This window comes from Cibotium barometz, chromosome 7 (genome assembly GCF_041138505.1).
Source record: "Cibotium barometz isolate CiBa-2024 chromosome 7, ASM4113850v1, whole genome shotgun sequence".
In the NCBI taxonomy this organism is placed as follows: domain Eukaryota; kingdom Viridiplantae; phylum Streptophyta; class Polypodiopsida; order Cyatheales; family Cibotiaceae; genus Cibotium; species Cibotium barometz.
This window is the reverse complement of record NC_141052.1, coordinates 54,431,315-54,568,814: the sequence shown is the minus strand read 5'-3', so window position 1 is coordinate 54,568,814 and position 137,500 is coordinate 54,431,315. Positions and strand designations below refer to the sequence as shown.

The following is a 137,500-nucleotide window of genomic DNA, read 5'->3' as shown; positions in this document are numbered from 1 at the left end:
CTTGGCATTAGACAGCGCTCGGAGGCCTTTGATTATACCTTTACACGGCTTTTTGGAGCAGAGGGCCCCCATGAGCCAGCACCTATTCGAGTACATGTAGTGATACCTCCGGCCCGTGGGGAGGAGGCACTAGATTCAGCGGTGGCCTTCTCGTTCCCTCTATGTGGACCTTGTGATCGGGAGTGGACTCTAGAGCTCGCTCTCAGCACTTTGAAGACTCAAGCAGTTGAGTTTTCTCACCACATGAGCGATCTGGAGGTGACTGATGTGATAGGCCGACTTTGGGAGTTGGCTCACTTTTTCTTGGATCCCGGGAGTGTGTGTTACATATCCGTAACGCCGCTACGGGCCTTACCACAAGAGGGGACGGCCTCTGGCTCACCACCCAGCCATAGAGGAAGAATGAGGATTGCCCCTCATCCCCCAGGCTATATAGTGTGTGACCTGCCGTCCACACTAGCCCGGCCGCCCATGACTCCGCATGGGCGTCCTCTCCCACTGAACCCCGGATATAGCCATCCGGTCTGCCGTCGGTTCACAGGCATTACAGCCTACGTGACATTACCCCCCCTTAAGAAGAGTTTTCGTCCTCGAAAACAAACTGGGGAAACCTTTTGGAAATTGCACTACGGCATTCCCAGGTAGCTACCTCCTCATCCCTATCTATCCATTTAACAAGTACCTTGTGGTACACTTTATGTCGGGTTTGTATTTCTCGATACCCAAGAATCCTTTCCGGTTCATGTGGTATCTTTGGTGGAGTTATCAATTCCACCAAAATATCTAGAGAAACTACGTTCTCTAACCCGTGAACTGATTTCTTCAGTTTACTAAAATGGAAGACAGGATGAACTTGAGAACTCTCCGGTAACTCAAGTTTGTAGGCTACGTCCCCAATCTTCTTAAGGACTTTGAAAGGATCGCAATATCTAGGAGAAAGTTTATCACACTTTCCCGTTTTCATGGTTGCTGACTGCGCAGGAACCTTTAAAAATACAAAGTCACCTTCTGCAAAGGTCACTTGTCTTTATTGGCAAATGTTTTAGCGCGATCCTGTGCGCTACGAATGCTCTCGCGTGCAGTTCTGAGCATATCATTCATATCTTCAAGGAAAACCTTGACAGATTGAATCTTCTTTTTTTCTAGGCCTACAGCCATCGGAGATCTCGGCTGGAATCCATACATTAACATGAATGGTGTAAATCCAGTCGCTGAGTGTTTGGAGCTGTTATAGGCAAACTTAATAAGGGCAAGTACTCTTCCCAATTAGATTGCTTCTTACTTACATAAGAACGCAACATATCCTCGAGTATTTGGTTAACTCTTTCTGTTTGACCATCAGACTCCGGATGATCTACCGTACTCATACTGAGAGTAGTATCCAACTTTTTGAAGATTTCCCTCCAAAAATGATTGTTGAACTTTCTATCTCTATCCGACACTATATCTGCGGGCAGGCCATATAGCTTGTAGAGATGTTCAATAAAGAGTTTTGCCAACTCTGGCGTTTTTACAGTTTTCTTCGTGGTAATAAACTTTGCCAGTTTAGTTGTCCACTACTACCCACACCGAGTCATTCCCTCGACTCGTTTTGGGTAAACCGGTAATGAAATCCATGGAAATGCTTTCCCATTTCCCTTGAGGAATCTCCAGCGGATGGAGTAGTCCTCCAACTTTAAGACGTTCTGTTTATTGACTTGGCACTTACTGCATTTCAGCACATAAGTTTGGACGTTCTTAAACAAACTAGGCCAATAAAATTATCTTTTTACTAGTGCATAGGTCTTCTGAATCCCAGGGTGACCCGCACTTGGACTATTAAAACTCTACCCCGAAGACTCGGCTAGCCTCTCCGGACTAACTCTCGCCTCGTTACCCGTCGCACCTACGGCCAGTCTCTCCTGACTAGCATTATGTGCCGGCGAGGAAGGTGGGCGAGGCTGTGACAAAGTGCGTACGCGTACAGCACGCCAGACCTCTGTAAAGACAGGATCATGCTCACACAAGCCATGATTTGGTATTTCAACCGAAACCCCAAGGCAAATTTCATGCCTTGATTTTGCATCATGTCATTAGCACAGAAGCTAATGTACTGGAGAGCATTTTAGTAGCGTAAGTTCTTAGACTATACTACTAGATATTTGTAGACTACGCTACCATGTTGCATCACCAACTTTTTAAAACTTCTCGTTGGAAAGCTCTACGGCCATCGGAGAAATAAACTAGAGCCAATCTAATCATGCATCACAAGGATTAGTTCCAAAGCTGAGAGATACCTCTCTCTTAGAGTAACATCTTTGCACAAGCATATGCTCTAGAATCTTGTTGAGTTTCTAACTACCATCAATCTACGAATGGTTAAACTCCACTCTAACTCAGAGTAAATGTAAGTTTTAAAAATTTCCATTCAAATATAACAATCAAACTTCCTATCTCTTATGCCATACTATATATGCGGGCAGACCATATAGTATGTGGAGATGTTTGATAAAGATTGTTGCACCACTACGGGTGTCTCGAGTTACATCCAATCACTTACAACTCTGTTGCTATTACCAGACACATCCCTTCAAGTATTGTCTGGACTCACACAACTATTCCAGTTTATGTGATATTTGAGGATATCCCTCCTTTCCCTCAAGAAATGTTTTTGTCCAAAAAAAACTCTACTCTCAAGCGGACTACGCGCTAGTGTCATAGGTCCAAGAACAAATCTAGACCGTGTTTATTATCATATGTTATATTCTTGAGTCCTTCCAAGAAACTTTTAAACATCTTGCAACGAAGATGTGGTATAGTGTCTACGCACATATGGTGGTACTATTGATAAATTGCTTTGCAACAGATCAGTGGTTTAACACTTGTAACAAAGTGCTTCATTGTTGCATATTATTACCCTTCATAAGCGGTTACACACTTATGAATCATTTGGGTGGGTTGTACCATCTATCAAGAAAAATTCTAAACTACTAATAACCACATTATCAATCCACAGATAATGACTGAGCTTGCTGCGAAGCCATAGGTTGCTAGATAACTGATGGTAATTACACAAGCCCAATGTCTCATTACATCATACATTCAATATAAATGCAAACATCACAGTACTTCGTGATGATGAACTTAGGAATTTCATCCTATCCCTGTTTGGTGTTGGTATGAAGTATAACTATGAGAACATTATTTGCTGCCTCATTATAGCGGCAAAGCTACCTACCCATCACAGGTGGCAATCTCTACCAAGCTATAACCAATGACAAGCAAATAAACGAGTACTCTTGTAAGAACTTCATAACCATATCTCACACCAAACTCATAATCACTACGGATTAAATGCCAGGGCTTGCAAAATTGAATGTTATCTGATAGGTAGAGGGGATCATCAAACTACGGATGACCTCGACAACTCACTAGGACTAGTGATGTGTAACTTTTAAGTTACTCCACTCTCCTTGCTTTTCCATACCATCGAACAAATCGGTCCCTCGATTTGAGCAACGTCAACATATTTATGAGTACCTCGATACTCATGGATTGTGGTTCAGTAATTTAAAATGTTGATCTAGAGTATCTTTCACTCGAGGATCTTAATTTTATTAGCAGCTATGTATTAGTAGTGAGTAACTACGTATCCACTATCATCACACTAGTACCTCCATACTAGTCTGTGAGTAACTCCGTACCCAATGGCGTACCTCCCCCGAGTGGGAGTACCATATACAACCATCTATAACAAGATGCTTAAGTCACTTGCTGCTAAGAAGTGACCACAAATTGACCCCTCCATTGCACGTTGCAGTACAATCTCTGGTATTACAACATGAATTTTGGACGTCCTTATCATAGAGGTCAACTTAAAAACTAGTGCATAGGTCTTGTGGAGTCTCGGCTGACCTAATTACACCACTAGTGACTTCCTACAAAAAATGTGGCGCCGAAGTCACCACCTATGTACTTTAACTCCGTAAAGTACATGGTCTTCATCTATCATTTATGGAAAGTTGTAAAACATTCCTGCGATGGATATTTATCACCCTAAAATCATTGTGCACTATTTTAGTGTGAAGAGCTTTTTTCCTGGGTACCATGGTTCACCCCAAGCTCATCTTTTGTTAAATTCTCCGATTTAACAAAAGATATGTCTGCCTCCGAACACTCCGGTTCAGCCCCAGACTTTGAGTTTACTTCTTAACACTCCGGTTAAGTCAAAACTCACCAGATACAGTAGGATTTACCACTAAGCTCTCCGGCTTAGCCTTCTATCCTAACTCAGCCCGAGTTTATGTACACTTCATATGTCGGATCCGATACTAACAACAACCAGGCTCATCTGGAGTGAGATACTACTCACTATTGCCATGTAAAACCTTATTAAATCCTAGAAATGCTCCACTCATTCCTTAGGGGTCATACGACTCATAGGGTTTACACGCACATGAACTTTGTAAGCAAAATAGCCTGTCATGCAATATTACAATTGCTTATGTAGGAAAGTAATATATTTTCCAAATTCATACGGTTGCAACTAAAATGTGCTCACAATCGCACACTTGTGTTGAACATAGGCAAGACTACGCTTGCAAATTGTTATAGGGCGTCCCCCATGCATGAAACTGTCCAACCAAACTAGTCTTACTGCTAACCTCTAGATTTAGATCACTCCGGAACTAAATCACTCTGTTAGCACTAGTACACCATCATGGTCTTGCTACCTAGAGCTTCTCCGAACTCTGTAACTAGGTTTCATTCCAACTTATGGCTATATTTGGTAATTTTCAAAGTTCAAATTTTATCTTGCACACTTTATCACTACGGACAAGTGTACATACAGACCTGCCAAAGAGTCAAGTTACATGCACAAGCCTTGGCGTCCCATTCCACCAAGACTACAATCGATTCCGTGAGAATTGATGTCCCATACCATCAAATTACCACCAAACCAATTGATGTGACATATAAAAAGGCTCTTTCCCCCCTCGAAAGATCACCACAAACTCTCGAGCAGTGGGATGTCGACGCATGGCAATAAAAAGAAGAGAAAACCATGCTTAGTAAGTTTAAGAACAGTTCTCTTCGATCAACTTCTATAAGGGCATTGAGCATTACATCTCAAGATTATACCCCTTCAGATTTGTTTCTTTACAAAACAAACACAAATTTGTCCGAACAAAACTTTAACTCTAGCAAGACAACGCTCGCAAAAGTGGAAATTGAAATCTGGCGAGGCTACGCTCCCAGAGTCTAACACTAGTCATGTCTAGAGAGTACGTTGCTAATGGGGTCATGTGATCAAGGCTACTAGCAGGTAATCGATAAACGCGACCTCAATCCCAGCTATCTTAAATGCCATTGACCAATTTTAGAAGTCATGACCATGGCAAGACCTCGCTTGCAAAAGTGTCTCTACGGACTACATTTGTTCGTCACAATGGACCATGTCCAAGTAGACATTTTTCATTGGGTCTAAGCACATTGGAGCCACGAACTTCTTCTTGTGGACTTTCAACAAGAACAATGTGTCTGATCCGCTCTCATATTACTTTGTGGTAAACCACATGGTTAAACCACTAACAGAGAGAATATATCATGTATTTATGTATTGTCAACGAATACTTCTCGAACTACGCGAGAACATTACCATCGATTTCCCTCTTGCCACCTTAAAAAAAATTCTAGTGCACTACGGCACAATGTGGGTATGAGTGCACTTACGACGTGACACCAACATGTGCACGCCATGACATGACGTGTGTGCAAGACTGTCAATGGTTCAGCAGACATGGGCACGCTACGGCACCCTTAGACGTACGTGCACCGCACGAGCAAGTGCGTTATGCCACAAATGGCCAGGTGCACTACGGCACGACTGGGTTGGACTCTACCAATGCGTCCACAACTGGTACCAAACATTGGAGGATGCAAGCATTGCGCATATTCTCGCGGGCTACGGTCATAGACGTGTTCACTAGGCACAACGGCCATAGAACGGCTTTCTCCGAAGGATTCGGCACTACGGCCGTGGGACTTGTCTCTCTCTTAGCACGCGACGCTACGGCCGTGTGCGGTGGGTCTCTTTCGTGGAAAACAGGCACTACGACCATACGACACGACGGCCGTGTGGATTTGTTTCGTGGGGTGTGCCGTTGTTTTGTGTTTTGTTTTTTTTTGTTTAAAAAAAATAAATAAAATAAAATAACGTAACAGGCCGGGCCGGCCCTCGCCGCTTCGGGCGTGGCCGCCCGCCCGTGGGGAGTGTCCAGGCTGGCCGCCCGTTGCTAGGTGTGCGCTGGGCATGCCTATATAAAGGGCTGGCCGCGTATATTTTTATTATTCATAAAAATGAATAATTAAAAATATATTAAAAAAAACAAATGGTTTTTTTTTAAAACCCCCTTTTTTTTTCTGGCTTTTCTCTCCGCCTGCAGCGCTGGTGGCTGGGTTGCTTTGGCCGCCGCCGCCGCCTGGCTGGCCGCCCCCGCCGCCGCTGGCCGCCGCCGGCTGGCTGGGCTGGCCGCCGCCTGGGTGCCTAAGGCTGGCCTGGCCCTGGTTTGACGCCACCGACGCCCTCCATCAACGTGGTCTTCGCACAATGCATTGGGGCTGCAACGTCTTCGCAGCCATTGAAGTCTTTCGCAAATGGTCCGTCGTCGCCCTCGGAACGTCACAAGGATCCGTCCTCTTCTATTCCAGCAAAGGCTCCCTATCTTGAGAGCTGTCAGCTGAGCTCCGTCATTGGGTACTGCTTTGCCAAATGCTCCATCTGACTTTCGTCTTGATAGGAAGAGATTAGAGGGACTGATAGATTGGATCCCCACCAGGACTGGGACCAGGCCGCCGTCGCCTTGTTGGTAGGGTCTTCGCCCTCTCAACCTCCACGCGCTTGCGTCGCCTTGTTGGTAGCGCAGGTAAAAGCGTGGGGCTTGGGGCTGCTCTTCGCCCCCCCACCCCCACACACAGTTTTGGTGGCCAGCCACAGCAGTTTCGCGTTTCCAAGGCAAGCCCCCCCCCCCCCCCCTTGTGAGCAACGGGGCTGCTGTTCGCCTTCCCCCATACTCAACGCATGTCACAGACAGTGGGCCTATGCCGGCCTCTCCACACAGAAAACGAAAATTTTTTTTTTAATTCTTTTGCACACAAGCTTCAACGCAGCAAAATATACAAATTGCTTACTTGATTTTCCTTGGTGTGTGTGACGGGAAGAGAGAGAGATAGAGTTCTTCCCCTCCATTCTTCCATGGCTGTCTCCCTCCACACCCTCCATTCGAGATAAGGATAAGGAGATTGTGGATGAAAACCATCGAGTGGGCTCCGGTCCCCCGTTCACGCGCGGGCTCTCACGATTCCCTCGAACCACGCTCTGATACCAGTGTTACATATCCGTAACGCCGCTACGGGCCTTACCACAAGAGGGGACGGCCTCTGGCTCACCACCCAGCCATAGAGGAAGAATGAGGATTGCCCCTCATCCCCCAGGCTATATAGTGTGTGACCTGCCGTCCACACTAGCCCGGCCGCCCATGACTCCGCATGGGCGTCCTCTCCCACTGAACCCCGGATATAGCCATCCGGTCTGCCGTCGGTTCACAGGCATTACAGCCTACGTGACAGTGTGGATACCTCAGGGATTCGGCATTTGGTCGTGCGTATAGTGGCAGACTTGGCGCGCGACCCTGGCTATGTGAGTATACACGAGGTTTCTCTATCAGAGCAGGAGGCAGTCGCCATGGGCCACAGCCACTGGCGCCTGATCCGGGATTCTTGCAGTACACCGGGTGGGCAGATTCGCAGCCGTTCGGATGGGGACTACCCTCCATCCAAGCCGCTTGCGAAGGCCCGCCGTACGGCTGAGACAGCATCCACCTCAGTAGGGCATCCATGAGGATCATCTCATGGAATGTACAGGGCCTTGGCGGAGCACACTTTATACGCTATCGAGGTTGCTTGAGGCAGGAGCTTCAGAGATGCCTGGTTGGTGGCAGCATTGACATTCTGATGATGCAGGAGCACCATTTGGGTGAGAGCAGGATCCGGAGATATGGTTCGGTGATGCCTGGTAGATGGGACACTTTTTGGTCTGCAGGGTTTGGTCCTTTGGGTGGACAGGGAGGAGTATGCATGGTTATTGCAGATGTATGGCGGCAGGCCATTGTGGATCGAGGGATCATTGTGCCTGGTAGAGCACAGTATGTCATTTTGAGGATGCATGATGAGCTATTGGGTGTGCTCAACATCTATGCGCCCAATCATGCTAGTGCCAGAGCAGAGTTTTGGACTCAGGTTACAGATGCATTGCCAGAGGCCGCACATTGGTGTGTTGGGGGAGACTTCAACATGCTCGAGGACCCGGCAGATAGGGTGGGAGGCAGTCATGTTACAGTGCATGGCACGGAGCTTGCAGCTTGGGACCGGTTATGCATGTCACTGAGGATCGCAGATGCATGGCAGCATGGGGCTTTCTCCCGGTCTCAGGACAGTCTTAGTTTCTCTCGGTCGGATCGTCGGCAGGGAGGGACTAATCTATCTCGGATTGATCACTTTTATGTGGGCGATTGGTTAGGGGAGCGAGGGGGCTCCGTCGGCATTCTTGCTGGCACCTCATTTTCAGATCATGCGCCAGTTATATTGACATTGGAGGAGGGGACACGGGAGCCCAGCTTGCAGTTGAGGATCCCAGAGAGGGTACTTGCAGATCCCAGTCTCGCTGAGGACATTGAGAGGATCTGGCATAATAGTCAGTGCTCTGACCAGGATGCAGCGGGCCAGTGTGCCCAGGGACTCATTGATCTTAGCTCTTTTCTACATGCTGCAGCTTTGACACGACTGGGAGAGATTCGCGAGCGGGAGCAACGGCTGAGACGCAGCCTTGCTTCGCTACAGCGCCTTCAGGAGCAGCAGCCTGCATGTGAGTGGGTGGCGTCCCAGCTGTGCCAGGCACGCCAGGAGGTTAGAGAGGTAGAGGAGCAGAGACATGAGTTTTACTTTCGTCGTCAGGCCTCTCAGTGGACGCAGCTTGGTGATAGAGTGACTGGGGAGTTTTTTGAGATCACTGGACCCCGTCATGCGCGAGCAGGAGTTCGCCAGCTTGGTAGACCGGATGGATCGATAGCTACTGAGCTCGGGGAGATCAGAGCCATTGCCACTGCTTTTTAAAGTGACCTGCTTTCAGCGGAGCCTGCCACTGAGGATCGAGATGTATGCAGACAGACTGTGTGGGCCCATGTGCAGAGGAGGGTCACAGACCATATGCGCACAGTTCTAGGTGCGCCTCTGTCAGAGATTGAGCTTGCCAAGGCCTTGAGGGTCCTGCCGCGACATAGTTGCCCAGGGGAGGACGGACTGACGCCGGCCTTTTTTATGCGCTATTGGGACCTTTTGGGGCCAGGCCTCCGCAGGGGCTTTCAGCATGTTCTGGACACTGGGGTGATGCCGCAGAGCTTTTCAGAGGGCTTGATCTATCTTATCCCCAAGGGGGAGGGAGTATCGGATGACATTCGGCACTGGAGGCCTATTACGATCCTCAATACTGTATACAAGGTCTTAGCAAAGGCCTTGAGTTTGAGGATCCAGCCCTTCCTGGGGGAGTTGATTCATGCTACTCAGACAGGATTTGTCAAGGAGCGCAGTATCCTTGACAACATCTTTACTTTCTGGGAGGCGACGGCCCGAGCCAGGTTTCTTGGCGAGGACTTGGTCGTGATGCTTCTCGATTTTGAGAAGGCATACGATAGAGTTGACTGGGGATTCTTAGAGGGCACTATGCTACGCCTGGGCTTTGAGCCAGGATGGATCAGAGGGGTGGCAGCTTTATATTCCACAGCTCGCAGCCAGGTGCTGATTGCAGGAGGTCGGGGGCCGAGTTTTGAGCTGACCAGATCAGTCCGTCAGGGGTGTCCTCTCGCCCCTTTCCTTTTTCTCTTCTTTGCGGAGGCTATGAGTATGTATTTGACGGCAGAGGAGGTTGGTTTGAGAGGACTCCAGCTCCCAGTCCGGGGGGAGGACTTGCTTGATGCTGAGTTTGCAGACGACACGGGCTTATTTTTGCATGGCCAAGAGGCCAATCTTATTCGGGCAGAGCAGTCGCTGCAGGTTTTTAGTGCAGCTTCGGGAGCATTGATCAATTGGCGCAAGACAGTGGCCTTTTGGATCAGTAGTGCTCCCACTCCGGCATGGAGCCCGGACCCCGGTTTTAGATGGATTCCTCCAGGCACAGCAGTGCGGTATTTGGGATGCCAGATTGGCCTCGATTTGTCACCTGAGCAGCAGATTGCCCCGCTTCTTCTGAGCATTCGGAAGAAGCTATTGTATTGGAGTACAGCTCGACTATCCTTGGCTGGGAGGGTGGTGGTGGCAAATCAGGTGCTGTTAGCGACTATGTGGTACATTACGTCTTGCTGGATTTTCTCGAGCTCTTGCATCAGCCAGGTACAGAGGCTGATCAGGAACTTTCTGTGGTCTGGGCGGGACGGTCAGCCAGCTCGGGCAAAGGTTGCATGGGCAGTTATTACACTTCCGCTGGCTCAGGGCGGTTTGGGCATTATAGATCCAGTCGATCAGAGTAGAGCCCTATTGGGGAAGCTTATTGTTCGGGGGTTGCTTCCAGGCGCTGAGCCTTGGAAAGAGCTCCTCTTGCAGCGACTGCAGGCCCGGGCGCCTCCTGCAGGGGGTACTTGGGCACCAGAGATTCGCTGGATCTTCATAGAGATGAGGAGGACAGGCCTCAGTAGAGGATGGGAGGACAGATTTGCTTTGAGTATCCTGAGAGCTTGGGAGCTGCTGAGACCGGGGCTCTCTCAGCGGCCTCCTTCTTGTGTTGAGGAGCGGGCCAGGCAGCCGCTCATCTGGAGCCCAGCGGTTCGTACAGAGCAGGGTCATATGCTGGGTTCTCGGCCTCGTCTAGCCTGGGGACCTTTAGCGGCAGGCCCAGCTCGTAGTTTTGGAGACTGGCAGGCTTTCTGCAGTCTACCAGAGGAGACCCAGGTGGAGAGGCTGAGTCACTTCAGAGGGGGGTTGATTATGAGGGATGATATTCAGGAGGCACTTACAGAGGAGTGGTTCACACCTCTCGAGCCAGTGGCCCCACGGTGGATGGGAGCCTTTACACAGTTGGAGATCCTGATTGCTGTCAGAGCTAGCACTGAGGATGGCAGATGCCTCTATTATGAGATTCAGGATGAGGGCAGACTCCAGAGAGTGGAGGTGGAGTCGCCTTTGGTTGCAGAGTGCACCTTTCAGAGGATTCGGGTAGTGGCTGCCGCTTCTCGGAAGTGGCATATTGACCCCGACCCTGCTGACGTGCTCCCGGATTGGCGCATATGGGCATATGCAGCGCGCCCCTTGGCCCGGCTTCAGTGGGACCCCGGGGAGTACGAGTGGCATGATCCTTATGCATCCCTTGAGGCCACAGAGATCACCTTTTTCCAGTATACTGTTCGGCTGGGACGACATATTTTGACGGCGAGGAGGACGGTTTCTCCAGCGGCAGCGGGGCATTGGCGATTGCAGGGACTATCACAGGAGTTCCTGGAGGATTTTTGGGCTCGGCTCTGGGCTAGTCGACAGGCCCGCAGGATCTCGGCTTTTCAGTGGCTGGTTGCCCACAGGGGCTCAGCAGTTGGCACTTGGCTTGTTTACAGCGGTCTTCCGGCGGCCTGCGTCCGATGCGGCCACCCTATGGAGACACAGAGACATTGCCTTTGGGACTGCCCTCAAGCACAGCAGATTTGGCTGCGGATGCTGCGTATTCTGGCCCCCCTCTCTCCAGAGGGTATGTTTACGTGGGGTGCCACTGCTTGGTCGACTTCGTCAGGGCCTGCTATGGGCTATGAGATGGAGCAGGGCAGTCAGGCCATCAGATTTATTAGGGGCCAGCCTCGCCTGGTTCCGGCGCCGGATTTCTCGTCCGCCAGCTGGACACAGGAGAGGGATTTACGATGGGAGCTCCTCAGCAGCCTTACCATCTGGTTCACCTGGAGGGCCCGGTGCTTTACGGCCTTTGAGGGGAGATTAGAGCCACCAGCAGAGACTGTTCGGGGGATTTGGCAGGAGTTGATCCACACCCTGCGAGGACAGTACGACCGCATCCGGGGAGACTCGGATGAGGCGATCTTACGGCGCCAGGCCTTTCACACCACTTGGCGCTGCGGCCCATTCTACACCCTACACACGGGATCCCCCCGTTGGCACTACAGGCCACCTGTTTGGCTCTTCCCCCCCCCCTATTGTATGATTTAGCCGCTCAGTTCTTTTGACTGATGCTTGTATTTTGCAGCACCTAGGGAGAGTCTCCCGGGCTGCCATGATGTATTCACTGCTCTTCTCTCTGTTAGGAGCAGAAGAGATCTCTTTTGTAGCCCTACGGGCGGTTTTTTTTACATAACTAATGAAAGGATCTTTTCTCGGAAAAAAAAAAAAAGGAAAAAAAAAAAAAGAAGGAGAGAAGCCATAGTCACCATCTCTCTCATACACACAAAGGAGAACACAACATAGTGTTATGTCCACACTACAAAGTAAACCTAATGTAATGTCCACACCACACATGACCAGCTGGACGCGGTCATAAACACACCACACGATATCTATCTACCATACTGTCACTCTGTCAGCACCCATGTGCTATCCTCCAGCTGTATACGAGCTTGACATTTCAACACTCCCCCTCAAGCTCGACATGTACATCTCTAGGACTCCCAATCTAGTATGGAAATACTCGAACTTATCCTTACCAAGTGCTTTGGTAAAGATATCTGCAACCTGCTCATCTGTCTGCACATATGTCAAATCAACATGCCCATCTAGCACTTTCTCTCTAATGAAGTGATAGTGGACCTCAATATGTTTGGTCCTGGCATGATAAACTGGGTTGCTAGCAAGCTGAATACTACTCATGTTGTCACAATGAATGACAACTCTCATATCACTCTGTAACCTGACATCATCTAGCAACTTCTTCAACCACATAGCCTCACATGCAGCTATGGCTGCTCCACGATACTCTGCCTCTGTGGTAGATAAAGCAACTGTAGGTTGCTTTTTACTGCTCCAACTCACAGCTCCACTACCAAGGCTGAAAACATAGCCACTGGTAGACCTCCTGTCATATGCACTACCGGCCCAATCTGCATCTGTATATCCATAGACATGCATGTCTTTTCCTGCCTCATAGAAAAGACCATAATGCACAGTAGTTTTGACATATCTCAGAATCCGTCTCACAGCATCCAAGTGAGGTTTACGAGGACTCTGCATAAACTGACTCACCAAACCAACTGCATAACTGAGATCTGGCCTCGTAATGGTCATGTAGATAAGGCTACCAACCATTTTCCTGTACATGGTGATATCATCAAGCTCATCACCCAAATCAGCCCTAAGCTTCATGTTTTGCTCTAATGGTGTCAACATTGGTTTGCATGCTGTCATACCATACTTTGCCAGCATGTCAAGTGCATATTGCCTTTGCACCAACCATATACCCTTGCTTGTTCTAATCACCTCAATGCCAAGAAAGAACCTTAAATCACGAAGGTCTTTCATATCAAACTCTTTGCATAAAGAGGCCTTAACCTCATCAATGCCTTTCCCACAATCACCTGTGATAATCAAATCATCAACATAAATGACTATCATCACGATACCATCATGTATCTTCTTCACATAAAGTGAAGAGTCTGCATTTCCAACCACAAATCCAATACTGACAAGATATCTGCTGATCTTGTCACTCCAAGCACGAGGTGCTTGTTTCAAACCATAGATTGCTTTCTTTAACCTGCAAACAAAAGTCGGATATTTTGGATGTACATATCCTTCAGGTTGTTCCATGTACACCTCTTCTTGTAGTTCACCATTCAAGAAAGCATTTTTTACATCCATTTGATGTAAATCCCAACCTTTTTGTGCTGCTAGTGCAATGATAGACCTCACTGTAGCCATCTTAGCCACTGGGCTGAAAGTTTCATCATAATCAAGACCATAAGTTTGTGCATATCCTTTAGCGACCAGCCTTGCCTTATGTCTCTCTAGGCTGCCATCTGACTTGCACTTTACCTTATACACCCATTTGCAACCAATTGCATTCTTTCCTTGAGGTAACTCAGCCAATTCCCATGTATCATTTTTGTCCAAAGCATCCATCTCTTCATCCATTGCTTTCTGCCATACATGCTCTCCAATAGCCTCTGTATAGCATGTAGGCTCCACATGCTTTACCATAGATGTCATGTATGCATAGTGCATAGCAAAATCTCTATATGTCAATCTTTCAACTGGATATCTGACTCTCTGGGATCTCCGCAATGCATGCGGGTCACTCTGTACACCTGTAACACGAGCATGTGGTGGCACATATCTATCATGCCTAGCACCAGGTGTGCGTAAAACAGGTATTCCGAGCTCCTCATCCAAACTTTCTGAACTAGAGGACTCATAACCTGTGATCCCAATTCCCTCGACTTTCTTCTTGCCTTTATCCATAGCACTACTCCCAGTGCTCACACTCTCATGCCTCAAACGTCCTGACCATGGACGTACACTGCTACTCTCAGCTTCTGTTGCTGGCCCAGACATAGTAGTAGAACTAGAACTTGCTTGTGATGGCAAGTTCACAGGCACATTAGCCTCCAGTGTGTCAATGACTCCCTCATCTTTTGCTTTATACCAACTAGCAAGCTCATCAAACACCACATCACGTGAGATGACTACTTGTCTAGTTTGAGGGTTATAACATTTGTAGGCCTTCCGATCCTGTGCATATCCAACAAATACACATTTCTCTGCCTTAGGATCCAACTTCCGTCTTCTTTCATCAGGCACATGGACATAAGCTACACATCCAAAGACTTTGAGATGTCCAATGTCTGGCCTGTAACCTGTAAGTCGCATCTCTGGCGTGCTTCCATGAATGGCTGCTGTAGGTGTTTTGTTCAGGATATACACTGCAGTAGCACATGCTTCTGCCCAATAGTAATCTGGCATGCTCTTTTCATTGAGCATTGCCCTTGCCACTTCACATATGACTCGATTCTTTCTCTCAGCCACACCATTCTGCTGAGGTGTATACCTGCATGTCAACTGTCTCCTTATCCCATGCTTCCGCAAGAAATGCTCAAAAGCTTTTGAGGTGTATTCACCACCTCCATCTGTTCTCAGACACTTAATCCAACAGCCATATTGTTTTTCTACAAGAGCTTTGAAATCCATGAATTTTTCCAGCACTTCACTCTTCTCTCTCAAAAAATATATCCATGTCATCCTGCTGAAGTCATCTATAAATGTCACATAGTATAGACTTCCTTTGATAGATGGGTTTTGTGCTGGGCCCCATACATCACTGTGCACTATCTCAAGTGGTCTATTACTCATGTTTCCTTCTCTAGGAAACCTCAACCTTGCCTGCTTTCCAAACTGACAGGCTTCACAAACATGCATATGTCCATATTTAAATCGAGGCAATCCACTGACAATGCCTCTTGTTTGCATGTTCTTTAATCTCTGTATATTGACATGTCCAATCCTCTTGTGCCACATGTCAATGTCCTGCACAATCCCATTGCTCTTTGAAAACATGGCTGAGCTCAATTCTGGTATGCCTGCATCCAATTTGAACAACCTTCCTTCCTTCTTGCCCTTGGCAATCAATCTACAGCCATGCTTAAAGTCTTCCACAAAACAGCCATTCTCATTGAATCTTACTTGTAGTCCCTGCTCAACCATTTGGCCTACTGATGCCAAATTCTTTGTGATGGATGGTACATATAACACTTCTGACATATTCTTCACATTTCCATCATGCATCCTCAAAGGCACACTGCCAACATGTGTTATAAGATGCTGAGTATCATCTCCTGTGACCACATAACCATTTGTATCCAATGGTTGCATCTTCTCAAACCACTCCCCATGACATGTCATGTGGTTTGAGGCACCTGAATCCATATACCATGACTCATCTCCAGCATTCTGAGAATCCATTGTCCCCATAACATGCTTCATTGCAAAAAGATGATTCGAACTCCCATCATTGTTACTGGTAGATGCATAATTTCCATGTTGTGGTCTTCCATTCCTCATATCATTCTGCTTTTTGTAACAATCTTTTGCCATATGTCCAAGTTTGCCACAATAGTGACATTCAATCCCATTCAAATTTTGTTGAGGACCTTGCCATCGTCCTCTACCACGAGTACCTGTTCCAAATCTCCCCCTATGGGATTGAAATCCACGACCTCCACGTGATCCAAATGATGATTGTGAATTCTGAAAATTCTGATTTGATTCTCCCATTGTTGCAAAAAATATAGTAGATGTACCCCTTTGACAAGTTGTATGCCGGACCTGTAAAGCTTCAAATCTCTCCAAATCACATCAAATGCTTGAAAATTGTGTGCATTAACATCCCACAATGATTCACCAACAATGTACACTTGATCAAAGTTGAAACCAAATGATACTCCTTCACAAAAAAATTTCTGGTTTTTTTCTCGCCAGTAACCAGTCAAGATTATGCTCTAAATCTTTCAAATCTTGTCCAAATTCAATGATTCAACTTGCATTGGCTTCCCAACACATTGCTCCAACATATCCTAGAAGGGTTTGATCAAATTCTTCAAGATGAATGAGAACCACCAATTTTTGTAGCTCCCTGGTTTGCTTTTTTTGCATCTGTCAGTTACCACCTCTCACTAAAAGTGCTCTATCTCCTTCAAATCTCATCCAAATTCAAAACTTTTTGAATCAAAAGTTTAGCAACTCATAGGACTCTACTTGTACCAAAGGAATTAGGCCAATTTGATATAGACAAGGATTAATGCCTTGATTAAAAATGCTCTGTTTTTGGACAGACTTTCTGCAAACCTGCACACCTCTGATAAATCACTTCAATGAGCTCCAAATACATCAAATGAGCTGCAACCAAGCATCACAAGGCCTTAGCAATGTCTTTGCTAAACTCCCCAAGCTTTGAATGGTATCAAATGGACTAGTAATGAGTGAATGGCATGAATTCTATTCAAACTGTCTTCAATTCTGCTCCAGAATGCGCCGCCTGCTCCTGAGGGCTGTAGAGGAAGGGAAAATCACAATTGAGTTGATAGGATGCTTAGCAATGACCTAATCTACCTTGTGCTTGAAGGGTTTGGCTCAATTCTTCCTCTAGCTCCTGCAATCAATCCTCCACGGAGGGTATGTCCACTGTTTTTGTGAAAAACCAGAACCTTTTGCATAAATTCACTTCCACTTGATTTTGTTCAAATCTGTATGCATCAATCTGCTTCAAGATTCTGTATGTTGCTTGTGCCCACTTTGCTAATACATGTGCTAGTTCAAATACACGTGCCTTTGTGTATACATTTGCCAAGAGTACATTCACTTCAAGCTTTCCATGAAAGCTTTAGAGAAAAAACCAGAAATTTGCACTTGCTTTATGCACTTCAATCTTCACTGAACCTGCTCTTTGGCACCTGCAATCCGCTCAAGGGAGTTTTGCTACTCTTACCAGTTAGGCCAAGCTTTAGATCTGTAAACCGAGGTGAGCTCCACAGCTTTCTTTTGCTCCACAGCTTCAATGGCTTCCTTCACAGCTTTTTCTTCTTCTTCCCTCTTCTCTCACTCACTCTCACAACACAGCTAATGAGCTCTAGGCTCTGATACCATGATAAAAAACAGAAGCAGGAGACAGCACACACAAACCCTAATCCATATCCATCAATCATAAAGAAGGAGAGAAGCCATAGTCACCATCTCTCTCATACACACAAAGGAGAACACAACATAGTGTTATGTCCACACTACAAAGTAAACCTAATGTAATGTCCACACCACACATGACCAGCTGGACGCGGTCATAAACACACCACACGATATCTATCTACCATACTGTCACTCTGTCAACACCCATGTGCTATCCTCCAGCTGTATACGAGCTTGACATTTCAACATTGATAAAGGCAAGAAAAAGACCAGGTGCAACTATTGTAAGGCAAATGATCATGTCATTAAGAATTGCCCTAAGCTAAAGGCTAAAGAGGCAAAGAAGAAAGAGTCAAATGCAGCCACAATAGCGGATGCTTCTACAAATGCAGATTCTGCAAATGTTGTGCAGGATACAGAATGGTTTAGCGTGTATTGCCAATATGACCCATCTGTACATGATGCGGCAGTTTCTGTTGACTCTCATGTATGGTATTTTGACAGTGGTGCTACAAAGCACATTACCTCGCATCGTGAGATGTTCACTTCTCTTAAGGCTGTCCCTAATGGGAATACTGTCACATGTGCCAATAATGCTTCTTACCCAGTGAAGGGCGTTGGTAAAATTATGCTTACTGCTGCAAATGGCAACGCTTTCACACTTTCAGATGCTTTGTATGTGCCAGGGATAAAGAAGAATCTATTGTCTGTCTCTGCGCTTGCTAGACTTGGATTTGTAGTCAAATTTGTGGATGACAGATGTACTGTTCATGATTTGACTTCTGGTGATATGATTATTGCATCTGGCACCTTGTTTTGTGGGCTGTATAGGCTCAATTCTTATGACAAGTGTGTGGAAGATTCAGCAAATGAGTTTCTGATGAAAAGGCAGTTTCAGATGCAAAACTATGGCATGCTCGTTTTGGTCATCTGAACTTTGCTAGTTTGCTGCGTTTGCAGAAATTTGATATGGTTGCTTCATTGCCCCCTCTTGAGGCACCATTGAAACATGTTTGTGAAGGCTGTATTTTGGGCAAAATGCAGCGTTCTGCGTTTCCAAAGGATGGTTCTGTGCGGGCCACTTGCAAATTGCAACTTGTACATAGTGATGTATGTGGGCCTATGCAAACTCCATCATTTGGTAAACACTTGTACTTCGTGACTTTCATTGATGATTACTTGAGGCATGCATGGGTATATCCACTGAAGGCAAAGTTCGAAGTGTTTTTGTGCTTCAAACAGTTTTTTCTTATGGTTGAAAATGTATCCAATTGTACTGTGGGCACCCTCCGTTCTGATCGAGGGGGAGAGTACTTGTCTAAAGAGTTTGATGCATTTCTGGCTAGTCGTGGGATAAAACACCAATGTACAGTGCCGTATACCCCTTAGCAAAATGGTGTTGCTGAGAGAAAAACCAGGTCACTTATGGAGATGGCACGATGTATGGTTAAGAGCCAAGCTTTGCCACATGCGTTTTGGCTTGAGGCTGTCATGTGTGCTGCATATGTACTCAACAGGTGTCCCACTAAGGCCTTGCAGTCTATTACTCCATACGAAGCTTGGCATGGCAGGAAGCCTTCTATTGGTCACTTGCGTGTCTTTGGTTGCTTGGCCTATGCTTTAGTGCCTGTGCAACAACGCAGAAAATTGGATGATAAGGCTGTCAAATGCATTTTTGTTGGTTACAGTGCTGAAAGCAAGGGTTACAGATTGTATCATCCGCAGTCAAAGCGTATCTTGATTAGTCAAGATGTTGTTTTTGTGGAAGATGCTGTGCAGCCCTTGTTATCATGTACCAAAGAGACAGGTGTGAGCTCACGGGATGTATTTGATACATTGTTACCTCTATTTATAGGTGGGAATTCAAATGTAAGTCCTATTGAGGCAAATATTCAGCCTATGCAAATTTCAAACGACATCATAGATCAGCCTATTTCTGATGCAGATTTACAGGATGTAATTCATGAGGATAGGGCTGAAAATGAGCAGGCTAGAGGTATGCCTAAATGGCTGGTGCAAACATTGCATGATAGTAAGATTGATGCACCTATGACTAGTCGTACTCGTTCAGGTTTTCAGCATGCCTCTTATACATCAGATTGTTATGCTTTGGCTGTGTCTAGTATGTGTGAAGAGGAAGAACCTCTTTCATTTGATGAGGCACAAAATTCTGAAAATTGGTTGGCTGCAATGCAAAGTGAATATGATGCTATAATAAAGAATGGTACATGGTCTTTGTGTGATTTGCCTATTGGTAAAAAGGCCATTGGATGTAAGTGGGTTTTTAAGTTGAAACGAAAGCCAGATGGCAGTGTTGATCGCTATAAGGCTAGACTTGTGGCAAAGGGTTATGCTCAAGAAAAGGGCATTGATTTTGATGAGACCTTTGCTCCCACTTGTCGTATGACTACCATTCGTAGCATTTGTGCATTGGCAGCTCATAATGGTTGGAATATACATCAGCTGGACATAAAGACTGCGTTCTTGAATGGAGATTTGCATGAGGAGGTGTATGTATCGCAGCCTCGTGGTTTTGTTCAAAGAGGGCAAAAAAACAAAGTGTGCAAGTTGAAAAAGGCTTTATATGGTTTAAAGCAAGCTCCACGAGCTTGGTATGAAAAGATACATGCATATTTTACTGCACATGGGTTTCAGAATAGTCCAACAGAAAGCACTTTGTATGTTAAACGTGTGGAGGGTGTACATCTAATCATTGCTCTCTATGTCGATGACATGCTGCTCACAGGACCAAATGAGAGTCATATTGCTGATTTTAAGGCTGATTTGAATGCCTCTTTTGAGATGTCAGATTTGGGGCATTTGCATCATTATTTGGGGATACAATTTAAGCAGTGTGATGGAGGTATTGCTTTGTGTCAGACAAAGTATATTGAGACATTGTTGTGGAGATTTGGCCTTGAAGACTGCAAGCCTATTGCTACTCCAATGGAGACAGGTTTGAAGTTGAGTCTTCATGATACTGGAGATCACTTTGATGTCACACTCTATCAGACAGCTGTTGGTTGCCTCATTTATGTATGCATTACGAGGCCGGACATTCAGTTTGCAGTCTCACATGTGAGCAGGTTTATGCATAGCCGAGGGTCTCAGCATTGGAAGGCAGTTAAACGCATCTTTCGCTACTTGAGTGGCACCATACATCTTGGGTTGTTTTATCCCAAGGGGGAATCGTTGCCGCCAGATTTACATGCTTTTTCGGACTCAGATTGGGCTGGTTGCTATGACACGAGTGTCCACAAGTGGTTTTTGTTTCATGCTCGGTAGCTCATGCATATCTTGGTTGAGCAAGCCTACTGTGGCCACTTCTAGTTGTGAAGCTGAGTGTACAGGGCAGCTTTCACAGCTACGGTTGAGTGTGTGTGGCTCAGACGGCTTATGGGCTGACTTGGGTGTTGGACAGGAGTCTGCCACCTCTATCTTCACTGACAGTCAGAGCGCATTGGCAGTTGCGAGAAACCCAATTTTTCATGCTCGCACAAAGCACATTGAGGTGCATTATCACTATGTCAAGAAAAGGCTCTCAGCAGGAGAGATCAGCTTGGCCTATGTGCCAACACAGGACAACCTCGCCGATCTTTTCACAAAGGCACTTCCTTGTGAGAAGTTCGAAGCTTTCCGCAAAGCTTTGGGCTTGCTCCCCTTTGTGGATTGATCTACTTCGGGCATGGCACTCCCCTATACATGAGTGCCAACTCTCGTTCACACCGCCAGATTTACATGCTTTTTCGGACTCAGATTGGGCTGGTTGCTATGACACAAGAGTATCCACAAGTGGTTTTTGTTTCATGCTCGGTAGCTCATGCATATCTTGGTTGAGCAAGAAGCAACCTACTGTGGCCACTTCTAGTTGTGAAGCTGAGTACAGGGTAGCTTTCACAGCTATGGTTGAGTGTGTGTGGCTCAGACGGCTTATGGCTGACTTGGGTGTTGGACGGGAGTCTGCCACCTCTATCTTCACTGACAGTCAGAGCGCATTGGTGGTGGTAGTTGCAAGAAACCCAGTTTTTCATGCTCGCACAAAGCACATTGAGGTGCATTATCACTATGTCAGGGAGAGACTCTCAGGAGGAGAGATCAGCTTGGCCTATGTGCCAACACAGGACAACCTCGCCGATCTTTTCACAAAGGCACTTCCTTGTGAGAAGTTCGAAGCTTTCCGCAAAGCTTTGGGCTTGCTCCCCTTTGTGGATTGATCTACTTCGGGCATGGCACTCCCCTATACATGAGTGCCAGCTCTCGTTCACACCATCACTCCCAGGGGGGATTTGTTGCCATATATATAGGCAGTGATGTGTGTGAACACACTTAGGACTGTCGGGGCACTTTTTCCCTCTTTAGGAGGTTTTTTCCCCCGGCTTGTATATATGCCCATCCTTCTAGGGCTAACTAATCTTTTGTACATTGACACAATCTAATACACTTTGTGTTGTGTGCATTCTTGCTTCTTCTTCTCCAAGCCTTGTGTGCTTTCGTGCAACCCTAATTCCAACATTCCCACCAACCATGGGATCACATGCAGAGGAAAGGACTCCATGGAGCATAAGTATGATCCCACTAGTGGTCAAAGCCACATTTATATCTACATTTGTAATGCTACCTTGGATCATACACATGACAAAGCCATGGTCCAAGGTAGCATTACAAATGTCAATATAAATGTAGTCAAAGGATTTCAACTATGTTACATTATAAATGACGAGTTTTCACATAGCATACAGGATCTTCACTGATGCGGCTTCACTAGTAGGAGCCATGTGCCACTTCTTGCACATTGCTTTATGCTCACCTTGAGATATGGCACACATATACTTTGTTGTGTGAGCAGCCATGCTCTGCTCCCAACAATGAAATAGCCAAGACCTCTCCCTATCTAGACATTATTTTTCCCACCATTGAACACATGTGGAACTGCATTCTAGTTATCCTGTGCCTTGTCTTCCATGAAACTAAAGAAATCTACCCTTTCATAACCATGGTTTGCATCACCTTATTGATGCACTCCCAAAACAAACATTGGGCCTATGATGGATAGGAATATTTCACCAATGGACTCTTGGTTGAGCTGGTGGGAGGTGTGCATAGCACATTGGGGTTCAGCCATGACAACAGTAAAAAGAAGTAATGATGGTCTAAATACCCCAAGAAAAAACCTAGCAGAATGCAAGCTTGCGAGTTGGCTTGTAGAGGGAAAGGATATAGATGCAAGATTCCTTTTTATGAATGGTATTCACGTTACAACGACCATTAAACGATTAAAAATCTTAGGGAAATGAGAGGGGAACAAAGAATTAGAGAGAGAAGAGAGAGGCAAGGTGGGCCACAAAGCACATGAAGCCTTATCTAAAATTGCATGTATAAAAAATAATACATGCTCGCTCTTCCCAAAAAAGTACGAAAAGATGCCTTTATTATTGTGGTGTAGAAAATTGAGGAAAGATGCCTTTATTATTGACATTAAAAAAAGACGAAAGGTATTTTTTTATTTGTTACAAAAGTAGTCACCTCTCCCACTACTATAAATATAGATATAAGCTCCATAGCACTTTCTTAATCACCATTTGGCTAAGCCTCTTATTAGTAGAGTACACCACCCACAACCCTCCTTCATATTTTTTGTGATGGCCTCATCAAATATTAGCATTGAAGTTGTTGCTGCGTGTATCGCGAGGAAGGCCACCCCCAATGCGGAGGTCAACCAAAAGACCATAGATGGTGCACAAAAAAGGTCTCACATCCTTACCACTTCCTAGTAGTGATGATGATATTTCTCAAGTGAAGACCAAAGTGATGGGCTTAATTACAATATGGCAAGCCCATGGTTTTATTGATAATGCATCTAAGTGTCTCTTGCTCAAGGAAGTGCAGAAGGGAACGAACACCGTTCGCTTACTTTGTACCTTCACCCCATAGGAAAAAATTTTGGCTGAAGAGTTATATTTGGAAGTTGTATGTAAATGAACTTGGTTTTATTTTCACTTGGAAATAACCTCGATCTAGAGGATGTAATGTTGTCATGTTTTTCTCTCTCTCACTCCCTCTCGCTCTCTCTCACCCTCTCCCTCCTCAAATAATTATGTCATGTCTCTCTCTCCCTCTCTCTCTCTCTCCCACTCTCTTCACCCCTCTCTCTCTCTCTATTGATGGAGGGGGAGGGAATCTTTTTGGAATCCGCTCACCCAATTCCAAAAAAGAGCTCGCTAGAAAATTCTCACCATTAAAAAAATCCCCCAATGGAGGCAAATAGAGATGTCCTTCATGATGGTTCTCTCTCACACAAAGCGAGGGAATAAGAAAAAGCTAATGCAAAAGGGAAACTTACAAGCAAACTTAGCAAGCATCCATCTAGCATGCATGAATCCAATAGCATAGAATAAGAGTAGAGAAGAGAAGAGCTCATAAGTAAACTATTGCAAGGGAATGATTTTGTATTTCTTATTGTCAAAAATGACTTTATCTATAAGTGACTAGTTTTCACACTGCATCGATCAAACTTAAAATGACTTTATTTATACGTGACTAGTTTTCACACTACGTCGATCAAACTTAAAAATGATATGGCCTCTATTACTGATCTTAAGCAAGAATGCACATGGAGGCCATAGATTGACATTAAGCATAGGGTAAGGCTGATTTATATATTCTAGCATCGTCTCTTACAAAAGATAAGTGTGGGTAAGTTGGTAAAATGGCTTATAGTAGGTTAGGCGAATAAAACCATGTTAACCTACGGAGTGATTAACAATAGAACTTGGGATTGTTTAGAGATTGAGGTCTAGCAAAAGCCAGATAACATTTTCATCTCTCAACAAAAATTTATAGGTGAGATACTCAAGTAATTTTGGCATAACCAAATAAAAGGTAGTTGATACCTGAATGGAGGTTGATCTGAATTCGTCTTGCCAAAGAAACTTTTCAGACCTTATGAATGAGACCTTATATAGGAAATCGTAGTTTTATCTTCTTGTGGAATACCATACCATGCATTAGTTTTACTATTGGTGTTTTGAGTAGGTTCTCCAAGCCTCGGGAGAAACACATATGTAGATGTTTACATCCAAGGCACACAAGATTACAACTCAAGAGTTCAATATAACTTATACTATGGGCACGACCCTTAGTGGGTGTTGAGAAGGCGCTTAGAATTATGACTTAAGATTATGGTATAACTTATGCTATGGGCAAGCCCTTAGCGGCTTGTTTATGACTCTGATTGGGTGGGTGATTTGGACACCATTTGTAGCAACGTACTATTTTCCTCTTGGTTAGGAATGCATTTCTTAGCTTAGTAAGAAACAAACCACCATTGCGACACCATGAGTGGAAGGGTACTATTTTCCTCTTGGTTAGGGATGTATTTCTTGGTTCAATAAGAAACAAACCACCATTACAACAAACGATGAGTATAAAGCTGGATGATTTGCATCATATGAGGCATTGTGGGATAAGGAGGATGATATAGATGTGGTGCAGAAGCAAGCTAACAACCACAGTTACACTCAAATCCTATGTTTCATACTCACATAAAACACATTGAGATCTACTACTCAACACAACAAAGAATTGTGCATACATCTTCATAAAGGTTCTTAGCAGGGAGGACCAAATGGAGTGGCATCTTCATCGGCTCAACATCAGATCACCTTCATGTGTGAACATTAATGAGGGGGGATGCTGGATATCAATGCTCCACTTCATATTATATTTTTAGCCAACACATGTTTATACTCATGTTTGTACATTCCTCATTATGAGGAGTATCCATGGTTGAGTGGCTTGGGGCACCTATCCGAGCACCTAGCATCCTTGTATTCACATGAGAAGATGGGAGGAAGGTGGCCAAGGAGGCTAAATGGTTTAAAGACGGTTTGGATTAGATTTGGCACACTACCAAATAGGCTACGTGATATATTGGACCATTATCTCATAACAATCAACACATGAAGAAGTAGTTAGACTTTACACTTGGACATCTATCCCTGATAATATTGCAAGGCCTAAATGGCACAGATGGTCGTAGGTGGGGGGACCACATAACAACTTCTAGTTCATCTTTATGGGTCGAGTCTACACTGTGAATGGTGGGACTCACTATGCTCAGGGACTTGCGAGGTCATTTTTCATGGCCATCTTATGCTGTATACAAGCCTGATCAGCCCCTTCTCCACATAATTCATTAATCATTGTGAGTTTACTCCCTATCTTCTACTAACATACGCTCTTCGTCTTAGTAGTTCTAAATCAGTACTCGAAGTTTCGTTTCACAAGAGCACATGGGTGTGGAGCTTTGCCATCTATTAAGTAATAATATAATATTCTTCTCTCTATATCTATTATTGTAAAATTTGAGTTCTAAAGTTTTGTACTCTATAAGATCCTTCTTGTGAGTATTCTCTTGCACACACTACTGCATGTTGTATCCTCTTATAGCTTTGCTTCACCCTAACATCTTAGATTTCAAGTTGGTATCAAAGCCTCCTGGGGCTATATTTTTTAGAGTAATCTATAAAGGTTAAGCATTAAATTTATTCCTGAGTTGTAAAAGGTGAAAAAAAAATCTAAAAAGGTTAAAATTAGAGTCCATAGGCATGTGGGCTAATTCAATTTTCATAGGAGAGATTTAGGGAATTTAGGGAGATTAAGAGATTAAATGGTTTTAATAGAGAGATTCACAGAGATGACCATGGATTTAGATAACTCATTAATCACTTTAGAGTAGATTTTGTAATGCATGTTGATTCTTGTTTATGTTATCATTAAATTTCTTTAAATGGAATTATGTGTTCTTGTCTTCTTAATCAAATCTGGATTTAAATGTTGTTTTGATTCACCCTAGCTTCTTAGATATCAAGTTGGTAACAAAGTCCTCTAGGACTAGATATTGGCAAATGCTATGAGCATGAGAGTGATTATGTATGGGGACACCCATTATTTATTGGGAATATTTTATTTTTGGATGCACCTTTTATTTATATCATTTTCTAGGATTAATGTATTTAATGAGTTGTGTGTGCTGGTATGATATAGTCACGATTAATGTGTTTAATCGGCTATGTGCATTAACTTATATTATTTTGGATGTAGGTGATGATTGATGGTGGACTATTTTGTTAGTCATGAGTGGAATATTTGTTGGACCACAATGAGATATTTTAGAAGACATGTGAACAACTATTATGGCTACATATTTTGGCGTTAATATTTTTGGAAGGCTAAGGCCTCAAACCGTTGTACATACTAATTAGTATTTATACTTTGGGGGTAAGGCCTTAAATTTTTACACATACCAATTAGTATTTATACTTTGGGTAGACCTAAGACTTGATAATTATAGCTTGCTATATTTTTGGAAGATCTTTTACACTCAAAAACTCAAAAGACTATTATGCTTTGTTTTTGGAGTTATCTTTTTGAAAAGCAAGCTTTGATACATATAAATATGGGTGACTGGTATGATGGGCCACACTCATTTAGGGGAGATTTAACCCAATCTTGTGTTGATGATCTCTTTCTTATTTTCAAGTTATCTTGTTAATTTATTTTGTTTATGTAAGGTTCATGCTTTTAATTTGTTCCAAGTCTATGGTTTGCTCTAATTTTGTGTTGACATAAAATTATTCTCCAAGTATCATAAAGGTCCTGACAGTGGTATCAGAGCTTTAGGGACCACTCAAGGAGAAGAATTTTTGGAGAAAAATTCAAAAGACAAATTTCATGATGCAGCGAAGGAAATAATTTTTAGAAGGTACATGTTTTTGGGGACCCTTGGACAATAGCAAAAGAGTTTTTGACCATTGGACAAAGCTTCTTCTTTACCATCTCATTAAAACCACCGACCAAAACCACTCAAGCTCCAAAACCACCTTCTTCATATTTTACCCACTTCAAGATCAGAGACTATGGATGCATTCAACAAGATTTGAACATTAGAATTACACAAACTTCAAGTTTGGGATTTTTGCAGAATCAACGATGAAGGGCGCTTATTTTTTCTTAACATTTTTTTTAAAAAAAATTTGGATCTCTTTTCCTTCGCACACTGCCACCACCAACGGCAAATTCCTTTCTTCTTTTACTTCTTTGCACTATCAATTCGCCTTTTCCTTGTTGCTTATACTAGCTAGCCTATTAGCTAAGCTTAAAATCTTTAAAAAGCTTTAAAGTTTAGATTCAAAAGCTCTTATATTTTATTAAGGCTTTAAGCCTTGGCTCTAGCCTAAAAGGCCATAAGAGCTTTATAGTTTTATACCTTAAAAGCTTCAAAAGCTTTCACAAAACTTGCCAAAATACTCTTTTGTGTACTGAAGAAGGAAGTTTTCAAAAGGGTACAATACCTCTATAATCCTTCACTTGTGACATAACAACAAGGATATTTACAAAGGATTTATCAAGGGTTACCTTTTGGATATTAAATCAAGGGTTCAAGGCCAATTTGAAAATCAAGATTTTGGGCTTCTTAAACATCTTTTTCTTGAAGCTTTCAAGACCACTTATTAATACTTGAAGTTGTTGATTCTTACTCCGTAAAATTTGGGACAACATACAACTTAGGCTATAAGTATTATTCCTCACATATCACAAATGATACTAAAGGTGTTGTTTCTAATAATAATAATAATCATGATGCTAACAACAACAACAAAAAGGGCAATGACAAAAAGAAAAAACAAGATTCTGTACCTAAGAATATAACCTACTATAACTATTGACAAAAAGGTCACATCACACCCAATTTACTGGAGAAGAAATAACCAACAAAAAGGGCAATGACAAAAAGAAAAAACAAGATTCTGTACCTAAGAATATAACCTACTATAACTATTGACAAAAAGGTCACATCGCACCCAATTTACTGGAGAAGAAGAAATAACCAACTGCACGAGTCAACATGATTAATGGTCAGGAACGATGTAGAGGATAACAACTTATCTCTTGAGCAAGAGGGTAATTTCAAACATGAAAGTGTCTCTAATAATCTAGGTATGCCTAAACCTATTGAAAATAAATTTTTACCTTATATGCTTTTAAAAATGAAAGGAGGAATTAAGGACAAGGAAGTAAATATATTGCATGATGATGATAGTACACATGATTTTATTTCTGAAAAGCTTGTGCATGCCCTTAAGTTGAATGATATTCCTTCAAAGTATAAGATCAAAATCACTTTTCAAGGAATAAAGTATAACTTCACTAAGGAAGTTAAAGATGTGGTTTTATCTATTGAATCATATATAGGCAACCTTGCACTTTTCTTGTTTCATCTTTGCATGGCATATGATGTTATTCTCGGTATGCCATGGAGACATAAGCATAATCCTTGCATTAATTATGATTCACATAACTTATCTTTTGCATTCAATGGTGAGAATAGATATTTGAAATAGTTAAGTGAATCTAGTTATTGTGCACCCCTTAGCCATACCCAAGCTAAGCAAGCAATAAAGAAAAAGGAAAAGACTTATCTAGTTATGGTTAATGAGCTTACTACTTCCAAATCAATTTCCAAGGACACCTCGTGTGAGCCATTCATTTCACAATTTTCAGATTGTTTTATGAATGAGTTACCTCCTAGATTGTACAATTCTAGACTAGAAGACCATAAGATTGACATTATCCCTGGTAGTATCCCACCTTGTAGAGCTCCTTATAAAGTTTCTAGAGAGAAAAGAGATCCAATCTCATATTGAGGACCTACTTAATAGGAAACTTGTTAGGCCTGGTAGTTAACCATATGGAGCACCTGTTGATAGGAAACCTATTAGGCCTAGGAGTTCACCATATGGAGCACCTTTTCTTCTTGTCATTCTTGTCAAAAGAAGAATGGAACGTTTCATATGTGCATAGACTACCAAGCTTTAAATAAGAATACTATCAAGAATAGATATCCTATCCCATGTGTGGATGATCTCTTAGATAAGTTAAGAGGAGCCAAAGTGTTTTTCAAAATTGACCTTTGATAATGTAGCATTATATGGTAGTGATGTGTGTGAACACACTTAGGACCGCCAGGGCACTTTTTTCCTCACTAGGAGGTTTTTTTCCCCATGTGTATGTACACCCTCTTATCTACTCATTTTGGGGTGTGTACTTATCTTTTGTATCTGGCACACATTTATTCATTTTAATCTAGTGAGTTATATGCTCTCAAGCTTCTATATCTTGTGTGTATGCATTGTTACAACCCTAACCCTAATTCCAACAATTGGTATCAAAGCTAGCTTCCTTGACACTGGATCTAGTAGTCTACCTCCCTCCTCACACGACCCTATTTTTCTATCTCCGATTGAGATACCCTCTTAGGTGAAGAAGCTATATATTGTAGTGTGTTGTATACAGTGTTTTCAAGGTCCGCGACGCGATTAGGGCACCGTAAGGTTTCTACAGACGTTTTGGAGAGGCGTCATTTTAGATTGGCTCTGCTCGATTTTAGGTGTTTGGGCTGTGTAGTAGCGGCAAATATTTGGTGTGCAGCAGCATCTATAGTGTCTTCAACAACATCAACCATCATACTTTTGCCAGTAACACTCTATTCTCTACTCTGTGTTATTTTTCATACACTTTGCAAGTGATTTAATCAGTTGGCAGCCATCTAAGGTTGCATTCAGTGAATACGTACTTGCAATGTGTTGAAAGATTTTGCATTTAGTAGAAAGTCATGGCTGGCAGTAGTGATGTATTCAACATGTTTGCTGTGAGGACAAAATTGATGGGACTAACTACCCATTGTGGTCCTATATGATGAGGCATGTATTGGTTGCTAAAGGCCTTTGAAATGTGGTCAGTGGTAGTGAAACTCGTCTTGTTTCACAACTACCAATGCAACCAAGTGCTGCATGTATATTTGAAGTAAAATCTAATACAAATGTGGCTCCTCCACATGCACCACCAGTACCTCCCACAACTGCTCAAATGAGATGAGATGGAAGAGATGCACGTGCACATGCATTGCTTGCACGTTTTGTGAAGCGAAGCATTATTCCTCATATTCGGTCATGTAAGACTTCAAAATAGGCATGGGATACACTTGTTGCATTATACCAGGTGCGCAATGAAGCACGTGTTGCATATATGCGCAAACAGTTGGAGTCTGAGCATATGAATGAGGGAGACTCAATGGACAGCTTCTTGACCAAGATCAAAGATTTTAAGGAGCAGCTCGCTAGTGTGGATGCGATATATCCTGACAGTACATTGATGCCCACAGTTCTCAATGCATTGCCGGATTCTTATCATAGTTTTATCTCTACCCTTAGACTCATGATGAAGGGAAATCCAAATGCCCTTACATTTGATAAGTTGGTTTCAGTACTCATGCAGAGCAGTCCAGGCAAAACAGATCTGTTATGTGAGTTGGTGACCAAGCTTTTGTTGCCAATCAGAAAGGCAAAGGCAAAGCTTCTTCGCATGGTGGCTATAAGCCAAAATCAGAATCCTAAGGTAAGGATGCAAAGAAAGAAGGTGATAAGCCTAAAAGGAAGAGCAAGCATGGCTGTGGCTAATGCATCTGCACCAAGTGCAGAGAAGAAGGAATCTGTAAGTTTTTCTCAAGATGATTGGGCATGGATTGTACATTGTAGTTATGACCCTTCTGTTCATGATGTATGCATGTCAATAGCAGAATCAGATGCTTGGTACTGTGATAGTGGTGCTAGTAAGCATATTACTTCACAAAAAAATTCGTTCTCATCTATGGAATCTGTCCCAAGTGCAGAAACCATCACATGTGCAAATGGTTCCTCATATCATTTCAAAGGAGTTGGTAGAGTTGTGCTCACTACTGCAAATGGGGGCGCATTTACTCTTTCTAAAGTTTTATATGTGCCAAGAATTAAGAAGAAGGACTTACTATTAGTTTCACAGCCTTAGCCTTGTCAGGCTTGACAGTGAAATTTGTGGATGACATATGTACAGTTCAAGATAGAAATGATGGTTATTCTATCATTACCTCAGGTACCTTGTTTCATGGCCTATACAAGATGGATGTATTTGAGAAGTTGCAGCATGATGCTTGCTCAGTCTCTATGACTCGTGCTATGAGTGATGTAGAATTATGGCATGCATGATTTGGCCATCTCAATTACGGCAGTTTGTTATGCCTTCAAAGGCATGATATGGTGTCTGAGTTGCCAACTCTTGAGACCCCTACTAGACATGTATGTGAGGGGTGTATTCTTGGTAAAATGCATCAGGCATCATTTCCAAAAGATGGATCTGTGAGAGCTATTAAGAAATTACAGCTTATACATAGTGATGTATGTGGTCCTATGAGGACACCATCTATTGGGGGGGATATTTCTACTTCGTCACTTTTATTGATGATTACTCCAAATATAGCTGGGTGTATCTATTAAAGTAGAAGTCAGAGGTTTTTATATGCTTCAAGCACTTTGTATCCATGGCTGAAAATGCATGTGAATGTAAAGCTGACACCCTTCATTCAGATCCATTCAGATCGAGGGGGGGAGTATATGTCTAAGGAATTTCATACATATATGGCTGAAAAAGGCATAAGGCATCAATGTATAGTGCCATACACAGCTCAACAAAATGGTGTGGTTGAGAGAAAGAACGTGTCTCTCATGGAGATGGCATGATGTATGGTAAAAGCCCAAGATTTACCTCATGGTTTTTGGTTAGAGGCAACTATGTGCGCAAACTATGTGTTGAACAAATGCCCTACCAAGGCCTTGCAATCTAAAACTCCTTATGAAGCTTGGCATGGCAGGAAGCCTTCTATGGCTCATTTGCGTATTTTTGGTTGTCTTGCTTATGCTCTTGTTCCTGAGCAACAACGTAGTAAGCTTGATGATAAGGCATTTAAATGCATATTTGTGGGATATAGTTCAGAAAGCAAGGGATATAGACTCTACCATCTGGCCTTAAATCGGATTTTGGTAAGTAAAGATGTTGTTTTTGTCGAAAACTCAGTTCAACCCATGCTTTCATGCAAACAAATAGCAGAATGTATGCTCACAGGACATGTTTGATTCGCTCCTACCTTTGTTTAATAGAGGGTAGCCATATGTAGAGCAATTGAATGCTCAACCAAGTGCTAAAATTCAGCTTTTGCAGGTGCAAAATCAGCCTTTTGATGAGGCAATTATTGAGAATGTAGTGGATAAGGAGAGAGCAGCCATAGAAGAATCTAAGCGTATTTCAAAATGGCTTGTAAAAACATTGAGGGATAGCAAGTTGGCAGCTTCTTTACCTAGCAGAACTCGTGCAGGTTCTCATCATGCAGATTATTCTCATATGGATCATGTTCTCATTTCTACTTTATGTAATGAGGAGGAACCTGTTTCCTTTGAGGAAGCACAGGATGATGATCATTGGATGCATGCTATGCAGGATGAGTATAACTCTATACTCAAGAATGACACTTGGTATTTGACAGATCTACCTCATGGGAAGAAGGCCATTGGTACTAAGTGGGTTTACAAGTTAAAACAAAAGCAGATGGTAGCATTGATCACTACAAGGCTAGACTTGTTGTAAAGGGATATACCCAACAAAAGGGCATTGATTATGATGAGACCTTTGCACCCACATCTCATATGACTACCATTAGCTGTCTCATTGCTTTGGCAGCACATCATGGGTGGAATGTACATCAGTTGGACATTAAGATTGCATTCTTGAATGGTGATTTACATGGGGAGGCGTATGTATCGCAGCCTCCTGGTTTTGCTGTGAAAGGAGAAGAGTCTAAAGTATGCAAGTTGAAAAAGGCTCTATATAGCCTTAAGTAGGCTCCTACAGCATGGTATGAGAAGATTCATGCATACTTGGTTGCAAATGATTTTTGCAACAGTCCAACAGAGAGTACCCTCTATGTGAAGAGGAGTAAGGACACATTTTTTGTCATCGTTCTATACGTTGATGACATGCTGCTCTTCACGATACCCAATATAGATCAGATTTCAGCCTTTAAGACTGATTTGCAGTCATCGTTTGAGATGTCAGATTTGGGGCCCTTGCATTACTATTTGGGGATTCAGTTTATGGAGTGCAATGATGGCATTGTTATGTTGCAGTCTAAATATATACAGAAGCTATTGAAGAGGTTTAATCTTGAAGACTGTAAACCTGTGGCTACAACTATGGAGACAGGTACTCGACTTAGTCTTCAAGATACAGGAGACTGTTTTGATGATAGATTGTATTAGTAGGCTATTGGATCCCTTCTTTATGTGTGCAACATGAGACCAGATATACAGTATGTGGTCTCACAGTTGAGTAGATTTATGCATAGCTTAGGTACGAAGAATTGGCAGGTTGTTAAGTGGGTTTTCGGCTATTTATAGGGCACTCAGTATTTTGGATTACTTTATCCAAAGGGGGGTGAGTCACAACTGCATGCTTTCAGTGATTCAGATTGGGCTGGATGTTATGACACCACGAGTGTCCACTAGTAGTGGGTTTTTTTTTTGCCTTGGTGATTCATGTATACCATGACTCAGGAAGCAGCCTATAGTGGCCACTTCTAGTTGTGAAGCTGAGTACAAGGCAGCTTTTACAGCTACGGTTGAGTGTGTGTGGCTCAGACATCTTATGGTGGCTAATTTAGGTGTTGGTCTAGCACTACGATTTTTCACTGATGACAGCAGCCAGAGCGCATTAGTAGTTGCAAGGAACCCAGTGTTTCATGATTGCACTAAGCACATTGAGGTGCATTACCACTATGTCAGGGAAAGACTCTCTGCAGTAGAGATCAGCTTGGTCTATGTGCCTACACATGACAACATGGCAAATTTATTCACGAAGGCTCTTTTTGGTGAAAAGTTTAAAGCTTTTCGTAAAGCTTTGGGCTTACTGCCTTTTCAGGATTGATCGGCCGTACCCTGTACATATTCACATCATCACTCTAGGAGGGATTTGTAGCATTATATGGTAGTGATGTGTGTGAACACACTTAGGACCGCCATGGCACTTTTTCCCTCACTAGGAGGTTTTTTCCCCCGTGCGTATGCACACCCTCTTATCTACTCATTTTGGGGTGTGTAATTATATTTTGTATCTGGCACACATTTGTTCATTCTAATCTAATGAGTTTGTGTGCTCTCAAGCTTCTCTATCTTGTGTGTGTGCGTTGCTGGAACCCTAACCCTAATTCCAACAGATAAGGCTATCATCAGGTTAGAATGGTCAAAGAAGATGTCTATAAGATTGCCTTTTGCACGCAAATGGGGCATTATGAGTTTTTAGTAATACCTTTTGGACTTACTAATGCTCTAGCTATGTTCGGTGTATGATGAACCATATATTCCTAAAGCACCAAAATTTCATGATTGTGTTCTTTGTCGATATCTTGGTCTTTAGCAAAGATGAAGATGAGCACGAAAAACATCTAGAGATAGTATTCAATCTTTTGAAGGAGAATCAACTCTATGCCAATCCGAACAAGAGTGAGTTATTTCAAAAATAAATTTAATACCTTGGGCATGTTGTATCTACTGATGGAATTGTATAGATCCTAAAAAGATACATACCATTAGATCATGGCCTAGACCAAAGGACGTTCTTTAGTTGAGATCATGGCCTAGACCAAAGGACGTTCTTTAGTTGAGATCCTTTCTTGGTTTATGTTCTTACTATAGAAGATTTGCCAAAAAATTTGCTTACAAAACACATTATTTGACTGAATTGTTGAAAAAGGTTAAAGTTTTATATTTTTTTGACATGCATGAAAAGTTTTTTAGTGCTCTTAAGTACACACTAACCCATGCACCTATCTTAACAATACTTGATTTCCTTAGACCATTCTTTGTGGTAGTGATAACCGATGTTAGTGGACACGGTATTGGTGATGTGCTTATACAAGATAATCATCCAATTACTTTTGAAACTAGAAAATTGAAATCATATGAGCCTAAGTATAGTACTTATGATAAAGAATTGATTGTTGTTGTTCATGCATTGAAAATTTGAAAACATTTTCTTATGGGTTCTGAGTTTATCATTAAACCTGATCAACAAAGTATTAAATCTTTTCTTTCTCAACCTCTAATATCGGATAGACATATTAAGTGAGCATTTTTTATTCAAAGTTTTAAGCCAGCTATTTAATACACACCTGGTCATGAGAATGTTTGTTGATGCTTTGAGAAGGAGACCTAGCATTAATAATATATCCATTATTGAAGCTATATGGTACTCCTCTCACTAGATGTCAATATTATTTTGTCTAGCATTATAGATCTTACAACACTGAGCGCTTAGCTCAATAGTACACAAAAAAATATCATCTTTTGTTGAAAGTCCTAAAGGCTTAAAATCTTAGGCACTATAAAATCAAGTGTTTAAAGAAGAATATGTTCACATGCATTACTCAATCATGGCTTTTACACTAACATGTCTAAACTTGAAGATGCATTACTCAATCATGGCTTTTGCACTAACATGGGTTTTGAAACTGCACCTTTAGCTTCATCATCATGTGTTTATGGTTTTGTTGAGATTCCCCATCATCGTTAGTAGGAAGTGGCATGTTTGTAGGTATCCCAACCATGAGCCAAAAAAGGTTATAGTCACATTTCCCCTAAAGTGGCATGTTTGTAGGTATCCCAACCATAAGCCAAAAAAGGTTGTAGTCACATTCCCCCTAAGAGTATCCCAATATTGTGAAAGTGGTCAAGGTTTTGGGGAAGGGCTAGAACTATAGAATACCAAAGGGGTGTGTTAAAAGTAGGGGTGATGTGTCTTTAGAGGGGAAGTGCAATGTGTCTTTAGGGGGGAATTGCATGAGCCCTGTATTTGTATACATGTGTGATAATCTAAACGGTCTTGGATCAAAGATTATATGTTATGAGAGACTCGGTCACACCTGTAAAAACCCACATAGCATGTGTGTGCAAGCATGTATGTAAAATACTCCTATTTTGTAAATTCAAATTGACAAAAAACATTGAATAACCATTTGGTTAATCCCCTCTAGCATGTATACGGCATATAAGTCCCTCAATTAAGAAAGTGTTACATATGTAAAATGTTGACCCTCCCAAACACCCTTCTAACACGTGAGACTAGAGGTTGTTTTCCCCTCTTCCAACACGCAAGACTAAAGGTTGTTTAATAAAAGTTAAATTGGTTGGTGAGTTAGATGAAAAATTTAAAAGAACCTATATACTAGGTGCTATGGTACATATCTAAAAAGTAAAAGTTGAATCAGTTGGTGAGTTCTAAAAGATGAAAAAATGTGTAAAAAAGTAAAAAGATAGATTACCTAGCCATGTGGGAATTTAGGAAAGAATCAAGTTAATAAGGAAATTTAGGGAGATTGAGAAATTCAAGGGATTTGATGGAGAGATTCACTGAGATGATCACATAAAAATCATTTTTAACACCCACCCCCCCTAATCTCTCTCTCTCTCTCTCTCTCTCTCTCTCTCTCTCTCACACACACACACACATGCATGCATGCACAAAACCCCCAATCTCTCTCTCTCTCTCTCTCTCTCTCTCTCTCTCTCTCTCTCTCTCTCTCTCTCTCTCTCTCTCTCTCTCTCTCTCTCTCTCTCTCTCACACACACACACACACACACGCACGCGCACGCGCACGCGCACGCGCATGCGCACGTACATGTGTGCGTGAGAAAAAATAGAACGATTGAGTAATATAAGAATGAATGATGTAATTAACAATACTCCTATATCGTTAACAAAGTTAGTTTTATCAACTATGGAAAATATGCAAACAAAAAATAAGAATTGTTAATATAAGCACATATTATGATAATCAAGTGGTAGTTTTCAAGGAAAAGTTACTCACATGATATATATCACATTCAAGATACCTAGACACTTGCACATGTAATATATTATATAGGTGAAGCTCATTGAAAATTATGGCACAAAGTCTTAGCCATGACACCTTGTTTTTACATTATTTGTTAGGGTGATAAGGGAAAGAGTGATGTAAATGATCACATGGTTTATATAATGTACGTTACATTATGATGACAACCCATAAAAATAGTTGAATTAGAACATGTGAGAGTTATACGAAGTTATTTTTTCACTAGCATTTGTAAAACACTTTCATTTCATCACATATAATAGGCTCTATAATAACCCACCCAAAAAGTTAGAACTCAATGACTACAATTAATGTACGTCATCCAACAAATGTCTCAACTTGCAAAACATAAGGATACATGAGAGATGTTGAGCATGTGTTAGATTTGTTCCATAGGTAAAGGGTTGATCAAGTTCAAATAAATTCTACCCATATATGGCCATAAACCATGTTCTTCCATATTAACCAACTCAAAGACCCTAAAAATATCACTAAATTCAAAATCAAGAAGATTGTGGATCCACTTGCACCATTCTTCATTTTCACAATGTGGACTTACCAATTTTACTCAACCAAAAACCTTGTGACACTAGTATGGTTATGCAACAACTTTATACCTAAATTGTACAAATACTTAGGAACATTAAGAACTAGTTCAAGCTTACATAACTACATGACATGATTGTCATGTGACCATTGACCAAATATATAATAATTATACATTATAAAATTTGTAGAGAGAAGAAAAATCAAACATTATAGATCTAATGATTAAGATAAAAAGGAATCTAAGAAGTATTCCACCTCCTAGACAAAAAAGTTTTCTAATTTTAAAGGTGTAGATTAGAAAGGTAGGGATGTCATACATTGCTATAAAAACAAGAGATATGATAGAGTCCTTACCAACATATATGATGATTTTTTGAGGTGGCTTTTGTTCATTGGGCAATGAAAAAGTACATAAATGTTAGCTTCAAAACACAATAAAGTCATGCTCTTTTTCAAAGGTGTTTACATTTAAGCTACAGATGTTGACTAAACCTATAGTAGATGATGATTTCAAAGAAATAAAATTTGTATATACCCTGGAGGTTCGAGAAATCATTGAAGCTCTATGAGCTATTAATATTTTACAATTTCCTGATTGTATAAACTTATATAAAGTTATAATAGGACACCTCTGTTAGTTGGCACCTCTGTTATATAAAGTTATAATAGGACACCTCTGTTAGTTGGCACCATTGAATAGTCTCCTTGTGAAAAATATTTAATAAATAGGCAAGTCCTTAGGCAACTAGATTTGCATCCTTACAACCATTGAGAGGAAATTTTGGTCCTATTAGGAAACATCAAATGATAAGCAAGTTCAAAGTTCAACATATCAACTTATAAATTTTGAGTTTTTAAATCTTGTATAAACTAGCATTTTTTGGGGTATTTATCTTGTATAAACTAGCATATATGGCTAGTTCTTGATGGAAAATTTTATTATATAGAGGAAATATTCATATAACAATATCTAGTAAGTTTATTAAAATGCTACATTAGAAAGTACAACTCATGTTGGTAGCTTTAAAAGAAATTTAAATTACAATATGAGAAATTCAGCTAGAAAGTATATAGTGTAAATTCTGAAAGTATATAGTATAAATTCTAAAAGTATATAGTGGATCCTTTCTTTTGATGTAACCATATTTTGTGGATTTGGTTAAATAAATCTTAGGAGCATAAGAGTATATAGGTGGGGCTAAGGTAAGGATAGGAGATTTTAAAAATATATGGTTTTGTCAAAGTTAGACGAGTCATGTATATCTTAGATGAGTCATGTATATCTTAGATCTTTACAATAAAAAGGTGTTTATCCTACCTACCATAATCATATACACTTTTAATGTTTATTGTGATATTTTTTACATTTGTCAAGATGTAGTCTTTAAGGGATTAAGTGTAATTAGTAGTAGAATCAATGTCCAATAATCCCCCCCCCCAATTCCAAAAAAGTCATGAAAGATGCTTTTTAATACATGGCTAGTTAAAAGTCTTTTGTGTATTTTCTAACTATGTATTTCTAATTGTGTAAGAGGGACTAACGATAGACTTAGGTTAGGTAGCCACATTATGTTAATTAGTGAAATTTTTTCTCTTTGTATCAACTTATTCTGTTAATGGTGGTAAGAAGACATTTATGGCCTGACGTAGATGACAAATAAACTTAATGCTAGCTTGTAAACATTGTAGGGAGAATTTGGACAGAACTTTTGGCTACTAATGTTTATATTTATTAAAAAAAAGAAAAAGACGTTGAAGTTTAATGTTCTTTGAAACTCTCATTTGTTATGCAGAGGGAACCATGAGCTCTTGCATGATTCATATAATTTATAAGATAGATTTTAATTTGATAAAGAATTTGAATGATCATTTGATTTATAAGATAGGGAGCCTTATTTCCGCCATCGAGTTGTCAACAGTTAGAAGGGATGAGGTAGGTTTGGATGTATGTCCACCCTACATCAAAAATTTGATTGTTAAAGAGTGGCAAGGCTCGCCTCTCTTGAGCCTTATTAACCTGTAAGTTGCAATGCCCACCCTACTACTAAAAAAGGAAAAAAAATATATTTATATGGGGATGCACATCTTGTGGTGTTGCAAGTTGCTATGGTGAGTCTGTCCCCCTTCCATGGAGCGATGGATATCACTATGAAAAGCATACATTTTGCAACCTTGGTCATGGTTTGAGGATTCATTAAGAAGAAGAAACACTCGACCCCCCTCTCTACCTCCTCTAATTTTAGCATACTTCTTTTTTGTTGAAGTAACTGACGCCTTATTAACCTGTAAGTTGCAATGCTCACCCTACTTCTAAAAAAGGGAAAAAAATTATATATATGGGGATGCACATCTTGTGGTGTTGCAAGTTGCTATGGTGAGTCTGTCCCCCTTCCATGGAGCGATGGATATCACTATGAAAGGCATACATTTTGCAACCTTGGTCATGGTTTAAGGATTCATTGAGAAGAAGAAACACTCGACCCCCCTCTCTACCTCCTCTAATTTTAACATACTTCTTTTTTGTTGAAGTAACTGACATATTGATCATATGTACTCTATTAGCTTGGTGACGACATTAAAAGACTCATCTTTCCTTGTCAATGCACTACTTCGCATGTGTGTGTGTGTGCTCATCTTGCATTAATAAGCAATAGAGTATCTCATGTTATTTATGTTCACTTTAGATCCCATCATGGGTGTATGGAGGTGCTAATATTATTGATCTTTGACCAAAATAGGCTTTTCTTAAGGAAACGATTTTTATTATTCTCCTTAAAAAGGTCATTCTATTGTTTTAAAGGGGATCACATCGAACAAATTTTGTAAGATCTTGCCACATAGTAAAAAATCTCCATGGTTGGCATGTGTAAAGAGAGTCTACAATGAGATATAGGCCAACAAAGATCATCTTGGCCCACATGCAAGTTTAAGTCAAGGAGGGAGATCTTTTGGTTTACCAAGAATTCTTCTTACACCCTTAGATGGTGGGTATGATGTTCAAGTGATCCAAAGTCACAAACTTCTTTGACTAGGTGAGGGCATTGATAATGCTCTTAGGCACACATGTTAGGCCATATCAACTCTTGTTTAGAGTAAGTCACAAACTTCTTTGACTAGGTGAGGGCATTGATAATGCTCTTAGGCACACATGTTAGGCTATATCAACTCTTGTTTAGAGTACAAAGGAATACAATGCATTGTGGGTGTTTGAGTTGGATCTAATAGGTGTGGGTGTAAAAGTGTGCTCTTGTGGGTATTTTCTAGTGCTAAAAAAGCTTTATTAATCTTATCGAAGACATGCCATTAGGATGGTGCTTGCCTTTCACTATTGATCATATAATCCATCCTTTCAAAGTGAGATGTTTTAATTTTAGATAGAAAAAAAAGCACTAATGTGATGGGTCGCATAACCTAGGAAATCATCAATTGGGGCTTAAGAACGAGGGAGAAAGGTAGGCCATATGCCATATGGTATCCAATTTCCCAAGGTGAAGCTAACTTGGTTGTAAAAGCATTAAAGTTTCACTTTTTGCATTAAGAAAATCCACTCATCAATTTTGTTGAGAGTCTTGGTTGCCAAGTGATGTGGAGGGCAAGTTTTGAAATCATTTTGTACTCGACGATGTTGGTGAAGCTACATAAAAAAAGTGAGGCCAAGCTTCAATGGCCAAGTAAACTAGGTGTGGTGGAAAAGCGCTCTAAGGGGGTTTCTCATGATCAAGTCACCTCTCTTTTTTTTTTTTTTTGGGGGGGGCAAGCGGCGCCCATTTTGGCCAAGTAAACTAGGTGTTGGGAAAGGGCTATAAGGGGATTTCCCATTGCAAATTTTGGCACACTTAGAGCCCTTTGATGCGATGTGGCGTCTTTCACCGACGAAAAGATAGGAAGGCCCATTTTTCTTGCCTTCACAACATGAAAAAAAGCCTCGTTCCCCTTGAATATAGGGGAACGAAGCCCTTTCAAGCAACTATGCCAATTCAGGCGACGTTGGGGCACAGTGCAACGGCTTTCTAACCTTGTCACCGCTTGTTGCAGGTTTTTTTCCTGCAACAACTGGCAGTCCATCCCAGAAGTGTTGACGCCACTGTGTGGTTAATCTCCACCACTCTAATCCACCTCCATCACTCTAGTCCCTTCCAAGCCAAGAAAACTGGCAGTCCAGCATGCAGACGGGATCGCATGCATACAGTGGGCTGGTTGATGAATGCTTGACGTGGCGGTTCCTTTACCAAACTGCACAGGTGCAGCTAAGTGGAAGGTGAGGGTGCCATTCACGCCAGGAAGTCTATATAGTTTGGGCGCAGTTTATTTGACCCCTATTTACATGGAAAAGGCGCCAGGCGTGAAAGGCCTCATTTCGAATGGCCAAGCTGCATACCCTTTATCTCCCGAGTTTTTATAAAGGTGGGGATTTTTTTGAAATGAAGAAAATGTATTATTTATTCAGGTGTAGTTGAAGGGTCCATGGTAAATGCTTTTTCCGTGTGATGAGCCTTCGATGCTGTTTCTTCCTATCGCGTCTCCCCCACTGCCATCTTGTCAATTCGCATTTTGCGCGCTTCAATTGCCAGTTCCTCAGAAGCCCTTCCTCTAAATTGTTCCCCCTCGCGCTTGCTGCCTTTTTCTTCTAATCTCTCCGCTTTCTGAGGCACGTGCTCTCCATCCTTCAACAGCAAGTGGGTGTCTTCATGATCTGCAAAATCGTGGTAAAAAAATCTGGGCTCTTGTGTGCCTAGTTGCCCACCGACACCCACCTCCCCCCCCGCCCCCCCCCCCCGCCCACACACACACACACATTCTATATCCGGATCGCATTGCGGCCCTTTAATCAATTGGGTGATGCCCTACAGCAAGCAGAAGAACATCTCCATATTTTGCAGTGTAGCTACACCATTGGATACCATCACACAGTAATCCACAACATTATGCTCCAGCCTTCGATTCTCCAATCGCCCATGAAGAAGAAAGGGTCACAAGGTCCATCGCCCATATCATAAAAGCCTCTCCTTTACCCTTACGCTGCGCCGATTAGGGTTGGATCCAGTTTTGTGGCTTTCCGGCCCCATATATAAACAAGAAGCAATGAGGGGCGCTGGGGCAGACTCTGATGCAGAGAAGAAACTGGCATACATTGCTGAGTTTGAAACCGGGCCCGTTCCGCCCCTCAGGCCCGTCGACAAATATGGATTCCTCAAATCTGACCAGGTGACGGCTGCTCCTGCAGAGGTCTCCACCAAATGCAGGCCAAGGAGCGACCGAGAAAGGTGCATCAGAGTTCCTGTTCTTATACGTGTCTTACCACATGCCATTGTCACAATCCATGTATGCACATGCTGACATAGATCAGTCACGTGTTCCTGTTCTTATACGTGTCTTTACCACATGCCATTGTCACAATCCATGTATGCACATGCTGACATAGATCAGTCACGTCTGGTCACATGCCATTGTAAAATCCATATATGCACATGCTGGCATAGCTCATTCACATCTGCTCACATGCGCATGCTACATTACATGTTGACATAGCCCAATCACGTCAGGCCACATCTTATCATTACATTTATGTATTTACATGATGACGTAGTTCACCCGCATCCACCCAGCTACAGCGTTCTTACATGTATGTGTATGTGTAGCTTGCATGATTTCTACCAAGTATGTGTGATATGAATAGCGTGTATGCGAAGTTGATATAGATTTTAGAATATGTGAAGTATGTCATTGAAATTTTGGGTATTTGCCTTGCCTGAAGGGTATTTGACTTGATCTTGTGCTCTCAGCAGAGAGGAGAAAAGGCTAAGAAAATGGCGAAAGATGATTGGAGCTGGTGGAGCTGATTGGAAGCATTATGCCCGAAGGAAACCCAATGTAGTGAAGAGGCGTATTAGGAAAGGAATTCCTGACTGTTTGAGGGGACTGGTTTGGCAGTTAATCTCTGGGAGCCGAGATTTACTCCTTATGCATCAAGGTGTTTATGAGGTATATTAACTGTTTTCTAAACACGGTGTTTCTTGCTTAAGCTCTAATGTTATCAAAATTTGGATATGTAGTTTATGTTGTTACTGTGTGAGCCAAACCATGCATGTCAGCTATAATATCTGTCCCCCGCGCATAGGGTACAATAACGATTAAAGTTCGATGTTCTTGTCATGGTAGGGTGGGGTTGGGGCAAGGAGTTGTGTCTGAGGAGCTTTATGATTGGAGTCTATCAGCTTAGAGGACTCTCAGAAGGTAAAACGAATAGCTGTCCCAAAGTTGGGCAAGTGTCCTGGAGGCCCAAAGCCTTGGGAGAAGATACAAGACAGGAAATGGGGCCAATTGTGAAGGTCAGAGTTGTCGAAGGAGCGTTGATGGAAAAAGGGGGGATTTGTTGGTTGGTCACAAGACAAGAGCCATTCTTATGGGTTGAATTATCACATGAAGGTGAATTGGAGATTCTTGGTGCTCATTTGGACTATCGTGGTGTGGGTACAAGGTACTTGCTACCACTTGGCAAGAGGATCTGCATACTTGTTGGCTTGGTGGTGTTCAAGAGATCTTGGCATGATAAAAGCTTTGGAGTTCTTCCCTTGTCATGGACTTGGGCGGTGGTTCCTCTACTCTTGCTTAGTGGCTTGAGTAGTAGGCAGGTGTCTCTTCTTGCCTTGGGCTTGAATGGTGGTGTCTACTTTCCTACCAAGAGGCTTGAGTAGAAGACAAGTGTGGAGTTCTTCCCTTGTCTTGGACTTGAGCGATGGATGGTTCGCTGTGGCCTTGAGGCTAGGATATGGAGCCATTGTTTGATTTATTTTCATATACCTGGAAATCTGGTGCTTGGCACCCTCATTCTTATATCTGTTAAAGAGACTTTTTGAAATAAAAATTTTCAAAGGGGGTCGTTTTGTTCCGGCTAAGTGTGTGTGTCGCTTCTCATTTTTATGCTAAGTGATAGCATGCAAAGAATTGAGTGATGGATGCTTGGGGTTGGAGTGGATGTCTCCCACGAGGTCTTGACTCCCTAATCAGTGAGTCTCTGTGGCGATGAAGCTCCAGTAGGAAGAGGCCTAGGCACGTGATCTGGGTAATCCATGATCCTGGATAAGGGTCCAAACTCCTCTCTAAAGAGACAGTGGAACCTCCCTTGAATCTCATAATATTCTGTGCACTTGCGAATGACGTGCTCCTTTGCCTCGACCTTCCACTGGCATATAGTGCATATCCTCTCCTTGTGAGGTATTTGCATGGCTCTCCCTATCTCTATCCTCGGGCGGTGCGATGATACCTGCGCGACAGGCCCACTGTAATCTGCATGGCTTGTGCATGTATATGTCAAGGTATCTGGCCCTCAACATGAAACCATCCTCTGTAAGCCTCATGAAAGTATCCATGTAGTACTACCGTTTGTGTGAGAGTGACTCGTGTCGTGATGCAGGCATCCTGTATGTAAAGTTCCAATAAATCATATTTCATTACTCGGTTCCTGTCATCCTGAGAGATCTTGATGAATGGGGAGTCCGGGTCATACTGAAGTAGCGGGAGGCGATCTAATGTGAGTCCCCGCCTGGTGAATCAAGTGCATACTCGGCTATACCATGACTCGTGTCCATCTGCTGCTAGCTACTGGGAGGACTGTAGGGCGAGCCTCAAGAGTCTCCAGGGGGCCATGGCAGTGATCTTGTGAATGTATGTGATTGTCTGGAAGAGCGCCTCTCCTACCGTGGGTGTTGGAGCAGACTGTGTGAGGATAATATCATCTGGGACCAATGGTGTACTGCGTATCGTACAGGAGAGTATCATGACTTGAGGCCTCTCTATCTTCGGCCATTTGGCCGCTGTAAGATCAGGTGCCCAAAAGGTTGCTCCAATACATCAATGTTGGAGTGACCAAGATGTCAAATAGCCATATCTTGGTCCTCGGCTGCTGGAAATGGGCTTGGAAGCACTGTTTTTCCATGAGAGCGAGAGAAGCATGCCCTCACATTAGGCTAGCCTGTCATGTGCATGACATGCTCATGTACATTCTCAGGGCTAATCCAGAAGGGGCAGCCAGAAAAAGACCATTAGAGCTAGGATTTGGAGCACAAGATACAGAAGTGGACAGCATGGACTTGGAGCAAAGCTTGGAGGGCATGAAGAGGATGTCTTGTCAGCTGCGTTAGAAGAAAGACAGTCAGTCGGCTGAGACAAGGACTGTCTGCTGTACAAGACTGTACGGAGGTGGTCGGCTGAACCAGAGGACGAGGTAGGCTGCAGGCGCGTCATGACAAGTGAAGAAGTCCAGTCGAGTAGCGTTTAAGAGCATTTAATGCATTGTAGACTGGCCGACCAACAGTCGGCCAGTATGCCAAGTGTCCAGGAAGCATATAAATAGCAAGTGTGCTCATTGTTCTATTCATTCAACTCTATATGAGTTGGGTCCTTAGGGTCCAGCATTAGGGCCAGATTTTGGGTGATGTTCACCTTTTGTATGAGGCGGCCTAGGGCTGTGGACTGAGTACCTTTTTGTACTATATGAACATACTGAACTTCCAGCCATATCTCTCTCTCTACTACTCTCTCTTCACGTCTGCGTTTTGCATCAGCATGTTTCCAGTAGTGTTTAGGGCTGAAAGAAGGCCCCGAGAGCTTCCGCATGTTACATTGGTATCAGAGCATCAGGCTCAGCAAACCTAAACACTGATTCAGTCCCATATGATGGTGTACAGGTCCAAGGTACAAGAAAGTACACAGATACGAAGCCCAAGGCAAGGAACACAGAATCAGGAAGAGCTCCCAGGAGGTTTGTTGGTGGTGTTTCACAAAGCTAGAGGGGATGGCAGTCTTGTGAGCCAAATAGGGTCTTGGGCAACGGTCCCAAGGGAGGATTATCCTCCGAGGGGTGATGTGAGAGTGCCAGACTCATTTCTCAGGAATGAAGACCAAGATAGTGTTCAGAGTCAGGGCAGGAATGGATTGGGGACTGGAGGGAACAGATGCATAGATCTTATTCAGAGACAGAGTGGTTTTGGAGACCAGGCGGGGTTTTCGGAGAAAAAAGGTTGCCAGAGATGGATGGATGACAGAGGGACTTCCGGAAAAGATTGGGATGATGACAATCATCCAAGAACAAGTTGGATTCCCGTCATCAAGTTTAGCAGAGGGGGATGTCATGTGCATGACATGCTCATGTACATTCTCAGGGCTAATCCAGAAGGGGTAGCCAGAAAAAGACCATTAGAGCTAGGATTTGGAGCACAAGATACAGAAGTGGACAGTGTGGACTTGGAGCAAAGCTTGGAGGGCATGAAGAGGATGTCCTGTCAGCTGCGTTAGAAGAAAGGAAGACAGTCGGCTGTACTACAAGACTGCTGTTGGCTGCTTACGTAGGTGGTCGGCTGAACCAGAGGACGAGGCGGGCTGCAGGCGCATCATGACAAGTGAAGAAGTATAGTCGGGTAGCGTTTAAGAGCATTTAATGCATTGTAGACTGGCCGACTAGCAGTCGGCCAGTATGCCAAGTGTCCAGGAAGCATATAAATAGCAAGTGTGCTCATTGTTCTATTCATTCAACTCTTTATGAGTTGGGTCCTTAGGGTCCAGCATTAGGACCAGATTTTGGGTGATGTTCACCTTTTGTATGAGGCAGCCTAGGGTTGTGGACTGAGTACCTTTTTGTACTATATGAATATACTGAACTTCCAGCCATCTCTCTCTCTCTCTCTCTCTCTCTCTCTCTCTCTCTCTCTCTACTCGCTCTTCATGTCTGCATTTTGCATCAGCATGTTTCCAGTAGTTTAGGGCTGAAAGAAGACCCCGAGAGCTTCCGTGTGTTACATAGCCTTTGTAGCATGGCTTATCAAGAAGACTGGTCTGGTAAAAGTGACTCCCATGTACACATATAACTGTGTAATCTCCACTGGCTGACCATGTAGGTGAAACTTAGGCAAGATGTGAAAAGAGGGGATGCGCCGAAGACCATGACCTTGGTTTTCCCAAGGTTTACTGTGAGATCCCGATGTGCACAAAATTCGTGTAATGTGTCGAGATGCCTCTGGAGAATCTGCAATAAGCACAATGTCATTAGCATAAAGTAGTATGGAAACAAGGATGCCTGCTAGTGATACGCCACCTCTGTCACCATTTGGTCCATCTCCATTTTTGGTGCCACTCCTATGGGATTATCACTCCATAGCGCGGCTAGATTTGTGCCATGTTGACATGAGGCCAGGCCGGTGCCTCATGTGAAAGGGGCCACTTACTTTGTGTCACATGGACGGGAGGCAGTCTTGTGCCACCGATGTGACCAAGATCGTGTCATATGGACGGGAGCTGTATCGTGCCACCCGTGTATGGCCAGGACGGTGTCTTGTCCATGGGATTGTCACTCCATGGAAGGACCTGTGTTTGTACTGCGTCTTGCCTATGGGACTCCATAGGAAGGCCAGGGTACTCACATTCTGTTGCGCTAGTTTTGTGCTCGACAAGAATGTTTTGTACAAATTTCATAAAGGGGAGATTTTGTCCATTACATGTGCATATACATCCATTTTTGCATGTCTGAAATTGTTTTCGCGTGATTTGTATTTGTGTAGCTGCCTGTCATGATGTGCCACTTATTGAGCGGGGATGCTTGCCAGTGAGCTGTGAAGCTTGCCATGTCTTTTGACATGTTTTATTGCATGTGAACAGGTGGTAAGTTTGGCATATTCATTTATTTAAATGTTGCTATTCTAACCTTTATATTTATAAAGTCATGTATTCACATTTATTAAAGTTATGGGCCTTGGGCAACAATAAGTGTGGGTGCCCAAAACCCATTGAAGTAAGTTATGTATTTGCCTTAAAAAGAACACGTGGGATGGAGTACGTGGAGGGGAGAAACGTTGCCAACCCAATGCTCTCCTTTTCTCTCTCTCTCTCTCTCTCTCTTCGAAGGGGCACTCTCTCTCTCTCTCTCTCTCTCTCTCTCTCTCTCTCTCTTTCCATATTGTCGGCGTGAAGTAGCAATAACCCGACTCTTTTTCTTTTCTCATCGGCGTATGGAAAATAGGAACTCCCCTCCCCCCCCCCCATCCCCCCGTGACTCCATCTATTTGGCATGCTGAAACAGAAGTACCCGACTGCACTATCTTTTTCTCCCTCTAGCTTGGATACGATGTGCTGAAGCGAACCTAAGACCTGTTGGAAATCCTCATGTACCTACTGTACTTGCTGGAAGCTACATCATACAGCCCTTTTGTACCTGCCGTACTTGATGCAAACTCTGCTGAAAAGTTTACTGTACGGGCTGCTCTTGCTGAATAAACTCTATTGTACCTACTGTGCTTACAGTATTATCTGCTGCACCAGATGTACTTGCTGTGAATCGGCTCTACATGTACTTATTTGAGTGAAGGTTGTGTTTTAAAAAAGCATAAATTGCTGGTCATGACAACCTACCTTTTCCACCAGGTAAGAGCTGCAAACAGAATGACACAATAAAGTATTGTTATTATTATTATTTTGTTTTCTTCCTTGACTTGTGTGTAGAGTAGTGTTATCACACTCTCACCGGGAGTAAATGAGGTTATACTTTCCTTGAGCTTGCCCTAACCGTGTCCAAGTTTTGAGAGCCAGTGAAGGTCAGCGGGCTTGGGGAATCTGGGAGCAAAGCTTTTATTGGGAGTACCAGGATTTCCTCCCTCCGCGGTGAATCACCGTGCCAGGTGTTAGTATGAGCGTGCTTGGTGGTGCACGGTCCCGGAAGACCAGTGTAGTGCGGGTGCCTAGCCTAGTGAAGGTGGGAGACTGCCTGTGATATGATCTTCATCTACAAATGGATTCGTCTCACCGATAGCATCTATAGTATTTGTCACATTTGTATTCACTCCATGTTTGGAGGAGTCTGGCTTATAAGCCCTTGAAATTTGTACTCATTAAATACTCCAAGAAATACATATTGTATTGAGGGGGAGGTTCGGCCCTTTCCGGCCCCAATGGTGGTGTTAAATTGAACATTGTCATTTTTCAGATTTGTAGATGCTTTTGTTGTTCATTAGTTAGCAAGGTTAAGTGATCTAAATTTGTGTATTTATCTTCTGGTTGTGGGTTGTCTCCAGGGAGGAGCACTTACAACCTCCCCCCCTCTATCAATGAAGGCCAGGAAGAGAGTAAGAAAGAAAGTTATGTTAAACGTCTACTAAAGACCGAATGGGAGAAAGTTATGTTAAACGTCTACTAAAGACCCAATGGGCCTATGAGACGAAAGTGCGAGAATATGTGAATGTGAAGCGGAAGCAAATAGAGATCACACAAGAGAGAGTAGACAGCCATCCAACACTTGAGCTAGAAATTGAAAATATTGAATGTATTGAATGAATCATGAAGGCACAGTGGCCATGCTTATTTAAATCTCGTGTAGAGTAGTCGGCCAGTAGCATTGGAGGACAAATGTCATGACAGATAAAAATGCTTACAATAGCCTAAGAAATATGGAAAAAATCCCTAAAAATATCATATAAATATAAAAAGGGGATAAAATGGAGTAAAAGAGAGCTGGTGATGACATGTCTAACACCTCCTCTCAGCACTATCATGGGGTCCGACTGCCATATGGGTAAGGAGCTGATCAATAGTATCTGGAGGAAGAGGTTTGGTGAAGAGATCAGCAATGTTGTCCTGAGAAGGACAATACTCTACTGTAATGATGCCATAGGCGACTAGCTCACGAACGATGTGAAAGTGGACCTCAATATGTTTGGTCCTGCCATGGAAGGATGAAGTTCGAGCCAACGCCAAGGCACTCTGGCTGTCCGTAAGAATATGGATCGGATAATCTAAGAGTACATCAAGATTGCTCAACATTTGGAACAACCATAACGGCTCACAGTAGGTATCCAGATAAGCACAGTACTCAACCTTAGTAGAAGATAAGCTTCTTGGATCTTTATGAAATAAGACCGGAACCAAGAGTGAAGCAATAATTAGAAGTGGATTGTCGAGTATCCTGATCACCTACCCAATCAGCATCAGATCAGTGCCTTCTTTGAAAGAGAAACCATAGTCCAAGGTGCGAATAAGTATCGGAGAACCCTCAGAGCGGCCTGCCAATGAGAATGTCAAGGAGCGGAAGAAAACTGATCGAGAACACTGACACTATAAGAAATGTTGGGCTTGGTGTAAGTCAAATAAATAAGAGAACCAACAAGCCTGCGGCAGTGTGTAGTATCCTCGAAGAGGCGAGAGGGATCATCATAGGAGAGCTTGGAGTTAGGATTCATCAGACAAGAAATTGGACGATACTTGGTCATCCCAAGTGTCTCCAGGAGCTGCTGCAAATATGTGTACTGGCTAAGAAACACTCCTTCATAAGATTAATAGACCTCAATCTCAAGAAAGTAGTGGAGAACCTAAATTAGTCATCTCAAAGGTGAGCTAAATCTGATCGGAGCTGTTCAATCTTGGCAATATGTGAGGCAATGATCAATAAATCATCAACATATAGGACAATCAAGCAGAGCAAATCATCCTGAGCAAAGACATAAAGATTGCTGTCTGCAAAGTATCTCTGGAATCCAAGGGAAAGAAAGAAAGCATCAATCTTATTATACCACGCCTTGGGTGCTTGTTTCAAAGCATAAAGGGCTTTGTGCAATTTGTACACCCTACCCTCATGTTCGGGTGAAAACCTTGAGGTTGGTCAATATACACCTCCTCATGTAAGTCACCATTAAGAAAGGCAGACTTGACATCCATTTGGTAAACTGGCCAATGCTCATGAGTAGAAAGAGCAAGAACTATTTGGATGGTGGTGTACTTGGCTGTAGGAGCAAAAGTTTCCTCATAATCCACTCCCTCAATCTGAGAGTACCCCTTCGCAACCAATCTGGCTTTGTGTTTGTCGAGAGATCCATAAGCATGAAACTTGGTCTTAAAGACCTACTTGACCCCAATAACCTGTCGATGCAGAGGCCAATCCACAAGTTCCCATATTCGATTCCTCCTAATGGAATCAATCTCGGTCTCCATGGCTGCCCGCCACTCAGGAAGAGCAAGATCCTCTTTAGCTGGAGTAAGCTCATATGACTATATCACTATCTTCACCAAGGTGAGGTTACAAGAATGACGAAGCTGCTGTAATCTCTGTGCCCGTGTCAAAGATTGTGCTGAAGAATCAACAAGCTGATGAAGTTCCATATCGGAGAGATGAGAATCACGAACATTGGTTTCTAGCCATCGTGGAAGCTTGGGGAGAATTAATTCTCCATCGGACAGGAGGAGGAGGAGGAGGAGGAGGAGGAGGAGAAGAAGCTGGGGAAGGAGGAAGTGGGGGTGGAAAGGCAGGGGGTAAAGAAGTTGATGGTGGAGAAGCTGGTGGTGGAGTTGGGGTGGTGGAGGAAGGAGGGACCTCGATGGTAAGCTCGGGATGAGAGGGAGAATCCTCTGATGAGGGTTCAACAAAGTGAATATCGCGAGAAATCACCAAGGATCGCGACTCCAGATCCGAGCTTTGGAATGAGAGCTATATCCAAGGAATTTGCACTTCTTCGACTCGGGATCAAATTTGGATCTCTTAGAATCAAGGTTATGAACATAGGCATCACAACCAAAAACCTTGAAATGAGAGACGGAAGGTTTTTGTCCAGTAAAAGCCTGCTTTGGAGTCATATGAGAAACCGCCTTTGTAGGAGCAATTGATGATGTAGATAGTAGTGCTCATAGCTTCTCCCTAGAAAGAGGGAGGAAGATTAGAAGAAGAAAGCATAGTACGGGCCATCTCCTGAATAGTCCTGCTCTTGCATTCAACCACACCATTCTATAAAGGAGTGCGAGGTGTGGAAAATTGATGGCTTATATCTTTCTGTGAGCAAAAATTATGGAAGGGTTTGGAATTCTCCTCCATTGTCGGAACAGACTTGCCGAACCTTCTGCGTGGTCGCAGTCTCTACCAAAGTCGCCCTCTCTTGGAAGTGGGAGAAAGCTTAATATTTTTTTGCCAAGAGACAAACCCAAACTTTGCATGACTAATTATCAGTAATAAGCATAAAGTACGTGGCTCCTCCTTGGTTAGTAGTTCGCATGGGACCACACAGGTCCATATGAATGAGCTCGAGAATATAAGAAGCTCGATGAGTAGCCTCGTGAGGTAAGGCATCTCGGTGTTGCTTACCATGAAGACAAGCCACACAAGTGGAGTGGGAAAGTTTGAATGGTGGAAGACCCTCGACCATTTGCTAAGAAGACAGCAGCTGCAGAGAAGTATAATTCAAATGCCCGTAGCGAGCGTGCGACAAATCTGTATCCACATGAGCTACCAAGGCATGATAGTTGTGAAGAAGTTGCAACTGATGAGATTGGGACTCAGTCAAAGAGCCTCCAAAGTCCTTTAATTGATAAAGACCACCTTCTTGGATACCTATGCCAACAATTTGCAAGGCGCTGGTGTCGATGATCTCAAGGACAGAACTATCGAAGTTAGACATCATATCCTTTCTCCGCAATTCAAAAATTTTTAGATGAGATTGCTGGAGAGCTTGGGAACATGAAGCACATCCCGAATGGTAGAAGGCTAGCCTGGGGAAGAGTTAAGTCGCACATTACCAACAGAAGATGCCTCCAAGTTGGAAGCATCACCAATGGACACCGTTGAAGAGCTGGGATGAATGGCATGAAAAATGGTCCTATCAGGAGTCATGTGAGTAAATGTAACTCCTTGGCCTTTCTAGCACTCTATTTACATGATGGAACCCTTGCTCGGACATTGGTTAGGTGGAAGAGGGACATGAACCATAAGGTTTGCTCATGGAAAAGCACCAGCTTTGGTAAAAAAGTAGAGAAGCAAAAACTGAGTTGACCACGAGCTAGGAGCATCATTGGCAAGAGGAGACTGAGGAGGACCAAAAAGCAAAAAGCTACTTCTTCAAAAAGTAGCTCTAGGGCCAAAAAGCAAGGCCCTAAAGCCAAAAAAGCAAAGCACAAGAACTTTGATAAAAGTTGGCCTTATTTGAGTCATATTTTATTATTAAAAGTTGAAGAGGAAAGCAAAGTGAAAAAGGCAAAGCAAAAGCATGGCTAGTATTTCTGGCAAAAAGCAGGACTCCCTTGGATATAAAACTAGGATGAACCTCTCCCTTCTCATCATCGAAACGTGTGAAAATATACCCAAAAGGTTATTTTACCCAGCCCAAAAAGGGCTATTTACTCATTTAAACTTTACTTTTTATCTGCTGGCCGACTGCCTCTGCTGGCCGACCAGCACCCTGCCTTTCCTTATAAATATGAGGCGCCTCCTTATGAACTCAGCCATCACGAGTACTTCCCTGCTGGTCGCCTACTTCAGGACTGCACCTCAGCGTTTTTACTCCTTGCTACTGCTGGATTTGTCGCCTACATCAGGGCAGATCATCTGCGTTTTTCTTCTCCAGCTGCTGCTGTTGGTACAAGCCGCGTGCGACAGGTGGAACCTATTCTCAGCTGTTGCTGAACTGGTTGCCTACATCAAGGGTGATGATCAGCGTTTTTTTCTCCGCTTGCTGCTGCTGGTACAGGCCGCATACATCTGCGTTTTACTTCAGCAGTCATCAGGCATATATCGGCGCTTACATCATGCTTACTTCGAGCTTTTTCTTCGCCATCAACACCTTCTCCAACTTGCTTTTCAGATGTACGGTCAGCCCTAGACTTGTATGGGCATATGCATGGGTGATATGGATGTGTGTACGGACGTGTAGGGAGCTGTATAGACAGAAATTTCAAATACCCTAAAAATTTCAAAAACCCTAAACTCACTCCAAAAACCCTAAAAATTGCTTTTTGGAGGTTTTTATTGCCCAAAAACCATTAAAACGGGATATCAGTTTTCTTGCCAGAAAGAGCTTTCCATTGTTTTCTTCATGGACAAGGCTATAGGAGTTGTGGAGATTACTCATGGGATGAGCGAGTGTTTCTTGGACTTGGACATAGAGCTTGGACATGGAGAACTTGGGCATAGAGCTTGGACATAAACATGGAACTTGGACATATAGCTTGGACATGAAGTTTGGACATGAACATGGAACTTGGACTTGGACTTGGATTTGGACTTGGACTTGGACTTGGATTTGGATTTGGATTTGGATTCAGAGGTGAAATGGGGTATAGACTTTGGGATCCAGTGAATAGAAAGATTATACGCAGCAATGATGTCTTTTTTGATGAAACATGCATGTATAAGGAGCCTGCAAGGCAATAGGAGCCTGCAAGGCAATAGGAGCCTGGCAGAGTCATCTTTGATGATGATGGACATCATGGACAACAACCAAGGGCTGTAAATCAGCCATTACAGCAACAAAACCAGCCCTTAAATGGTGCTGAAAATGGTCCAAATGGACAGCCAGAGATGGCAGAGGATATCCCACAGTTAGAGGAGATACAAAGTTTTAAGTTTTGTGAGCATTGTATATATGGCAGGCAACTCCAATGCCCCCACAAGAAAGCTCTTGGACAGAAAGATGCTCAGTTAGAGCTTGTGCATACAGATGTATGTGAGATGCCTCAGCTTTCTTTGATGCTTACATAGGGAGCTGGTTGGCCAGTCCTGAATGCTGTCGGCCTGCTGCTTGGACAAATAACCCCGAAAATCCTCATAAATGCTGCGCTTTACTTAAGGTCTTGCCCACACCTGCTGGCCTTCGTTCTGGCGCTTGGCTGACTGCTGCCTAGGACCCCATGCTGGCTGTTGACAGGGTTCCATGCCCTTCCATGGTGGTGATGACGATGGTGATGCTGCTACTGATAATGATGGTACTGATGCTTATGTTGATAATGATGGTACTGATGCTTATGCTGATGCTGATGATGCTACTGATGATGATGACATTGTCCTACATGCTATCTTAACTGCTATATTACTCGGGGATTATTGCTGTTCATGCTGGAGATTAGCCATGGCACGTGACATTAGCTGTCATTCTCTTTCCTCTCTTCCTATTTCTTCGTATATTTTCAGTTTAATGCTTCAAAGTAGTTTGAAGAATGTGCTTTAAAATAGTTTGAAGAATCATGCTTCCGTTAGTGCTATTTAGAAACAATCTCTCTTGTGAAAGAGTTTTTTAACTTGCTTTGTTTGAAGTCTCTAATCGATCCAACAAGGATTCAATTTGTTCAAACCTTCGTTTTTTGCAGCAATTGGTTTTATATGAAACTTCTGCTTCCGAATTGGACATTATACGAGATATCTCACGAACGTTTCCCTCACATGTATTTTTTCAACAAAGACATGGACCAGGCCAAAGATCGTTGTACAATGTTTTGAAGGCATACTCTGTGTATGATCGAGCTGTTGGTTATGTTCAGGTATGAGCATTTAAATCTATGGAGGCCTGCAAGATTTAGTTTTTGATTCAATCTGACATTGCTGTCAAGAATTTTCAGTTTTTTTTTTTTTGGTTGGTTGGTTTGTTTGTTTGTTTGGATGGTAGTTTGATGCAATGAGAGTTTGATTTATTCAGGGAATGGGATTTCTAGCAGGCTTACTCCTCCTATACATGAGTGAAGAAGATGCTTTTTGGTTGTTGGTGGCATTGTTGAAAGGTGCAGTTCATGCTCCGATGGAAGGTCTTTATTTGGTGAGAAGATCTGCACTGTAAACCCTTTGGTCCAATGCATATTGCGCTTTTTTTTTGGATATCATTTTTTAGATGTGGGTTCCTTTTTTAAGCTGATGGAATGGTGACTGGTCTAATGTCTGTGAGCTCTGTACACATGGGGAGTTGTTTTTGTTTACTATTCGGTGTAGGATTTGCAAGATGAAGAGGGGGTTTCAAGTCTTGTTGGAAAATATCTTTTGTATCCATGATATTCTACTTCTTCTCTTGGCAACATTTTTTTGGTGCTTGTCATGCTTACAAGTCGTTGTTTAGAGTGGTCACTTTTTTTTCCCGCGGCGGGGGGGGGGGGGGGGGGGGGGGGGAGGGAGGGAGCTAGGGCCTAAGAAATTCAAAAGCCTGAATTCTGAAATTGATTGAGGGATGCATAATCAACATAGCATTTTCATATTTCATAAAGAAAAAGCCAAGAACCCCACCGAGTTTATGCTCAAGTTTAAGCATTCAGAAAATTGGGAAAATTGAGCAAAACTTGAAATTACTTATTTTGAAGTCTAGAAAATTGAGGTGGGGAGGGGTGTGTGGATCGGCCCATACGGATGCTCTCTAATAAGAGAGATACCTTAAGGTAAGGGTGCAAATAAAACATGTTTCACTTGAAAAAGTTAGATGTGTTTTGGATTGGATGAAGTGTGCTTTGTTTCAGCACTGCACTCCTCACAACATGCCTCATGACTAGAGAGAGTAGGATTAACCTCACTTGGACCGCCATTGTTTCTCGTTGGCAAGTTTACAGTAGAGATCGACCAATTTCTTCCAATCATCTAGTCTCAATGTGTGTGCATGAAAAACTTTGCAACTGTAAGGTTCCATTGAATCTGAGTACATCTTTAGCCATGCTTTCTTTGATGTGGAGGGATATGTTGATTCATGAGATCCACCACCTTTACTGGTATTAGAGGACCAAGTATGAGGAAAACCCTACCTTGCTGATTTATCAGAAAGTCCAGCCAACAGTGGCGCTTGGCCTTGGAGCACGAGATGGATATTCACAGAGACGCATGCACGTGGCTTTAGCCTGGCATTTGAGGACAGATTTGCAGCCAGTCTCTTGCGTGCTTGGGATCATCTCAGGCCTGTCACGGTTGTGACGTATGTATGTATCAGATTCTCTCTTCATTGCTGATTCCTGTTGCAGATGCAAAGAGTAACCAGCCAAGGGAACCCCTGCCCTCGACTGGTTGCGACTCTTCGCAAAGGATGTACCTCTTCATCGAATAGCCACATCCCTTCGACGAATGGTTATATCCCTTGATGAACGGTTGTGCCTCTGCATCGAATAGACACATCCCTTAGCCTAAAGTTGTATCCTTTCGTCTATGGTCATATCCTTTCGTTAAAGGACATGCCTCTTCAAATGTGTCTCTTCATCTCCTATATAAGAGACCTCTTGTACTCAGTTTAATCAATTCAATTCAATCTTCTCTCAAGTGTTTTCCTGAAGTCTCTTGTTCTCTAAGTTAAGTACTTAAGTAGTAATAGTACACAATATGAGGGATTAACAACATAATCCTCACAGTGGTATCAGAGCAAAAACTTTTCCTACCCGTGGGTTGTGAAGCTCTCACTCTCTCCGAGGCACTCCCCCTTCCACCCCTCTTCTCGGTGTTGTATGGAAGCCATGGTGATGTAAAATATATATTTTTTCCTCCCCCCGTGGGTTATGCGGGCCACTTAGCCTCTTCACTCAGCGTTCTCCCACCTCGACAACCCACAAGTGTGTTGTATGGAAGCTATGGAGCGATGGCGGACTTGGCGTAAAACCCCCCTCACGGTGATGTAAACTCCCCCTCACCCCCCCCCCCCGCGCGCTCACGCAGACAGAGAGGCGATCTTCCACTTACCGGGCCACTGCAGGTGTACTTACCCTTCCCGGAGGCCATTGCCCCTCGCGCCTCGCACATGTGTAGGCTCCCTCCGGCTCTCAAGTGGACAAGACATGTGGGCCCCCCCTTCTCGCACACAAGAGCTACTTCTTCCTCCTTGCGTTGGTGGGGCTGTCCCTCTTCGTTGAAGACCGCGCCTGGCCCCGCTATGGCGTGCAGATGGTACCCCCTCCCTTGCTAGGCGGACCCCCCCCCCCTTCCCTCCATGCCCACAAGTGAAGCCCCCTCTCTCTCGTGCGATGGCTGCCCATCCCCCTCTCTGGATCGCGCCCTTTCCAAACAGCACTACAAAAAAATAATAATTTGTACGTTGCTTAAACAAACGGGTCCAGTCCTATTAAAAAAAAAAAAGCAACACGTCACTAAAAAAAAAGAAAAAAGCAACATGTCACTTTAAAAAAAAAAGAAGTCCTCCAGCGTGCATACAGGCAGTCATGTTCAAAACACAAACAAAATAAATCCTCCCCACCCGCTTCTCACGCACGCGCGTGTGTGAAGAAGCCTTGAAGTTGGCATTAAAAAAAAAAATCCCGAAGCACGGTTCTTCGGAGACAACCAGACACACATTATCTTCGTTTGAGCAACAACAGACTCGACATCGACATTCTTATCGTTCACAACAACCTTTTTCTTCGAATCAACATCAGCAACATGAAGCTTTCAGAAGGTCTCCCCTTGAAGAGCACTTAACCTCTTCAAAGTGGACTTCTCTAGTGGCACGAACTTCCGACCCTAGTCGAGCACTCGGTCGTGAAGGCCGCGATGATGGACAAGTTTTCCCTCGCGAGCCATGCCCTTCTACTTCGGAAGCCTTAATACCCGCTGAACAAGCTGAAGATTTAAGAAATTATGGTTCATGTGTGACAACCCAAAAGCACACAACTCCTCCGACCGTGATCTAGGCAAAAACAATGGCCTCGTCACCGCCCTTACAAACTGAAGTCTTTGTCTCTGACCAGAAAATCGATGCAGTGGTGAATGAGAACCTTAAGTCAACTTTGAAGACTGAAGACCTTACCTTGAATGGTACAAGGGATACTGCGGACTCTTGCAGCATGACTTCAGTCGCTGCATATGAATATTTGAACAATACCTCTTCGGTGTCAACAACTCCTCTTGAAGATTCCACTTGGCAAATAGATGAAGAAATGCAGCAATACCCTAATCTTCTTCAGGAGTTCTTTGACAAACGGATGTCTAGCATTTGACACATGGGTTTTATTTTAAATGGGAGGGAATGTCACGATTGTGACGTATGTATGTATTAGATTCTCTCTTCATTGTTGATTCCTGTTGCAGATGCAAAGAGTAACCAGCCAAGGGAACCCCTGCTCTCGACTGGTTGCGACTCTTCGCCAAAGGATGTATCTCTTCATCGAATAGCCACATCCCTTTGACGAATGGTTATATCCCTTGATGAACGGTTGTGCCTCTACATCGAATAGACACATCCCTTAGCCTAAAGTTGTATCCTTTCGTTAAAGGACATGCCTCTTCAAATGTGTCTCTTCATTTCTTATATAAGAGACCTCTTGTACTCAGTTTAATCAATTCAATTCAATCTTCTCTCAAGTGTTTTCCTGAAGTCTCTTGTTCTCTAAGTTAAGTACTTAAGTAGTAATTAGTACACAATATGAGGGATTAACAACATAATCCTCACAAGGCCGGTCCAATGGGACATGGCTAACCTTGGAAAAACTATCCCAACCCCGCGGGGGCTCTAGGGGTATGCTAGTGCATACCAAGGATATTGCATCTTTGTGGGAGTTAGTAATGTGGCCTAGCCCAACCTCTTTCACCTTGATCACGTTTGGATACATAGGACTGGTGAGCAAGGTATCCCCGTGCCTCGGATCCTCATGAGTCCACCCTCCATTTGTAAATTCATTGCATGATAATACAAGTCGGCAGGCTTCATTCTCAATCGTCCCGTGCACCATTTTCAGTGTTTCTTGGCAAGTTTGACGTTTTGACGTTTCTGACGGCTTCGTGACGCATTTGGAAGTTTGAGGCACAACACTTGGTATCAGTGCAACTCTCTCACACACAAGTCGGCTAGAACCAAGTGGGGGAGGCCGATCCGGAGAAAAAGAGGATGCTGAAGGGACAGTCGTCGAAAAGTAAAACGGCCCGTGGTGAGGCCGCCGGCATAGCCGAATGTGATGAATTTGAAGAAAGATGTGAATGGTGGGTTGAAACCCGAGGTAAATCATTGGTGGTAGACTGATTGCATAGTGAGCTGCATATGATTGGATTAGCTTTTCATTTCAATTTTTCTTTCCATGATACTCAGGACATGGACTTGTATACTGATTTGTCTCATAGGCCAATTTGGCCTTCTGTAGACATTAATATATCTTTTCTTTCTTTCCCCAAGCAAGCATGCAATAGATGTACAATCATGATAGGTGGTATACTACTAATTCCACCTAGTGGATATGGTGGGGTGTAGTACATCATACATGGGGTGAGGAGGACTCTCACATTTGTTGTACCCTGGTGTAGCCTCTCCTCCATAGCTCTGCTGTATCGTGCTTGGATATGGGCAGATTGGGCTTGATGGAGTAGTGGTGGTCTGCGTCCGGGTAGTCGTGGTCTCATGGCAGCTTTGAACTCCGAGGCTCTCTGTAGTGTGAGCCCTTGACGGGAGGTAGATGATATAGGGGGAGGGGGATGTGGCTCGTTGATAGGCCTGAAGAAGTTGGTGATCTGTGGCTGGGATCTCTGGCTCTGCACTTGTAGAAGCCTCTCTCTATGTCGGTGTAGCTCAAGGAGGAAAAGGCCTAAGCATCTCTGATCAGGATACTCCATCACCCGGCTAAGTGGGCCAAAACCCTCTCTGAACAAGCAGTGGTATCTCCCTCTGATCTCATAAGATACAAGGCATCTGCATATGTAAGGCGCCTCTGTCTCTACCTCTTTGTGGCATAATCTGCATACTTTGTCCTCTTTGGGGGTATGTGCTGCTCTGCCTGTCTCAATCTCCACAGTGAGAGGAAACTCTGATTTGACCAATAGTCACCCTCATAGCGTGAGACATGTGTACATCCATATAGCTTGGGCGTCTGACAAATCCATCCTCTGTGAATCTAAGGAAATGATCTTTGTAGTATTGCATCTTGGTGGGAAGGGGACCCGACCAAGTCTCCCTAGTGTGCATCTGGATCAAATCTTGTCTCAAAACTCTATTACTCTCCTCTCGGGAGACTGTAAAGTATGGGGAGTCATCATCATACTGGAAGGGCGGTAATCTATCCATGTCGAGCCCATGTGCTAAGAACCACTCATCTACTGCAGCATACCATGATGGGTGATGGCCCTTTGTGGCAATACTCTGTGGGGACTCCATGGCCAAGCAGGGTAGTCTCTCTGGACCCTTACCTCTAATGTGTTTGATGTAGGCTATGGTCTGAAATAGAGCCTCTACCACCATCATGGGGGGCATTGCAAGCTCTGCTCTGATGATCTCATGTGGTACTGATGGTTTGCTGTGATCATGAGGATCTGCAGTCTCTCCATCTGACGCCAATCATATGTAGAGAGGTTAGGGGCCCATACCGGTGCTGCATACATCATAGCTGGGGTGACTAAGGTGTGAAATAGCCATCCTTTGGTGCGAGGCTTGTGGAAGTGACCCTGATGACAGTGTCGCTCCATCAATGCAAGGGCAACATAACCTTCGGTGAGCCTGTCCTGTGATGCCTGTCTCATGGAGAAACGGCTCCCATTACTAGTGAAGGTAATGCCCAAGTATACATATGATTCTGTCACCTCCACCTGGCTGCCTCTATATGTGATCATTGTATCTTTCATAACCCCGTCTGGAAGTGTGAAAGATCATAACCTTGGTTTTCCCAAGGTTTAGTGAAAGGCCTCTCTGTGTACAAAAATCATCTAAGGCGTTCATATGGCGCTGTAATCCCTCCTGCGAGTCAAATATCAGAATGATGTCATCTGCATAGAGTAATAAAGTGGCCAAAACCCCTGAGAGTGATGCACCACTCTCTCCTCCTCTGTCTATGAAGTCCGTGACCTCATCTATGTACAGGCCAAAGAGTGTCGGGGAGAGTGGGTAGCCCTGCTTCACCCCCATAGTGCTATGTATCTCCTTTGATAGACCACTTGGGCATCTGGCTCGTCCTGTCACCCTCTCATATAAAGCAATGATCCCCCAGATCATATTTGAAGGCACCCCAAGAGTCTGCAATCTCTGTAGGAGCCGGTACCGTAGCACTATGTCAAATGCTTTGCGGAAATCAACAAAGCAACAATAGAGTCTCTGCTCTTGTGACTTGGCTTGCTCAATCAGGCTCCTCAAGGTGAAGATATGATCCAGTGTGCAGAAGTGACTGTGGAACCTAGCCTGTCTTGGAGCACGAAGACCCTCCCTCTCAGCTAGAGAGCTGAGCGCTGTCTCAAGTACTGATCCATATATCTTGGCCAACCATGAAAGTCCTGTAGTTCCCGGGGTCCATCGGGTCACCTGATTTGTGAATGGGGTTAATGATATTCATGCTCCATGTGTGTGGGAAGCCTTCTACAAGTGCCCTGTTGAAGAGATGTGCAAGGAAAGGAGCTATAGTGGTAGATGCATAAGAGAAGTGCTCACCTCGTATCCGTGTATGATTTGTAGATCTCCCATGATGTAGCCTCTTAAGAGCTTTCTCTACCATACTCGAAGTGAAAAAAGTAGAGGTGGTGGGTCGAGGATCGGGTGGAGAGGGTAACGGGGGCTGATCTAGTACATGGTAGAGGGACTTTGTCACCAGCCTGGGTCTGGTGGACTCCAAGATGTCGAAATATTTGGAAAGTACAAGCTTTGGGAATGGGGGATTATCTTGGTACACAAAGGACCACTCTACTTGTTGGGACTGCCTACAACTGCCGCACGTCTTCTTCTTCACCACAAGGGGTGCTGAGCTCCTGGTTCTCCTCCCAACCACAGCCAAAAAAGACTAGACCCCTTAAGATTGGACCCGATCCTTTTATTAACTTGTTGCTCTTCACATGTGCCTGGCCACTCTCACTAGTGTCCGACCACTCTTGGGTTCGCACCTGGCCATCTTGGCTCCCCTAAACCCCGCCTGTGCCTTGCTCAGACGGTTAAGCTCTCTAGATTCCCACTAAATCCCGTTGTCATGACATTACTCCCCCCTTAGAAGGAGTTTTCGTCCTCGAACGAAATTCGGGAAACTCTTTCTGAGTGTGCTTAGCTTTTCCCAGGTAGAACCTTCTTGTGGTCTATCCTCCCACTTCACTAAACACTCCTGTCGCACACGGTGTCGAGTTCTTTTCTCTTGGAAATCCAAGACTTTTTCTGGTTATGTGGTAAGGATGGAGGTTCAATAAGTTCTACTAGGATCTCTTGACTGACGAGATTATTGTAATTACTCAACTTCTTTTTCAGTCTACTAATGTGAAAAACTGGATAAACTTTAGAGCTTTCTGATAAAGCTAACTTATAAGCAACACTACCTACTTTTTTAAGTATTGTAAATGAACCACAATACCTTGGGGATAGCTTCGGACTTCTGCCCGTTTTTAAAGATTCAGAGTATGTGGGAACCTTTAAAAACACTTTATCGCCTTCCTCAAAGATAATTTGTCTACGATCTTTGTCTGCATAATGTTTAGCATGGTCCTGTGCTCTCTTAACATTATCTCTCACGATTTTCGTCATTTGGTGGAGATCTTGAAGAAAATCTTTAACCTTTTGTATCTTTTCTTTCTCAAGGCCAACGGCCATGAGGACTCTACATTGGAGCCTCGTGCTGAATGTCTGGCACAATTGTTAGCAAATCAATATGGGCAAATATGCATCCAATTGGTTTGCTTCTTAATTATGCTCGTAGCATATCCTTTTGGATTTGATTGACTCTCTTGATTATACCATCGCTATGGATGATTAATCGTACTCAAGTTTAGCATAGTATTCAATATTTTGAACACAATATGCCAAAACAACTATTAAACTTTATATGACTATCGCTTACTATATTGGCAATCAGCCCACATATATGCGACTGATATACTGAGTGAATAGCTGAACTAACTCTAGCATACTCACTGTCTTTTTGTTGGAATGAACCAACACTTTTTAGTCAACCAATTCCTGATTATCCAAACCGAATCATGGTCTCTATTCGTTGTGGATAATCCCTTAGAACTCTCAAGTTTTACATCTTACTCGTTGTCTGACCATATATTTTACTTTCTTTGGCCAAATGTTTATATTTCAAGTGTCGACTAGCTTGAAATATCATTGGATGAGAAACTTCTCAACTAGATACTGGTCAGCCACTTTTTGATCACCTCATCCTCATTATCTACCAAGTGTCCCACACCACCTAGTAATAACAAGATACTTTTGGCAATTCGCTATTGCAACTAGACCCTCTTAAATGTGGACGTCCTTTGGTCTAGCCAATAACTCCTTTTATATCTCACTAATTAAAGTGGGACAATGTCATCTCGGACATTCTTTTTATGGTAGCCATAAGCTTAACAATTGTGATTGGAATGGTGAATAGGGAATCCCAACATCATATCTACCATCTAGGGAATCATGTCACTTATCGGACACTACCCTCTTTATGAGACTTACCGCTAGTGGTTGTGCCTGTCTCAACAAGGGGCCACTATACTTTAGGATGAGTACTATCTCATCACTATGGCACTCCACACATGGGCATGATGCGGATCATCAACGCGCTATCCCTTAAGTGATTACAAGTAAGCACTCTTTTCTTTAAGTTGAAGGTCAAACTCTTGACAACTCGCTTCGACGAGCCTTTCAACCTTTCAACTTCCTTTATCAAGATAGCCATTTGATACTCATAAGACCAAAGGCTATTTCAAACTAGGTACCATACCAATGACACCGTGGCCTTAACGTATACACCATATGATCCTCTTTCATAGTAAATACTTTTCTTGGACCTTGTCCAACTTCTTATGGAATAGGTTTATCATCTTACAAAGAATAGTTCCTATACCATCATTAATCATATCCGTTTCCACCACAAAGGTTTAACTTGGATTGATCATTCTATAGAAAAAGCTATCATAAGCAGTAATATTGGGGACTTTCCCTTTCCCTTAAAGTTAATCTGTCCTCTGAAAAACTAACAAATAGAATTGCAAAGGAACATGTGATCAAAGTTGAATAACCGAAAGAAAGAAATCCACTCAGTGAAAGTTTCCTAAATACATATAACCACATGCTGAAATTCTTTGTGGTGAGGTGACCCAAAATAAACATCAAATGATTTACAAGTAACTTACTAATAGGACACACAAATAACCTTGCTTGTCCTTTTCCTTTTCTCTGGTTTGTGAACCCTCACCCATGTCCAACAAACCAAGCTTAAGGTAGGGGGATTTATTATGCTTGCCGATGCCATCGGTTCCTTAGTTTTCTTAGCTTGATTGCTCTTTTGCTTGTTGTTTCATGGGAGCTTGAAACATAGGACTGCGTGCCATCATAGACGACTTTTGTGCATCAACTGCACACTTGCCTTTGCCGACCGTGCCAAAAAAGACTAGACCCTCTAAGATTGGACCCAACCCTTTTATTAGCTTGTTGCTCTTCACATGTGGCGGGCTACTCTCACTAGTGTCCGGCCACTCTTGGGTCCGCACCTGGTCATTTTGGCTCCGCTAAACCCCACCCTTGTCTTGCCCGGACAGTCGAGCTCTCTAGATTCCCACTAAATCCCGTTGTCATGACACTACTAAAATTTAGGAGAGTTGCTATTTTTGGCCCGACTCTGCTGTTCGTGTCATTGCATTTGGAATTGAGCAGATACCAAGAGTTGCCAAAGTACCTATGACAAATGGGCTACCAGTTGGGATATTTTTAGAGGTGAAGATTATGGGAGAACCCATCTCTTAGATTGGGACTTGTGGCAAGAAAGTGGATCAAAGTGAGATAAGTGGCTTCACACTTGTCAGGAAGTGGATCAAAGTGAGACAAGTTGCCTCACACTTGTCACTTCAGCTATTGTGCGGCTCTCCACTTGTCATTATAGCCTTCTCTTGCCATTTTAGCTCATGGGAGGCCCAAATCTATAAATTGGAGTCCTCTCTCTTCATTTGGAGGAGGCTCTCTTGCTGCACACTAGCCTCTACCACCATTACAGGCTGCCCTAATGATGGCTACTCTCTTTCTCTCTTTCTTGAAGGCTGCCCATGAAGAATACCGGCTGTTGAGGATTGTTTTGGAGGCTTCTATCGTGAAGAAATACTGAAGGCAAGGGTATTTAATCATTTTATTATGATTTCTAGCCACTATACTACTTGTACCAATCCTTGTACTTGTTGTACCAGCCATTGTACCGGTTGTACCAGCCATTGTATCTATTGTACCAACATTTGTACTTATTGTACTTGTTGTACCAACCACTGTACATGTTGTACCAGCCATTGTACTTGTTGTACCGGCTGAATGGAGAGTTGTACTTGCTGTACCAGCTCTATTGCATGAAGACCCATGGTTTTTGGGAAAGAATCAGTACCCACACGGAGGTATATGGATTATATTGTTTATAGCCCGTGTTCCGGCTTGGTAGTCTTGTGTTGGGCTGTGTTATGGCATTTGTATATGGATAATCCGGCATCTCCCGTGGGGAGAGCAAGGCCCTCAAAGCTTGTACATGTTATATTTGTCCTTGGATAATGAAATACTCCAAGAGGGGGTCGGCCCATTCTAGCCTCTATGAGGTGTTAGTTGTGCAACTTTTATTTCCAGCTTTGTGGATTGTTTAATGGTTGTGATTTAAGTGCCGAAATGTTTAATTGTGCTCATGGTCAAAGCGATGCACACCCACTCCCGCGCTTCCCGAGCGAGTTTCAGACTATGTATAATCATGCCAGGTGGTCGGATCAGTGATGGGTGTGGGTGGTTGTGGCTCACGGAACCGCCTCCAAGCCTCTTGCGAGTTAATGCCCAAGAATAGTTGGTACAACTCCCAGTATTGTTCGATTTCGTGTTTCCTCCTCTTCCGACAAGTTACAGCTCGGTTCAATCTTTGAGCTTCACGCTCAGAGATCTTCCCTAGTCTTTCAGTCGTTTGAGGCGAGCATGAGTCTCATGATGCTGGATTTGCAGACACCCTCCGTGATCCAGAGTCCTCGTCCTCTAGAGTATTCGCACTGGAATCCTGTTACACGTGGCAGACCTCTCGGAGGGCTCTGGTGTGTGTCTGTAACGAAAATAATGTCCTTGTTCCTGATCACATCATGCATCCGGCCTGGGTCCGGCCATAGTGCTCCATTGCAGCTCCAGACTACAAGCTGTATCCGTGTCTCATAGGCCGCGCACCTCTATGCGATCACCTTGCCATCAATGATGACATGGCCATCTCTATAAACTGCTTTCTTCCCTTCCGCTTGGGCTGCCCGTACCCTTGGCATGAGCTATTTCGGTATCTTGGCGAGATTTCAAAAACGCATTACAACAATACTTTGTACCCAAGAACGAGATATTTAAAATTTGAGATGACTGGTGAGGACTCAGGCACATTGATGGGAAGTTCAAGGAATTCATAAACCGATATAGGCAACTGATGTTGCAGATTTCAGAGATGAGCAAAATAGACAGATTACATGGTTTTTTGTTTGGCCTGCAAGCATGGGTACCAGAAGAGAGAGAGAAACACAGGCACCAGAAGCCTTAGAGCAAGCCTTGACTGTGGCAGAAAGGATAGTAGACAATGAGGGCTGACGGCCTCTAGGTAGAGGTAACTGGCTGGTTGGCCCAGCTTGGGGTCCGAATAGAACGCCTCAACAAAGGCAGGCTGCAGAGTGGAATGGTAGAACATAGAGGTGAAACGTCTAATTCAAGTACAATGGGACCCAGGGCCAGCAGAGCCGGGGTGCCTAGGATAGGGTATTGTCAGAATTGGAGTGGGACAAGAGGGGCTCCCAATGCATCTGCTAACAGTGGTTTTAGTAGAGAAGGCACAAGTGGCTACGCAGCAAGAAGGTCACTAGTGTTTCCATGCCATATATGTGGTGGGCCACATTGGCCCATGGAATGTCCAGAAAACAAGGTGGAAAGATCAGCACAATCACAAGTTACACTGATGCAAGTAGCTGGAGAGTATGAGACAAGGCAAGTCAGAGTTACAGAAGTCGACGAAGCTGCAGGAAGCCCACGCAGCAAAGGGGATGCATCCCCGCCCGGTGTTGGAGCCGCATAGGTGATTTTGCGGTGCATGGCAGCACATGTACCCGTGATTCAAAACTTGTATTTCCAAGGGAAGGTGCAAGGCAAAGAGAGAGGTTATGCTTGGACACTAGTGCAATGCCCAATTTTATCACTCCGAAGTGCACAGAAAATATTGGTTGAAGTAGGTGAATGGAGAGCAAATTAGATTTCGATGGATACTTTTGAGGTCTTTGGGGGCCTAGTTTGGGTCGATAAATACTTGATTGCATTAATGGACAACGGATTGAATAGCATGATATTGGATATGTAGGGTAATACAATGAAGGTGCAATGTTTTAGGCCAAGGGCTCATGTGTCACATGCACTTTGCATTGTAGTGCATGGTGACAAGATGGCTCATCATCAGTGCATCATTGTACAACAGTAGGACCCTTTAGGATATGAAACTGTCGTATGCTGTGGTCCCATTGTAATCGTCAGTCCAAGATATGTCAGGCACGAGCTACATAGGTCATTCCTCAACTTTAAGAGTGTAGTCAGTCAAGTCCCTTAACCCACTTGAAGAGAATCATTCATGCATGTAGAGTCAGTAGAAGCCTTAGGGTTTGCATCAAACCATGGTCTGCATTTGCATAGCATTCATCCGCATATGCATATAGACCATTGTAGAAGCTTAGAAAATTATTCAGCATTTTTACCATATTTATTAGCATTATTTTAGCATTTTTATCATATTATTTCAGCATTTATCTCATGAGCAAGTTGTGTAGCATTTAATGCTACAGTCGGCCAGCTCTGTAGCTAGCCGACCAGTCACATATGCCCAGCATAATCTACACTCTTCATTAAAGCCTTTACTCTGCAGAAAAATCAGGGTTACTACCTTCTTCTCCCTTCCCTTACACCATGCTTATACTCTTCATTGAAGCCTACACATGCTTCTCATGAGATTTTGATTGGAGCTTTCTCTTGAGCTTATGCATAGTAGCCAAGTCAAACCTTGAGGATATGAAGCTTGTACTCATGCTCTTGATCAACTTGTGAGCACTTCTCATGTCCTTCAATTGAAGCTTCAAAAATGAGTTGTGCATACATAATTACCTAGCTTGTCCTCTTGCCTATTTGATAGCTTAGACAACAAGACTTGAAATTCTCTCAATTGTGCCTTAATAGCAAGCAAATTGATGCTTTGAATCCCGATAGCATCGTTTTGCATCTCATCAATCATCTCAGCATTCAAGCATAAGCGATTCAGCATTCATCCTCTTGGATCATCATCGCTTGGAGCAAAGAAGCATACATCAGCATAAACCGCATCATCAACAATCAGCTCAAGGAAGAAGCACTTCAGCCCTTGCGTTTCTCAGCTTACAGCAGATTTCAACATTCATACACTTCATTGTTTGCTCCATCCTCTCAGGTGAAGGTAAACGCAGCATATTCATGCATTTATCTTGCACATTCACAGCCTAGAACAGTCCCAAAACAGCCCATCTCTCAGCCATAGTTTGCAGCCTTCCTACAGCCCCTTGGAAGAGTGCATTGGCCTTGAGATTGGACATCATTGATGCTTCTACAGCCATGTATAGCTCAGCCTGACTCTTGGTCTTCCGAAGGTCTTGCGTTTGGCTTATCTACAGTCCCAAGTCAGTCATTCTCTTCAAAGTAATGAAGCAAATATCCCTAGCAATAGGAGGGGGCCCTTTAGTGGGTAATTTGGGACCCAATAAGGTGTAAAGCTCTATCTCTCTCTCTTATCTTCTAAAGTGTGAAGTGATAAAGTGGATTGCTAAAGACTCACAAAACTTAGGATAAAGAAGGCGGGGTGAGACTGTATGCCTTTGTGTAGATTATAGGGTCTTAAACAAACTCACCATCAAGAATAAGTTTCCTATGCCAAGGATTGAGTACATTTGAAGCGTTTAGATGCTGCAATTTTTTCACTAAGATCGATCTCTAGTTACCAGGAGGTCCGCATTTTTGAAGCTAACATTCCAAAAACAGCTTTTGGGACAGAGCGTGGTCACTACGAGTTCGTAGTCATGCCCTTTGAACTTACCAATGCACCAACAACCTTCAATAAAACGATGTCCAGGATTTTCGCAGTACTCATTGGTAAGTGTGTTTTTATATTTCTTGATGACAGACTTATATTCTCAGCCACTTGCGGAGCAGCATGAGAAGGATGTGGAGAAAGTCTTGCAACTCTTGCGAGACAATGGGCTCTACACATAGCTATTAGGTACGAAAAGTTCGATACGGTACGTTCAAATACGGTCTCAGAATACACCGCTAAATTTTAAAAGTAAAAATACAGTGGAAGTACGGTCCATTAAAAAAATACTAAAAAATATAAAAATACGGTGGAGGAAAAGGGAGATGATTGAGAGAGTCTAGAGGAGAGAGGCTTGAGCCTTTAAGGAGAGCTTAAGGGAGAGGATAGACTTGAGCAATGAGCACTTGTGAAGGGAGGGTTGAGCAATGTGCACTTGTGAGGATGGGATTGGGGGAGGGGATATTATATAGATAATAGAATGAGGCTCAAGCAAAGGCTAAAGCCTAAAACAGTCCCAAAAAACGTCCAAGAAACGGCTCTCCAAACAGTCAAAAAGCAGTGCCCAGAACGGTCAAAAAATGGCAAACAAAAGGTGAGAAAAAACGAGAAAAAAATGGTCAAATCTCAGTCGATTGTACCGCCACCATATGGAACCGTACCGAATCGTACCTCCTGGGCGGTGCGAGAACCGGGTGCCATTATGGCTCTACAGAAACACCAAAAAGTTTATCTTCGGCGTTGCAGTGGTTCAATACTTGGGCTATATCATCGGTTCCTCCGGGATTCGATTGGACCTCTCAAAGGTTCATGAGATCTTCGATTGGGACATTTTTAAGATTGCCCAAGAGATCCGTTCATTCGTAGGTCTTTGCCAGGTCTACAATATGCATGTTCACCAGTTTTCCAACCTTGCAGCACCTCTCACCGACTTGCTCAAGGGGTTGAAAACTCGTAGGCAAAAAGTCACAGTTACAGACAAGGCGCTTGATGCATTCCGTGCACTCCAGAAAGTAGCCTCAGAAGCACATGTTCTGAAGTTAGCATCTTGGAATGAACCTTTCAAGGTCATTATCGATGCCAACAATGTAGCCAGAGATGCTGTTCTTCAGCGGGACAATAGACTCGTGGCCTACTACAGTAGAAAGTTGTATGTCACTAAAAGGAATTATGATAGAGAGCTTTTGGGTGTGATCACATTGCTCAAACATTGGAAGCCTTTCCTTTATGGATAGGTTTTCACAGTCAAAATAGACCACCAAGCATTTAAGTGGCTTCAGACTATGCTAAATGTCTAGTGGAGTGATCGGTGAGCCAGATGGAGTTAGATCTTCTAACAATTTGGAGGAATGATCGAGTACATCCCTGGTAAGCATAACCCAGTTAGCAAATGCTCTTAGTCAAAAGACCATAATCCAGATCATACAGGAGTCTACCAATCTCGAAATCATTGGAAAAGACTTGGATAGCATGAAAGATTAGTATGTCGATTCCCCTAAGTTTGGTACTCAATATAGTTTGGCGCTCAATTCTGAGCCTGGCCATTACACAGTGCAAAACGGTGGGTTGTTCTATAAGAACCGTCTCTGTGTCATTCAAGAAAAGCGAGCAGTTCTTCTCCACAATGCGCATGACTCCTTAGTTGGAGGCCATCGATGTATCAACAGTATCCTTGAGAAATTGGAACAGTCCTTTTATTGGCAAAAAATGAGGTGTGATGTTTATTCACATATTCATGCGTGTAAGATTTGTCAAAAAGTAAAGGTTCCACATATGAAAAAGATTGGTTTACTTTAACCTTTGCGTATCCCCGACGGACCTTTCGTCGACATTTCTATGGACTTTGTAGGGCCTCTCCCAACATCCACCGGATCTCGCAACACTCAGTGTTCTACCATTGTGGATCGCTTTAGTAAGTTGTGCATGCTCATCCCATGCAAGTATACGGCCACAGCTGAGGGCGTCTCCCGTCTTTTTCTCAAGCATTGGTATCCCATTTGTGGTTTGCTTAGCACCATTACATCAGACAGGGATTCCAAGTTCACCTCGCATTTTTGGAGGGCATTATTCGAGAACTTTGGGACCAAGTTATAGTGTCTAGTGCATTCTATCCATAGATAGACGACCAGATAGAAATCTATAACCAGTTGGTCTTTAATGTTCTCAAGTCATACTATCATGACCAGCAATCCAAATGGGAACATTTTCTTTCATTGGTCTAAGCTATCTTAAACGATACTCATTCATCCAGTGTCGGACGTACTCTGTATATGAGGTAGCCTTTGGTCGCCGTTTCTTCTTTCTTTTGACGAGAATGGTGTCTCCATCTCTAGAGGCTAACAAAACGACGGCGGAGGCATTCTCTGAAATCATTGAGTCAATTAAAGAGCGCTTGACCAAAGCCCAGGAAGCTTATAGCAGACATGCACATAAGTCTAGACGAGATGTCCACTTCAAGGAAGGGGATTGGGTCTATTTGCACATAATGAAACAGAGATTGAAACAAGTGGGTAAATGTTGTCCCAAGCTTTCTTTCCGTACTTTTGGATCTTTTCATATAGTTGAAAAGCTAAGTGACGACTCCATGAAGTTGAAGTTTTCTAACAGTTGGACGATGCATAATGTTTTCCATGTTTCTTAGCTAAAACCATATGTTGGACCAGAAGTTTTTGATGTTTCAAATGAACAACAACCAAATGTGGTCACCTTATGGTGCACCAGTCATTTTTGTGTCAAAGAAGGACGGCACTACCAGGTTGTGTATAGATTATAGAGTACTCAATAAACTTACCATCAAGAACAAGTATGTTATGCCAATCATAGATGAACTCATGGATTAGTTAGGTGGTGCGAAATATTTCTCTCGCATTGACTTGAGATCAGGTTATCACCAAGTTCGAATAGCAGACGAGGATGTATACAAAACAACATTCAAAACAAGATATGGCAGCTACAAATGGATGGTGATGCCGTTTGGGATATCGAATGGCCCGGTCACCTTTGTTACCATGATGAACCAGGTATTCAGAAAACACTTGGACGAATTTCTAATCATTTACTTTGATGATTGAAAGAACACAAAGAGCACTTACGGAAGGTATTCAGCCTTTTGAGAGAACACAAGCTTTACGCAAATTTAGAAAAGTGTGAATTTGCAGTGCAAGAGATAAATTTCTCGGGATTCAAGGTTGCAAAACAGGGAATCGTGTTAGATTCAGAAAAAATGGGAGCAGTCGCAGGATGGGAAAGACCTTGAAGTGTGGGAGCCATAAGAGAGAATTCCTGGGATTTTCAGTCTTTTGTAGAAAACTTATCCAAGACTATGGCAAGCTTGCAACCCCATTGTCAGAAATCACAAAAGGCAAATGCCCGTTTAGATGGACAAGCAACGAAAAAAGTGCCTTTGAGAAGCTCAAGGTGGCAATGTGTTGTGCACCGGTCTTAAAGCTTCCTGAGTTTAACAAGCCATTTGAGATACATACAGATGCATCCAATGAGGCTTTGGGGTTGTACCCTTTGAAGAAGGCCATCCTGTAGCTTATGAATCAAAAAAGTTTGCAAACACAGAGCGGAGGTGGACCACACATGAAAAAGAGATCATGGCAGTCGTACATTGTTTGAGAAAATGGAAGCCTTATGTATAGGACAAACACACCAAGATTTATACCGATAACATCTCTCTCAAATATTTCCAAACACAGTCGAAACTCTCCCAAAACAGGCACATTGGTAGGACTTTTTGGCATAATTTGACATAGAAATTATACACAAGCTGGGAGCACAAAACAACATGCCTGATGCTCTCAGTTGCAAAGCACAACTCCAAGTAGTCAGTGTTGTCTCAAGTGATCTCTTGGACAAAATCATAGCGGCTATGAAAAAGGATCTGGCAGTTTCAAGAATGATGTAGGACATGCAAGAAGGCAGGTCAGCGTTTGGGATGTTTGAGTTTAAAGATGCCTTATTATATGCTCATGGTAAGATTTACATCCCAGATGATGCAGATTTTAAAAAGATGCTCTTATGGGAGTCCATGATTGCAAGTAGGTAGGTCATGGTGGACAAAAAAGATCATTGGAGAAACTCAAGAAGCACTTATTCGGCAAAAGACATCATAGAATATGTGAGGACTTGCCCAACTTGTCTATTGGTCAAGGCGCAACGAGTCATACCAGGCGGATTGCTTCACACAATGCCGGTCCCGACTCGGCCATGGGATGTAGTGACATGGACTTTATGATAGATCTTTCCCCATCCCATGGTTTCAACACAATTTTTGTGGTGGTAGACTACTTCACCAAGCAGGCACATTTCATTCTTGCCAAACCACAGCTTATCTCACAGCCAAATTATACTTTTCACATGTGTTACAAGTACCATGGGCTCCCAACGGTGATTATCTCAGATCCAGATGCACGATTATTGAGCAACATGTGGAAATAAATTTTTAAGATCTTGGACACTTAACTTAGATTCTCATGAGCTTACCACCCCCAAATGGATGGTCAGACGGAGGGGATCTATCAAGGAATGGAAGATTACATCCGCACCTATGTCAAGGCAGTGGGCTAACCATTTGGACATACTGGAATTCCACTACAATAGCTCAATCCACAGTGCCATGGGATTCTTACCCTTTGAGCTTGCCACAAGCAAAGATGTCATAACCCCTATAGCTTTGGCATCAGGGCAGTACTAGGCAAGCGATCCCGACACAGACGAGTTTCTTAATGCTTGGAAGCAAAAGATGAATCTCGCAAAAAAGAGCCTTCTCGAGAGTAAACTCAAGGTGGCAAAAAGTGCAAATCAGCATCGTCAGGATGTCGAGTTTCATGAAAGAGACCTATTATTGGTGAGCTCTTAAAACATCAGTTTGCGTGCAAATTTGACCCCCAAGTACAACCACCGATACTATGGTCCTTACAAAGTCATGAAACCATATAAAGGAGTTACATACAAGCACTTGATCATTCTCAGGTTTCAAAGTAGTTCGACTGAGAGTACTCTCTATGTTGAAAAGGATGGAGGAGAAGAAGAAGAAGAAGATATATTAATGTCTTGCAAAATACCAACAGGTCTTTGAGACAAAAGGTGTACAATGTGTCCATGGAATCTCATCATGAAAAAAAAAAAAGACAACATAACAAAAAAAGCTAACACTAATCCCTAGGTAAATGTAGATAGGTATGCATCATCATTGTCATCCTCATCATGGAGGATCACCATCCTCGTAATCGTGGATACAAAGTGGGTGTTGAGGATTTGATGATACTATCCTTTATGTGGATGACATGTTGCTCACATGCCCTAACGATGGTCCTAATGATGATCAGAATAATGGTAAAAAAGGGGGGAGATGAGAGGGAGAGCTATGGGGGCTTAAACAGGTACATGGCTATGGCATTGAAGCAAAGGGCGAGAGAGAGAAATACAAGAGGCGATCTTCACGACTCAATGATGTGATAGTTGATTGATATTTTCAATGAAGAACCTTTGCAAGACCTTGATCCTAACAAATCCCCCCTCAAAGGATTCCCTCATACTGAGTCAAGGATAAATTTAGGCTCATGAGAGGGAGAGCTATGGGGGCTTAAAGAGGTATATGGCTATGGCATTGAAGCAAAGGGCGAGAGAGAAATACAAGAGGCGATTTTCACGACTCAATGATGTGATAGTTGATTGATATTTTCAATGAAGAACCTTTGCAAGACCTTGATCCTAACAAATCCCCCCTCAAAGGATTCCCTCATACTGAGTCAAGGATAAATTTAGGTTCATGGTTTCTCATGCCAGCTTTCTTGGTCAAGGATAAATCACATGGCTCTAGTTTCATATGCCAGTTATGGGCTCTCAAGGGTAGAGACAAATCAGGGATTTTAGGTCACACAAGCAAAAGAAAAACAACAACACGCATAATGGACTTCTTTTAAGATTCCCACAGATACCATAGGGATTTGGGCTAACACAATCCTTTTCCAAGTGATTGCTTTTACCACATAATATGCAAGGCTTTCCTTTGGCTTGTCCTTTGTATGATACCTTGGACTTTAGAGCAAAGCCTTGTTCTATGATAGCTTCAGATGATCTTTTGTTGCTTCTTTCTTTCTTCTTCCTGTGTAAGGCACTGGTGATTTCCTCTAGGTTTGGATTAGGTACATTCTTCAAGGTGGTGACCAGGTTGTCATACTTCTCAGGCATGCTTTTGAGAACCGCAGCCATGGCATCATCGGTCACTGGAGATTTGACTATAGCTAGTTGAGTCATGAGACTCCTCATTTTGTTGGCAGGTGTAGCAAGAGATTTTCCTGTCTTCAATTGTAACTCAAAGAAAGTATTTTTCAAAGAAAGCTTTGAGTTTTTAGCACCAACACGAAAAAGCAAATCAAGTTTAGCCCAAGCTTCAACAGGTGATTCAAGATTAGAAATGTGATTCAAATAGTCATCACCCAAGCCAAGAGCAATGATGGCATATGCCCTCTTTGCTGTAAGGAATTTTTGTTGTGTTCTGGCTTCTTCTTGAATGGTTGTACCATCATTGGAGGAAGAGGCTGTACCGGTAGCGCTCTTCATGAATCCCCACAGATTTTCTTTCATCAAATTTTCATTTGCCAGGTGTGGAAACTTTGGCCGTTAAACTTGTCTATGATCATGTGAGAGCTCATAGTTGTAGGGAAAATAAAAGATTTTCACTTCATGCCTTCTAGAAATTAGGGTCTCCAAGAAATTAGGGCTTTTTAGAAATGATGCTATAGGAAGCTGTAGCAACACTTTAATGCTTGAATTATGCCCTCAATTTTGAAAATTTATGGAGCAATTAAGATTAATTACTTGATTAAGCATGATTTTGCCAAAAAAAAATAGAATTCCCAAATTTTCCCAAATTTGCTTTGTTCCTTTTGATTGATTGAAGCTGCTTCTGTGCTTCTGTACTAATGGCACGTGGTTGAGAAGCTCAATGTTGGCCTATGCATAATCGTGTGCATACTGTCGAGCTGGATAGTAGGGAGGAAAGGTATTCAAGGCAGCGACGCGGGCAGTACATGTGTGCACAGATAGGATGGCAAGATAAACGACGGAGCGGCTATAGGTCGATGTAGAGCAGTGGCTACAGGCGGCTGGTGCAGTCAATAGACGGTGGCAGAGCGTGCACAGGGATTGTTGTGGTTGGCATAGAGTAGCTCTCCAGGCGATGGTGCATGATGTTCTAGGCAAAATGAAAACGGGTTTCTGCCAGAGATGGAGAGAACTGCACAGAGTGGCGAATGTGAGTCGGCAAGTATTTGAGTCAGCGCAACATTGAAGGGAGCAAGAAAGCTCAACCTTGCTCTAATACCATTTAATGGTAAAAAAGAGGGAGAGCTACGGGGGCTTAAATAGGTACATGGCTATGGCATTGAAGCAAAGGGGGAGAGAGAGAGACAAGAGGCACAGATGTAGAGAACTCAATGATGTGATAGTTGATTGATATTTCCAATGAAGTACATGCAACTTTATAAGTACAAAGGTTTCCCCAATGTCATCACTGCTTATGTCAAACACACAAATAATATCTAGATATTATGCTAGCCCCTCCTAAGAAAAGAAAAAGAAAATAAAGAAAAGATATATTAACGTCCACGGAAGGCCAGATTGGCCTATGAGACAAATCTGTATACAACAAACATAAGTTTGTGTTTACTCCTTTGTAAGAGGATGTTTACTCATACACACAAACAAACACATAGGCAAGACCTTGATCCCAACACAGATTTCAGCTTTCAAAGCTGAATTACATGCGTCATTTGAGATTACAGATCTGGGTCCGTTGCATTACTTGAGCATTCAATTTTTTCAGCCGTCCAAAAGTTGAAACAGTCATCGTAACCCAACCCCAATTATGGAGTTTAATCTAGCTCTCACCCAAGAGAAAAACTATGTTGATTTGTTCCCACTTGAATCCAAGAGTTGAGATAAGACATCTAGTCACGAAGTGCAACAAGTTTCACTGGAATAGCCCTAGCATAGATCCACTTCACAACTTAGTTGTCATACCAAATGGCATCCTGCATTGGTTGTCAGCAAACACTAGCCCACTTAGTGCAAAAAAGTTACAGGATTTTTCATCCACACCTCATCACCTCCTTCACAAGTCAAACAACTCACAAGTCGTGTTGACTCTCCCCACCTCATGCACGTCCATGCATGCGGAACAAATGTCCTTGTGAGAGTTCTCTTAGTACAAGTGAGCACGTTTTGTGTGCTCAAAGTACAATCTCAAAATCTCCTCTATCCAATCCTCACCTAAGACTAAACGGAGACTATCCATATAAAATCTCTTCTCAATTCTTATCCAAGAACTGACAGAGATTGCGATTTCACACAGCCAATATCTGCCATGTCTTTTATCCATACGTATCTCCTTCCTATCAGAAGTTGCCTTTATCACCAATAGACAACTTTCGAATGGAAAAAATACACACCTCACCTGTAGTACGAGGATAGCATGTACAGGCCCATGGGTAGGTGCAAGTGCCGTGTGGCAATGATGATGTGGTAGCAATGACACATGGCAGGTCGTGGACCTGACCAACAACAGTAAAACAAACCGACCAGTAGCATTGGTGCATATGTACGTGGATTGCTAAATTGTCATAATCATATGCTTTCCCCAGGGTTGGACATAAGAGCGCATTTCTCTATAGGTGAAGTGCTAGCCAGGAGTGTATAGTAGGTCACATGGCTGCAGTTGACATTTTCACTCAGCCATATCCATTGTACTAGAGATTTGTTGTATTACTTCTTTCTTGTACATAATACTGACTGTAGTTTAGGACTTTTGTGTGTGCTCTGTGTTATTTTTTTATTCACTCCTTAAGGGGAAAAATGGAGAGTCCATATTTCTCCTAATGGCAAGACCAAATGATGCTTTATTCGGCAATTATCTACCCATGAAACATCATTTAATGGTAGTCTTGGCAATAATTTTGCCAATCAAAAGGTGCACCTAATTTAAAGGGCCCACCAAGCCCCTTCCACGATAGGAGGAGGCCTTTCATGAAGATGCATGCAGAACTTCTACTGCTATATCCTATCGTCGTGCATGGTTTGGGCACCATCTACCCATGCAAAATCATTCATAATAGTGGTCATGGGGTGATAACCCCATTGATCAAAAGGCGTGGGTTGCTTCTACCAAAATCATTCATGATAGTGGTCGTGGTGATAGCTCCATTAATCAGAAGGCATGGGTTTTTCTACCTACCACATGATTTTGAAGGGACCAAGCCACTTCCACAATAGGAGGAGGCCTACATGAAAAAAAGATTCATGTGTCAAGATCACTGCTCAAAGGAGGGAGTCACTCTGTCGGTGATGTATTATATATATAATATGAGAGAGAGAGAGAGAGAGAGAGAGAGAGAGAGAGAGGTAAAACCGAGTTAGTTGTAATTCTTTGGGGGCTCAGGTTGGACTGCCACTTGTTCAGCAATACCTTTTCCAATTTGAGAGGCTTGTGAAGGAGCAATTACCTAGACTAGGAGCTCATTTTGAGGAAGAAATGATCAATCCAAGCATGTATGCAAGCCAATGGTTCATCACAGTATTTTCCTACTCTTTTCCCTTTCCTCTGGCACTTCGCATATGGGATGTTTTCCTTTCTGAGGTTAGTATGTCAAATTTTTTAAATTGTAATACAAAATTGCTATCTGACACGTGTATAAAGGAATTAAATTTTAATTCCCTCATCATCTCAATTTAGAAAAGGGTGTTCCTTAAATAAATCTGTATAAGCTACTATTCTTTTATGGTACTAATAGTTGATTTTTTGGTATAGGGTGTGAAGATAATTTTCAAGGTCGGGTTGGCACTCTTGAAGTTTTGCCATGATGATCTAGTAAGCTATCGTTAATTCTGAAGAATGCATGAAATAACCCTGTGTACTCACGACAGCTGCCATGGTGTCCTTTATGGCATTAATTGTTGTGTTGAATAATTTTTTCTCCACTTGGACTGATCTTCTCACAGGTCAAGCTACCATTTGAAAAGCTGGTTCATGCATTGCGTAATTTTTCAGAAGATGCCTTGTCCCCAGACACTTTATTACCCTTGGCTTTCTCAATCAAGGTAAGCTTCTGAAACTCAGTGAGCAACTTGTGCTTGCAAGAACATGAGTATTTCTTTGCTTAGTAAGAGGCATTAGTTCGCATTTTTCATTTCCATTCTCCCCCCCCCCCCCCCCCGCTCTCACATATCCCATCACTTACTGTACCCTATACATGGCATAGTAGGATCTAGATTTTTCATATTGTATAATATCATAGTGTGAGATCTCAGCTCTTAGTTTTCAGTTTTAGTTTACTGTTGCTTTTTCTTATTTTATCCATGACGAGATTTCATGGACACTACACATCATTTTGGTCTCATAGACCCTTTGGGTCTTTTGAAGATGTCAATCTCTCTCTCTCTCTCTCTCTCTCTCTCTCTCTCGTTTTCCGAGGGCATGGATGTGTGCAACATTGATCATGGTGGTTGGTGGATGAGAATGGACAGGTTTCAAAGAGGCTGGAAGAGCTCCGAGTTGAATATGAGCAGATGAATAATCCTTCACAGGAGGCCCAAAGCTTGAAGGCCAACAAACAGCGGGGTCTGCCAAAAATATGTTGAGGACTGAAGCCATCGGGTGAACTTAGATGCAGCTTGGATTATTGCAAGGGCAGCATTGAGCTCATAGGTGGTCTATCCCCCTTCACTTAGCATGCTAATATTCATTGTAATGCATTTGATAAATGCATTGTAGACTTATCAACTGCATATGTCTGTTGATGTGAAGACTCTTTACATCTTAAGCTAATCAAGATGAAGAAGGTTCCGTGAAGACTGCTTCCTAATTTTCTGTCACTCCACGTTTTACTTTGCTAGGTTTTCTTATTTCCCTTCAACCTTTAGCGCTTCTACACGTCACTGACCAAGTAGGCAGTCATGAATGGCCAATGTGACAGCTTTTCCGGGCAGGAATCTCCACGTATTTTGGCTCCTGGCAGACACCCTACTCCCTAGAAAGCTTTCCTGTAGCCATTCCCTACAATCTCACAATCCTTGCACATAAACATCAAACATAAATGTTGTGTTACCTAGTTTACATATAGGATTTGTTGTTGATAGAAAACAAGGATGGTTTCGGGCAGGATTTAGTGTGAGTCAAGCCATACTTTTAGTTGGTATAGGTGTTGGATATGGAAGTTATTAGATCTGTAAATTGTTTTGCCCATGTGTTGGGCATGTCCTCTTTCATTGGGAAGGAAGTTGAATTGGGATATCTCCATATCCCTTAAGGGCTTGAGCATTGTTATCTCCAAAATTAACATGAGTCTGGCAATCCTCTTCAACAAAACTTGAAAACCAATCCTTATGAAAAGTCATATGAGAAGGTGCATTGGAATGAAGAAACCACTCACGACCAGGCATATAAAGAACCTACCAAGAGAGGATTTGTACAGATCTTGAATAACCTCTAACTAATCTTTAAAAAGCTACCTTTGGTTAAGTAATCCAACATACTTTTGGTACTTCTAATCTCTTGCAAAGCAACCGACTACTTTGAAAGAAAACACAAATGCGGAAACAGGATCAACACAATACACAAAGCATTTAATTATTGAAAGAAGTGGAGAGTAAACAATATTATTGCTTGTAAAACTTGATTACAAATTGATGGCATGTGTGCTTTGGGTAAGGAGCTTTCATGGTGATCTAGATAGGCTTTGGACAGAGGATTTCTTGCTTACAAGAGTGATTATAACACAATGAACTTGATGATGAACTAAGAGTGTCAAACTAGTCTATAAGTAGTTCCCAGGGCCAGCATGGACCTAGGTTGGCTAGTCAGCCAACCCATGACCTAGTCCAAAATGACCAATTGACCATATCATCCAATTGGGATCATATTAAACTATAACGTAGGAACTCAATGTAGTTCCCACGACCATTTGAGACCATCTGGACTCCCTCATAACTTGTGAACAATGTGTCCTTGGTTTGTTGCCTAATGCGGTCAAATAACTTACACAAGCATACATCCTACTTGGTAGAGTGTCTAGTCTACATAAGCCGTCTTCTAACCATTTGGCCACACTTGGCTGCGTTTCTCTCTCTTGAGTGTGTGCAACACTTTTTGGTTTGTGCGACCAAGTGCTGTCGATGCTTATCAAAAAGCTTTTGTGACCAACCGTATAGTGTGTGCAACACTTTTTGGTTTGTGCGACCAAGTGTTGCCAATGCTTATCAAAAAGCTTTTGTGACCAACCGTATAGGAGATGGGAAAAAAGGAGTTGCAAGGAGAGCCATATCACCAAGTGTGCGAGATAAAGGAGCTGCAAGGAGAGTCATATAGAGTAAATTAGCACACAATATAGTAGGCACAACAGAATTAAATCCATCGTGAAGAACCACACGTGGACCTTGTGACCATGTGCGAATAGTAGGCCCTTGAGAATCTTATAAATCAAGACGAATTGAGGGGAAAAAATGTGCAACTCAGAAAAAAACTCGTGTCAATAGTGTGTTTGTTGTAACGTTCTCTCTCTCTCTCTCTCTCTCTCTCTCTCTCTCTCTTTCTCTCTCTCTCTTCTTGATACTATCTTCTCATCACCATCTTCTCGGCAATGTCTCCCTCTTATCCATTTTTCCATGGTCCCACCCAAGAAGTGTATATTTATTGGTTATGCATCAAATGAATAAGCATACATGTTGTTTGATCTTCATGAGAGGAAGTTGTGAAGTCATTTTTGATGAACACAAAAATAAACCAAACAACTTTTTTTCTTGGTTTAATAAACGTTGATGATGTGAATTATGAATAGTTTTAGCTTGGTGATAATTTGAATGGCTAGCACTTCTTTTTCATTTGATGCATAACCTTGATGTGAATTATGAATAGTTTTAGCTTGGTGATAATTTGAATGGCTAGCACTTCTTTTTCATTTGATGTGTAACCTTGAGTTATATTCACCTTCTCTATCTAATCTCAAAGTCTTAATACTTTTTTTCCAACTTTGCTTTGAGCTTTTAAAAACATTCAAAAGATCTTGTGATTTGTGCTTTAAGAAATGCGCCCATTATTTACGTGAGTAATCATTAATACATGTAACATAAAATAACGAACCTCCATGAGATTTTTTTGGTGATCATCCCTGTCAACAAGCATTCCTCTTACTCCATATGTTTGCATTCCCATCGTGTAGGGTTCACAAACACTTGAATTTATTGTTTTTGGAATACCAAGACCCATACCTTTGTCATGAAGCAATTGATGATTTTGATAACTCAAATGTCCAAACCTTTTATGCTACAATTGAGTTGTCATTCTTTGAGCATATTGATCCACAATTGTGTCAAGCTTATAAAGCTTTGCCACAATTCACTTTTTTCATCCTTTGAATCTACCAAAGCATATTGATCCAAAATTGTGTCAAGCTTATAAAGCTTTCACACCACAAGCAACAACCTTGAATTTATTCTTCAAAGTCATTGTTGATAAGGCACATGTCGTAGTAAAATTTCACTTTCATATCTTGATTAGTAATACAACCAAACTAAAAGCAAATTTCTCACTAAATTTGGAATCAACAAAGCATCTTTGACATGTCCTTTTTCACTGGAAGGAAGTTGAATTGGGATATCTCCATACCCCTTAATGGCTTGAGCACTATTATCTCCAAGAATAACATGATTCTTGCAATCCTCTTCCACCAAACTTGAAAACCAATCCTTATGAAAAATGACATGAGAAGATGCACTCGAATGAAGAAATCACTCATGAGGCATATAAAGAACCTACCAACAGAGGATCTGTACAGATCTCGAATGACCCCTCCAACCAACCTTTAAAAAGTTGCCTTTGGTATAAGTAAGCCAACATACTTTTGGTACTTCCTAATCTCTTGCAAAGTAACCGATTACTTTGAAAGAAAACACAAATGCGGAAGAAGGATCAACACAATACACAAAGCACTTAATTACTGAAAGAAGTGGAGAGTAAACAATATTACTGCTTGCAAAACTTGATTATAAACTGATGGCATGTGCTCCAAGTACGGAGCTTTGATGGCAATCTAGATAGACTCCGAACAAATGATGTCTTGCTTCCAAGATTGAACACAATAAACTTGATGATGAACTAAGAGTGTTAAACTAGTCTATATGTAGTATCTACGGTCAGCATGGACGTAGGTCGGCTACGTCGGCCGGTCCAAAATTGCCAATCGACCATATCATTCGACTAGGACCATATTAGACTATAATGTAGGAGCTTGTGCAACTCCCATGACCATCTAAGACCGTTTGAACCCTTAAACGAGCCTCATAAACACTTGAGAATAATGTGTCCTCAGTTTGCTATCCATCGCTCACTAATACGTTCAAATAGCTTGCACAAGCATACATCCTACTTGGCGGAGTGGTTAGTCTACATAAGCTATCTCCTAACCTTCTGGCCACATTTGGCTACCATCTAGTGTCTAAACTGGGAACTGTTGAGTGCCCGGGTACTCACCATAATGGCTATTCCTCATAAAGGGGCCTTATTAAATAGAGCACATCTATCACCCATGGAAATAACATGAGGGTGGAGCATTGAGAAAATACTTTTCCAACACACTCTCCATTTTCTTTTCTTGTGAAGTAACTTTGGAGGACTCTTTGAAGGAGGTTTTTGTTGCCAATTGATTTAGTATTCTTTGTGCTAATCCTAGGAGGTATGTGTTATTGCACCTTAGTTAAGACACTTCCTTGTAGATTATTTGGCACATGCCATATTATTCTATTAAGAAATAACAAAGAGAAAAAGAGAGAAAGTAAAGTTCAGAAATCAAATGAGGTAAGTGATGCTTTTCCTTATGATTCTAAGAGGATAAGTTGAGGATACATTTATAAGATATTTATAATAAGTAATTATGGTTGAATATGAATATTTAACTTAATGATGTGTTTGCAGTTGAAATACATGAACTTTCATCGTTTGATTATTATGTGTACTTCCATTTTCTACTAGTCTTTCATGGGTTCTCAACCACTTTTCATGGCTTTGTCTAGTAGTTGAGTTGTTTCTCATCAGGTATCTCACTCTATAAATGGATTTTGATTAACTAGACAAGGCCTTCATTATTTTCTATGGAGATCTAATTTATATGGACATCTAATATATATAGTACTAATATGTATCCTTATGTACCACCATTCAAGAAATTATTTCACAGGATCAATACCATGTATTCCACCTTCATGAGCCTTGCCTTTTGGAAAACCACATTGAACTTGCGAATGAGATCCCTCCAGAGAACACTTACTACTACTGTTGCTATCATTTGTTTTTGAAGGTGAGGCATCTTGGAGAACACTTTCTAGTATTACTATCTTTCCTTCTTTTCTTGTAGAATAGAACCTCCATGCCTTTTGGAAATTCCATTGTAGAACAGAACCTCCATGCCTTTTGGAAACTGCATTGAAGTTGCCAATGAGAGCCCTCCATTGAAATTTCCAAGTCCAAGCTTTTATAGAATCATAAAATGTAGTCATAGTTGAACTATATATTTATTTGATAAATCTTCCCAATCATAAAATGTGGGAATAGTTGAATTGATGTATTTGATAAATCTTCCCAATCTAGAAAATTATGGAGGGAGGATTGGCTAGATATACTACACGATCAACCTAAAGAATAATATTTTTCTCACCTCAATCTCTATATTGCTGCACTATTAATTTTTGTGCTAAACTAACTTCTATCCTATTATACCAAGGTCCATACTTTGGATCTAAATGGAGATGTATGCCTTTTTCTAAAAGTACAAAATATTTCTAATGAAAATGAGAATGAAGATGCAAACTATGTCTTACGTAAAATGAGAATAAACATTATCACTCCATGAAGACAAGAGATCAATATAAAAAACACACGACATAGGCATTATCGTCTTTTTTCAACACAGCCTGATGGGGACTTCTAACTAGTTTTCTACTTGGACCATTAGCTCAACATTTTTGTCACAAAACATAGAAATAACGTAAATTGAAACTTAATCAAGTAAGACAATAATTTAGGCAAGTAATGGGATGTAGTTACAAGAATCATCATTACAAAATAAGAGTTCATTACATAGGTTATCAAGGAATTAAAAGAATCATCATTACAAGATAGGATCCTGTCACATAGGCTATCAAGGACAAAAAATCCTAGAAGGCTTTGTGATTTAGAGACCAAGGATGATTCCTTTTCCACATGTAGACATATGTAGATTAAACTCTTTATATGTTCAATCTACACCACTAATCCCACACATCTATTTAGCACCATACAAAATTTTTATATAACCATGTATCCTATTTCTTACATTATTGTGTGTTTACATGTTTCAAACATCCTAAACTAGGCCATATACTATTAGGCTCCAAATGAGAAACCAACAACCTTGTTGGATCTATGCCACCATGGATCACATTATTAGCTATGAAACACCACATCACATAGCATCATAATTGAACTTTAAAATGCTTGACCACCTTTAAAATGAATTTAAGCCTTAGTAAAGTTTCCTCTCACAATATTCTTTATTTTATACACACTAAGAAGGGAATATTATGTGCCATGAACTCTTGTACTAGCTATTTTACACTTATGTAACATCTTATTAGATATAGTGTTTGTTAAATTCCATGACACCTCTTGTTGTTTTCACATTTCCATGTTCTCTATTACCTTACGCTACCGTCAATGCTCCTTTTTTCCACATTGTTATGGCTCACCCTAACCTCCCTTGAAACACATCCAACAAGAGATTACCTGGTGAACCGCAACTGTCGTGTGGAGGATCTTTCCAAAGGATGAGATCATAACTCTTGAGCTCTCCAAGCTCTACAACTCCTTGAGAAGAAATTCCACCGCACCTTTCGCAAGCGTTGTCACATCGCCGCGTTGCACTACGGGTACTTGTCCCTCCTCTCACCTCACATCACTCACAGACACTTACTAGCATGCATTAGAGATAGATATTAGCAAGAGGATTAGCAAGAGCAAGACTCAATTGCACAATGGGAGAGTATGTTGTATTATGAGAGAAATTCACTTATATACATGGCCACAAGTGTTCATACTAACTTAAACTGTGCCCGACCGGGCACTTTCGGCTCATAAGAGGCGTAATGCTATTACAACGATTACTCTCATAATATATCCATGAAGTACGTCACTTGGGACTTCATCCTACATGCTACCACATGCTCTTGAAGTGGGAATTGCCATAAATACTCCGTCACACCATTACGGGCGCCCACCTAAGTTGTAGATTTGGACACCATTGCTTCATATCTTGAATGTATGACCCTTTGGTGTATCTACCTTGACTCCTTGATGTAAGATAATAGTGGTAGCTCTTGTTAACACTAGAAATGGGTTAACATTTTCCCCTTCCTGAAGCCGATCGCGTCCTCATGATGATCACGTTGAAGACCTTTGTGTTGGGAGAATTGAGAAGCTTGTAGATGGCTATGATGTTGATTGATGTTCAATGGTTGTTGTTTCTATGGAAGGAATGAGAAAATCTAGTTAGTGAATGAAAAGTTAGTGGTTTATTGGGAATTCCTAATGGGTGAGTGGGTGGGGTTGTTTGTGAGTGATTGCATTTTTATATTTGTGTGAGCATGATCTTTTTTTTTGGGTTTATTGGTCACTTTGTTTTTGGCAATCATAAGCAAGGTTACATGTGATTGTGTTGGTGGGGATGCTAAGATATATTTATAAGGAAGAGAAGATAGGGAAGGATCCAGAGGAACGAGATCGTGATTCTCAGTTCCTCATTTGATGCATTGAAGCGACATTCATCATTTGAAGAAATTGGCCTTTGAGGATGTCCCTTTGTGTGGCAAGATTCTTGTCAAATGTTGTTGAGTAGAATCTATTCCTGCATGCTTCTTCCCATGTGCTTTTTATGTTTTTATGTATATTTAATGCTCTTATGAAGCAGATATACATGATGTACAAGAAGTGAGTCATATAGACTCTTATTAAGTTACTTCTTTTTGTTGAAGTAGCCACTCATTTGCAAAACTTGAAAGAATTATGTCGACTTACGAGACTTAGATAGATATATTCACAAAGGATTAGATATCATTATGTTGTGAAGATTTTATCTTTGTTTTGAGAGGTTTGCAATCTAAAGGAAAGTTCCAGGTGATGAGTTGTACCATTGACCAGGCTTTCGCCTACCATGGCCCTCCCCATTCCAGAGATATACCTGGAAAGTTGTCGATGGTGTGAGGCCTTAGTGCAAATGTTCTCAGGTGTATGAGTATGGATATGTACTCATGGAGCAGCTGCTACATTAACCTAGGCAAAAGAATAGTAAGCTATAAGCTTAACAAAAATGGAATGGCTATTTAAGATCCTTGGGAGTTGTTTGTGTTATTCTACCACTTATAGGTAGGCCATATGTGTGACTTCGTTGTGTTTGTGTGTGTGTTTTTTTTTGGGTTACCACCTTGCGAGCAACAGGTTCTTGTGACTACTCTCCTTTTTGAGAGAATAGGTTCTTATGTCTACCGTGTAGCTTCTACACTTACGCTTCACATCTAGAGGGGTGAAAAGAGCATTGTGAGTTTGTCTTTGATGCACTCATAAGTCTCCGTTGTTTTGCAGATGTGGGAATGGAATTATGAATTTTTGGCACAAGTGCTGTCAAGGTGGTAGGTACAACTTCTAGTTGGTTGACATTAGGTTTGAATGAACACGCAAGCTCCTGTGTATTTGTTGAGTGGCTTTCTTGGTGTTGCTTGGCTTTCTTGGTGTTGCTTGGGTTTCCATTTTTATGGAGCTTTAGGTGAAGCTGTTGTGGTTAAAGTCGATGGTGAGAATGTCTTCACTTAGTTTGATTTTGGCAACCATATGATGGGATTATCATCGCAGTACCCTTGTTGTTGAAGCACGTGCACAGGCACCCATCTTTGATGAACATTATAAATGGTTGATGCCTTTGGTGTTGAGGTTTGTTTCTTTGAACAGGCTTAGCAAAATGTTTGATGCGGTTGGGAATCCAATCTTTGATATTACTTTGGCAGTACCCTTGTGCTTGTAGTAATTGTTTTGGTACCTACACTTGTTGAGATATCGGAGTTCGTTGAGGAACTTGCATAGGCTTTTGTGGATGGTGTTATGGAGTACTTTTATTTTTCCTTAGCCTCTGAGTGCTACGTTGAGGAAGAGGCTTTGATGATCGGGGCACCCAAATTGGATTGGTGCCTTCTTAGTAGCGTTGGGCTACAAGGCTACAAGTGGCTTCTTCTCCACCCACCTTTTGATACCATTAAGATACCTTGATTTGTGTTTTCTTGGTGGATTTTTCTTTTTGGTGGAAGTGAAAGGTTTTAGGCCCTCCTTCACATTGGTTAGAGTTGAGGTTGCAGGTTTGAGACTCATGAGCATTGTTGATGATGAGGTTTGAGTCTCTTGTAGAGTGGTGGTTTGAGTCTCTTGCAGAGTGGTGGTTAACTGATGTGAAGGTTATTGAGCATGCATGCCCCTCTTTTATTAAGGTTGGTTGATGAAGAGGCGTTTGCGCCAGGGCTTTTCCCTTGAGTTCCTTGTTAGATGGTTGCACTTGGGGAAATTCTTTAGGAATAGAAGTGGACTGCGAGGTTGTGGCATTGGACTTTGTTGGCGAGGATGGAGTTGAAGGAGTAGATGCTTTATCAGAGTCGGTCGTTGAGGTAGATGGTAGGTCATTGTGTAGAGGGGCTTCCATGGAAGAGGTTTGTAACTTTTTGTGTTCAGTAACATAGAAATCCATTAGGGTTGAATCATGTTCCTTGCAGTATGGTATTGTCAACTTTGTGTCATTAACTGTCATGATGATCCTATCACTAGCAAAGCACAGTGGTCCTTGGGCAGCAATAGCCCATTTATGCCCCAAGATCACATCTGCTTCCAACACATACTCAACCACAAAAAAACTTGCAAGTAAGGGGGTTAGTTTCAATATGCATGCATGTTAAAGCCTTGTGTAAATGGAATTCTTTCAGGATGAGCCGCAAGTGTTGGTTGACCTAACAAATCCCATAACTTGAGGATCATGCGATTGTGTTCTCGAGTTGGATAAAGCAGTTCTTGGATTGTGGTGATTTTATTAGAAATTTCCAATCCAACCATAATTCATACTCTTAGTAAGATATGTTGGAAGTTCCAACTCATCCAAAGTCTCGTCCTCCCGTAAGAGCAATTGCACAATGCCTGTAGGAGTGTTCAAGGTGACGGTTTACATGGATTCATCAAGTGAATACAACGAGTCATGTATCCAAGTTCCACCAAGGATGACATCATACTCAAGGAGATATGTGGTAACATGGAATCTAAATTCCACATAGCATAGCTAAAGTAGCCTGGAACTTCAATGTTTTTTCCATTGGCTCCTTTTGGAAGACCATTGTCTTTAGGGGTGATTTTAGGTTGTCCCAATGACACCCAAGTGTCTATTGTTAGGATTTTATGAGTAGCTTGAGGACTAATCAACGCGCGTTTGTGCTTAACATCATTGTCCGCCGTAGGAAAATCTAACCATACCATGATAGAATCTTCAAGAGGAACCATGGATGTTTCGATTTGTGTTTTAGCTTCAGATCCCATTTCGGTTTCTTATTCCCATTCACTCTCATCCTCTTTTTGGCTCTCAGATTTTTCAATAGTACCCAATGTGTACAATGGTACACTTGGTCCTCTGACAATTCTAACTGAGTTCTGTTTGGAAACTTATGAATCCTCATAGTCCTGTGCTATGTAGCCCTTTATGTCTTGGTATAACTCATGTTTAACCTTTAGAGGTGCAAGTGCTGATGCTATGATGGCTTCATCATGAGAGAAGAGCACTCCTCCAAATGAGGTTTTGAGAGTCTGCTTTAATTTTGTAAGGGATTCATCGAATTCTTCATGTGATTTATCAACCGCATAATTTGTGCAGTCTGTCTCTAATGACTCTTCCATAGAGAGTATTTCTTCCTCTTGAAAGGGGGGGAAGCGATACTCCTCTGTTTCTTGTATTTTATTATTTTTTTAGGATTGGCATGATGAGGTTCAATCACAACCAGTGATTCTGTATAACACTCAACAATGCTAAGCATGCTCTCTTGAGCTTGTTTTTTGCATTCCATATATGTCATATGATCATGATTTTCAATTTGGGGTGGTTGGGCCGGTTCTAGTTTCTTGATTGCTCTATTAAGTGCACTGAGTGATGAATAAGAACTTGTTTCATCTTCACTAAGTGTCATACTAGAGCTTGTTTCATCTTTTGACTTTCTTTGGATCGTCAGGTTTTCATTATGTTTGCCCATGCGACGAGAACGAATTTTCTTTTGGTCTTTTGTATTCTCTATTTTACCCATGGGTTTTGTGGTTTGAGTGGTAGCATCATGTGTTGCTTTTGGCTCTATTTGGGACTATTCCCTCCACAGGCTCTTCTTCCCCGTCCTCTCTTTCAACCTTGGTTTCGATAGTTTGTTGTCCCTTGTTTTTCTTGGGTTTAGAAGGTTTTGTTTTCTCTTTTGGTTTCTGATTTAAGGCATGTTCTTCTACCCATTTCGAAGTGTTATCTTTTGCATTCTTTTTTACTGTTTCTCGTGCCTTGGCTTTCAATCACGTAAGCATATTCAAGGGTACCATGGACAATTGCTTGTTTTGTACACTTAAGAAGATGTTTAGAATTGTATTCTGTGAGACAGGTTGTAGTGAACCAACTTGCCTTGGGAAATCTTGGAACATGTGGTCGATGCCATAGCATTCACACAGGGGTTGCAAAGTGTCAGTGATTGTGGGTATGGAAGTATTCCAAACCGTGCAATCAGCCACCTTGTGCGGTCCATGACAATAAACTGCTTCCTAAGCAGTTTCTACCCTTTGGGACTGTTTCTGCTGGGTTCATGGGAGATGGAGGTTTTGAGTTGATTGTAGATGAATTGGGACACTGGGTAATATCATGACCAAAGGTTCTGCAATATATGCATTACAAAAAAAACAGGTGCCTTGTATGCGTAATGGGGATTAGAATGGTCGTAGTGATTGCACTAAATAGAAGGTATTTCACGCATCACTTGGGGAGCATTAAGGATGTTTGGTTTTGAAGGATCTCATCCTCTCTTAGAGATGTCGGTTGAAAGCTTTTAAGCAAGGCTGAATAGAATTCAATGAATGATAATTCCAAGATCAATCTTTCTTTTGCCACTGCTTCACTTAGTTTAGATGAGGAACATCTTGTATCATGAGCATCTGCCATCATGTTGGTGGGACAGTTGGGATTTCCAAAGGCTTTACATCTTTGTTCAAATATTTGAATGAATTAAACAGGATTAATTTTTCCATCGTCTTTGTCCTTAAAATTTGTATGGCCGTGTTTTTGTATGAGTCGCTAAGGTCATATGTAAGTGCTCCTATGGATAGAGACTCACTTAGTCCTTGGAAAATCCTGCTTCCTAGACTAGTTAATATGTCCATGGTGTGGGCGTCCACGGGTTGGAAAGGGTTGGTACCTATAGGATTTGTGGAAATGTTAGGTAAAGGACCAAAGCCCGGTGAAATTGAAGTGACAGGGGGTGTAAAACCCGATGATGACACGCTTGTTATAGGTATGTCAAATGGTATGGGAGGTGCATTTATGGCATGGATCTCAATGGCTCGAAGATGTCAGACATTGGGTTCAGTGAGAGTGTCGGCCTACATAGTCCCTCTATCGTTGCTATGTCTGGCGTTGTCAATTGCTCCTTGAACATGTTTTTTTTTTTTGCTTTTTAGATTTTCTCACAATCCATTACAGCCTCAAGAGGCCTAGCGTACTCTTTGTTAGGTAAAATGAGTGTCTGTTTGCCCTAATTAGCTTAGGCGGCGCTACACGCACGTGAACGATCTCTTAGAGATATTTTCTTGGAAAAAGTGCATGCCAATAGCATCCCAGATAGGAGAGGTCCTAAAACCTATTTTCCATCACTGTCTCAAGATGATTTTTTTTTTCGGAAATTTTTTTCCTGTTTCGCAGCCTATTTTTGAAGGTGTTCCAAAAGAAATTTGGAAAAACTCTATATGAGAGAGTTGTGGTATTTTTGGAGTACTATGATAACAAAAATTGATATCTTTTTTTTTCAGAATAACAATAAGGTGGAAACTTATGGGAGAATCTTGCAAGGCCCACAATGTGATGGAGAAGCTATCCATGGAGACATGGGAACCGAGAAGCGTGATGGAGAAGCTGGCGGTGGCGGGAGACGGCTTTTGGCGGCTAATCTCACTGCGGCTTGTCAATAATTTAATGACAACTACTTTATCTCATGTAATAACAAATATGGGCTTGATACTAATTAGAATAATTAGTAGAATGCTTGTGGATGTGAGTATGAGTGGAGTGAATCATTGTAAATACCATATGTATGAGTCATAAATACCTTAGTATGGGGATAGAGTGGTTTGAGAGGGAAATATTATTGGATTGTATCGGGAAGATAGAAATGAGTCATGTATTTAGGGTGGGCCAAATGTCTACATGGACTCAATAAGATACTTAAATAATATGGAGACCACATGCCAAGCACATGAAGGGCATGTGGAGGAGTGTGGAGAAGTGTGGGATCAAGAGGAATCCTTCTAGAAATCCTAAGTGGAATATGGAGGATGTTGACATGTGGAAAAGAGAGGGTCCCTATGGGGTCCATGTGAGAGGACTTTATTTTTTCAATTTTAAAAGATTCATGAGAATCTTTAGATGGGGCACTTGTCAAAATGTGCCCAAAAGGACAATTGATGGTGACCCATGTCCTTATGTCACTAGGGGTGAAGGAATTTACTGGCTGGAAATGTAACAGGGTGAGAGTTTCTCTATAAAAGAGGCCTCTCTCCTCCCTCTGAAGCACCTCATTTTTTTCTCCTTGTAGTTATGCCATACCCTTGTATCCAGCTCCTCCTATGTTTTTCCATCTCCCTTGAGCATTAGGCTCTCCTACTCTTGTAGTCCTCTCCAATTGGAAGTCTTTTTTTTTTGCCTCATGAATCAAGCTTTTGCTTCCTTTCTTTATCTTTTCCCTCTTTGCTTCAAAGCTTAGTGTGTCCACATGAGTAGCTTGCTTCCAGATCTGTTATAATAGGATCCTCTACTCCCTTGGAAGTTACTTCTCTAGTGAGGGAAATCGTTGCCTCTCTTCACAACTGCAGGCGGGTATAGACAGTTTTAGTACTGTTCACTAAAACAGTCATAACTTTGTGCTCCGTTCTCTGTTTTTGATATCAAAATTTTTTATTTTTCAAGTTCTATCTATTGATTTTTTAGTTCTCTATTCTGAGTAGCACAGAAAAAGTTATGGTTGTCTGATCAGAGCAGATTGTGTATTTGGGATAGTTTTGACACTTCTCACTAAAACAGTTATAGGCTTTGTGCTTGCTTCTCTGTTTTTTATGAAACTTATATCAAAATATTTATTTTTTCAAGCTCTATCCATTGATGTTTTTAATGATTTATTTTGAGAATCACAGAAAAAGTTGTGGTCGTCTGATCAGAGCAGACTGTGTATTGGGAACAGTTTTGACACTTCTCACTAAAAAACAGTCATAACTTTATGCTCGCTTCTCCGATTTTCATGACACTTATATCAAAATCTTTGTTTTTTCAAGCTTTATCCATTGATATTTTTGAGAATTTGTTTTGAGTAGCACATAAAAATTTATAGCTATTTGATCAGAGTAGATTTTTCGCTTTGGGAAGTTTTATTGGTTTCTTTCTTTTTTTTTGAAAATGATGCGGCCCAACCATCCGATTCACCAAATGAGCCGTATCAATATATGTTGCCATATATATAGGCAGTGATGTGTGTGAACACACTTAGGACCGTCGGGGCACTTTTTCCCTCCTTAGGAGGTTTTTTCCCCCGGCTTTGGGAAGTTTTATTGGTTTCTTTCTTTTTTTTTTGAAAATGATGTGGCCCAACCATCCGATTCACCAAATGAGCCGTATCAATATATGTTGCCATATATATAGGCAGTGATGTGTGTGAACACACTTAGGACCGCCGGGGCACTTTTTCCCTCCTTAGGAGGTTTTTTCCCCCGGCTTGTATATACACCCATCATTCTAGGGCTAACTTATCTTTTGTACATTGACATAATCTAATACACTGTGTGTTGTGTGCATTCTTGCTTCTTCTTCTCCAAGCTTTGTGTGCTTTCCTGCAACCCTTAATTCTAACAATTGGTATCAGAGTAGGCATCAGCTCCCACGGCTACGCCGCTAGCACCCTCCGACTCACGTTCTCCGATTGAGGTGAGCTTTCACGAGCGCTTGCAGGTCCCTATATTCTGTCAAACGTAATCACTCCACATATTCGTTCAGCTAAAATAACAAAACAAGCTTGGAATATTCTAGCTGGTTTGTATGCAGGTCGTAAAAACGAGGTAAAAATCTCTTACCTGCGTAAAGAGCTAGAATCAAAGATTATGTAGGAAGATGATGACATGAATGTTTTTCTTGTTGAGATTAAAGATCTCAAGGAACAGTTGATTTCTGCAGGTGAGATTATTTTCTCTTGTGCAGACTGTTCTTGATGCTTTACTTGAGTCATATCAGACTTTTGCTTCCACGTGGAGACTTGTTACACTGAGAGGACAGAGGCATGCATGGGTATATCCACTGAAGGCAAAGTCCGAAGTGTTTTTGTGCTTCAAATAGTTTTTGCTTATGGTTGAAAATGTATCCAATTGTACTATGGGCACCCTCCGTTCTGATCGAGGGGGAGAGTACATGTCTAAAGAGTTTGATGCATTTCTGGCTAGTCGTGGGATAAAACACCAATGTACAGTACCGTATACCCCTCAGCAAAATGGTGTTGTTGAGAGGAAAAACAGGTCACTTATGGAGATGGCACGATGTATGGTCAAGAGCCAAGCTTTGCCACATGTGTTTTGGCTTGAGGCTGTCATGTGTGCTGCATATGTACTCAAAAGGTGTCCCACTAAGGCATTGCAGTCTGTTACTCCATACGAAGCTTGGCATGGCACAGGAAGCCTTCTATTGGTCACTTGCGTGTCTTTGGTTGCTTGGCCTATGCTTTAGTGCCTGTGCAACAACGTAGAAAATTGGATGATAAGGCTGTCAAATGCATTTTTGTTGGTTACAGTGTTGAGAGCAAGGGTTACAGATTGTATCATCCACAGTCAAAGCGTATCTTGATTAGTCGAGATGTTATTTTTGTGGAAGATGCTGTGCAACCTTTGTTATCATGTACTAAAGAGACAGGTGTGAGATCACGGGATGTATTTGATACGTTGTTGCCTCTGTTTACAGGTGGGAATTCAAATGTAAGTCCTAATGAGGCAAATATTCAGCCTATGCAAATTTCAAACGACATCATAGATCAGCCTATTTCTGATGTAGATTTACAGGATGTAATTTATGAGGATAGGGCTGAAAATGAGCAGGCTAGAGGTATGCCTAAATGGCTGGTGCAAACCTTGCATGATAGTAAAATTGATGCACCTATTTCTAGTCGTACTCGTTCAGGTTTTCAGCATGCCTCTTATGCATCAGATTGTTATGCTTTGGCTGTGTCTAGTATGTGTGAAGAGGAAGAACCTCTTTCATTTGATGAGGCACAAAAATCAGAAAATTGGTTGGCTGCAATGCAAAGTGAATATGATGCTCTAATGAAGAATGGTACATGGTCTTTGTGTGATTTGCCTATTGGTAAAAAGGTCATTGGATGTAAGTGGGTTTTTAAGTTGAAACGAAAGCCAGATGTGGCAGTGTTGATCGCTATAAGGCTAGACTTGTTTGCAAAGGGTTATGCTCAAGAAAAGGGCATTGATTTTGATGAGACCTTTGCTCCCACTTGTCGTATGACTACCATTCGTAGCATTTGTGCATTGGCAGCTCATAATGGTTGGAATGTACATCAGTTGGACTTAAAGACTGTGTTCTTGAATGGAGATTTGCATGAGGAGGTGTATGTATCGCAGCCTCGTGGTTTTGTTCAAAGAGGGCAGGAAAACAAAGTGTGTAGGTTGAAAAAGGCTTTGTATGGTTTAAAGCAAGCTCCACGAGCTTGGTATGAAAAGATACATGCATATTTGACTGCACATGGTTTTCAAAATAGTCCAATAGAAAGCACTTTGAATAACGTGTGGATGATGTACATCTAATCATTGCTCTCTATGTCGATGACATGCTGCTCACAGGACTAAATGAGAGTCATATTGCTGATTTTAAGGCTGATTTGAATGCCTCTTTTGAGATGTCAAATTTGGGGCATTTGCATCATTATTTGGGAATACAATTTAAGCAGTGTGATGGAGGTATTGCTTTGTGTCAAACAAAGTATATTGAGACATTGTTGCGGAGATTTGGCCTTGAAGACTACAAGCCTATTGTTGCTACTCCAATGGAGACAGGTTTGAAGTTGAGTCTTCATGATGCTAGAGATAACTTTGATGTCACACTCTATCAGATAGCTGTTGGTTGCCTCATTTATGTATGCATTATGAGGCCGGACATTCAATTTGCAGTCTCACAGGTGAGCAGGTTTATGCATAGCCCAGGGTCTCAGCATTGGAAGGCAGTTAAACGCATCTTTTGCTACTTGAGTGGCACCATACATCTTGTGTTGTTTTACCCCAAGGGGGGATCGTCCGCCAGATTTACATGCTTTTTCAGACTCAGATTAGGCTGGTTGCTATGACACAAGAGTGTCCACAAGTGGTTTTTGTTTCATGCTCGGTAGCTCATGCATATCTTGGTTGAGCAAGAAGCAACCTACTGTGGCCACTTCTAGTTGTGAAGCTGAGTACAGGGCAGCTTTTACAGCTACAGTTGAGTGTGTGTGGCTGAGACAGCTTATGGTGGCTGACTTGGGTGTTGGACAGGAGTCTGCCACCTTTATCTACACTGAGAGTCAGAGCGCATTGGCAGTTGTTGCGAGAAACCCAATTTTTCATGCTTGCACAAAGCACATTGAGGTGCATTATCACTATGTCAGGGAGAGATTCTCAGAAGGAGAGATCAGCTTGGCATATGTGCCAACACAGGACAACCTTGCCGATCTTTTCACACAAAGGCGCTTCCTCATGAGAAGTTTGAAGCTTTTTGCAAAGCTTTGGGCTTGCTCCCCTTTGTGGATTGATCTACTTCGGGCATGGCACTTCCCTATACATGAGTGCCAGGTCTCGTTCACACCATCACTCCCAGGGGGGATTTGTTGCCATATATATAGGCATATATATAGGCAGTGATGTGTGTGAACACACTTAGGACCGTCGGGGCACTTTTTTCCTCCTTAGGAGGTTTTTTTCCCCGGTTTGTATATACGCCCATCATTTTAGGGATAACTTATCTTTTGTACATTGACACAATCTAATACATTGTGTGTTGTGTGCATTCTTGCTTCTTCTTCTCCAAGCTTTGTGTGCTTTCTTGCAACTCTAATTCCAACAATATACCCATTTCACTTCAATTCACATTGTATTGAACCGAAAGATTTTCTTCCACCAGCAAAGACTTGCTCTCACTTTTGGAGCTGATTGCTTGGCTCAAATTAATGCTTCCCCAGAGCCTTTCCTATTTCCTCTTTTGGACTACAATCTCACCTTCGATGCCTATGCATTTGTTTTGATCTAGGGAGATAGAGGGTGAGAGTTTGTTCCTATTGCTTTCTTTGGCACCAAGATCGTCTCTCCTTCTTCAACCTCCTTTGGGTCTGAGATGTGACCAAAGTTTAAGCCCCAACTTTGTGTCACATCGTTTTGGTGAAGAAATTCACAATGTCAAACTAATCTAGCTAAATTAATGTCCACCTGATGATTCTTCCACTTACCTTGGACATGAAGGGATTCATGGAGAAGAGACTCTGGGAATATATTCTGCATGGATCATCACTCTCCAACCACAAGAGTGTGAGTCTCCTTGCTTGGGCACTTGAATTTGCTTGATCTCTGACTTGTACAATTCATAGTCTCCATATTGGGCACCAAGAACAACAAGAAGCCTTTTTATACACCTGCATAACAAATAAGCTTTCACAATAAGATACACTGCCAACTTCAAGCACTCTAAGATACTAGAGAAAGGTGCTTTAGATGTCTACTTATAGTCCTAACTCAAGATGTGATCTTGGTATTGAATTAAGGGTCCACACAATTCTCTTATCCAATTCTATACACGCAAGGCTCCAATGGTTTCTGCAAAAGCATAAATGTCTAAAACTAAGGCATCCCCTATCTATTAGATGCATATGACTAACAAGATAGAGAAGTAACATACCCTGACTCATATGGAAGAATTACTACTGCAACCTCGAGCATGTTCAAATACATGAACCACTTTTGTATGTGTTGTTGGGGAGTGATCCTTTTTTTTAGTAATGGTGCCAGCTGTGAGTTCAGAATAAACACCTCAGAATAGCTCTCTCGAGGAAGCTGGCACTTTATTAAACTGCAAAAACAAGGGTAACTCATTGAGGAAAAAGGAAAAAACCTAAAGAGCAAAGGCACATATCATCAAGTAAAGGCAATTCGCATTCTTACTTTAGGCACACATATAGGATAGTGTCTGAGATTTGTGCTGTTCTATCCATCAGGGTCCTAAGATCCATCAGGTCAAGGGAGAGTTGTCTCTCACCATCTTTTATTACCACAAAGACTAACACACCCCTCTTAGAGCTCCTTAGCATCTCTAGGCTGGCTTCTTCCAACTCTTTTGTTTCTTTGATGTATTGTTCTTTGCAGATTCGCTGGGGGTCTATTCACTTGTTGCTGATCCTTTTCTTTTCTGATCCTGTTCTCTTCCTCCCGTCTGGCCTCCTATTTTTCCCTTTCTCTTGTGTCAACATCATGTGTAATCTCTATAATTTTTATTTTATCGCTTGGAGCTCTCGCTGGTGGAATCATTAGGATATCTCTCATATTTGGATCTATAAACTCTGCAGGGTGTAGAAGCTTTTCATATCTCCATCTAAGCCTCTTCAATGTGTCGCCGTCCTTGGAAATTATTGTCATCCTATGCGCGTGGGCACTCACAACACATAGGTCATTGAAGTACTCTAGGAGAAAATCTTCAGTAGCCTCCTATAGACAGAGCAAGGCTGTCCTTTTCCACCTTAGAGTTAGGTTCCATTGCTCACAAATGGACATGCACAGCCTCTAAAAAGGGAGCTTTGGAACACACAACTCTACACACTTCTAAGCTTTCTTGATTTCTCTTAGAATGTAGAAGTTTTGGGAAAACCTTCTTGTTCTTGCCTGTTTCAGATTGTGGATAGGCTTTCCCTTTCTTAGCTTCTTTTGAGAGGCAGCCTTTGTTGCCAATCCACGCCCCTTACTCAGTCTCCTTGTAGTGGCTTTTTTCCTCGCCACCATGAGCTATCAATAAGCTTGGAAAAAAGAGACATAACTCTCTCTCTCTCTCTCTCTCTCTCTCTCTCTCTCTCTCTCTCTCTCTCTCTCTCTCTCTCTCTCTCTCTCTCTCTCTCTCTCTCTCTCTCTCTCTCTCTCTCAATATGTGCCTCTTGGCGCGCAATAGCTATTCTATTTAGCATGCATTTACATTATCGCACCAGACTGCACACACATACTGTGTGTGTGTGTGCGTCTAAGACCACACTAGCAACGCCTCTATCTCTATTTACGCGGTTTGGCACAATAGCGCACTTTTGTTAGTCTTGTAAGCACCATATCGCGCCAAACCGCAAAAACCTCTCTCTCTCTCTCTCTCTCTCTCTCTCTCTCTCTCTCTCTCTCTCTCTCTCTCTCTCTCTCTCTCTCTCTCTCTCTCTCTCTCTCTCTCTCTCTCTATTATAGATATAGATTTTAGAAATCCTTTAGATAGAACCGGATTAGGCTTTCAGGAAGATGTCTTTGAAGAAGTGATAGAATCTGGTTTCACTTTTACCTATCCTCAACATCAAGTGAATTCACCTTTCGTCCATGGGGGGGCGGATTGCCTAGCGGTTGTGCCAGGTGTTAACCTGTAGATCTATCCTTTGTTACGTATTACTTATCGCCGAATAAGCCAACATTTTGAATGTATGTGTTGTTTTGTACCACACCGGTTAATGAGAAAGGGTCATTGTCGCCTATGTATCACCACAGCATAAGCCAAAGGACCCATCATAAGCTGAATCTTCATAACCAAGCCACTCAATTAACTTGTTGTCGTCTCAATGAATCGACCATAAAATAGCTCTCTTCGATGTATAAGACACTTAAAAAACTCGTCATGATCCACACCATGCCAATTCAACTCCTTGAAGATTTTTCCAACATGGTTATCCAATGCCTCAATTTCATGTAAAACATTGTGTACTTGACACCCATGCCTCACGATTTTTACTAAAAGAAAAGACTCTTCTTGAATCAAAATCTTAGCAAAACGATTATATATCAAAAAATATTCTTCAAGATTTTTATCACATTACCAAGGAAAGATTTCATTCTTGGGATCCAAAAAGCTGAAAACAATTATAATGGCATATAATTACAAATTCTCTATGAGGGAGATACACACTAAGATGATTAAGCTTTACTAAGTACTCATCTAGGGTAAAGAGACTTCTTCCACAAATTCTATACTCTTTTACAATATCTAAACTTTTCAAGTTGGAGGCATATAATGGAAGACAATCTATGTTTATAACCATAATAAGATTTTCTTTATCTTCATCGCATTCGTGATGCCACATGAATAGTGACATATAAGGTTGTATGAAGTAATATTCTTTATAATTGAGATAAAAGTCATGGTCATCACTCTATCACTAGCTAAATGCTCCTATGTAGCTCAAATCTCTTTTGTCATTAACAAGAAAGAAGACAAGTTCTAGGCCATTCTACATTTTTAATTTTACATAACATCACTACAATAGAAAGAGGGGGTTGCAACATTTATAATGTGGCTTTTATAAGGGGAACTGAAAAAATGTCAGGGTGTAAGCACTGGATACTATTTTTCGACGCTATAAGCACCGCTATAGGCGTCACTGAGAACTTTTTTTTTGGAAACAAATTGGGATACTCCAATCTGCCCCATAGTATGTATGAAACCTATTATGTGTATAACATACATATCTATTGGAGGACTTTAAAAACATATCTATTATGTGTATACTCTATGCATGCATAGAGTTTTATGCATAAACTTATGCTGCACAGGCTTTTGCATTGAGCTTTAATGCACAAGCTTAAACTTGTATTAACCTCTATGCATAAAGCTTAAACACATTGAGCTTTATGCATAAACCTTTAAGAATTAATGCTTTATGCATGCATTAGCTCTATGCTTTATGTATAAGCTCAGGCATGCATAAAGCTCTATGCATAAGCGTTAAGCTTAAAGCTTTATGCATGCATTAGCTCTATGCTTTAAGCATAAGCTTAGGCATGCATAAAGCTTTTACATGAAGCTTTGGCATAAACTTTATGCACTAAGCTTAGGCATAAGATTAATGCATATAAAATTAAAACCCCACACCCAAGGATGCAATAAATATCACTATAATAGAATGAAGGTCTAGCAAAACGAAAATAGCAGCGCTTTTATAACTACAAGGGCACATAGATGTCGGGCCTATTTCACTGCTAGAAATGCTGCTATCACAAGACTCCCCTGTTTGCCCCATCTTTATAAAAAAAATACAGATACAGTAAAACTTCTTTAATACATCTACTCATCGTCATGGACACATATAATGCAAAACTTTACAAATATAAAAAAAAGACAATTGAATTCATACTCTGTAAATGTCATAATTCTATTACAATACTTGGCATAATTCCAGAAGATAATTCCAGAAGTGTACGAGTCTAAAAAGGTCATGTACAAAATAAAGCATAATGAAAATCTATAGAGTTAGGGGCTACATTGAGAAGGGTTTACATCTCATACATTTCAATTATTATTGTCCCTTGTAGCTCCACACTCTTCTCTCACATTTCCATTACTTCTTACTTGCACATTTGCACCATCGTTTGTAGTAGCATGGCCTGTAGCAACATGATCCTAAAACGCTCTTCTGTCACATTTTCATTACTTCTTGCTTGCACATTTGCAACACCATTTGTAGTAGCACGGTTTATAGTAACATGATTCTAAAACACAATGAAACTAACATAAGTGAAAATTAGATTTGAAAAAACAAAGAGGTTATGGCTTTAGGAATGTACTTACTTGCCATGGTTGCCAAGCATGTCCTCTAGAAGTAACATTCCATCCTTCATCTTGCACCCTTTAAGAGAGCTTCTAAACCCCGTTGTAATGCAAAATCATATTCATCTTGCGTAGGGTGGTGGTGGTCCACAGCTTCAAGCTATAGATATACAAACACATGAACATTGATTTTATGTTGTTATTTAAGGTAACCTTCTTTTCTTAAAGATAAGATATAGTTCGAGGCTATATATCTTATCTTTTCTTAAAGATAAGATATAGTTCGAGGCTATATATTAACAAAGATTATTGGGATATCTACTCCTTCTTCACATGTAACATCGTACCGCAAGTTATTTACTATCTATCCAAGAATAAACATAAATACTTAAAAACTCTTATGCATACTTAAAACTCTTAGTACTACTCGGCACGTCATGGGAGCTCCTGGTGCATGTTGATAGCTATACCGACATGCATTGGGAGCTATCAGCATGCAATGGGACCTACCCGGCAAGCATAAGGAGCTATTAGTGTATTCATAAGCTTTAGGCATTAGAAGCACCTAGCATGCATTGGAAGATACCGACATTCATTCATAAGCTTTAGGCATTCATAAACCTTATATATAAGCTAATACATGAGGCTTATGCATATGGCTAATGTATAGGCCTCATGCATGAGGCTTATGCATATGGCTAATGCATATGGCCACCTCTTGAGAGATGTATATGGCTACTGGCTTATGCACTAGCCTCATGCATAAGCTTTATGCCCTAGCCTCATGCATTGGGAGCTACCACACATGCATTTTAAGCACCTGCAACATGCATTGAAAGTTAACGACATGTATTGGAAGCTACCGACATGCCTGGGTAGTGCCCGACATGCATTGGAAGCTGTCGGCATACATTGGAAAGCTACCGGCATGCATAGGTAACTACCGGCATGCATTGGTAGAACCCAACATGCATTGGAAGATACCAATATGCTTAGGTAGCACCCAACATGTATTGGAAGGTACCGGCATGCCTAGGTAGCACCCGTTGTGCATTGGAAGGTCCTGGCATGCCTAGGTAGCTACCGGCATGCATTGGAAGCTATTGGCATGCCTGGGTAGCTATCAGCATGCATTGGAAGCTACTGGCATGCCTAGGTAGCTACCGGCATGCATTGGAAGCCACTGGCATGCCTAGGTAGCACCCGACATGCCTAGGTAGCTACCGGCATGCATTGGAAGCTATTAGCATGCCTAGGTACTAAACCTAAACCCGACACCTAAGGGTGCATTAATAAACATAGAGCTTGCATTAACGATTACAAGAAAAAGAGGGCTTACCTCAATATTGTCTAAGGATAGGATAACAAGACCTACAAATATAAAATTAAAAAAAGTGATTACCAACACATTTAATAAACTCTACCGACCTAAGCTCTATGTATGCTTTAAGCTAAGCTTAAAATGCATTAAGCTCTATGCATAATAAGGAATGCATTAAGCTCTATGCATGAAGCTTTATGCATAAGCTTAGGCATGCATAAGCTTAAAGAATACTTTAAGCTCTATTTATAAGGCTCTCTGCATGCTTTAAGCTCTATGCATAAATATTTATTCATAGAGCTTAATTCATGCTTAATGCATTATTTAATAAGCTTAAAGCATGCATAGAGCTTATACATAAAGCTTAATGCATGCTTTAAGCTTATGCATTAAGCTTTATGTGTAAAGATTAAAGAATGTATAGAGCTCTATGCATAAGCTTAAAGCATACATAAGCTTTAAGCTCTATGAATAAGATTTAAGCATGCATTAAGTCTTATGCATAGAGATCTATTCATGCTTTAAGCTCTATGCTTAAAGATTTATGCAATAGCTTTAAGCTCTATGCATTAAGCTTTATGCGCACTAAGCTAAAAGCTCGGCACACCCAAGGGTAAAATAAACATAGAGATTGCATTAAAAAATACAAAAAAAGAGGGCTTACCTCTTTATTATCAATCCTAAGGAGAGGATTAGTGTAAGACCTACAAAATATCAAATTTAAAAAAAGTGATTAGTTACATATCTAATGAACTCTACCTACAAAAATGATAAATAAGGAGAAAGGGAAAGAGAAAGAGCAAGAGGAAGGAAGTATAAATGCATGGGATAGAGATAGATTGATGGAGTAGATGGACCGGTGCAATCTTTCAAAGAAAGGAGTGGATGAAATATTTTGGGAGAGAAAATAACTATGTTGGCATCATCGCACGGGTTTGAAAAGTTATCTTTCCAACGCCGCTATTGCTTGCTTTTGTTCTAGTGCATTGCTAAAAAAAAAGACAAGATTTAAACAAAAGACAAAGCAATATATGTTGTTGAGTACATTGAAAGAGGTTATTAAAATGTGTAAGCCTCGCTCTCATGATGCAACGGTGATTTTTGGTGGCTTCTCCTCATAATGTGGGCCTTTACAAATATACAACAAACATCGATGTGAGATACACATGTTGAGACATGGACATTGAGTGTATACTAACATCATTGCCATGAGCATGGCCATACTCATCTCGTGAGATTATCCACAATTTTTGTGGGTCAATCAATCTTCTACATAGGGAGCACATGTGTTGGGAGTGTCTACTGTGAGGAGTTAGCCTTAAAGGATGCCAACGAGTTGAGGTGGAGATTCTTGTGGGTATAGGGACACACACTCAAGTGGAGAAAAATATGAAGGAGGCTAAGCCTTTGCTCCAGACATGACATATGTGTTTTAGGTTCATATTACAAATGCTATCATTGAGGAGGATGAAAGTTTTAGTGGAGATTTTTTTTGCTAACATCAAAGATGCAGAGGTCGAGGATACTAGTGACAATTTTCTTGCTCATGTCACAAATGCAGATGAGATTATAGATGTGCCTATGGATCATGGGTTTGATGATAATCTTTCTACCTATACCACGGATTTCTTTATTTGCGAGATGACATTACTTTAGATTCCTTGGGGGCTATGGAAGGTTTTTTTTCCCTTATATAGAATAAGATATCTTGCATGTTGATGAGAATACCCAACTAGAGATATATCTGCAAAGTCTATGGGCACTCTTTAGGTCTGAGCCAAGACCATTCCAAGGTAAGGGTAACAATCTCAGAGAGGTTATTTTAAATTGGACTGATTCCATGAATGAGGACTTTGACATTACATGGTACAATGATAGAAGCAAGATGGGTCTTACCAAGATGAAGATTGCCAGTGTTGCTCAAAAAAATTGGAGGAACTATATTAAATCTAACCATCTCAGATGGAAAGACATGAAGGCTTATCTCCATCAAAGGTTGTTCCCCCAAGAAGAAGATGAATGAATTCCTAACATTATCTCAAGCAACAAACTTATCGAGCTATATCGTTAATCTCACTCATGCAAGCCTCATCCATTATGCTCCTACGATGGTGGTGAGACGCTTCTTCATCAAATTTTCAAAAGGTTGAATCCTCCTCTTAGAGATAGATTAGTATAAAAAAATGGCGGTGAGACCCTTCTTCATTAAATTGTCAGAAGGTTGAATCCTCCTCAAGATAGATTTGTAAAAAATGCGAAGCCTTCTTCCTTAGCTAAAGCAATGAGAACGACTGAGAATTTTACATTAGCTTTTCCTAAGAAGGCAGCCCCAGGGAAGCCCTTTTTAGCCCCTCCACTGAAAAAAGATGACACATACATCAAAAAGTTACGCTCCTTCCTCCTGAGCTTGTGATGGTTTACACTACTTTTGATATGAATATGGTGTATGTTGGTTGAAATCTTACTTTATATCTTGGACGGTATATTCATGTAATGCATATGTGTTTGCTTGTTTGTGGAAGCCTATGAAGGTACCACATAGGCTTATGGATTGTCCTATAGGTCTCATTATCTCAGGGTGAATCACATGATTGTCCGAGACCTTGATCCCTCTTGGACAAACATGGGTATGCTCTTAATACAATTGGTATAAACAAAAAGCAAATTCGGAGTGAAATGAGCATGGTTATGCTGAGTGACTAAGTATGCGTGGTAGTACCACACATACATGGCTGCTATTAGGAGTATTCATGCTTCTGGGATAGGTGATGACCAATAGAAGTGACTCTTAGAATTATTTTACACTTTGATGTGAGATATGTAGGACTCCTTTGGTCCCTTCATAGTGGCCCATGAGTGTTCAGGCTCATTGGTGTGTACCATACTTGTCTAAGAATCACGGTCGTGGTGTGAGGAAATTTATGATTCAATGAGCCTCAGGAAGTTGTGCTCGATGTGACCTTCTTGTAAGAATTATGAAAGAAAAACACGTGGAGGAATCATCAACTTTCCTACGTAAGGATTGTTCTAATCAAACCCAAAGGGAGCTAATGGAATAGACAAGCATTAGGGTATACTGATATAAGGCCCGGAGGGAGTCACTCTTCCCTTCATGTGCTTCTATTGGCATAGATAGAGAGGTGGAGGTCTCACATTTGTTTAATTTAGCTCAAAGTACCAAAGTATTAATTAAACATCAAAGTCTCAAATCAAAGTTTCAAAAATAGATTTCATAAAAAGGCTTCAAATTGAAAAAAAGAACAGCCGGCGGGAGAGGACACGACTGTGAGTCTACATGCCCGGGTGTCCATGCAGGTCTGCCTGTTTGCATGCACCGCCCGCCTCTTCCTCTCCTCATCTCCCCCACCTTGCTCTGCTCGTCGTCGCTGAGGCTCACCGCCTGCTGGGTAAGGCCCTCCCCTCGTGAGGGGGGAGCTCTACCCTAAGATGTCGCTTCAAGACATCGTCATGTTCGGCTCTAACCCTGCACCCCTTGCCCTCAGAGAGGGAGTAGGCCCCTCATCTTTGGTTTTGCATCAGGCCCCTAAGGGCCTCATGGAGGTCTCTAGTCCTGCACCAGAAATTGGTCTTATGCCCTCTCCTCTGCTACAAGACAACAGAAGGTCTGTGTGGATGTTGAAGATGGTCCTGCTCAGGGGTCACAGTAAGGCAGATCTCCTCATGCTCAACCCGGCCCTGTTTCGCCTGGTCAACCTTTTTCCTTCTTCGCGGAGGCTGTTCGTCATCCGAAAGTTGGTCGCGACATATCAGGTCATGTTCCTTCTTCAGCCCCCCTCAGGTTAGATTTTAACCCAATAGTTAATCTCTCTCAAAACCTGGCCTTTGAAGATAGGGTTGGCGATGTTGATGATGAAGGTGCTGTCATCTGTGATGATGATGAACTGGCTGCATGGCAGGATCACCTGTCCTCTCACTCGCTAATCGGCCTTTGTCATGGGGCTTGACGCTCTTAAATACTAGATCAAGAATAACTGGGAACAGAGGGGCATAAGAGTTGCTTCAGTCCAACATCTACCTAATGCATATTACATGTTTCATTTTGAGGATCCGAAAAGTGCCACCTCTGTTATTAACAGTGGTCAATGGATTATTAGGAATACACCTTTGTCTTTCTTCAGATGGTTTGAAAGCTTTGACCCTAAGGGCCCTAAACCAACTAAATTCCCAGTATGGGTTGAGTTAACAGACATGCTGACTAAGTACTCTCTCTGGGCCAAAAGGATTGGAGGGTCAGTTGGTAAAGTGCTAGGTCAAAAGCCATTTCAGGTTGTTAACCCTCCATGGGCTTATTAGATGCTCATAGAGGTTGACACGGCCAAACCTCTAAAGGATAAAGTCCCTCTTAAAAACAGGGAAGGGCAGGTCATATATGAACAGGTTTTAACTTATAAAAATTTACCCAATGCTTGTTTTAATTGTAATAAACAAGGCCACATGATTAGGGATTGCCCTGACCTACACCCACCCACAGATACCTCTAAGGCTCCCGGCAAGGATGAGGCCTTTGTGGTTCCCCAAAAAAACATGCTTCGAAGATCAAAAATAACAAAGCAAATTGGCACATTCCTGCCAATAGGTTTGCCCCCCTCTTGGCAGATGTCCAAGATGGTCTAGATAATCATATCCAAGCCAAGGAGACCCCAAAGGCAGCCCTAGCTCGGGGAGGATCATCTTTCTCCTAGACGGATTGCACACAAGGAGACAGAGTCTTGTTCAGCCAAGAACTTGACTCCCCTATGGATTCAGATGATGACTTCATAGATAAAACTCAACACATGGATAATGTAATCAAATCTCAATTGGAAGCTGAAGATGTAGCTCGGGGAGGATCATCTTTCTCCTAGACGGATTGCACACAAGGACAGAGTCTTGTTCAGCCAAGAACTTGACTCCCCTATGGATTCAGATGATGACTTCATAGATAAAACTCAACACATGGATAATGTAATCAAATCTCAATTGGAAGCTGAAGATGTAGCAATGATGAAAAGAATGTCCCTCTCCCCATCTAAGCAGCCCGAGGAGGGAGGGTTCTCTCCCCTTCTTTTGAGTTCCAAGATGAAGAGGAAAAAGGAAAAGGTCCAGGAGGTATTGAGAACCTCTATTTCCTCTGGGAAGCCCTCCAAAGCTAGTAAAAAATGAATCATATAAACTTGCTCTCTTTCAATTGTAAGGGGCTCACTAACCCTGAAAGGGCAGTGGCCATTAATAGATGGGTCAGAGACATGCCCTATGATTTTGACTTTTTGAATCTGCAAGAGATTAAAGTTGGGGGGGCCCAGCTTCATCTTAATCTTCAAAGAATCTTAAAGAATGCCCTTTGGTTTTCTACTAATCATCCTACAGGTAAAGGAGGGTCCGCAGTTGGCATTCACAGAAAGTGGGAACACTCCATTCAGGATGCATGGTCTGATGATATTCACAGTTGGACAGCGGTTAGATTGGGGAATCCTTTCACAATGGTTTGGCTAGCATGAGGACAGCAACATGGCAGTCTATAAATCAGATTGTGGGTCCCATTCTGTTGGTGGGGGACTTTAACATGGTTGAATGTCAAGGTGACAGAAGTAGATTTCTGGGAAGAACTGTTAGTGGCCATGAGAAGGATAAATGGGAGCTTCTAAAGGTTGGTAAGGCCCTTTCTGATCTCTCCCCTAAAACAGGGTTCACCTGGTCTAATCTTCGAAAAGGTCACTTTCACAAGGCTGCTAGACTTGACAGACTTTATGCCTCTAGTTGCTTGGTGGACATGTTCATAAACATCAAGTGCCTTACAGACACTTCCCTCAACATCTCAGACCACTTTCCCTTAATTTGCAATCTCTCGGTTGGTCAGGCTAAAGGTAGGGCGGGCTGGCCACACCTGGACCCATCTCTTTTCCTACTTTCGTGTGTGCAGCAAGAGATAAAAGGGTTCATCTCAGATGCCTTCAGTCAATTTGTGTCCCCCTCCAAGGGTTGGGCTTTCCTAGTCAATAGAGTGCATACTATGTGCAGGGACTATAAGCTTAAAACTGCTGCTATTCGTCTGAATCGTAGAGTTCAGATTAGAAATCAGATTCAAGTTCTCCTACATGCTAACAAGGGTTTGACTGATCACACTCTAATTGATCTAAGGAACCAACTTAGACTTGAGGAATTGCTTGCAGCCAAAGACTACTATGCGCTGTGGTACAGAGAGGCATGGGCTGGGAAAATTAACACCCCCCACCCTAAGATGTTTTCTTTACTCAAAAGGAAAAAAGCTAGAGATCTTATTTCCTTGGTTAAGAAACCTAATGGCCAGGTTGCTGCTTCTAAAAAAGAGGAAAACCTTCAAGTCATCAAGAACCATTTTCTTAACTTGTTCTCCACTGTCTCCCCTCCCACTCCGGAAATTATCGCAGCTAGAGCTAAAATCGCTCTCACTAGGAAAAAAAATGGTCAATCCAGCATTGGCTACGAAATTAGATGCCCCCTTCTCTGAGAAGGAGGTGAAAGAGGCTATCACTCACCTCAAAAAGGGAAAGTCCCCTGGGGAGGATGGGATCCCAAATGAATTCTTCCAAGCCTTCAAAGAGGAGCTCACCCCACATATCTTAAACATCTGGAAAGAAGCCATGAGGAAGGGTTGCCTTGCTGAGATAAGACCAATGTGGGAGTTATTAAGCTAATTCACAAAAAAGATGAGAAGGATGACTTGGGGAACTGGAGGCCCATAACATGTCTCTCTTCTCTCTACAAAGTCTTTGCTCATATTCTGACTAGGAGAATCAACCCATACATGGATGATTGGATCCTGAAGGAGCAAAAAGGTTTTATTAAGGGGATATATATCCTTGATGCTATCATAAGTCTCTGGGAGGGCATGGAACATGTTGAAAGCTCTGGACAAAACTACATCTTTCTGAAAATAGACTTTGATAAAGCTTACGATAGAATTGATTGGTCCTTCCTCTTCCAATCTTTGCAAGACATTGGCCTTAACAGAAAATTCATCAAATATGTTCAAACCCTCTTGGGGAATGCTTCCTCAAGGGTTGCTGTTAACGGGTTCCTTACAGATACTTTTCCTCTGAAGAAGTCTATAAGACAAGGGTGCCCTTTGTCTCCCTTGCTTTTTGCCATTGTTGCTGATGCCCTGGGGTGGTTGGTGAATGAGGAAATATCCAACAACAATATCAAGGACATCTCTGTCCTCCCTAACAGAGCTGAACCCTTATGTCTGTAACTTTTCGCTGATGACACCAATGCCCTACTCCGTAATGAGTTTCAGACTGCATCCCACTTCATCTCTTGCCTGGATACTTTCTGTTTAGCCAGTGGTTCTCAAATCAATCATGCTAAGACTAGTTTTAGAGTTTTTGAAGGGGTGCCTCCTCCAGTAATATTGGCCGCTGGTTGCAAGGCTATTCCGGAAGGGGTAATTTTCAGGTTGTTAGGCATACCCATGGGGTTTAATATTTCTGCCAAACAGAGATGGGATTTCGTTATGCAGAAGCTCAAAAGCTAGGTTTTGAAATGGAGTCATATAAATACGGGTGTTACTTCTCGAGCTTTTGTACTTAACCACTTCATTATTCCCTCTGTGGTTTATTTTCTAGCCTGCTGGAGACCCTCCAAAACCCAATTGAACTCACTGAATACAATTATGGGGAACTTCCTATGGGGAGGTTCCTTAGACAGAAGAAAGATCAGCAAGGTGGCCTTTCATGTATGCTGTATGAACAAAGAACAGGGTGGTTTGGGCATCATTAACATCGGAATGCTGGCAGAAAAACTTGCAGCAACAAAATGGATTCAAAGGGCCATCTTCTCCAAGGATGTTTGGGCAGACCTGCTCTTAAAAGAAATGTGGACAAATTTTGTTTACTAAAACAAAAGAGCTTGGAAAGGGTTCTCACTCAACGAGGTTCTTTTCTCTAAGGCCCACCTCTCTCCTACTGGCAGCAAGCTCTGCTGCCTCTGCTGCAGAATGTGGGAATCATGGATGGGCTTCAAAAATCTCCTTTCTTTCCAGATGTGTACCAAGAGGGGCCATTATGCATATGCAGCTGATTCAGTTTGGTTTGGTCATCTAGTTAAGCCTATTTCCAATGATCACTTACAGATTGGCTTTTCTTGTTTCAAAGCAGGGGTGAAGGTATGGGCAGACCTTTGCGACTCGTCTGGTATGTTAAACAGTGTTCAAATAAGTAACAAGTTCTCCTTACAATGGGGTGGTATTGAGCTTATTGTGCAAAGATGTAATGAATTGAATGTTTTCATTCCTCATGCAGGTAACTGTGATTATAAAGAGTTTTCAAAAGCTCTTAGATGGGGATCTTCATTGAACCTTGTCAATCTTCCAAACCCACATAGTGCAGCCAACTTGGATCTCAAACTCAACAAAAGGTGGTCTCTGAACTGGAATAAGCATCAATGGTCATTTTGCTTCAAAATTATTTGGGCCTTTGCCTAAGAAAGGAAGCATGCAATTTTGGTATGGCTTGTGGTCCACAAAGCAATTTGGACGCAGGAGAGGGCTCGGAAGTTGGGTCACGGGAATGGTATATGCCCTCATTGCAAAGCAAATCTAGAGACTGTTTCTCATCTCTTCTACTCATGCCCAGACACAAAACAGTTCTGAGAGTGCTTAATGTTGCCTTTGAGAAGATTAGAAGCTTCCCGCTCAGCTGGAAAGAAGTGCTTTTAGGGGAATGTCGTCAGCTTGACCCCTTAACTTGGCAGTCTGTCAGATGTCTCATGTTGTGGCATATCTGCAAACAAAGGAATGAAGCCCTCTATGACATAAAAACTAATCAAAACTTCTTTCTACTCTCAAGCTGGCCAAGCAAATTCAACCTACACGCGAACGTTCGGAAGCTTGTCGCACTGGCACGTTCTTCCGTGTGGAGGAAGTGGAGGAAAGTGCTGAGTTCTTCTATCTCCAACACTAAGGCAAGCATGTGTCAAGGTTTGGAGAAGGAATGCCACAGAAGGCTTCATTATGCTGATCATCGTGTTTAGTCCACTATGGATTTTTGAGGGGAACACACCTTTTCAGTCATGTACATTGCATCGTATACAGGTGGTTCACCCTCAGGCCACTGGATTCTCTGTCATCTATCTCGGTCTATGGTTTGGGTCAGTTCGATGTTCTCTGCTGAGAGTGCTTTTTGTATGTACTTATTTGCTTAGCTGTCTTAAGGGTCCCCTCATGGACCTTCCTCATGGGGCGTTGTAATCTCATCCTTTTTTTCATATATTTTCCTGCTTCAAATTGCGAGATTAATATTCACGCTCGTGCGGTTAAACATCTATAAGAATCAAAGTAAAGTATCTGAAGGGAGAAACAATTACAGATGTATGGTGAGGTTTGTGGCCATGATTATGGCGCAAGGAGGTCGTCCACGATAATTAATGTGAATTGAAGGCATAATTTAGGCGATGACAGAGGAGATGAGGAGGTGATTAAATGGTGATTTAAGCTTCAGGAACAATTATGGACCTATGGTGACTCGTGAGGTTTGTGGCCATGATTATGGCGCAAGGAGGTCGTCCACTATAATTAATGTGAATTGAAGGCGCAATTCAGGCGATGACAGAGGAGATGAGGAGGTGAGTAGGCCAAGCAGCAGGTATTTCATTCTGCTCTGAGTCTTCCCCTGTTTCCCGCCCTTCTTCAAACTGCAGCGCAGGCTCTCCTTTTCTGCGGGGCGGATGCCCTCCCAAGTGCATGGGCACTGAGCGGAGGAGCCCGTCCCTTATTAGACCTCAGACCTCTTCAGCATCACCTGCAAAAGTAAATCCAATGCTCAGCAGTCACTTCAACGTAGCTTCTCCTTCAACCTCTCATCTAGCCCCTCCCCCAAACCCGTGGAACTCCATCCCTGAAAAACCGTGGAGTGGAGAGACTATCATGGAAGCAGTAATGGACGAAAACACCAGATTGGTACAGGAATTAAAAGAAGCCAAAGCACAAATCCTAAACATGAAGAACAAGGAATAGTACAAAGAGGCCTCCAGATCGTCAGCAAAAGACCAGGCAGCAGCAGAAGCAGTCCCTCAGAAAGAGACAGCCAACATCACCGACCCAGGTAATAACTCAGCCATCACTGTTCACGTAAATCTGCCAATAGAACAGGTCAAGAGCAAAGTAGAAGACTATACAGAAAGATGTCTGGTTGGCCTCCTCTTTGGGCCGAGACCATCTAAGGAAGCAATGAGAGCCTAGATAAGAGAAAGCTAGTCCCCTCTTGGAATAGAGGTGACTCTTACACAAGCCCTGCCACCCAAAGGCTACTACCTCTTTTTATTCAAAGATCCAAGCATGGCAATGAAGGTCATCAGCTCTGGCCAATGGATGTTTAGACATCTACCCTTCTGCTTCATGAGGTGGACAAAGGACTTCAATCCAGACGGCCCCAAATCCTCAGTGTATCCAGTTTGGGTCGAGCTCCCTAATCTTCCCATCCACTTAAACCCCTGGATCAAATCTATTTTAGCTCCCTTAGGTCAAATCCTAGGAACCAAAGCCTTTTCGGACTACAACCCAGCGTGGCACCCCCAAGTCCTAGTCGAACTAGATCTTTCCCTCCCCCTCCCAGACAAGATAGAAATAGGTTGTGGCGAGTTCTCTCACACTCAGTCAATCCTCTATAAACACCTTCCCAACTCATGCTTTCATTGTGGGAAACAAGGGCATCTCATCAGAAATTGTCCCATCAAAAACCCACAACTCATCCTCCCCCAAGTAGCTGAAAAAGACCCCCCCTTCAACCCTAGTCAATCCCTCCCGATCCCCGGTCCCCCTCAGTCTAACGGATCCATAAAAGAATCTGAGTTCGTTCAAGTCAGTAGAAGGAAACCATTTTCCAAGCCCAAACCCCCTCACCCGCTAGTCAAACCAAACAGATACTCAGTTCTTGCTGCTGTTCCAGATCCAGGGGACACGGAAGAAGAAAATGACTGTGTTGAAAATACCCCTATCAACAAGCTGAGGTTAGACAAGGAAGTCGACAATCTGGATGCAGCTGATATGGACACAACAGTCATACCAGCTACTGAAAAGAGCTACATTCCACCAACTGGAAACCCCAATGACATGGAGATAAGCAAAGAGCTCAAGAGAGGCAGAGCTCACTTGGGCTCCACCCCTCAGTCAATCTCGAAAGGAGGACTCAACAAACCCCCAAATAAAAGATAATGAAAGCTGCAAGCTTCAACGTCAAAGGTCTTTCAGATCCTAAGAAAGGACTCAACAAACCCCCAAATAAAAGATAATGAAAGCTGCAAGCTTCAACGTCAAAGGTCCTTCAGATCCTAAGAAAGCACAGCTCTAGTAAAACAATGGATCAAAGCAAAAGGACACTTGGACTTCATCTCCTTAGTGGAGATTAAGACTTCAGGAGAGGAACTGAACAGAAGGCTTTACACCATCTCCCCCGAACACTTTTGGGTGTACTCACTGCATCCTCATGGAGCTGGGGGCCTTGCAGTAGGCATTCATTATGATAGCATCCAGGATCTAAAAGACTTTCAAATAGACAGCAACAACCAATGGATAGTACTCCACATGAATAGTACTCCACATGAACAGCTTCTCCTTTGTAGGCGTGTATGCCCACGGCCCTCAAAAACTGAGGACCAGAACCTGGAAATCCCTGCTAAGGCTAAGAGCACCTTTGCTGGCTGGTTCAGAGAAACAAGCATGGGAAAAGGTAAAACACAAGTTCAATCTGCAAGATCTGGGGCAAGAAGGAAGCTTCTCATGGCAAAACTACTCTTCAGGCGACCTTGCCAGAAAAGCCAGGCTAGATAGAGCATACGCAAGTGGTGAAATTTACTCCAAATACAACAGGTGCGAATGTGTTGTAGACATTACCACATGCATCTTAGATCACTACCCCATCATCACTACAATGGACAATCAAGACTTCAGACACAAAGCATGCTAGTTTCACACAGATCCAGCTCTTTTTAAACTGCCCTTAGTTCAAGAAGAAGTCAAACTCATCTGGGAATCCTTCTTCAGCAATAACCTCTCCCCGGCCAAAGCTTGGAGTCTGGCTGTCAAGTCTACCCAAAACCTTCTCAGGCAGGTCAGAAAAGAGGTTTCAGCCCACAGATGCAGCAGGCTCAAAAAACTCCAAGAGCAACTGCAAGAACAAAAGTCCTCCGATGACCCAGCTAATATCAACCAGATCAGAGCCAAGATCAAAAGAGAAGAAGAAATAGCTCTACAACATACTAAGCTATTTACCAGGGAATGGTGGTCAGGAAAAGCAGACAGACCAAGCCATGAAATGTTTAAAATGCTCAAGGTCAAACAAAGGCAAGAGCATATCCCCCTACTTATAAATAAGGAGGGAATTCAAGCTATGAACCAAGATGAGAACAAAAAGCTGATCACTGACTACTACAGCAACATTTTCCAGGAAGAAGGACCCCCCTCCTCAACCAAGACAGCCGCAATGGATGCAATCAAACTAGTCAGACCTAGAACAGTCCCAGCCAACATAGCTGTTACTCTAGAGCAAGATCTCACTCATGAAGAAATCAAAGAGGTCATCTTATCCCTCAAACCCAATAAGAGCCCAGGTGAGGATGGACTGCCTACCGAGTTTTTCCAATCCTTTTGTGATGTGCTAACAGGCCCCATTCTCAAAGTATGGCAAGAATCACTGAAATATGGAGCACTGCCAACACAAATCAATGAAGGTCTTATCAAGCTGATCCATAAAAAAGGCCCCAAGGAGATCATGGGAAACTGGAGACCCCTCACTATGCTTAACAATGTTTACAAAATCTTTGCCAAAGCTTTAGCCATCAGGCTGAGTAAACACATGAAGCAATGGATAACAAAGGAACAAAAAGGATTCATCAAAGGCAGATACATCTTGGACTCCATAATCGCCCTTTGGGAAGGTTTTGATTATGTAGAAAAAACCAAATAGGACTTCCTTTTTATCAAGATTGACTTTGAGAAAGCATTCGACAGAATTCAGTGGGACTACATCCTCCAATCCCTCAGAGTCATGGGACTGGGACCCCAGTTCTCCCATATGGTTAAAACACTATTTGGGAATGCCAAAGCTAAAATTATCTTCAATGGAGATCTGTCAGACCCATTCCCCCTTGAAAAAAGTATTAGACAAGGATGCCCTCTAGCCCCCCTGCTCTATGCTATAGCTGCAGATGGTCTCAATTGGCTAATAAAGGACAAGATAAGCAAAGGAGAACTAGTGGGCAAGAGAATATCAAGGTACTCTGGAGCTGTCTCCAAACATACTGTGAGGCCTCAGGTTCCAAAATCAATCACAGCAAAACAGGTATCAAAACACTCATTGAACCCCCTCCCTCGTGGCTCATGGAAACGGGTTGTCATAGCATCCAGGATGGGGAAATATTCAGGCTTCTCGGCATTCCCATGGACTTCAAGGTGTCAATGAAGCAAAGATGGCAGTGGGTAATGGAAAAAATAGAAAGCAAGCTGTTGAGATGGAAAAGAAAGCAACTCTCTCTAGCAGGGAGAATTATGGTACTTAACCATTTCATCATCCCCTCTACGATATATTTCCTTAGCTGCTGGAGACCTCCCGATGCTGATCTCAATGATCTCACCAAGCTCTGCGGGAACTACCTTTGGGGAGGTGACCCATGGAACAGAAGCAGACCTAAAGTAAAATGGGACACCTGCACGGTCCCCAAATCCAAGGGAGGGCTGGGGATTATAGACATTCGTCGGTATGCTGACAGAATGGCCGCTAAATGGATCATCAGAGCTATGGAGAACCCCATCGAAGACTAGGCACAGCTTCTGGTCAAGGACATCCCCAGGTTTACAATCACTGGTCACAATAAGTGGCTAAATCTTCCCACTATCACCATAGTAGCATCCAAGCACCCCATTAGCCCTAAAGGGAGTCAACTGGTAATTTCAATATGGAAAGCCTGGTTCAGAACTAAAAGTTTTCTGTCCATCAATCTCAATGACAAGAAATCAGAAGGTATAATAGCCACTGACTCCTGCTGGTGGTCTATTCTCCCTCATCCTCTCCTCGAGCCAGAAGAAGAGAAAATAGCCCTTAATCTGCACAAAAAAGGTCTTGCAACTTGGGCAGATTTCTTCAACCCTTACACCGGTACCTGGCTCACAAGAGCAGAGCTGGTAGCCAAATACGACTGCAGAACCCCTGAGCTAGACCTAATACAAAGCAAAACATTCCAATGGAACACTCAGGAAATCTGGAGAATCAGCAGATACCCCACCTTCAATATCCTGGCCTTTCACTGGTTAAAGAATAAACCCCTCCTACCCATTCCTATTCTTGAAAAGTCCCCCCCAATTCATGTTACTCTTAACCGCAGATGGAACATCACATGGGACAGAAAAAGATGGTACAACAGTCTCAAGGAGCTTTGGAGCACACACATTGAACACAAGAAATCAAGTCTAGCATGGCTGGTTGCCTACAGAGCCATCTGGACTCAGAGCAAGGCATCCAAGTTTAACATTGCCCCAGACCAATGTGCTAGATGCGGATTACCCGAGGATGATCTACACATTTTTATACACTGCAAACACATCTCAGATTCCTTCAAAGAGCTACATGCAGCTATTCTTAGATGGGGGAAAGATTTAAATTGGAAGAATACAATATTAGGAGAAAACATAGGATGCTCAACTCTTTGGAATGTAATAAGATGCGAGTATCTATGGCATGCCTGGTTACAGAGGATAGCAGTCACTTTTGACAACCCTGAAATCAAGGACCCTCCACTCTCTGTTTGTTTAATTACAACATGCATCAGGTATTGGAACAAACAAACACAAGTCATATTCAAGCTGGAGAAGAGGTTACTGATTAAACTACAAAAGAGAACCTCAGATTACACCAGGGAATTACTTGAAAAAACCAGAGATAAGATTCTCCTAATCCTTTCTAAGGACAGAGCATTAATAGAAGCGATCAGCAGGATTCAGTAAGCAAACCTATCTCTCCCCCCCTACAGGAGAAGAAGAGAAACAACAGGCATACAGATATTATGACCCAACCCAGAGAAGCAAAAAAAGCAGCTATGGCAAAGTGACCTGGCGGGCTCCAATTCTTCAGAGAGGCACCTATCGCCAGTCCGCCAATAAATCGGGGGAGACCCATGCAAGCTCGCCAGAGCAGCACAGTCTTGACCAAAGAACTGACACGTGTCAATCACTTGCATAGGCATATTCCATAAGCCATGGACACCAATCCAATATGTACATAGTGTGAAAGCAAGAGTGAACCATTTGGGTGGCCAAAACAACAAAATGAATATACATGCAATGCAATGGTTGGTTGATACCACCCACATCCGACATGTCGAACTCTTACGCGCGTGTTCCCTAATTCTATTTCTTTACCCCCTCTATGTGTTTGCTCTTCATCCATTATTTCTATTGTTTGCTTATTTGTCTTATATAAATTCTCTACTATTTCATCGTCATAAAAACATACCTCGTAACTTCATTATTTTTATTGTTTGCTTATTTGTCTTATATAAATTATCTACTATTTCATCGTCATAAAAACATACCTCGTAACTTCATTGTCATTTCTTTTCCATCTATTCATGAACCAACCTAATCTTGGATGTGAAGCATCGAAATTTTGTTTATTAATAAAAATGTCAAAGATATCTTTCATTGTTGTGTTTGATGGATATACCATTGTTGTGTTTGATGGATATACCATTGTCTTCCATAAAGCATCAACTTGTTGAAGCTCCATTCCTCTTCCTTGATATGGAGTTATCCAATTAGAAGATGGGTAGTACTTTCATGTCTTGATCATTTTATGAATGGTGGTGCAGAAATTATTGCCTAAAGGATGCTTTAAATAGAACTTCCAAAACATCAATGCTCTATCAAAAATGTTTGTTGGAGTAAGACAAACTTTGTTCTTCAAATCATCTGCACCATATTGCATGTAAATTTCTATTCCCATTGAAATATCTTCAGCAGTAATATTATGTGACACATTTTTATAATGAGGCTTATCAAGATCTTTAATATAATAGCCTATCATACCATGAAATGTGTGCATGTTCTTCTGCCTTAATGCTCTACCCATTACAATGCCACCAATGGGATTATTCTTATCTCATCCAAGATACTTTTTGATGAGTTTATTAACTGCAATTATTGACTTCGCATGAATTCTAATGACCATTTGATAGTGTAAATAGAAAATTGTGCCTCCTCTTTCTAATGAGCAACTACCAGCAAGGCATTCTTTAGTGATAAAATCATAAAGATTATTTATCAATGCTTCATCAATGTCACTACCACCTAATGATATTGTCACACTTAGCTCAAGCACTTTCAAGTAGACATTGGATTGATCTAACATTGTATCTTCATTAGACAACTTCTTAGGTCTACCACGATTTCTTAGGTCTACCACGATTTTTCTTAGGTTCTATGCTTGAAACATCTTTGCTTTCATTAGTTGAATTTTTAAACTTTCAGTTGTTGTTTTGTTGTTTCTCTTGCTCTTTTTTTTATTTTTGACATTTCATTACAAAATAATAAAAAAATGAATAAGTTAGAAATTCAAAATACATATAGTCAAATTAGTGATAATACGATTTTGAAAAGAAACATTAACATTTGATTGGTCAAGGTTAAGAACCTTATATTTATTTGCAAATTAAACCATGATCTTCATGAAATAATAGGGACATACTAAATTTAGAAAATTGGTCTAATGCTAAGTATCTTTGGCGAACTGTATCTGACTCCGAAAGCATAACGAGCCTGAAATGTAAGTGCAAAAAAGAATTAATCTAGTATGGTTAATGTTTCCACACCTTTTATCAAAATAACGTTAATGACATAAAAATGAACCTTCAAAACGACGCCTGATCAAGTGGCTGGCTACAAAATGCAGTGTTTGCAACAAACGATGCCTGTGGTCGTTCTTGGGGTGAAGAAGAGGAGGAGACGGTGACTTTGAATGCAATCAAAGCGGTTGCCAATTACAACACACGCGTGGACAGTTAATGGAGGACGATAAAAATAAAACCATAGATATTTTTATATTTTTCATGACAAAAATTCATATGAATTCAAACACAAAAAAAAACCCTTAATTTTATTTTCCCTCTATCTACGTTTTGAAAAAATAAAAAAAAGGCTTGAATATTTGGCTTGGATTTCTTCATTTTCAGGAAAATCTGACTACCTGTTTTGTCTTTGGGGCTAATAAAAATAGGAAATTCTCTCAATTTTATGTCTAGGACGCTGGTGAAAATGGTACTCAATCTTTGTAGGGTTAAAACTTTCAGACATTGCAATGGCATAGAGGAATGCGAAGGCACATTTAAAACAAGGCACATGCAGAGATATGCTAGAGAGAGCGTATGCATGGAGGGCAATCTGACACTAGCGTTGGAGGAGTTGGTGACGTCGAGTTGGCCTCGACCGAACATGCCATCGCAACCAAGCTTCTACAGGCGAAAGAAAAAAAACAGACAACATAACAACAATGCAGGATATGGACAATTACACCATCAGACCCACCGCTCGAGACAAGAGAACACGAGAGCTCCAATAGTACCTAACGAAGGTCTGTCAATTTATTAGCCAGTTACGAAGACGCGACGACGGCGTCTACAACCCTTGAGTTCGCGGGGGGCACCCTTACGATCTCCGTCGTACCTATGGGCTGCAGTCACACCTTCACGTCCACCACTCAGTCTTCGAACATCAAAGGCATGTTAGGGTTTTGCTGAGGCCCTCTTTGCCGTTAACCACCTCTTTCAAGTGGACAAAGCGAAGATGAGGCAACAAAGAGAAGGATGGTTGCAACATTTCAGCAATTAAAAAATCCAAAATATAAAAAACGATCCCATTAACCTCAGCTAACGTTAGTGCTTGAAAACCATAGCTTTCTATGATTAATTGAAAGATTTTTATTTTTCACTCATTGTGGCCCCGAATTTGTTCTTTTGTAGAAACCTGATGTATGTTAGCCTCGCTTAGATTATTGCCCTTATCCTTACAACTCGATGTTTTGATACTATAAGAGATTTCTTAAGTGCTGATTATAGCAATTTAAAACAAACATATACTAGTAATAATATGGAAAATCTATTCAAACAAGTCTTAAAAATATATATATATATATATATAATATGGAGAAACTTTTCACATAAATTAACAAGTCTTTAAAGTCTGATTTATTGAGAAAATTGGGTTTATTTACCAACACGATGGATCTTCGTCCACCTTGGGTGACGGGAAAAACACAGGAACGCCTACCTTCCATGTTTTCACGGACCTCACCCTTTTTTTTCAAAGCATCCGAACCATTAGGACTAAAGTGAAAGTTTTTTGAGTGAGGCACCAACAGGTGTTTTATTCAGGTGCTGGTGCACGTTTTTCTTTACCTGGCTTTTCTTCATGAAGAGATTGGAAGGGCATATAACTAAACCCTTCCCTTCTTTTGAAGGGTAATTGTGTTTTCATCCTTCTTATCAAGGTTTTGACTCCCTTCGAAGGGTATTGCAACCTTCAAATTCTAGCATTGGGACTCCACTTCAATGCACAACGGCCCCCACCGCCCACAAGAGTTATAAGAGGAACGTTTTTCCCACCTCAACCCAACTTCCTAACCCCTCAATACCCATCACTTTCACACACAAAAAAAAAAGCCTACAAGTAAAAAAGCCCACGAGCGCGTAGCTGAGTTGGTAGAATAGTTGGGTTCCATTACAAAGACCCAGGTTCAATGCCATCAAGCAAGCTGCACAACCAGAGTGTGTGTTGTAAGCCGATGGATAATCCACCTTCCCACCAACGCAAAAAAGCTTGTTTTGAGGGGTTGTAGTCTAGCCAGAAGAGGGCCCACACTGTAATATAGGAGTTGAAAATTCTGGGAAGGAAATCGTGGCTCACTCAGAGCAGCTGGCAGCAGGTACACCAGAACATATTCCACGAACAGTAGCACCGAGGGCAACGCGATTATGTTCGCTACCGCGTACGTAGAACAACCCAACGTTCTACATTATGTTCGCTACCGCGTACGTAGAACAACCCAACGCGATTATGTTCGCTACCGCGTACGTAGAACAACCCAACCTTCTACATTACAGTAGAAAATGGTGTTTCGCTGCAAATTTAGCTCACGCACAGCATTAACCACTGATTGCACCACTAACACCTTAAAAATTAATCACGCATTGACTCGTAAAACAATAAGCCGCTTATCGAAGGTGTACCTCGTGGTCATATTGAATCTAAGCTCAAATCGTTAAACATCCTAAGTCTAAATCAACCATTAACCATTGACTACGATATCAGCATTGATGCATACGCTCCTCGTGGTCATATTTTTTTTAAAACTTAAAACAGAGGAATATATTAGAAAAAAGGTGAGGTTACAAGTCCCATGAGGAAGGTCCATGGGGAGACCCTGAGAACTGTTAAACCCTGAAGATAATGGGATTAACTCAAAAACTTAAAAACTTAACCAGTTGATGAGCAGTTACATGAAACAAAACTTGTTTAGCAGCCTGATGAAATCGGCTGAGAAGACCCAACTGAAACATGAACTATGAAATCAACTTGAAAGGCCATTGAAGGACCTCGTGAACAGTAGCCTGAGACCGAGAGGGATTACAGGCCCCTTTGAAAACCTTCAGAAGCTTGGGTGTGGAAACCGAGTGCTGGACACTTTTTTGACATTCAAACACAACTCCTTGAGACATGGTTGCCTTCCTCCTTCCATGGCTGGTCAAAACCAGATGCAGCAAAGGACTTGTGATGAACAGTAGTCTGAGGCCGGAAGGCCTTACAGGACCCTTTGGAAATCTTCCGAGGCCTGGATATGTGATAAGCCGAGTGCTGGAGCCTTCTTTGACATTCGAAATCCAATCCTTGGAGCATGGTTTCCTTCTTTTTGCAGAGCGAGGAGCTGTGAAACCTCTTCCATTTCCTCCATGGTAGGTCCTGCCAACGATCCACCTCCATAGGTACACCAGTTGGTTGAAGATGGTGGATCAGCTTGCGTACACTATCAAGAAAGAGAAAAAAATGGTGATTAGTTTGGACTTCATAAAGAGCTTCATTCCATTGATTCCATACATGCCATAGGAGCAACATTTTGACGGACTGCCAGGTTAAGGGGTCCAGGGTGAGACATTCTCCTAAGAGGACTTCTTTCCAGCTAAGGGGGGAGTTCCTTATCTTCATGAAAGCCTTGTTCAGAACACTCAAGAATTGCCTAGTGTCTGTGCATGAGAAGAAAAGATGAGGGACAGTTTCGAGTTTGGTTTCGCAACGGGGACAAAGACCACTCCCATGACCAAACTTCATAGCTTTCTCGAGGGTCCAGGTTGCTTTGTGGATGACCAGCCAAGCTAAAATGGCATGCTTCCTTTCTTGAGCAAAGGCCTAGATTAACTTGAAGAGGAAGGCCCATTGATGGCTATTCCATGACAAGGACCATCTATTGTTGAGCTTGAGAACCAGATTCCCTGCATGAAGCACATTAGGCAACTTGACAAGATTATTAGAATACCCCCACCGAAGGGCTTTAGAAAAGGACTTGCTGTCACAAATAAACCCCGGAGGAATGGAAACCTTCAGAGCATTACATCTTTGAATTACAAGCTCAACCCCACCCCGAGGCAAGATAAACCTATTACTAATTTGCTCCCTGTTTAACATGCCAAATGTGTCACAAAGGTCACCCCAAACCTTTATACCAGCTTTGAAACAAGAGAGGCTGATCTGAACCTGTTCATTGGAAATCGGGATCACAAGATGCCCAAACCAAACTGAATCCGCAGCATAGGCATATCTCCCTCTCTTGGTATAAGTTTGGAAGCAGAAGAATTTCTTATAGTTCATCCAGGAATCCCACATTCTGCAGCAGAGCTTGCTGCCTATTGGAGAGAGATAAGCCTTTGAGAACAGAGCTTCATTGAGCGAGAACCCCTTCCAAGCCCTTTTACCTTTGAGCCAAAATTTCCCAACATCCCTTTTGAGCAGGTCTACCCAAACATCATTTGACACGATAGCTCTTTGGATCCATTTAGCTGCAAGCTTTTCAGCCAGCAAACCAATATTAATAATGCCAAGACCCCCCTGCTCTTTATCCAAGCAACATACCTGAAAGGCAACTTTGATGATCTTCCTGTCAAGTGACCCCCCCAAAGAAAATTACCCATGATAGAGTTTAGGGATTGGAGTTGGGTCTCGGAGGGCCTCCAATAGGCCAGAAAGTAAACAACCGAGGGGATGATGAAGTGGTTGAGGACAAAGGCTCGGGAGGCCACCCCGGTGTTAATGTGGCTCCATTTCTTGACCTGGTTCTTAAGTTTATTAAGCACATAGTCCCATCTCTGTTTAGCAGAGATGTTAAAACCCATGGGGATGCCAAGCAGCTTGAACACTACACCTTCCGGGATAGCCTTACAACCTGCGGAAAGAAGAGATGGAGGGGGAACCCCTTCAAACACTCTGAAGCTGGTTTTGGAGTGGTTTATTTGAGACCCACTGGCTAGACAGAAAGTATCAAGGCGGGCCATGAAGTGGGCAGCAGTCTGCACTTCATTACGAAGAAGAACATTAGTGTCATCAGCAAAGAGTTGGAGACATAAGGGTTCTATCCTGTTAGGAACCGAAATACCCTTGATGCTATTGTTGGCTAGTTCCGTGTTCACAAGCCACCCCAGGGCATCCGCAACAATGGCAAAGAGAAGGGGGGAGAGAGGACAACCTTGCCTTATAGATTTCCTAAGAGGAACATCAGTGAGAGAACCATTCACTGCCACCTTAGATGAAGCATTCCCCAGTAAAGTTTGAACATACTTTATGAATTTCCTGTTAAGGCCCATATCATGAAGGGATTGGAAAAGGAAAGACCAATCAATTCTATCATAGGCTTTATCAAAATCTATTTTGAGGAAGATGTAATTCTGACCAGAGTTTTCAGCATGTTCCATGCCCTCCCATAGGCTAATAATTGTATCAAGAATATACCTTCCCCTAATGAAACCTTTTTGCTCCTTGAGGATCCACTCATCCATATAGGGGTTGATTCTAATAGTCAGGATATGAGCAAAAACTTTGTAGAGAGAAGAGAGACATGTAATGGGTCTCCAGTTCCCAAGATCTTCTTTCTCATCTTTTTTGTGAATAAGTTTAATAACCCCCATATTAGTCCTCTCAGCCAGCCCCCCCTTATTCATGGCTTCTTTCCAGATGTTAAGGATGTGAGGAGAAAGCTCGTCTTTAAACGCAAGAAAGAATTCATTTGGGATCCCATCTTCACCTGGAGATTTCCCCTTTTTGAGGTGAGAGATAGCTTCCTTGACCTCCTTTTCAGAGAAGGGGGAATCTAGCTTGCAAGCTAAAGAGGGATGGACAACCTTTTTCCTTGAGAGAGCAATCTTGACCCTTGCTGCAGTAACTTCCGGAGACGGAGGAAAAGCGGTGGAGAACAAGTCAAAAAAGTGATTTTTGATAACCTACAGATTTTCAACATCATCTGCAGCTGAATGTCCATTGGGTTTCTTGACCATAGGAATGAGCTCTCTAACTTTTTTCCTTTTAAGGAGAGAAAACATCTTAGGGTGAGGCGTATCAATTTTCCCTGCCCAAACCTCTCTGTACCACAGCCTTGTGGCCTTGGCTGCCAACAACAACTCTTCCAGTCTGAGTTGATTCTTTAATTCAATCAGTGAATGGTCTAATAACCCATTTTTGGAAAGATAGATATCCTGGATCTGGTTCCTGATCTGGATTCTACGATTCAGCCGGATTGCAGAAACTTTAAGCTTATACTCCCTGCAAATGGTATGAACTTTATTGACCAGACTTTCCCAACCCTTGGAGGGGGAGGAGAACTGACTGAAGGCTTCAGAGATAAAACCTTTAATCTTCTGTTGGATACACGGGAGATTGAAGAGGGAGGGGTCGAGATGGGGGGGCCATCCAGCCCTTCCTTTGGCCTGCTACCCGAAAGAAAGCTTACCAATCAAAGGGAGGTGATCAGAGATGGTTAGAGAGGACTCAGCACTACACTTAACTTTCAAGAACATATCAATCAGGCTACTCGAGGCATAAATTCTGTCTAGTCTAGCTGCTCTGTGATAGAAGCCTTTTTTATTATTAGACCAGGAGAATCCAGTTTTCATTGAAAGGTCTGACAAATCCTTACGCACCTTAAGCAAGTCCCATTTAACCTTTTCATGACCGCTAATGGTTCTACCGAGAAATCTACTTCTATCTCCCTGAGCCTCAACCATGTTAAAGTCACCAACAAGCAAAATGGGACCAACCACCTGCATGATAGAATGCCATGTTGCAGCTCTCATGCTGGCCAAACAGGGGGCCATAAATAGAAATCAATGTGAAGTTGAAAGGGCTGCCCAGCCTAACTGCTATCCAACAGTGGTTATCATCAGACCAAGAATCTAAGATTGAGTGTTCCCACTTCATGTGGATGCCAATAGCTGCCCCTCCTTTCCCTGTGAGACTCTTTGAAGGTTCAAATGCAGCTGAGAACCCCTCCTTTCCCTGTGAGAGGTGATTGGTAAAAAACCAACGAGCATTCCTGGAGACTCTTTGAAGGTTCAAATGCAGCTGAGAACCCCCAATTTTGAGCTCTTGCAGACTAAGAAGGTCAAAATCTAAAGCTAAGTCCCTAATCCACCTATTAATGGCCACAACCCTTTCAGGGTTCGTGAGCCCTTTACAATTGAAGGAGAGCAGGTTGATAGAATTCATTTTTTACTGGATTTGGATGGTTTCCCTGCCGCTTGACATGGAGGTTCTTAGGGCCTCTTGACTTTTTTCCTTTTTCCTCTTCATTTTTGAACCCAAAAGAAGGGGAGAGAAGTCACCCTCATCGTGCTGTTTCATAGGTGAGAGGGACATCCTCTTCATCATAGCAGCATCCTCTTCTTCTAGTTGAGCCTTGAATACATCATCCATTTGTTGAGTTTTGTCAATGAACTCCTCATCTGAGTCCATAGGGGAGTCACTATCTTGACTGAACAACACTCAGTCCTTGTGAGGGACCCTTCCCGGGGAGGGTTGCTCAACACCTATAAGGGATGAGTTAAGAGTCTCCTTGGCTTGATATTGCATGCCTAGACCATCTTGAACCTCTGCTAAAAGGGAGGCAAATCTATTGGCAGGGATATGCCAATTAGCTTTGGTGTTTTTAAACTTGGACACATGTTTCTTCTGAGGCAACACAAAGGCATCCTCTTTGGCTGGGGTTTTCTCACCCACAACTGGTTGATGGAGATCAGGGCAGTCCCTGATCATATGCCCTTGCTTATTACAATTAAAACAGGCGTTTGGAAGATTCTTGTAGGTTAGCACTTGCTCGTAAATAATCTGGCCCTCTCTGTTTTTCAAGGGGACTTTTTCTTTCAGGGGTTTAGCTGTATCCACTTCAATGAGCATTTGGTGAGCCCATTGTGGATTGACTACTTGAAAGGGCTTTTGCCCCATAACCTTGCCTACAGAGCCACCTATCCTCTTGGCCCATATGGAAAACTTTGCAGGCATATCAGTAAACTCCACTCACACAGGAATTTTGGTGGGTTTGGGGCCTTTGGGATCGAAAGAATCATACCAACGAAAAAAAGAAAGGGGGGGGGTGTTTCTAATTATCCACTGGCCGCTGTAGAGGAAGCGCTTTATTTACCGGGTCTTCAAAGTGGAACATATAATAAGAGTTTGGAAGATGTTGAACAGAAGCGACTTTAATCCCCTTTTGCTCCCAGTTAGACTTAATCCAAAATTTCAGGGTATCCACCGGGGGGGTCTTGCCCCATGACAGAGACCTATCAATGAGTGGGATGACAGGTGGTCCTGCCACGCAGCCAACTCCTCGTCATCACAGATGACAGCACCATCAACATCCAAATCAAAATCACCAGTTCTTTCTTCAAAAGCCGGGTTCTGCGAAAGGTTAATCAAAGGGTTCTCAACAGACCTGGGGGGAGAGATGAATGAACATGACCTGAGAACGCCCGAGCGCTTTTCGGATGTGACGGACCGCTTCAACGAAAGAGATCGGGGATGCAGGTCCGAGATGCGCTCTTAGGGGGGCCATCAAGAAGAATCCCCTGGGCTCCTTCAGATTCGTGCTGGCCTCCAGAGCCGTTTTGATGGCGGAGGAGAGGAGCAGTTAACTTGGAAGAGGAATGAGAAACACCTAGAGGCCTCATTGGCGCTTGATGCAGAACCAGGGAAGACGGACCAGCACCATCACGACTAGAGTGAGGGGTCGTAGTAGCTCCAGAGAGGACGACGTCTTGAAGGGACATCACAGCACCGGGTTTCCCCCTATCGGGGAGAGGGGAGAGAGCGCTGTGAGCGGTGTAACAGAAGAGGCAGAGAGGGTAGGCGAGGCTGGGAAGAGGGATGATGCATGCAGAGGGGGGTTTGCATGAGCGACACATGGTCGCTCGCGAGCAGGTGAGATCGTGGCGCTCATGCAACGGTCAAGCACTCGGAGCCTGTATACTAATCTCGTGGTCATATTTGAATCAGGGTCGAATAACTTGATTATGCTGAGTCTGACTAGGTTACTAACACAATTAGGGTTTCCAATTGCGCACATAAATTGAGTATTATAAAGGCATTGGCTTGTCAGAATTGAAGGTGCTCCTTCGAATCTAAGGTCAAATGGTTAATTATGCTAAGTCTAAATGCTCACCTTTGTCCATCCAAGTTTTCATCCCGACAAACAACTTGGTACATGCTGGCACAGCTGTACGATATCACAACCCGCAGCAAGAGCAAAAGCCCAAGCCAACGACGAATCCCTAAAAATTGGATGAGCTCTTTTGGGTCTCATTTATCGCGGGGTGCATCACACGATCGTCCGAAAACTTGATCCCTCTTAGGGTATTTACAACTTGGGTGGAAGCCCACGAATGCGTTTTGGCCAACCAATCAGATTACCTGTCTTGGCTAACAAATCAGATCACCACATAAGGACGCCTGTTTGACATTCCTTTACACACTGCGACCATGCCCACGCACACTCATCGCCTACGTAGTAGGTGTACGCTGACTGAAGCCCAACCACCACCACTTTGTCGCCAAGCGAATCTGGCTGCCTAGATCATGGGCACCAACCTAGTAGCCATAGCGACGCTGCCGCGTGGCAGACGAAGTTTTCTTGATCTCGCCATGCACTCCCAACCAACACACGATAACAGAAGAGCTACAAACTACAGAGCTTCGAGCCTTTTTTTTTGTTAAATAGTACATTCATCACATTGCAAGCTACAAAAGAGAGTGCTTCTATAGAGAGTGCTTCGAGCCTTTTTTGTAGAAGATTGATTCGAGCCTTCTTTTTTGTAGAGAGTGCGAAGAGCCTTTTTTTGCAGACTGGTTCAAGCCTTTTTTTTTGCAGACTGGTTCAAGCCTTTTTTTTTGCAGAGACTGCTTCGAGCCTTTTTTTGCAGACTGGTTTGAGCCGTCTTTGCAGTGAGTGCTTCTACAGAGATTGGTTCGAGCCTTTTTTTTTGAAAACTGCCTTCGAGCCTTTTTTTGCAGACTGGTTCGAGCCTTCTTTTTGCAGTGAGTGCTTCTACAGAGATTGGTTTGAGCCTTTTTTGCAGACTGGTTCACATCACTTTGTAGTTTGTAAGCACTCACAGACTCTATATCTCCACATTTTCCAAAGAGGTACGGTAGGTTGTAGCAGCAAGGGCTGCTTCGAGCTTTTAGGTACGGTGGGCTGCAAGCAAGTACGTAGGAGACTGCTTCGAGCTTGTTTTTTTGTTATCGACATTTCTTCTAGAGGTATGTATATTTTCTGCATGGCCTTCATTCATAATATTTTCTACATGGCATGGATTCATCTATTGCATTGTTGCTTCGGTGTGTATGCTCAAGCATCCCAAACACCAACGGACTCCTACCAATCTTCTCAGCCCTTTGAAGACCATCATAAAATGTTCCAACCCCAACAACCCAATGTCATGGATACTTAATCCACACACCACTCCTGGGCTCCACCCTCTTATCCACTCCCGAGCTCCACCCTCCCAATGTCATGGATACTTAACCCAATGTCATGGATACTTAATCCACACACCACTCCTGGGCTCCACCCTGGGTGTGTGGTTAAATAAACAAAATGGGCTAACCTTTCTATCACCCAATGTGTGGTAGATTGGTTAGCTCATGGAGTTGTTATTCAACATGTCTTGTGTTCGAATCTCACTCCCGTCGGATAGATCATATTTGGTCTCTTGGGATTGTTCCTACGACGTTAAAAGAGCTTCTTCTTCTTCTTCTTCTTCAACCATGAACTCTTAATGAATCCATTCCCCTTAGCAAGACCTAAAGCCTCTAGAAATTTTCCCTCCACTTTAGTGTCTTCTACCCCTCACAGCTCACCATATCATTTCCACCCTCCTATACCCACCACTACATACCCTTACCCACTATCAAAATTTCAATCTTTTCTTACAACACCTCTAAATCATGTCATAAGCACAGCCAAGCAAAGTGTTCCATCTCCATCTCTGCTTAGAGAGACACCCAAAAGGAAGCAATCAAATGCAAAAAAGAGTAGAGAGGAACGTTTGAGCTATGTTTGCCGATTGAAGTGATGACAGTGCTGATGCATTTGAGTTCTGTTAATGTGGCAAAAGGAGCCATCACATCACTCTACTGCATGAACTGAAGCAAATGGTGTTCTTAGTGAACATATTTAATAAATTTTTTAATACATGTGTTTTCCAATAGTTAGTTCTAAGGCCTTCCATAGTTGTATGGGCTTTGTTGTGTGGATGCTATTTCCTATTTACTACATGAATTGTTTCCTGTGTGGGTTTTTACTCTTTCCTGTATGGGTTTTGTTGAGCTTGAGGCGGGTGAGCTGGGTGAGGTTACTGAGGCATTCAGTGGGGTGTTGCCCAAGCTGAGCACAGTGAGAGAGGTTAGTGATGCTGGTAGACGAGGCTGGCCCATGTGGGAGTGTCCACCTAGTAAAGGTGAACTGCTAGCCTACCAAGACTACTAGCTATCCACCAGAAGTGTAATGCGATTAGAAGGAAGGGGGCCTTGCAGGCTTGCCCCCTTCAGCACCAAAAGCATGTCGTTGTTACTCTTGGCTTGAGCTCGATGGAGGAGATGTCCAACAAGTGTGTGTTGTAGGATCCAAAGTGTGTGTTGGTGTGTTGACGAGCAATGGGCAGACTGGCACGAAGTGCCGAATGCCTTTTCCGTGGGCATGCCCACAATATGTAAAGGGTGCAACCACCCAACAAATGTTTATCAAAAAGGTGCCTGCCCATAGCTCTAAACCTTGTTCGTGGGTAGGCCTATAGTCTGTAAGCACCCTCAGACAAACATGGGTATGGTATGCTCTTAGTATGATTAGTATGAATAGAAAGAGAATTCAAAGTGAGCCTGGTTATGCACAATGTGACCAAGTATGCGTGCTAGTAACAGACTTATGTGGCTCCTGTTGGGATTATTCATGCTTCTGGGATGGGTGATGACCAATAGAAGCAACTCTTAGAATAAGTTGACACTTTTGTTGAGGTGGATGAAAGATATGTAGGACTCCTCTGGTCTCATCACACGGTGGCCCACAAGTGTTCAGGCTCATTGGCGTGTACCTTCCTAGTCTAAGAATCAAGGGCGTGATGCGAGGAGATTTATGATGATGACAAGTCTCGAGGAGTTATGCTCGATGTGACTTTACTTGTGAGAATTATGAAAGAAAAGCACATGAAGAAATCATCACCTATGCAATGTAAGAATTGTTCTAGTCAAACCCAAAGGAGCTTACGAAATAGACAAGCGTCAGGATATTGTGATATAATGCCCAGAGTGAGTTGCTTAACCCTTCATGTGATTCCATTACCATATATAGAGGGGTGGAAGTTTCACGTTTGTTTAATTTAGTTCAAAGTACCAAAGTATTAATCATATACCAAGGTCTCAAATTAGAGATCCAAAAATAGATTTCATATACTCAATCAAATTTTAAATTCTAAAATCATATACTCTTCCAAGGAAGAGTCCTTGTCACATTTGGAAGGAAGTGTGTTAACTCTCCACTCAACAACAAATTGTGGTGCCCTTGTGGTTTTTTACTCACATCAAATTGTGGGAAACATTGTGCCATCTCTTCACTCACATTAAGTTGTGGTGCTCTTGTGATTTTTGAAAAGTACCATAGTTTTCAAATCAAAGTTCCAAAAAAAGATGTCACAATCTCGAAAACAAAGTACTAAAGTTTTCATTTCTGAAATTATATGTTCGAGTACTTAACACATATTGCACATGTATATATATATACTTATGATTGGATTAAATATAAGATAAATATATAACCATTTATGCTTGTATTTGCCAAAGGGATAACAAAATGAATGTGCGTACTGACAATGCGTCCTCCCACACTTCTGGACTGGTCATTATTAAATCATTTGTTATACTTTTTTAGTACAAAATTGCCTTAATCGATCTATCATAAATAAAAATCAATATGTACATCGTCATAAGGCCAGATGAATCTGAACTATAGAATAATTTTAAAAGAAAAAAATAATCACAAAAACAAAAAAAATATTTAAAAACTTAAAAAACTTAATAAAGACACCAAAAAAATAGTAATAATAACTTGCAAAAATAGACAAATACATAACTAAATCACACATGGCCACATACACTCAAACAAATTCTTTATTGAACCACAACAAAAGAATTTCTAACAAGCTAAATAAAATTTTAATAACGAATTAACAAAAAAACAAATTTAAATGACCAATTCACTAGGACAAAACAAGCCCACAACCTTTCCTATAAGCCTAGGATATTCCACACCCAACATAAAAATGCTTCAAATTGCGAGATTAATCTTAATGCTCATGTTTGGTTAACCATCTGTAAAAAGCAAAGCAAAGGATCTGAAGGAAAAAACAATTGCAGACCTCTGGTGCGCAAGGAGAAGGTCCACGATAAAAATTAGTGTCAATTGAAGGCGCAATTCAGGCAATTACAGAGGAGATGAGGAGGTGATTAATTAAGGTTCAGGAACGAGGGGCTGGGTGAGGGTCTCTGCAGCAGCTTCCGAGCTGGGGGCTGGGGTGGTGTCCTCGACATAGCGGTACAGGATGTAGGAGTACACAACGGCCAGCAAGTAAGCTCCCAGCCATATGATCAACGTCACCACCAAGTATGCTACGCCAATAGGGCAAACCAACGCAAAGATGAAGAGAATCACTCCAAACACCATCAACACGAACCCTGCACAAAAACACGCGACAAATGACGTACATGCAACGCAATGGCTGATACCACCCTCCTGTGTCTAGACTCTCCCGCGCGCCTGTGCCCTAATCGTTCCTTTTTAGAAACCTAACGTCGCTAAACCCTCCTCCTCAATGTTTTATTCTAATCCAATCAATGACCCTTCCTTCAGAAAATTAACAACACGATTAAGCATCTTAGTAAGATACGCTAATAATAATACAATGGCAGAAAACTAACAACACGATTAAGCATTTTAGTAAGGATAGGATCCTTACTTTTTGTCAAGTCTCGTGGGTGTGTATAGACTTGCTCCATAGAATGTGAATAATGTCCTTGATTTACACTTCCCTAAACCTTGCAGCTCAATGTTTTCATTCTAATACATAGCTTTCATTCTTATACATACAATGGCTCTTGTTAAGAAATTTCTTATATGATTAAGCCTTTTAACAAGATATAATAGTGATAATAAGAGAACTCCTAACATGGGATCCATTAACTATCTTGCACTAAAAGTTATTTACACTAACTTCTTAATAGCTCTTTACATACCCAATTTGGACATTGGCTTAAGCTTATTTCCCTAAACGTATGTTTTCATTCTAATACATATAAATTTGGCCCATGTTAAGAAATTTATGATTAAGACTTTCAAAAGGCTATACTAGAGCTAATATGGAAATTCCTAAATTGGGTTATATATTTCGGAATAAAAAGATATTTTCAAGTGCCCCACCAAATGTGGACATTCGATTAGATTATTGCCCTGATCCTTACAACTCAATGTTTTCATTCTAGGACATATACTGGCTCTTGCTAACGTTATGATTAAAGCATTTTTAAAAAACATATACTAGTAATAATATAAAAAATCTTCTAACAATAATTTAACAAGTCCTTGAAGTGTGATTCGTTGAGAAAATTAGGTGTATTTACCAGCGCGTTCATGGGTCCTCGTCCATAGCGGCTTTTCCTCCTTCGGTGATGGAAAAAACACAGGAACTCCTATCGAACTGTTGGGCTCCACATACTACTAACAAGAAAGCATAGCCACGTAAGCAAATTGTCGAAAACAATTATGTGCCAAGTAAGTAATTTGTGAAAAAAAAAAGCCACGTCAGCACGATACAGCCACATGAGTTAAGTTTTACCTTTAAGTTTCCATGGGTAATAAATTTGAATTGGCAATTTAAAAAATAATAATATTGTTGCTCGCTTCATTACTAACCGTATTCACACATGCCTCATGACAGCCCACGCCACCCAAAGAGTGACAAGATAAACGTTTGTCCCACCTCAACACCCAACACCTTCCAACTTACTAATCCAAGTCATTACTTTCAAAAAAAAACCCCAAAAAAAAAAGAATTGATAGGCAGGATTAACTCCCTTTATTTTAAAAATATTACTAGAAAATATTAATTTAATTCACACAAAAACTTATTTGTATATTACTAATATATCTAAATCATGCCTACCCAACTCCCAAGGAATGTAACTTTTTTTCAAATTTGCTTTACCAAGAGTTCAATAGACCATACAACTAGCATGCATAAGAGCAAAGTGATAGAAGGAGGCAGAAGGAGACGAGAGTGGGAAACACGTGCATGTGAGAGAAAGAGAATACATACAACTCAGTGAGAGAGTGTGAAATTAATGAAAAGTGGGAGACACGTGTGAATGTAAGAGAAAGAGACTACGGCAGCTCAGTGCAAGAAAAAAATGTGTTTTCAACCCTTCAAATTAGAGATGATAATACTTAGGCATAATCGAGATTTAGACTTGAAAATTACAAGAAATCATATAAATGTCAAGATTCATAACTAAAGTGTACAAATTTCAACCCTTAGAAATTAAGGCAATGTCAAATTCCAACCAAGATTTCTGAACAGGAAAATTACACTACGAACCGCGTTAGGTGAATACTACTCAACTCACTAAGAGAATGAGTAATAATGGCAAAATGCCAGATGTGATATGTG

The 137,500-nt window shown here is 42.1% G+C and overlaps 2 protein-coding genes across 2 annotated transcripts in view; one reads left to right on the top strand and one right to left on the bottom strand.

The window, feature by feature from the left end:
* The first annotated feature begins 42,470 nt into the window (after positions 1-42,470).
* On the top strand, positions 42,471-81,596 carry LOC147637189 (uncharacterized). Its single transcript, XM_086800808.1, has 8 exons — positions 42,471-43,311; positions 43,834-44,029; positions 56,150-56,320; positions 56,476-56,592; positions 80,187-80,384; positions 80,556-80,615; positions 80,747-80,845; positions 81,272-81,596. Exons 1-8 carry the CDS (start codon positions 43,130-43,132, stop codon positions 81,383-81,385), a joined length of 1,137 nt encoding a protein of 378 aa, XP_086656934.1. The 5' UTR covers positions 42,471-43,129; the 3' UTR covers positions 81,386-81,596.
* Positions 81,597-135,129: 53,533 nt separating this feature from the next.
* LOC147637188 (uncharacterized) overlaps positions 135,130-137,500 on the bottom strand; it is a 9,953-nt gene continuing 7,582 nt past the window's right edge. Inside the window, exons 4-5 of the mRNA XM_086800807.1 lie at positions 136,455-136,548; positions 135,130-135,512 (exon numbers count right to left, since the gene is read on the bottom strand). Of these exons, the coding sequence (XP_086656933.1) occupies positions 135,289-135,512; positions 136,455-136,548 (318 nt within the window). The 3' untranslated portion in view covers positions 135,130-135,288. The remainder of the gene's footprint in view (positions 135,513-136,454; positions 136,549-137,500) is intronic.

Coding starts and splice junctions, on each gene's coding strand:
- LOC147637189 (XM_086800808.1), top strand. CDS start 43,130: ATGAGGGGCGCTGGGGCAGACTCTGATGCAGAGAAGAAACTGGCATAC. Junction 43,312..43,833: donor CCAAGGAGCGACCGAGAAAG/GTGCATCAGAGT, acceptor TGCTCTCAGCAG/AGAGGAGAAAAGGCTAAGAA. Junction 80,616..80,746: donor AGTTTTGCCATGATGATCTA/GTAAGCTATCGT, acceptor ATCTTCTCACAG/GTCAAGCTACCATTTGAAAA.